The sequence below is a fragment of the Aythya ferina genome (assembly GCF_964211825.1).
Source record: "Aythya ferina genome assembly, chromosome: 1".
Lineage (NCBI taxonomy): Eukaryota > Metazoa > Chordata > Aves > Anseriformes > Anatidae > Aythya > Aythya ferina.
In genome coordinates this window covers 102,199,417-102,343,595 of record NC_140296.1, presented here as the reverse complement: position 1 = coordinate 102,343,595, position 144,179 = coordinate 102,199,417, and the positions used below count along the sequence as shown (strand labels likewise).

Here is a 144,179-nt window from a genome sequence, read left to right as displayed (position 1 = left end):
CACTAAGCATCTCTCTCACATCTGTGGTGTTTCTTAAACATAAAAGTTTAGGTTGTATATACTCTTACAAGTCTAACGTCTGGAAGTACAGATCTCCACTTGTACCTAATCTTGCTAATGAACTTTACATTTCCTTACAGATCAGAGAACTGTTAGCAGGAATGCAAACTTTTTGTTTATATACAGTAGTAGAACTGACATAGCTGACTTGTTAATGAAGATTTTTTTTTTCATAAAGTAAAACAAGAGCTCTTTCCTTTTTATATGCATTTATACTGAGCCAATATGAAATTCCCTGATCAAAATACATACAGAGCAACACTTCTTGTACTTTTTTTACTTAACCAACTTTCTCTTATTAGATATCTTTTCCACCACAGCTACAGGTTTCATTTTATTAAGAGAGTATGACCACTGGCTCCCCAGAAGGGAAAGACTTGTTTCCATATTGGATATTATTTCCATATCCAGATCACTCCCTTCACTGGAAATTAGGTTGCCTGCTTGCAACAGTAAAATAATTTTGAGCTCATGTGAAAAAGCCATTTGCATCTTGGATGAATTTCACAAAAAAACAGTTCATTGGGTAATAACCAGATTAAATAGGCCATTCTGCATCTCATAATGCATGAAATAATGGATTCCACATTTTTTAATCATCATTTTAATCTCTGATGATGAGACAAGATGCAGTAAGACCAAACTGTATGAATATGTTGATTTAATAAATACATGTGAGTAGCTGTCATTTTATTGACAAAGTCTTGTACTTTGGCTAGCTGTATTAACAATGCAGTTGTCTCTCTATATCAGTTACTTTATGCTCATTCAATGCTCATTTTGCCTGGCTCATTAGAGATGTATCTTTTGATACCGTCTAGATGTATGTTGGTTCTGACAACCATTGTATGTCCCTGAATCACAAAAACATCTTTATGTAGAGATAATTAAAACATTCACGTTTTGTTCAAAGATAAAAGTCATTCAGTACATTTTTAAACTGCTATTATTCATTTTGCTATTTCTACAACAAAATAATATGTACTCAGATTCAAACAAAATTCTTTGTTTCTTTTTTTAGAGGAGGGTGTGAAGGTAGAGGAGAGGGAAGGGTCATTTCACTGTTTCTACTAAAAAATAAAAAAATAAAAAAGTCAGGATAAAATTACATAGATTTCTAAGAAAATGAAAGCTTAAGATTTTCAATCAAACCTCTAATACTACTTTATGGAAAACTATTGTCTTTTTTTTTTTTTTTTTTTTTTTCTCCCCACCCACACGTTATATGCCCTATTTCATTAATTTAAGCAATTCAGCATGTATTCATGCTGTTCATTAGCAGGGACCAGAGTAAGCCATGGTTTCACTGAGGTAGTCTGATTTAAAACTACAAAGGCATTGAATACCCAAAGTTGTATGAGCTAATAATGCTGTATGAGCTAATGCTGTAGCGAGGTGGGGGTTGGCCTGTTCTCCCATGTGCCTGGTGACAGGACGAGGGGGAATGGGCTTAAGTTGAGCCAGGGGAGTTTTAGGTTAGATGTTAGGAAGAACTTCTTCACTGAAAGGGTTGTGAGGCACTGGAACAGGCTGCCCAGGGAAGTGGTGGAGTCACCATCCCTGGAAGTCTTCAAAAGACGCTTAGATGTAGAGCTTAGGGATATGGTTTAGTGGAGGGCTGTTAGCGTTAGGTTGGAGGTTGGACTCGATGACCTTGAGTTCTCTTCCAACCTAGAAATTCTGTGATTCTGTGATTCTGTGATTCTGTAATAATGTTACAAAGTCTATGTCAAATGGAAAAGAAAAAAAGTTTTTACTCAGTAATGTATATTAGATGTTATTTTGTTCCCGTTAAGTGAATGAGCTTAAGTTTCATTTCTGGACCAGATTTTCATTTCTAACCTAATTGATGAAAGCATCATCACTTTATTTTGCTGCTAGCTGAAGCAGCATCTTCTGTCTAATGGAAAAATACCAACCAAATAGGCATGTTAAAAGACTTCTTCCCACTAAAGAACATCAGTTTCATCTTATTTAAATTGGAAAAGAGTTTTTAGAGATCAAGCTAATTTTTACATCCATAATGTAAAATACAAAGACTGATACGCTGGGGTCCAATACGTCTGTATTGAACAAAAACAAGTCAATGAGAATGAACATCAGCAGCATATTGATAGATTGGGCATGGCATGTCCCCCAGGTATCTCCCCAAGGATGTGACACAGCTGGTACTGGAGGCAAGGAGAATTGGGGGCTGAAGTCAACTCAGCCATGGCAGCTGAGAGCCCCTGTGGAGTGTGTGCCCTCAGCTCCTCCTGAGAGTAACAAGGGGAGTTGCGGGCTGGTGGTTCTTGTTCAGGCATTGGAGAATCCACAGCTGATGCTGGGATGCTTCCAGCAATGGGCTGGAAGGAAAGGTCAATACATGGCCAAGTAGATGCACTTTGTTTTGTACATAAAAACAATTTGGTCTCTCTTTGCCCTGGGGAGCTCATAGACGAAGGATAACAATGCTGTTTTCATGCTCTGCCCTGGTCTGTGGTCTCACTGTTCAGGGTCCAAGGAATGTGAGGATATAAAAACTTGTTCCAAGAAGAGGTGGGTGAGATGCTGGGGGAGAATTGGCAAGGATGTAAATCTGTTAAGTTGTGTTCCTGGTTCGGGCAAGACCACATTGTGTTTTAAAGTTTCCACCTTCTTTACCTCCCTATGGGGGCACTGCTAGTGTATACCAGACACAAATATATATTTGAAGTCTATAAAACAAATAGGACTGCAAATCTTTAACCTGGGCAGTTATGAGGCTGTAGCTGATTCCTTCATAATGTTAGCCACTGAAGTCTGCCTGTCCCTTTGCTTTAATCCTAACTGAATACCGTATCTACCTGTGGCTTTTCCATTTTCCCATGTAAATTGAAAAAATTGTGCATTATCTTTGATTGTTCTTCTAGGAAAATAACAAAACCAACCAAACAAAAATGGTTGCTTGTTTTACACTTCTTCTTCTTTTACAATTATATCTGAACCTCTGGAGAACACAAGACATGCCTAAATATTTTCCTCAGAACCAATCTGAACAATTCCTTACACTAAGATACCAGTGGCTATCCATCATGATGCCTTTCCCTCCTTTTAGATCTCTGGCTCAAATATAACTCTTGAATCATGCATGTGATGTGTTACTATGTTGATAATTCTTCAGCTTTGAGAGGAAAAACTGGTACAGACCTATTACTATTGGGTGTTTACATCACAGAAAATGGCAGCATAACTTGTACTAGATATGACCACATAATTTTTATTCAGGTTTAATTAAAGAGGTCTGGAGATGGAATAGGAATAGCCACAGCCTTTGAGGAAGTCTTGTGAGTTGATGCTGAAAAACTTTTGCAGGGTAATGGAGAAAAAAAATCCCCTGCATTCCTCTGTCTTGTGGTGTATTTGATCTATGGGAAAAACAAGGATTCTAATTTAATTTTACAGTCTACAGTGATATTTTTATGAAGGGTGTGATGCATGCACTATTTGAGGTTTTTTCTCTGTTTCTTGGGTTGTCAGTCTAACACCTTTCACAGGAATTAAATCCTAATTTAAAACGTGGAAAGCCAAGATAATGCCCAAATATTAAGCACTGACAGACAAAAACTAAGAGAAGGCTGTACTCTTCAATTATTTTACCAATATCGCTACATATTGTCTCTCTCCTTAAATTATACAAAACTTTAAAGGTGATGAAGAGACAAACACACACACACACACACAAAAAAAAAAAAAAAAAAAAAAAAAAAAATTGACAGCAGCAAACAAAATCATTTTCTGTATGGACACTACCTGCAGTTGTGGTATCCCTTCCTCCTCTGTCTTCCTCCTCTGTCTGTCATAAGGTATTTGCTCTCCATGAATAGGTAACATAATTTCTTTGTAAAACCACCTTCTTTTTCACTCCTTGAAGAGGAAAAAGAAATGTCACTTGCTGCTTTCTGGACACTAGACAGTAGATTATTTCCCACTGCTCTGTTCTTTCTTTTTAAATAATTTCAGATGATAGGACTTATTGGGATAACAGACCAGTTCTTCAGACATTTATATTTCTTACAGGCTTGAAGAAATAGGCAGTATCCATCCTTGAATAAGATGTAAAAAGATAAAGCTTTTTATATATGACTGAATTTGAAAAGTGGATTTCAAGATCAGCATGCAAACTTAGTAAGAGATATTTATCTTTTAGACAAAAATAATAATAATAAAGCCAACTAACCAAGTGTAAGGAAAACATCCAAGCACAGACCATTTGTATCAGAGTGCTAGGGCCTTTATACTCACAGAATAAAAAGTTCTTCTGCAGGCTCAAAATATTTCCAGAAATAGTTCCACCCTTAAATTAGTGGGTTAGGAATTGAGTGTTCTCAATGCAAGAATATTTTACCAGTTCCACTTATGACATAATCTGCAGAGATTCTGCTTGATGAAAGGGAAAAAGCAAAGTGAAAAAGACAAAACCTATATGTACGAAACCAAAAAAGAAAATAAACGTGAAAGAATAAACAGATTTTCAGGAAATATTGGACATCTAATCAAAATGTTATGTGCTTTAGACAAAAAATGCTGAAAGATGTGATGATGGGCCAGAACTGTTAAATAACAGTGCCTCGTCCTTATTGCTGCATACCTTAGAATAAATGTGTTGTCAGAGAAAATTTATAACTGTTGAAATTGTTACTGCCTAGGAGATACAAACTGTAAGTTTCAGGTCTACTCAATATTAGAAAAAAATAGATTTACATTTGTAGTTTTTCTGTGTATTCTTTAAACATGTGGCATATATTGAGGACAAAGTGTTGAAATATGTAACATATGTGAAGTTGGAACAAAATACATAGTTCTTGCTTACATTGCCAAAGGTGTTTATTTCATTGTTTTCACACTCTGACAAATGAAAACATATTATTCTGAAAGTAAGCCCCATGCTCCTCTGAAGAACAGTCCTTTGCACCCATACATACACAAATAATCAGGAATGCTTGTAGACATATCTACTTTAAAAAAAATAATAATCATCATCATTCACAAGTTTATTGATATTTCTTCTTGAAATAACATTACTAAATGGGGTGAGGAGTGATTTCATAATTTTTTGACAAAATCAGTCGAAATTTTCCACAGTATTTATTGAAATGACATAGTCAGTGATTAAAGTTTCTATTCCAGTCCACTTCAAAATAAAGTATTGCTTGTGAGCTAAACATTTTGACCAGCATATTTGCATATGCTTTCTTAATTGTTAACTCAGTGACTATAGAAATAAAACTCATAAATATACATCATTGTGTGTGAGCTTTAAATCAGCATATCCAACATTTCCACAACAAGACTGAATTTGAATGACTCTTACCTTCCTAGTAATACTTTGATTCTGAGGCAGATCACTTTTCTATACAATGGCCTGTCAAGTCATATAAGCACATATATTTAGCTGGCTTCAAACTCTGGATTACTGGCTAATTAATGCCATGTATTAAGTCTTCTTTGTACGTGTAAGTTCTTTGCAGACCTTGGAGATAAAATTTTAAAACTCCTTTCCCAATCTCTAGTGTGGAGATGCTGAAAGGAGCAAGATAAAGATCTGATTTAATCTGTGTCAGCAAGATTGCAGCTATGGTTGTTTCATGTGATTATAAAGACAGATGAAACAAACAAACAACAAGAAAAATGACCCACCCACCTAGCAAATGTTCATACTGACTTTTTTCTTTTCCTTGGAATGATACTTCAGGATAGGCTTCCCCATTACATCTGAAAACATTTCAAAACACTTAAAATTTCCTAATCTTCTTTCTCAGGAATTTCATTTTAAGTGCTCCTTTCTACCAAGACATAGCCCTTGAGATAGCATTTCTTACAAAAGCAGTCAAGCTAGGGCATTTTTCACCTTTGTGTTTTGTCTTTAGTGACATTGCTGTCTGGCCTCAGCTGTAGCCAGCACATATGCTTTTGAGAATAAACTAATTGAGACTTGGGAGAAAAATCTGTCATAAGGCAAAAACAGATCTAGTGCTTGTTTCACTTAATCATTTCTAACATTGAAATATCTATGTTAAGCCTATGGGAATCATAGAATCATTTAGGTTGGGAAAGACCCTCTAAGATCAACATATCTAACCGTTAACCTAGCATTGCCAAGTCTACTGTTAAACCATGTCCCTGAACACCACATCTACAATTCTTTTGAATACCTCCAGAGATGGTGACTCCCTCCTGGGTACTTCTCTGGGCAGCCTGTTCCAAAGCTTCAAGACCTTTTCAGTGAAGTCACAACTTGTGCACTCCCAGCACAACTTGAGGCAATGCCCTTTAGGGCGCTGGTCTTGGGACCAGTGCTTTTCAATATTAATTGAATTAATTAATTGAATTAATGAATGACATATAAGATGGGATTGAGTGCACCCTCAGCAAGTTTGGAGATGAAAAAAAGCTGAGTGGTGCAGTTGATACCAAAGAAGGAAAAGATGCCATTTAAAGGGACCTGGATAGGCTGGAGAAGCGGGCCCATGTGAACCAATGAAGTTCAACAAGTCCAAGTGCAAGGTACTGCATCCAGGTTGGGGCAACCCCAGACAGGAATGCGGACTGGGAGAAGAACTAATTGAGAGAAGACCTACAGAGAAGGACTTGGGGGTTCTAGTAGATGAAAGGCTCGACATGAGCCAGCAGTGTGTACTTGAAGCCCAAAAGGCCAACCGCATCCTGGGATGCATCAACAGAGGCGTGGCCAGCAGGTCCAGGGAGATGATTGTCCCCCTCTACTCTGCCTTTGTGAGGCCCCACCTGGAGTACTGCATCCAGGTCTGGGACCCCCACACAAGAAAGACATGGACCTGTTAGAGTGAGTCCAGTGGAGAACTAAAAAGATGACCATAGGAGCACCTCTCCTATGAAGAAAGGCTGAGAGAGCTAGGGATGTTCAGCCTGGAGAAGAGAAGTCTCTGGGTGAGACCTCTCTTTGGTCTCCATTGAAAGGTGGACCATGAAAGGTGGACCATAAAAGGTCCATATTTTGACCTTTCCATACTTAAAGGGGTCTTACAAAAAAAAAGATGGAGGAGGACTTTTTATTTGGGTAGATAATGATAGGAGAAAGGGGAATGGTCTTAAACTAAAAACTTTTTTAGTTTAAGACCATAAAAGATTTAGACTAGTGTAGTGGGTTTACGTGGCAAGGTTTTGGTAGCAGGGAGCCATAGGGGTGGTTTCTGTGAGAAAGATCTAGAAGCTGCCCCATGTTTGGGAAGGGCCCCATTGTTTTCCAGATCTGAGCCAATAAGCGATGTTGTTTTGCGCCTCTGTGAGAGCATATTTAAGACAGGGAAAAAACGCTGCGCCAGACAGCAGCCGGGAGTGAGAAACAGCCTTGCAGGTGCCAAGGTCAGTGTAGAGGGAGGGGGAGAGGTGCTCCAGGCGCCGGAGCAGAAGTCCCTTGCGGCCTGTGGTGAGGACCATGGTGAAGCAGGATGTCCCCCTGCAGCCCATGGAGTACCACGGTGGAGCAGGGTTCCACGCTGCAGCCCATGGAGGAGACCACAGTGGAGCAGGTGGCCCTGCACTGACGGAGGCTGCCACCTGTGGAAGACCCCTGCCGGAGCAGATTCTGGGCCGGACCTGTAGCCCGTGGAGAGGAGACCATGCAGGAGCAGGTGATCTGGCAGGAGCTGCTGCCCGTAGGGGAGCCAGGTTGGAGCAGTTTTCTCCTGAGGGATGGACCCCGTGGTACGGACCCATATCTGGAGCAGTTCTGGAAGAGCTGCTGCCTGTGGGAAGCCCACGCCGGATCAGTTCATCAAGGACTGCATCCCGCGGGTGGGACCCCACAGCACAGGGGACAAGAGTGACCGAGAAGGCGCGGCAGAGAAGAAGTGCTGTAGACTGACCATAACCCCCATTCCCCCGTTCCCCTGCGCCGCTCGGGGGGAGGAGGTGGAAGAGGGTGGATGGGGGGAAGGTGCTTTTGGTTTGCTTTTTCCTTTGTTTTCTCACTTCTCTCGCTTGTTAGTAATAGGCAATAAATCTTACTATTTCCTTATGCCGAGTCTGTTTTGCCCGTTACAATAATTACTGCATGATTTTCTCGTCCTTCCCTCAACCTTTGAGCCCTTTTCACGTATTTTCTCCCCATTCCTCTTTGAGGAGGAGGAGTGAGAGAGCGGCTGTGGTGGAGCTCAGCTGCCCACTCGAGCGGAACCATGACAACTAGACATTAGGAGGAAATTCTTCACTGTGAGTGTGGTGAGGCATTGGAACAGGTTGCCCAGAGAAGTTGTGGATGCCCTTGGAGGTGTTCAAGGCCAGGCTGGATGGGGCCTTGGCTAACCTGATTTAGTAGGTGGCATCCCTGCCTGGGAACGGTGAGGGGGGGTGGAGTTAGATGACCTTTAAGGTTCTTTCCAGCCCAAGCCACTCTATGATTCTATATTTTTATGATTTCCTGTCTTACCCCTTGGTGTCTGGGAGAAGAAACCAACCCCCACCCTGCTACAACCTCCTTTGAAATAGTTAGTTAGACTGATAAGGTCTCCCATTAGCTTCTTTTTTTCTGAGTTAAATAACCACTGTTCCCTCAGACATGTCTCAAAGGATTTGAGACCCTTCACCAGTTTTGTTGTCCCTGAGACCCTGAAATGCACAACTGAATGCAAGCAGAGTTGGTTTGATTGTTTGTTTGCAAAATCTCTTTTTAATGTTGTCTTTCACACCAAATGCAAGCCAACTGTTTTTTTTCTTTATTCAGTAGAGCTAACTCCCTGTTCAGATTATGAGAATACTTCAGAAATACTTCCTTTCAGCTATACATTTACCAGGAAAACTGTGCAACTACCCACCCTTCATCACATCTGTGAGTAGTCTGACATGAAATTATGCCTTTTCTCATATTTCCACCAGGTATGCATTCTTCATCCTCTCTGAAAAATCCCTCCTGTAGTGTGTATGTAAACATTTTCCTTTCAATATTATTCCAAATACATCATTTGGATTCATAAATCTTTGTGTTTTTAAAGATTTCCCAAAATTGGTACATTTTTAAGGTTCTAAATCTCTTGCTGTTCAGTAAAAACAGTCCTTTTTAGGTTGGTGGTCTGAATTTCTTCTTCCTCAAATACAGTTTTTAACTGAATGTTTAGAACTAGCCAGAATCTTAAAACGGTCATGTTATTTGTTAAGAGGTCAACCAGCACCAGAGATTGACTCTCTGATAGTGTAGAGATTGACTTCAAGTCATGTTTATGTACCTATTCATTTCCCACTAATGATCTGGCAGCATTCTTCAGAGCAATCTCCCACAGAATTGTAATATTAAGAAGGTGTTTCTTGCACTTTTTAGACCCAGTGGTGTATTTTTTCATATAGGGACATATAGGCACCTAGTGGCCACAGTTCAGGAACAAATTTTTAAGTTTTATAATACTTTCAACCCATGTATTTTTGTTTTCAATATCTTTGTACCAAAAAAAAACAAAAACAAAAAAAAAAAAAAAAAAAAAAAAAAAAAACAAACAAACAAACAAAAAACACCTCTCCTCAGAATTTCAGAAAGTACATTAAAGCATTCCATGCCTGTTTGAATAACCTGGACATTGTGAGCTGCTGTTTTTAACTCATCTGCAAAGGCTCCAGTTTCTTTCTTCCTCTAACTAATGCTCAGTCAAACTGCTGGAATCTTTTGTTCTGCTTTTACTCCCCCCCCCCCTCCTCCCACAACTTCTGTTGTTTGAACAGTGCATACAAAGATATCTGTGTTACTCTTCCAGGAAAAGGAACAGATTCTTCAGTCTTGTAGTACTCTGAGAATTTATTCAGTCTGAGATTTTAGTTGTCCCTTGCAAAGATCACCACACTGGCAGCAGAACTGGAATACATTGACAAAACTTTCTCACTTAGGCTGGTGGGTCAGAGCTCACAGTTCTCTTTTTCTCAAAATAAATAAATACATAGACAAAATCCTGTTCCATACTTAAGAAAAGCATGAGAATGTCTCACCAGGATGAAATGTCCATTATAAAAGCTAGGTAAAAGTATCAAGATGTATAAAAAGTCTTATCCAATACAGAACCAAATGTAATACACGACAGCAACTGTTTTTTGTTTTTTTTTTTCTGAATCTGATAGAGCCTCATTTAACTCAGGTGTGATTTCTGATATAACCATAATTGTGAATCTGAAATTTTGGTTCCTTGTTAGAGTCTGAATGCCATCTCTCTGGATCCCACTGCTGAGCCACTTCAATGCTTAATTACATCTATCCAGCAACTCCTCTTATCTCTAAATCTTCGTAGCTAAAAGTAAAATTCAAGAGTTAATTTAATGAAACAGCTTCCTCACTTAAGAAAACATTCAAACTGATTTCTAAACACGGAGTTTCCAAATCAGTACCTAGGCCTGACCTTTGTAAGTTTCCTAGAAATGTATTATTATTATTATTGTGGACAGCTTTAATGTAAATAAAATGATCTTAAAGGGAGTCTTTTTAGAGGTCAAACATGGGTTATTTGAAAAGCTGGGACATCCGTTTGTTCTATCAGTTAGAAAGTAATCTGAGTAATTCCAGTGTTTCACTCATACAGCTCCTACCACCTCTGTTTTTCCATTCCACTGGCAGAACAATTTCATATTTCACATGTACCCCATATGCACAATTATAATTTGTATACCTTTCAGCTGACTTTATGGAGTGAACTGATTTAACTTTTCCTCAGGAAAAGGCATCATAAAAGTAGGTGTTGGTATGCTGAGTTCACGTGTTTTTCCTCAGAGTGAGCTATAGCAGTTCCTGCAGGCACTAGAATCTGATAAGAACAGAGTCAAGATTCATTTCAGATTTCACCTAGAGAGATTTGTTTCCTTGTACAGTTTTTTTTTGTTTTTTGTTTTTGTTTTTGTTTTTGTTTTTTTTGCTTGACATTGAGCACTGGTTAGCTATTTCAGGACTTTGTAGGCCTCAAATGGTCTAGTATGACTCTTGGGTTTAGGTTAACTTAATACACCACAAGTAATGTTTCAATCTTCTGTAACAGTGCCACATTATTTCTTTCTTTGTTTTTTGATATTAAATAATTAGGCTTTTAGAAACTTCTTAACTAGTTCCATAACAAATACTAAATGCAAAAAGCAGATACCGTTTCATGTTTCTGATAGCAGTGGAGCCTCTCCTGTGTTACGTTTCTTTACAATTAGGAGGAAATACATGCTAACAAAAGACTGGCCTTTCAAGCAAGAGCTGTTCACAGTATAAGACTTAGCTCTGTCTTGCCAAAATTCTGGATATGGTGGGTCCATTTTTGTTTCAATTTAGCATAGTTGAAAATGTATTGAAAGGAATTTGGAAAGATGTCGTTATTTTTTTAAGAGAAGCTGTCATTTACAAAGAAACTTCTTAATTTCTTCTGCCTTGAACATTGCTTTGGTGATTCAGATTCATGATGCAGTATAATGGTATAATTTTTTCTACCATCAGGGTGGTATTTTTGACTTCATTTTAGAAAACAGAGGAATCAAACATTCTTTCCCTTCCTTTATTCTTTTTTTTTTTTTTTTTTTTCCCTGTTCATATCAGGTATTCTTTCCAGCCCTAGGTCATAAACAGCTTGTAAAATACTCTGAGGTGATGCAGTTATGGGTTGCTGTAACCCTGATCATTTCATACCTCCAAGCATTTATGGTCTCTTCCTGTCCTGTATCCCCAGATTTGATAAAAAAAAAAAAAGGAAATACTTATGAGTCAAGTCATCAAGTCAGGTCTAAATCAAAAATCTATGAAATCTTGAAATCTTTACTGACATGTTAATGTTGTCCTTTCCATTTCTAAACATACTTGGAGCATTTCCTGTGATGTTAATTATACTTTTCTCATATTATTTCTGCCCATTAGCCTAGGTGACTGTTCAGTCAATCAAAATTTGAGGTTGTGAGGGGGAAGCTGCAGTGTTAGGACTTCCCCTCACTCCAGTTCACATGTTGAATCTCCTGAAAACAGACATTTATCCAGCCCTGGAATAAACAGTCAGGTCTTCATTAACTTCAGGGAGCTGTCTTACTTCATACCACTTGAGGCTCTTGCCCCATTGACCTTTAAGTAGTAACCTTTTTTCAGAAGCGTTTTATCATTCTGATCTAAATTTGAACTCATTTTAATTACCATTAACTAAAATCCTTCCTTTTTTTTTTTTTTTTTTTTTTTTTTTTTCTTTTCCAGCTGTAGTTAGTTTTGTTTAGTTGTTCTTAATAAGAAGTGTAGTTTTCTCCTCTATTGAATTTTATTTGAAACTGTGGTTTCCAGGGCCAGCAGCCAACTCAGCAATTGCCTCTTAGAATACAGATTTGACTGGGCTTTGTGGAAGAAATATAAGTATGAGGCCTGGAAGCAAGCTCTTAGTTAGGCCTGCTCTTACAACAGGATTTTTTGTCCTGCCTGTCATGGAAGTTAGGTATGTAAGCCCATGGATCATTGTGATGGTAGAGAAGCTGGAGGTATTTAAAAATGAAGAAAACCAGAAAAGTGACCCTTTGGATTCTAAATGTGGAGATGGAGTAGCTCTATTAGAGCCTCTGAATCTATTAATGCCTCTGTTTTGTAGCTGGCAGGTCAGCATTCCTTTCCCTGATCTTTGGACTAAGGCTAGTGGCAATCATTGCTTACTCTAGAGGAAAAATCCAGATACTATCTTTGTTTTAGAAAAGAAAATTCATCCCATACAGTGGAAGAAATGATATCATTATTAATTAATTAATTAATTATATTTAGAAATTTATTTTAAAAATGTATTATATTTATATTATTATTGTTATGTATTTTATTTTAATTTTATTTTAAATTATTTTTAAAATTTATTTTAAATTGTGATTTTTTTTTTTTCCCATGGATCTCAGTTCTTTGTCCTTGCACTGCAGAGAAATATAGGTTGTGCTAAACAAGTCCCCATAAAATTTCTTGCAATGCAGCTGCTCTTTACTTTGGCCATTTTACAAATGCACTGAAGATGTGCATAAGGAGAGGATCAAAATTCACCTTCTCTGTTTTGAAAGATAAAGCAGCTTGACAGCACTTTCTTGAACAATCTTGATGGATCTCTAAGACAGTTGTGGAATTTGACGCCTGTCTATCTCAGAGCCAAGTCCACAGCAGCTGCTGTAGGATCAGAGAGTTGTCACTTAGTCCTTTCTACCCACCTTTTTGTGCTGAATACTTTCCAAAACAGGAGAGAATTCAAACAAACCTGACAGTATTTCAGGTTAGTGACTGCTCCTCTGCAAGCAGTTACAAACTCTTCAAGGGAAGAGCAGCAGATTGCTGTTATATTGACAAGCTGGTGGAGTTACTCAGCACGATGAAGTCAGCCTCAGCAGCAGCTCAGTGGAAAACAAAAGATTTACAAGGGTAGAAAAATCAGTATCAAAAGACCTTTCCCTTGTCAGTTCATGGCTCAGTCTCAGGCTTGAGCCCAAACCATGATGTTTCGTGCTTCCCTTCATGCCGACTGTCAACTATTTCTAGCTTGGAGCAAACCAAGAAGCAGCCACAGTTTTAAGCAGTGTCTCCTTATGATGAGGACCATATGAGTCTCACATTCTCCTAAATAGGATGGATACAGCCATCTTAAAGCAAGTGGTAAACAGAGAACTGGAGCTCATGGCTCTATGCATGGTTGTAAATGACAGCATATGTATATGCAGGAGGTGCAAGACTGTATGACTAGAAGCTCAGAATTTAATGTGTGCTTTTCTCTACTTGGGGTTTAGCTTCTAGTTTTTTATTGATTTTTGTTGTAAGCTGCACTTTGAATTCATTATAGCTTTGGTTTACAGTTTATGGTCAACAATATTTTAAAATACAACATCTACATAGTCCTTCCATTCAAGCCTGTTTTCAGCTTGAATAATATAAACAGCTGTTTGCCCTCAGACTGCTCTGTCACTACAGTTAACCTGGGTCACACTAAGTGTTGTGACATGAACCTAAAGACAAATTTATGCAAACTCTTTTCATTATTGACAAGGAAGGTGTGGTTCCAGCCTTGGTAGGATCTTTATATAAAGAAGATGTTTGTATTGAGTCTTTCCAATCAAAACAAAATGACAAAGAACTTTCTGAATCTAGCTGAGGTTTGAAGTTTGCTTGTAATATGTATTTGCAGTAATTTTAATGATGGAAAAATTACAGGATATAATTCTGAAGCTAAGGAAGATGAGCAACAAGAGCAGAACAGTTGATAAGTCAACAGGTTTGACCACACATTCACATTCATAGAACCTTGCTATACACTCATGTATACTGGTACGTTTACACAGTCTTGCTCTTGCAATTTCCAATTAATGCTATTTACATTGATTTTTGGTTTTTGTTTTTGCTTACAATTTTAACTATTCTTATCAAAATCATCTTCCTTTTGTCTCTATTTCAGCCTTCTGTCTCTTCCAGAAGGTGCTTGTCATTTAATAAAAACTGTGCAACATATTTGTCGAGATACCTGTACCCCAGCTAGCAACAGTGGTTGACTGAAAGAGTATTCCCAAATGGGTCAAGAAAGCACAGCCAAATTTTGCATGTTGCCAATTCTCATCTGGCTATTCTCATCTGGAGATCCCTGTTGGGAGGGACTGAGAAGGGTTCTGCAGATGCACTGAAACTGTTTTTTTTTCCATGCCTGGGTATATAAGACATGTAATGGTTCTAAAGACAAAGTTATCTACAGCATAGTTTGAAAAGAAGGATCTAAACAGTATCCCCATCTAGAAAGATTTACAGGTCCAGCTTTTAAATGGGAGTGGCTTTAGATCACATTGGTGGGTTTGGAGGCTGGGTAGATAGAAAACTTCACTTCCCAAGAATTGGTTAATATCAGTCCAAGTTTCTGATACTAACTGGTATTATTATTTAATATCTGTCTTGGAGAGTAGGCATTAAAAAAAAAAAAAAAAAAAAAAAAAAAAAAAAGTGCTGTCCTTTTACAAAGTGAAGACAATACCATTCTACCATTCTTCATGTCTGAGATAGTCAAGATAGTCCCAGGAAGCATGAAGCACTGGGCAGTGGTTCATGCTGTCCCTAAAATCCACTGATACCAGAGCTGGGATCACAGACCATTTGTCTGATGACAAACTAAGCCCAGAGTGACCAAATCTGTACAGACCTATTACTGCTGGCTTCTTGATTATTAGGACCTCTTCCTGTGGATATTCATGTAACACTTGTCTACAAGATCTTTTTTGTCTTACAGGATTTTCTAAGCACTTTTTTCCCTTAAACTTAGTGCATGACTAATTCTGATATTGGTTTTTATATCTTTATATGTCTGAGTACTTTCAAAGAAAGGCGGACTCTGTCTCCAGCTGTGTATTAATTTATTTAAACTTCAAATTCTCATATTTATTCAATTTATATTCAGAAAATATAATGTTTATTTTGGAGAATGTATCCTATATTTTTATATGTTAAAGACAGCAAGGCTGCTTTAAAATTCAGCTCAAGCTAAACTACAACTGTTCATCTAGGGTTTCCTTCATATATTTGATATAGGTTAATTTGAATACTATTAAATTGGCCTGATGGATGTATCTGGTGCTCTCAAACCTTGTCAGAGTCTCTGCACTCAGTCACATTTACATCAGTACAAGCTGGGGCATGTTCTAACTTAAAAATTAGTCCAGTCAGAAACATAGTTCTTGACAAGATGTTTCTTGTCACAGTTCTTGACAAGATTTGTCAAATGATTTTTCTCATTAAGTTCAATTTGTGTCTTATACAAAGTTCCCTTGGAGATATCTGTTTTCATCTTTCTCCATTAGTAAAGAGTACATAAAGAGTATAAATAGTATTTTAATTTATCCCTGGGGAACTGCAAATCTGCAAAACTGCTAATTTCTCAACTAGGTTCTTCCAAGGACTTGAGCTCTTATTTAAATGTAAAGCGATAAGATGAACATCACATTTTAAACAGATTTTTTTGTTTCTGTGCTTCTGTTTTAATTGGACCAAAGTAAAGAAGAAAAATAATGAGCAGAGATTTTTGTTTTGCATTTGTATCAGGAAAAGAGCAAAAGACTGAACAACTCTAGGATATAGGAATACGTAGAAATCAATCAGGAATTGTAGACTGGGAGTGTTTTTCTTCCTTTGTTATAGCTACATGTAGCTCCTACTGTTACTCTCTTCACTCAGCTTTGACCATGCTGGTGCATGGCACACTGCATTGGGGCTGGGGGGCACTTTCATTCCCACTGTGTATTTTGGGTTGTCTCAAAAAAAGAGACAATACTCCTGACAACTCCAGATAGGCCTTCTGTGGGAATACATTCCATTTTGGCTATTTGCCACCTCTATTGCCACTTTCAGGGGCAGGGAAGGAGGTGGTGGGGAGCCAATCCAAACTCCTTAGCTGCCAACAAAATCCTATTTTCCTCCAAAGCATCCCTTGAGGGCCCTGAGGAATGAGGTAGAACAAGCAGGAAGAAGTAGAAAAAAAACAGCCTGGGGTGCAGGCCCTCTATTGTCATTTTTCCTCTTGTATGAATGAAAAAAGGTTTTCCTTTAGTCCTGTTTTCCCTTTGTGCTTCTCTCCTGCAGCAGTTATAGCAGGCATTGTTTGCTATCTTCCCTACTGCCCACAGTGGGTTCACTGTGATGCATGGTTTTTGTTTATTCAGAAATTGTTTCATAGTCCCTTTTCAAAAATTGATTAGGAACTATTCACAGCACATTAAAACTCTTGAGACATTAAGCTTCATGTAATACTTCCTGAAAAGTTCTGGCACCTAGCCTGTGTTTTAGGAAGGAGTTAACCAGGGATACACAAAGGGAAAGTGTATACATAAGGTCGTCTCCACCTTTCCCTTCGCAATAACAAAGCACAGACTTCTTCAAGTGGAAACTTGAGAAAGTCATTCATAAACAAGTCTTTCATAACTTATCACTACCTTACATATTATATTCTACAAGTCTGACAGTGCAATCCCACTCTCTTAACAATTTTTATACCAAATTGAGAATGTAAAAGGTCTGTCTAGATTTCCTCCAGCTTTTCCTCCTACTATTATTCAGTCTCTGTTTCTTCAGTTGTTGCTAAGCTGCTGGAACATGCCTAAAATGTCACCAATAGAACTTTCATATTATATAGTGATAACATTAATGAAATAGAATTTGCAATACAGATACTGCCACAGACATATGCTGAGGCAGAGTATTGAGGCTCATTTTAGAAGCTGTAAATTATTACGTAACTATAAATTCATTTCCATTAATGCATTAATGTTGTGCCACACATAAGTAGGAAAAAAAAAATAAAGACACCTCAGCTTTCTAGAGCAGTTATCTATATTGTCTTTGCTATAAACATGAACACACTAATGACCATGGTGTTTCTACAGCTATTGCTTCTATCTGTGACACATACAACTTAAAATGAAAATCCAGTTCCTCAGCCCTTTAGTTGAACTGTAGATTCCTGAGTGATGTTTAATATTTTCACTTTCATGTGTTAGTACCTCTTATAAAAACAGCCTGGCAAAATCACAGTCTGGTAGAGACTTAGCTAGTACTAATGACTAACAGATTGTTTTCCTTTACTTAATCATGTTCCTTCATTGAGACATCATAATCTGTCTTTCATAAGACATAGGAAAGCCAAGTTCTATCAGAGCACAAAAGGGAAGCAACATTAACTCCAAAGGAGAAGAAATCATTCTCTGTAGGTCCTCAGGCCAGTATATCAGACAGTTATGCCTAAAATACAGCTATTTTCTGCCAAAGTTAATGTTTCCACAGATACCTGTGAAGGTGTGTAGAAAATGCTTCCCTTTGCTGCAATTTGTAATATTAAGAATTACAATGGCAGCTGAGGAAGAGGCACTCTCTCACTTCCTTGCACAATTTATATGCCCATCTTCTTCCAGGTTTCATGGGTGAACTGCATAAATTATTATCTCCATCCATTTCCTCTTAGTATTTTCTGAGGCTGAAGACTAGAATGGAGCAACGATGTCTGTATATCTTCAAATAAGAATCTTTTACAAAATACTCTATTTCATCATAGAATCATTGAATCAGTAAGGCTGGAAGAGACCTTCAAGACCGTCTGGTCCAACCATCCCCCTACTACCAATGTCACCCACTAAATCATGTCCCTAAGCACTAGGTCCAAACTTTTCTTGAACACCCCCAAGGACGGTACTCCACCACTTCCCTCGGCAACCCATTCCAAAGCCTGACTACTCTTTTTGAGAAGAAATGTCTCCTAATTTCCAACCTAAACCTTCCCTGGCACAACTTGAGGCTATTCCCTCTAGTCCTAGCACTAGTTACCTGTGAGAAGAGGCCAACCTCCAACTCCCCACAACTCCCTTTCAGATAACTGTAGAGAGCAATAAGGTCTTCCCTGAGCCTGCTCTTCTCTAGGCTAAACAACCCCAGTTCCCTCAGTCACTCCTCATAGCACTTCTGTTGCAGGTCCTTCACCAGCTTCATATCATATTTCAATTTGTGCTCTTAAACTCTTCTATTCCCACTCTTTCCCACTCTGTATATGGTATTATTACATCTGTTTAGCACAAAGTCATGTTGCTCAGCAGTAAGAAATTAAATATTTGAAGGCTTTGGTTTTTTGGACAAGGTCCAAACCAGAATAAGAAAAGCTAGAAAAGAAAGCATATCTAAAATGCAGTATGTTCAAGCTACAACCTCTTTTGTAACCAAGGAACAAGTTGCTGAGGGTGATCTGAGGCCTCTGTGCAACTTGTGTATGATATATAATTTTAAGTGAGACAGAGAGCACATAGTTATGAGATGGGAAAACAATTCAAATCACTAGTCTGAGATAAACTTCAACAGTAAGCCAATAGGCACTGGATGCTGTAAGTTTTATATTAGCTGCAGTCTCCAAAAATTCTGCTCGTTATTTAACTCCCATCCCTTTATGATACAACACAGTTAATATTAACTTTGAAAGCAGGGTAAGATATCATGAAGTGTGCGTTATTGCTTGGAGAAACTGTTCTGTTTAAAATGATGAATAAAAAGTGTTTAGTTTGTTTATTTTTCAAAACATAGGTTTTACAGAAGAATTAGTTGGTTGTTCTTTTTTTTAAGAATCAGTCTATTGAAAAGTGTAATTATGTATAAATGAAATAACAATGTTCATACAATTTGAGTCCAACACTCACAAGGACCCTTCTGCAGGATGTCTTGTTCATTGATACAGCAATCCTTTCTATAGAACCATCTATGACACCTGAAATTCAGTTTGAAATTGAAGATTAGGTCTCCTTTTAAAACAAACACACAAAAAAACACCCAAGAGAGAATGAGTCAGTATGCCAACTCATAGCTGATGATTGATGTAAGGATGATGAACATTCATAAGTGCGCAGACAGTGATGTTTCTGAAAATCTTGGTCACTCATTGGGTATGATTTCTTTAGGTATCTCCATTTTTGGTTATACAATTTAAAAAGCTGTAGAGTAGCTTGAAATCCATTATAACTAAGGCCATGCCTACTTACACTGGAACAAGTAATCATGAGCACTGAACTAAGTGGCAGAAACTAACTGACATACAGAGGAGAGATATATTAACTTCCTAAAACTTGTCCTTAAGTTGAGATACCTGAAGACTGACAGCAAGAAGAATGTGGGCACTGTTAGGATTCATTCTTAAAAATACTTATGCATGTTGGGTGCCTTCAACACCTTTGGGCATCTACACACCTTCATTCATTAATCTGGAATACATCAGGAAGCTTTCTGAGTACAGGAAAACAGAAGTATGTATGCTAATACTAGGAGCTGTAAAAGGAAATGCTTTTCGTGCATTTTCTCAGGAAGCAACAGAAACTTTCTCAGAGATGCCTTGCAAGCCAAATACAAAAGAATGTAAGATGTTTTTATCCCTGTTTTTGGACAAAGAAAAAGATACAGTAATAGTATCTTTGAAAAAGATCTGAAAGGTCTATAGTCTAGCCCTTTACAGACAAGTATGAGGTTGTATAACATCAAGCAGGCAAGCAGTGATATGGAAATAGTACAGAGTATTATTTTTTTAAAGACAGTCATTACATTAATGAAAAACTAAAAAAATCAGGCACCTTAAGGGATTTTTTTTCTTTTTCTTTGCCTTCTTCTTTTTCCAGGATTTCCTTTAAAGGAAAAAAATAGGGGAAGAAGAAGAAGAACAACAACAACAACAACAACAGCAACAACAACAACAACAAAGAACAAGAAGAACAAGAAAAAGAATGCTGTCTCCATCCCATCTCACTAAAAGCCTTCTCACCCTCCCTCATGGCAACAAATGAAGTTTCTGGGATTATACAGCAAAGTAGCAGCTGTGCAGCCCCTCCTGTCATACCAAGCATTTCAACGTAATGTCCATCTGTGGCACTACTGTTTCTGACTGACAACAGATGCTGCCTACAGCTTGGAGAGGGTTTCTTCAAACCAAAAAACATAAATTTTGCAAGAAAAAGTTAAGACACTGACCACATTTGAATTTTCATTTTCATGAGCGATGAGCAAAAGAAAAAGACTTACAGTTTTCCTATACTGGATGTGTAATAAAACCACACAACAGGGAAAATATTTAAAACTTGGCTATGATGTCACCCAGTACTAATATTAATCACAACACAAGTGTCTCCCCAAGATTATTTTAGAGGTTCCATTTAAGCAACTGTACACCACAAGACATAAGAGGTGTGTTGTTAAAAGAAATTCATTTGAGCACTTTTGAGCTGTAAAAATCTGTTTTATCCCTTACCTGCTTGGCTTATGCCTAGAAAACTTTATATAACTGTACCAGAAAAGTCAGTGTGGCTTGGACAAAATCATCTTCAACAGTCAGAGACTGTCCTATATTACCAATCTTTGAAATTCTTTTCAAAATGTGTATTTCCTCTGTTTCAGCACCCCTTTACCCTCCAGTACAAGACCAAACAACAAAGTCAAATTGTGATTTTTATCCTGGATATTTAGTCAAAATGTCTTCATGTTTTCCTAGTATGTGTTTATATATGTATATATATTTATGATAAAAGACTGCTGGCAGGATAGTAGTTGTGAGAACAAATTAAGATATTGAATGGTACAAAAGCATTATAACAGCATTAAAGAATCACATCCAATAGAGTGTTTACAGATGGGCCAGGTTTGCTTGCGAGCTTTCCAAGTATTTGTCTTCGACTTCATTGCTGCAGCAATGAAATATTTAGTCCTTACTAAACTATTATCTCTGGCATAATATTCTTAAATATGGAATGACAAAATGAGAAGGATACCACTTAATATATAATCCCATACCATAATACTTAAAACTGACTAAGTAAGGGTATTTCAGTACAGCCATCAGGAGACGTACTCTCCTATGAAGACAGGCTGATCTCCTGTGAAGACCAGCTAAGGACGCTGGGGTTGTTCAGCCTGAAGAACTTAATACTTAAAGGAATCCTACAGGAAAACTGGGGAGGGACTCTTTGTCAGAGAGTGCAGTGAGAGGACAAGGCTTTAAATTAAAAGAAGGTAGGTTTTGATTGGATATAAGAAGGAAATTCTTCACTCAGGGTGGTGAGGCACTGGAACAGGTTGCTCAGAGAAGCTGTGGTTGCCCGTTCCTGGAGGTGTCCAAGGCCAGGCTGGATGGGGGTTTGAGCAACCTGGTCTAGTGGGAGGTGACCCTGCCCATGGCAGGGGGGTTGGAATTAGATGATCTCTAAGGTCCCTTCCAATCCAAACCATTCTATATGATTCTATACTGAAACTGTCAAAACTGAGCAAATATAACTTCCTGAAACTATGATATGTGAGCCATTGCCATTCTATTTACTGCAATGAAGATGGCAAAAACACTGAACCATAAAAAAGTCATGGACAGGGAAGGAATATTATGTGAATTTCGTTTTCAGACAGCCTGCATAGATTTTAGAAAACTGTAACCAGGAGTTAATGTGTGATAATCTTTTTCAATAATGGTTGGCTTTGTTGTTATCTGAGATTGTCCAGAGAGTTGAGAAGAGAGTAGTCCTTTCAGGAATGCCGCTACAGTAGAGCCACATGAGCAGACTCATTTGGTGATATTGTGTTGGTTAATGACACTTCCAGACACGATGGTGGAGAACAGTAGGGAGTGAACAACATGTCCAGAAATGATGGCACTTTGTTATGTGGTAATAGATAGTTAAGATCTGAGTAAACGGCCAGTGAACAATTTCCACTGGGATCACAATACTAGGAGGTACACTTACTCCTGTGACCATTTCATTAGATCTGAAATAGTATCAGAAGTGTAGATACTACTCTCAACAAGGGCTTCTGTAAATTCTCTTTTCTGACTTAAGCTTTTGAAAGGCAGGCAGCTAGGCAGCTAATCAAAGCCAGAGGGCAGTTCATCCCATCACAAAGGCACCATGGTTTTAGGTGTCATGAGTTGTAACTCTGTTGAATTATATTGCTGTAAAACCACCACCAGTGAGATGAGAATTTGTGTAAAAAATTCTGAGTGCAAGAAATGAGATTTAGATCACATCAGTTTCTAAGAAGCGCACAGCCTTGTCCAAAGGCAACAAAGCAATACACATCACAGAAAGGCTTTTTTTTTTTTTTTTTTTTGCTTGTGTCACTGTAGCAGGCAAGGACACTTTTTAGAGAAGCAAGATATCCTATTTTGTAGGCATGACAGTTAATAAGCCATTGCAGTGACCCTGTTCTCATTGCCAGACAAGCATTTGGAAAGCCATAAGATTATGCCTCCACATAGGGCTATAAGTACTGACATTTTTTTCATATAACTCTCTGTTCTAGTTCAAGATGTGAGAAACTTGGCATCTTATGGCACAGCCTAATCAAAGGAACATCTTTCTACAGAGCTGGTTCACCCAGTAAAGAGGGTCTTCCAGGCAGCACACTAAAGCCGAAATTCTTGCAGTAGAAATTACATTTTTTCTTACAACATGGGTTATATTTAATTTGTCACATAAAGAGTAAAATTATTTCTTATGAGTGTCCTTCTCGTATATTCCCTTACACACCGTACCTTGGTGCCGGGGGTGGTGGCATGACAAAGGAATTAACTGCAGGCCATGTGGAGCCCACTTAGTAAGAACAGCTGGGCTGACTTGCTTTAGAACTCATTTCATATCCTACGTGTGAGACAATCTGAAATGCTGATCCACATGCATAGTTTCAGCTTCCTTACTTTTATTTTTTGAATGACTTTGTTTTAAGTACACATTATAAAAAAGAAAAGGGGGGGGGGAAGCATCAGATTTAACTATAAATTGCTAGCAAATCAAGTGGTAAGGTTATTACCAAGTAGTTAACTGCTCATTATTTTGACAGGAATGGGCTAAATAGAAAATCTTGTAGTGTTACAAGATTCTTGAATGGAGGGGAAAGCATAAAGAAGAGCAATCTGGGAAAAGAAGAAAAGAAAGAAAGAAAAAAAAGGGAGGGAGTTAGCTACTGACATGTCCATAGAGGGCTATGCGGAAGAAAATTAGAAAGCAGGCTTTAAAAGTTGGGAACAAAATAAAGGTGCTCATCACACCTGCAGTGTATAACTCAATATCTTGGAGTTACACTTGAAATATTTCACTAAGTAATATATTTGAAGGAAAACATGTTTTAGATAAAAGTTGTAATTTTCACAAAACAATGCACGCTTCTTGTCAGTTTTGTTATCAAATACATGGATTTGCTATGAAGACCAACAGGAAAAATATCATAATTCAGACATAATTTACTATTAGTTTAAAAAGGTAAGCTAATATCTGAAGTCTTATTCTTGCACAGAAACTAGGTTTCTTACAATCTGTCTGCAAACTTTAATCCCTTGATAAAACTAAGGCTTTTTACAGAAGTCTTTTTTCAACCATTCATGGTTTGTTTTTTTGTGTGTGTGAGTTTTTGTTTTGGTTTGATTTGGTCTGGGTTTGTTGTTTGTTTTTTTTTTGTTGTTTTGTTTTGTTTTGTTTTGACCACAGCTTTTAGTAGGAAGAGAATAGATTTTTCTCAAAACTTTTCATACACAAATATATATAGAGAGAGATATGTTTTTTACAATCTTTGTCTAATATTTTGACTAAAATTAAATGTTACCTTGCAGAAACATCTGTGGTAATGGACTCAGTTCAAAACTAACAGAAAGGAAAGAGCCTTAACATATTTCGTAGCATCTCCACATTTGCACACTTTTCAGAAACTTGCATGGACTCTTATTAAAATCTGATATGTTATCTGAGCCTTAATAATACACGTGTTTCTTTTCCAAAGGGATTTCAAGTTGGTCTTATGTTTCAGGATTATTGATAAAAGAATAGTATTTATTTTGGGCAACAGTTGGGGCTGGACCATGTTGATAAGTGTTTGTATTAGATCAGTGTATTTTGGGGTTGGGTGATAGTTGCTGAGATTTTTTGTTTTTTGTTGTTGTTGTTTTTCTCTTTTCATTTTTAACTGTTTCTTATTCAGCTTTTTTAATGATAAGGCTTTTTCCATTATGTATTCCAGATTTTATTTTTTTTCCAGACAACTTCTTCGTTGAGTTGCATGGAACAGCTGCTAGGAAATTACAACCCAGAGTAAGTGACTTGCACTCCCTCCCTCTCCTGTTTTTCCTCCATAGAAGGATAACTTTACTTTGAAAGCACAATGATTATTCTGGAATAAAGTAATATTTACTCTATGATATAGTGCTCCTGTGGGTGCAAGGGTATTCTGAAGTTATTCCTAAAAAACACTACTACAAGACCACTATTCCTATACTACTCTAGTTAGTTTTCCCATTCACCAGTTTTCATGCTTTGGAAAAAAAAAAAGTCTTTTACCCTTTCCTTTTAAAGAAGAAAATACCTATGAGCAGGTGAAAAGGGGGAAAGTACAGCTCCTCCATTTAACAACAAGTCCAGCAGTTTCTTAAATTACATCTCATAAAAATTGGAGTTTTGAGTCTGTCTCACTCATCAACCTGTTGTGTTTTTTTTTTTTTCTTTTCTCAAGAAATATCAGATCCTTATGATAAAGTAAAGCAAGTGAAAGAGTGAGGAAATTAGTTGACCAGTTGAACTGTCAGTCCACAATGCAAGAGGAAAGGTTTTGCTTCTTTGAAAATGGCTGTAGGTGGGGAAATCCTCCATAAAATCTTGACCCTTTCTCAGTTTATCAGTTAGCTATAAGGAAAAATGCTAACTGCATTTTTTTTTAGTATAGCTGGACTTTTTTATGTTGAAATATATCTGATTTTTTGTGTAAAGAAATCATGGGATGTAGCATTAATAAGGCTGTAGATCAAAATCAGCTTCATATTCATGGTGATTTTTCAGGTGTTGTCTGTTTGATTTCTCCAGGACTTCCCCTCCAGATTTTGTGCCATGACAACTTTAAAGGTTTGGTGATGCCAGCACCACAAGATGGTGCTGATGGCTGTCTGTCTGGACATGTTATTTGGCTTTGAGGTAGATCAGTCATGAGAACTTCTTATGCAGTCAGGCATGCAAAGTATGCATGCTCAATAAGAGATCAGCCAGAGGCCTGTAATACCTACGAGACCTTGACTACATGAGCACTGAAAGAAATTGCCAAGCAGACTTTGGAAGCATCACTATAACCCATAATTTGATGAGGCTAGAGGATCCTGAACATTGGCTCAAACTCAGGTAAAAAGCAGTAAGATATTTAAAAAGTCCTTCAGTTACTGAAGTCAGAAGACTGTTTAATTTCTCCCATTTGGGGGTGGATTTTGATTCTGTCATGATTCTACTGATCTCTATTTTGTTTCTTTCTGTTCTCCCTTGCTTCTTGTAAACTGGATTAAAGGCTAGTATGATTGTTACATGCGAAAGACTGAATTCATCAAGCACCAGATTAGGGTCAGAAGGAATTTCCATTAAAAGTAAAATGAAAATAACCTGAGGAAGCCTGGAAAAGGAGCTGAGGGGGAAGGAAGGGACGGTTGAACAATGAGATATTTCTCCAGAGCATTTGGAATGGATCACTCTCATATTCAAACAATAAGCAAATCACTCTGATATTGCAGTTTGGAAGACTTTATTCCAATACAGTTTCTGAAATTCTTTAGTGTTCTTTCTTAAGGCATGTAATGCAGCATGGAGAGGCCATAATTTCAGGTCTTATTTTGCTGAGGGAAAAAAAAAAAAAAAAAATCCAGGACACAGAAATGTGAAAGGAAATTGAGACAAAAGGCACCTATGTTTTATCCATTTCCACAGGAATTAAAAAGATTCAACCTCTCCTTTTATTGTGGGGGCTGAAGGGAGGATGGATTTGTTTTTCTTTGCTTGTAAATAATTGCATTCATAGGTTCATTTTTAATGATTTTCTGTGATGTTTCACAGATGAGTAATTAACAAATACCCCTTTAGCCAAGTATGTTTTAAATAAAGATACAGCCTTTAATTGTAATATTATTATATGGAACATTCATTTGAAAGAGACATGTACAATCCCTTTAAAGCTCACTCATTGCTTTAATTTCCTTCAGAGAAGCTGTGGCTTAACCAGGAGACACATAGAGAGAGATACTGAACCATATGCCAAGCTGACCTAAACTAGCATAACTTCATTTATAAATGATGCTGTAGTAGTTTGCACTAGGTGAGAAACCAGCCATCAAGTGTGATCAAGCCATCATCAGCATACTTTTCAATTCTCCATACTCATCCTTACACCATTTCCACAGCAAACTCTAGAAAATAAGCCAAGGAACATATTTCCCAGTATCATGTTCTAATATGGTCATTGTGGTTCAGAACCTGGAAATGCAGGAAAGCATAATTGAGAATATGGTCTGCAGGAGAACAAAGAGTCTCTGTTACAGTTACTGAGTGAAGGAAAACTGTGAATTTCCTAATGTTCTTCACTTCAAATTATAACCACAAAATATTAATAATATACTTTTTCCATTGTTTTTTTCTATTCCCATTGAGGACTTTCAAACAGGGTTCTTCCTGGATATTTCAGGGACCAGATTTTGTTGGAGTATCTATTCTACACTGCACAATACATGGCACTTACATGAATGGTCTTTTGCATCTATAGCATGTGCAAGCAGGAGTAAGAGACAAGTTAATACTTGTTTTATATTATCATTTATGTTATCATAATCTGGTATACAGCTAAGAAAGTACCTACAATTTTTCTCTTAACACCTGGCATTTTCTGGCAGGGTAAAGTGTTGAATTTGGCCATTATAAGAACTGCACAAAGGAAGTTTACATGCATTTGTAGACTTTACTAATGCTGAATGATCTGAAATGTCTTTGGTTCTTGGTACTATATCTGTGGCTCAAGTGGAAAACCTGGAGAAAAAAAAAAAAAAAGAAAGAAAGAAATTTTGAAGAAATAGATTTGGAACTTACTGATCACTACTGGTTTCAATTTGTCTGAAGAAAGAATTCAAGTAAACAGAACTGTAGTAAAAGTAAGAACTGAAAAAAGATGTGGTACATTAAAACCAAGCATTATCGAACATTGGCTCTTATCTCTCAAAAATATAATAAATCAGTGACTGATGAAAACAGAAAGCTCATTTTACAGATCAGATTAAGCAGTCAGTAAAAATTTGTTGCTTTTGGATTTAAAAATAATCACGCAACATTTGTAATCAACAGAAGAAAAAGTAAATGTGATGCTTCTTACCAGGAAGGAGCTGAATTAATTGTTCTATTTATGTACTTTGAATCACACTAATAATTCCTAACAAAGAGGTATCAGGTCACAGATGTTATTTTTTTTTCCAATATTGCTACCCCATGCATATATTTTTGTTTTCAAAATGAAAAACTCCTTTCTGGCAAAGTTAGTATTGAAGAAAGAAAGCATAATGTTTCATTTTAAAGTCTGATAGGAAGCCAGTTTAGGGACATGACTGCAGCACATTATGCTGTGAACTCGGAGACCTCAGCTGTGGAATGAATCAATCTGGATTCCTCAGCCCCCTACTCAGCACAGGGGAAGGGTGGGACCCCATTGCTTCATTTTCAGCATCCCTGGCAAAGAGTGCCTGGAGCAGCCTTCCTCTTGGCTCCAGGGAAAAGGCACTAGCAATGTCAGCCTTTGGAGAAGAGGAGCAGAGCTCATCAGAACGCTTAAGTTAAATAATCAATTTCATGAGAAGCAGAGCTAATTCAGAATGAAGAGGTGCTTGCTGGCATGAGTTAGTGGCCATACAATGCATCTTACAAATAAAGTAACACTGTGTGCACCGTGTGTCTCTTGATGGAAAGGAGCTTTCAATAGAATCACAGAATCACAGAATTTTCTAGGTTGGAAGAGAACTCAAGGTCATCGAGTCCAACCTCTGACCTAACGCTAACAGTCCCCACTAAACCATTTCCCTAAGCTTTACATCTAAACGTCTTTTAAAGACCTCCAGGGATGGTGACTCCACCACTTCCCTGGGCAGCCTGTTCCAGTGCCTCACAACCCTTTCAGTGAAGAAGTTCTTCCTAACATCTAACCTAAAACTCCCCTGGCTCAACTTAAGCCCATTCCCCCTCGTCCTGTCACCAGGCACGTGGGAGAACAGGCCAACCCCCACCTCGCTACAGCCTCCCTTGAGGTACCTATAAAGAGCGATAAGGTCGCCCCTGAGCCTCCTCTTCTCCAGGCTGAACAAGCCCAGCTCCCTCAGCCGCTCCTCGTAGGACTTGTTCTCCAGGTCCCTCACCAGCTTCGTTGCCCTTCTCTGCTACTCTTTGCTTTTGTAAGTCAATAGGTGTGACATTTTTATGGTCCTTTCTTGACCTATATTGATAGGGAGATATGTTGTGTAGCAATTAAGAGAACAATGTTAAAAGGAGCCGGGGGGGTAGGAATTAGCATTTCAGTTTTTCAGCTGAAACCAAAGAAAAGTGAATGAGGGAATAAAAAATATTAGTATTAAGGTTAATTTTTCTTCACTGAGAGACTAGCAGATATAAATGAATGAGTTCTGCCTGAAAGTAAATTCAGCAGGTGACTATCAGTTCAAATTTTCCTATTGGATTACAACCTCTGTTATGGAAATTGAGGACATACACATAAATGAAATTACACTGGAATTCATGAATATGATGACTCCACATGATTTATTAAGAGGTGGAAAATGAAACATTTCTGCTGACTGGCTTATTTTGATTGTGGGTGCAAAGTTCCTTCTCTGTGTTTAAAAAGCATTTGAAAAATGTAAGATAGCGAAACATAAGCTTAGATGTTGTCTGGTGAGAAAAACGTTCAAATATGATTCCGTACCAATAAAATTAGGATATGCATCTGAAGCACCAAGTGAGTTACCTCTTTAAAACAATTTAACATGTGTTTAATCAGAATGGCGTTTCACTGTTAAGAGCTATGGGACCAGATCACTGGAGTCTTAACGAAAACCCTAGTTTGAAATGTTTTCACTGAGGTGAGTTACAGCTAGCTTGGGGAAAAATATCTGTTGTTAATGGGTGTTTCTTTGTTAGTGTTTTTGTTTGTTTGTTTGTTTGTTTGTTTAACTCTATTTCAGTTGAAATCTCTGTTTTCCCTTGCATGGTAAAAACTTCAGAAAACTTTCATATCAAATACAGGGCAATTTACTAGCTTGACTTGATTAATAAACTACATAAAAACAATGCTGCCATGAAGGACGTACGACCACTGCATGAAGGAGTACCTGAATTAAAAATGAATGCAAACACCTGAGTATGAACCAAATACTTTAACTGAGGTTACAGCATTTGCTTATGGACTAAAGCTTAGTATGATGATGCAGGTTCTTGGGAATCAGCTTCTAAGCAATCACAATGGTTTTCTCTGTATCCCAGGAGCTCAGTAGGTACTTGCAATAAATAAATAAATAAATAAATAAATACAGAAATTACACTGAAGTTGTGAAAGTACAAAAGCTATTAAAACAACTATGTTAAGTAAAGTGATGGACATATTTTCCGTTTCCTGTTATCAGAAAATATCACACATATGATTTTCAGATGATTCATGGGAATTCACTGATACGCGCCTGAACAGTTAAGATAAATATGATTTGAAGAATGTTATTACTCATTTGTTGCTGGCCTTAAGTATTCTGCCAGTTGGTGGATCCTTTGTATGGATGGACTGTCCTTAGACCTTGCAACTCTCAAACTGCAGAACTGTATTCTGCTACTGAAATAAAACTCTGAATAAGCAGAGACTGTAACATTTTTATATATACATATAATTACATAAAATATTTCAGATCAAAGCAGATGCAATAAAATCAGAACATGTATGTCAATTGTCAAGAGTAGTTTAGTTGGCTTAGATGTAAAATGGAATAACTGATCTTTTGCTTCCATGTTTACACAGTTATCAAGGTATTAATATCAGCAGATGTAAAACAAAAATAAACTCATTTTTATTAATGTACTGAGTAGAGAAAAAAAAATGATTAAAACATTTATTATGTTAGCATATACAGACTCCAGCTGACAGACAATGTTCTGAAGTGCTGGAAGCTGCAAAAATGCTCAGTAAAAGTCCCTGAAAGATCTATTTCAAAACATTTGATTACCATTATGTGGCTTTTTCGCTATAGTTTGTTTCAGAGAATGGAAAAAAAAGCTGGAACCCACTTCTTTCTTATGCACTGTAACAATCAAACCCAGTTTGGGAGAGATGGTGTTTCGAGTGCCTTGTTAAGGTTTAGACACCATAACTTCTTCATATAGAGGAGTCCAAGTCTATCATGGATCCACAGACTTATAAAGTCTGACGAGGTAAAATGGAAATGGTGGGACAAAGTGAAGAACTGATACCCGCAGTTAACAGAGGGGAACAGAAGGTTGGCCTCAGTAACATTTAAACAGGTTTCAGTCTGACATGTTGAAACCCCCAGACTACTCACAGCAGTGAAGTTAGGGATTTGAATAAGTATTTTCAGGAATGGAGCCTGAGCTATCTACCCAAGAAAAAGCCTTAGGAATTAAAAGAAAATAGCAATCTAGTTTGTTGTATCATAATTAAATTATTGTCTCAGAACAATCTATTTTCTTTCTGAGAATATTTTCAAGCAGTTGTTTTTTGAGCGATTTTGTTTGTATGAATAATCAGTCTTTTGAAGCATGGCTCCATTGTAAGGTCAGAGTTGTTTTTTATACTCTCCAAGCAGCTGAATTGCTCTCTGCTTATGTAATATAGATGTCAAGCTGCCTGAAATACTTATGCACTTTTGTGACTGTTAAGAAAAAGAAGCAAGTGCTCTCAAGTCCAATTGATTTAGTCAATTTGAAATTTTGTTTCTCCTTTAAAATGAATTTATAAGTCTCACCAAGCTTGTACTTGTGCAAAAACTACCTTCCTTACTAACAACACATAGTAATCACTAAGCTTTTAGTAATGGCTTTTTGTCAAAATTTAACCATGTTCACATTGGAATGACAAGCATTTCCTTATTTTTAGTGAGCAAATTTCAAGCAATTAGTAATCTTCTTTGAATTTCATTTTAATCTGACATGCAACCGAATGTTTTTCATCTTGTGAAAACTGTAAATGTAATTCCAGTCAGAGAGAATGACCTATTGGTCACACTGAAGTTGATAGGTTTTGTCCCATTGGGATTATGTACATTTTGTTGTACAAATAATAATAATGGTAAGGCTAGGCATAACAAAAATAGTGTACAGCATGTTTCAGTTGAGATGTTTAGTGGGTTCTTCTGTTGGTTTTTGGTTTTGTTTTTGTTTTGCGTTGTTTTGTTTTGTTATCCAGATATATAAGGCTACCTATATCCACTGACTTGTGCAAGCTTGGAGCTTGCCTGTTACAGAGCAAGACCAAATTTACAACACATCTTCAGAGGTAGGCTTGTACAGCCCATGTATCCTGGGTCAATTTGATGTCTACATAACCAAAAGGCTCGATCTAAACTAATCGTGTCTATTGTTAGGGGTGCAGACCCAGCCTCTGTCAAATTTCCATCTAACAGTGGTTAGACTGCTCCCAATCATACAAGGCTATTCAGTATATCACATGGAATTACTGGCTCAGATTTCCACTAGCTCAAGGATATTTGCACAATTGTCTGTTGTTCTATATAGATAACTCTTAGGTTTTGCAGTAAGACAGTAAATATTCCCCAACCCCCCATTCCCAAGTAATGGAACTGTAGATAAACAGAACTAAGAAGTTTTTTTAGAATCTCATAGGTATCTATCTCATAGATATCCCCACCAGTCAGAGTTGGGGGAAAAAAAAAAAAAAACAACTTTATATCCACATTCACTGTCACCTTCACAATCTGATCTACACAATGAAAGTGCAAATTACATTTCAAGAGAATTTAAGACTCACCTTTTACTAGAGATCTGAACTTTTAATCTCATCAATGATGACAAAAATTGGAAATGCTTCAGTAATCTGTTTTATTCATCTTTGTCTCATCTTCTTAGGATAGGTTTGACTCTCACAGGAAATTAAGGAATTTGAATTGGAAACTGCCACTGCCAAATTACTATGTTGTAATTTGGGTGGTTCCTGTTCTCTTCCTAGTTAATGTTCAGCTCAAAATTCATCTTCTTCATTGTTACACAAAATCTCCCTTTTGATTTGGGAAGTTATCTATCAAAGGAGTTTAATTTCATCACAAATTATCTTATTTGGCAAGGTTGGTATTCACAAAAAAAAAAAAAAAAAAAAAAAAAAAAAAGGATATATTTGGTAGCTGAATTGGAATTAAATCAGAATGTCTGAACCATATGCACCCATTTTAACAAACGATTATCTTTTTTTTCATTCTCTTTGAAGATCATTTCTTTAGAAAGCAGATTTCTTCACAAAGTGAGGCTTCCTATCAAAAGGCTGTAGATCTACTAAGAGGAATGTTGTATTTGTATATCAGCCTAAAATGTGGCTCATTTCTTGGCAGATGAAATACAGAAAGCCATATCTATCCAGTCTGAGAAGTCCAAATAAAGAGAATCTGCCATAGCTGAAAGTAGTTTTCAGGCTGTAGAAATAAATTAACTTCAGGAGTAGAAAACTGCTCAACAGCAGTGACAGGATTACAGAATAAGCAAACTCACAAACTGATAAAACAGCCTAGTTGCCAAAAATAAATTAGAAAAATCAATTAGAGATGGAAGAGACTGAGATATGTGTGGATATATTGAAGTAACAGCTACAGAGATAGGAGAGAATCAGAATGGAAAGTAACATTGGCTGGATTTATACCTTGAAATGAGGTGTGCCCACATTTAATTACCTAAATATATCCACTACAAGAAACATTTACATTGTTTGCCTTGGTAGTTGCCTAAAATACAGCTGAATATACCTTGAAGTGTCTCTGAAAAAAGGTGTTTGGGAAAGCCTGGCTGTAAGAAAGAAACATACTTATTCCATGAGCTGATGATGTAAACTGTTTATTGGTATTTAGTCACCGCAATCTTAAATCCAAAGAAGGAACTATCAAGGAGAATGAACCAAGACAAACTGGACAATCAGGAAAGAATTGAAGAGTAAGGTGACAAATTAAAAAAGAATATATGCTCAAGACATTTACAGGCAACAGAAATGATGGTTTGGGTGCTGATTTGAGAATTGTTGGGTTTAAGAAAGTTGTTTGGCTATATGAAGTAAGAAAGCAGCCTGGTGTTGCCAGAGAATAAAGCAGAAAGAGCAGAAAAAAAAGAGAAGAGTAAAATGAAGGATGATATTTTAGTCAAACATCTCATTCAAGGAAGAGAATTGGGAGGGGAATGGAAACATAGAGGAGTGTGTTTTTCTCTTCAAAGCAAACAAGAAGTTAATACAATATAAAAGACTTAAAAAAAAAAAAAAAAAAAAAAAAAAAAAAAAGAAAGGTCAACATTTTAAAGGGAACTTATGTTCCCATAGTTATGAGATTGTATCATGAATACAATTAGGGCAGGAATATTTCCCACTAAACCCAAAACTTTAAATGATAGTTCTTCAAATGTTTTCCAGTGTTTTATATTTCCTGTAATGGAAAATTTTATCCATCATTAAAGCCCAACTGTACTCTGTATTTTCCATCTCATTTTCTATTTTCTACTGAGTCTATATTATTATTTAACAGCATTCTTGATTTTCATCTTCCCATCAGTCCTGAAGAAATATACCAAGTTTCCTTTCTATATTTTCCTCAGAATTTTAAGACTTCTTTCCTCTGTGTAGAGTACAAACCCAGAATGCTTGCCAAGAACTACAAAAAGGAGAGGTAAGGAACAGACATGGCCCTTCTGTGCTCTTTCCCTTCTCTCTATCTCTCTCTCTCTGTGTCAAACCGACAATAGAAACATATGTCTTTCTGAAGTCTTTCCCTAATATCTCTAGCTGTGACTACTGTGTATTCTGTTACTGGTTATTAATCCTATTAAAGTATCATCTTATAAACCTTAGTTAATACAAATTCTCTGTTGAGTTGAATACAAAGAGGTGCTTGCTCTGAGAAAGTCCCTTCTCCAGACAGTTTTAAGTAAACTAAGGATGGAAAGGAAGATTAAATATAACAGTGACTTAGACTCTTAGGAATTACAATATGTGTGTTGTCTCACAAAACCAGTCCTGATGCTTCAACAATATTAATTCTGGCTTTCCTTGAGCACAACACATTGCATTCAACTCACACATTCTTCAGTAAACTGCCATTCTTTACGATACTTTGGCTGTTTAGCCACTGTAAATTGTCAGTACAGGCATTTCTTTTTCCTTTATTATATACAGAAAATATATAGCACACAGGAACCACTCTCTCAGCAGTAACAGGGTCCAGAATATTACACATAAAGGGTAAATTACTTAGGCTGCTATATTGGCTCATTGACACAAGCATCTAGCTTGTATCTCAGTTTTAGGCATGAAGAAAAACAGCTGTTCTGAAGTTCATTATACCATCAACAGATATGTTTTGAGGGCCTTTATGTGTTACTTAGCTGAGCTGTGGAATTTTTTGTGGATCCTAAGAGTTTATATGGGTTCAGAAAGAAACTGATTAAAATCCTAGAATAAAAAGCCCACTAAAGGTCATTAAGCACAAGAATATTAGTGTAGAGTTAGGGAATCTCTCAGCTACAAACTGCTGGAGGCTGCAAGAGCATCCTGGGGGGGGGAAGTATTCTTACACACCCATTTTTATGCTCTTTCCTACACAATGGGCAGAATAAAAGAATTTTGGACAAATCTTTGATGTCATCTAGGAAGGCTATTGTTATGTAAAGAACTTCTCCAAATGGTGAAAATTTGCATGAAGGGAAAATGTAAAAAATAAATAAATTGACTCTTTTCCCATCCTCTACTACATTTTATAATAGGCTAATTTGAGTTGAAAATATTCAGTTTTCAAATACAGTTCCTTTAAAGTAATGAACTAAATTTTCTAGTTAGTTTTAGAAAAAAAAAAAAAAAAAAAAAAAAAAAAACTAATTGAAAGTCATATGGGATTCTTTATTTCTAGGTTGTTATTTAAATAAGCCTTTTAGGAATAGCAGCACCAAGCAGAACTGTGCCATCTGCTACTCTCTGACCTGCTTTCCTTTTCACTATCTGGTCTGTTCACTTGCTGTTATTGCTGTCAAATGCCCCTACGCAAGCTGTTAAAGTGGGTGTTAGTGAGCACAATCGGGTATGAAACTGCAGTGACACAATCAGAGAAAATTGTAATATCAACTTAGAAATAGAAGGTAGTGGTAAAAAGAGTTACTCTGACTTACTTTTATCTCTTTCATTTATAGTATCCACATCCAAAGCTTGAAATGGAAATAGAATTAATTTCTGTTGGATCTCCCTTTCATTTCATTCCTCAATTAGCTCAAATGTTTTACTTTTTTTTTTTTCCACAGTTAACTGCAGCCATTTCCAAGACTTACTTTGATTAATTACCTGTGTTTGTGTGTTTGATTCATTGTATTTTTAAAAGGTTTTACTTAAGTTCTATGTAGCAAGATCTTCTATAGAAAAACAAAATGTAATGTTAGAAAGCTTATCCTGGGAGCATGCAGGCTACAGAATGTTTAAAGTTACAAGAACACTTATATGGACTTAAAGGATTTCTGTAAGTTGACATACACAAAGTGTGCTAGTCATTTTGTCTTCAAGAGTTAGCATGGTTAGGTAATCCATTTTATCTGGCACCTCTTTTCAATATTGAAAAATATTGCATGAAGTCTCCCTAAATTCTCTTTATGTTTTTCCAAAAAATAATGTGAGCTTATTTCGATGTGGTCCTTTTAATGTTTGGAATGTGTTTTCATTTTCTAAGTGCTTTACAAGGTTGCAATTCATTAACTAAGAAAACTCTGACTACAAATGCAAATCTCAAGAAAAGAATGAGTTGAGTGAAAGTCCACATGTGGCACGTGCTTTCGAAATTTGAGATCTTTCAAACCTGTTTCCTTCTAGATGCTGTTTTTGCATGCTGTAACATGAATTTCTTACCTTTGGCAAAGTCAGACAGATAAATAATGTCACTGAAATGAATCTCTAGCATGTGTAAGCATGAAATTTCTTACTATTCCCATTAACTCAAAGTGGTTTCTGTAGCAGAGCTAGGAATGAAGCCACACACAACACAGAGCAAAGTTAAAGGCATATGTTCTGCATTTTCTCCAATGAGTAGTTTTGTGCATGAAATTTTGTGATTAAAGACCAGATAGAGAATTTGGATAAAAACTGGATATGTTGGCCTCTAGCATGAACAATTCTCTCCATGCTTAAACTATTTACTGCCTGTGAGAGCTGGAACCAACTAGTTGGTTCCAACTAGTTGGTGCAGGAACCAACTAGTCAGAAACTGGGAATGCTCACTGCACAACCCAGGCAAACATTGCTGTCCTGCTGTTAGGCCCAGTACCTCTGAGCTCAGGTGTTCATGGACTCCTCACAGGGATACTTTACTGTTGTGAAATCAGAAGAGAAAAGATGACTGAACTCCTATCTGCATATACCTAAATGTGTGCAGCTCACAATCTAGGATATTAATTTTGGCAGTGGTAAAGATGGGTTTTCAGATAGAGGTGAGGAGCAGATATCTGGGAAAAAAAGAAGGCCTTAACATCCTACAGCTTTTTGCATTGCTGAATTTAGGTTGGGGTCTTGAGCTTTTTCATTAGTTCCCATCCCATTTACCAAGGCAGTAGCTGAAGCAACATTTTAGTTGAAGCATTCGGACAACAAATTTCCTCATGATATGCAAAAACATGGCTGAACACAAACTCAAAAATTTGTTACAGGAACAGGGAAATTAAATTTTCAGCTTGCCAGTGTGAATATATTCCCACTGAAGCAAAGTTGAGCTCCACAGTCACTGGGGGAAAAGGTAAGCTTAAACCAAGAACAGTGCCCTGGAGTCAAACTGAAGAGAATATTCAGCCGCCCTCTTAGTAGAGTGTTGTCTGAACATGTCCAGTACTCCATAATACTGAACACACCATATACTTTAAAAGAATAACCCAAAGCTCAAGTCTATGTATTCAAACACTAGCTGCACTTTTTATCTTTGCATAGTTTTGAAGAATAACAGAATTAACTATAATATTTTTCAGTAATGAATTCAAGTGTAGCTAATCAGTCCATTATGCAATAAGCTCAGTGTTTTAAATCCTTAAGCATGCCAGTCTAATTTTGACAGTTTTTTTTCTTCAATGCATTTTTCAATTTCTTTTCAAACCAGCTCTCCAGATACCCAAGTTTCCCAAATGCTGTTTCTAGTGTAAATTATCATCCTTTCCACATTTAGACACTGGAGATCAAGCTTTGAAAAACACTCATACATAAAGAAGGAGAAATCAAACTCTGGGAGCTGCAGAAAAGAAGTATTTAAACTTTATCTTAGCAATATATTGGGGTTAATTAAGAAAGCATTTATGGAAACTTTCTTTGCTTGGAAATAGAAAGAAATTGTCATTTCAGTAATATCTCAGGGAGGAAAGAGGAAAGTTTCTTTCAAATATTTCTTTGGAAATTACAAAATATTGTTTTTAACCTGTTCCTCACCATTTGCTAATGTCCAGAGGAGACAACTTTTATGATCTACTCTAAAACTGATCTCTCTCTCTCTCTGTCTCCTAGAACAGTTTCAGATAGACATAGGTGACAATGTCCATACAAAAGACAGATAAATTTAAAAAGGAAGTCAGACTGGCCATGGAAATCATTTGGACCCAAAATAATGTTTTCTCAGATATTTCTTTATTATTTTGAACAAGTAGAGAACATCTGTGTTTAGAGGAAAGTTTTTAAATATCACCCATAGTGAAATCAGTTCAAATACATTCATTTTTAACTATCTTCCACCCTTTCTAGTTGTCAAGAATAACATGCAGATGACACAGTGATATAATAATTCAGCTAAGGTGTAAACTCTCAGTAAAATGGTGTATGGGCTTAGGCACTATATATTTAACATTGCTTTGGAATTTATCATGCAATATGGCTTCCTTACTGGAAACTCGCAGGAGTAAAGTAAAATTAAAAATAAAAAAGCAGTAAGATGGAAACTGTTTGATTTTTTTCAAAAAAAAAAAAAAAAAAAAGCTTTCACATTTACATTTTACTTTTCCATATAATACAGCTCATCTAAAATTCAGACTGTGAGTGCACTGCTATTTGGAGAATTGATACAAGCATATATGCAATACCTGAACAATCCCAAACCAGTAGTTATTTCATAAAAACCTTACTCCTAGCTACCTAGTATATTTACTTCCAAGGCCTGATTCAGACACGTTTGAAATGCTTTACAGCACCCATTAGCAATGGGCAGGCAGATCTGGGTTTGCAGGGGACTTTTATTCTCAAGCACAACTGAATGCTGTGAAGGATGCCGTCAAGTACCAGGTACCCATGTGTAGGAAAGTGGATTAATTCAAGGGAATTCTTATCTATTCGTAACTCACAGATTTCTGAACAAATACAGTCAAACATGAGATTATTCTGGCCAAGCCAAACTGGCCAGACATAAACCAAAATGCAATAATCAGTTAAAAATATAAAATAAAAATGCAGGTCTCTGCAATACATTTCAGTGGCTCTTTGAATTTCTGTGATTCCTGAATCAGAGTGCTTTCTAAAATCAGCTACTTTTCCTTTGCTGTCTTCTAAGGTAATCAAAAATAAATCTCTTCCAATTACTTTAAAATACTTATTTATGCCTTATCTGAGCAGCACTAGGTGCATACAGGTTTCCATGGTAAAAACAACTATTCAGTTATCAGTATCTAAGTATCTCTGTATCCAAGAACAGTTATGGGAATATGATGCTCTATGGTTCAATAGCAAGTTTAGTGCTACATTAGTTTCTGTACTTCTTCTGTATTGGGTAGAGTTTGGATAGGAGTGTGAGTTCTCAAGGTTGAGTGATATTTCTTGTTGTTCTGAGGGTAAAGTACTTTTAAATTGGGCTAGGAAAGGAAGTAAGTTCTTTTTCCTATGTAATCACCAGAGATGATCATCAAAACTGATCACCCAAATTTTCAGTGCTTCTGTATCAGCTAGATGACATTTCTTCCATAAAGGTTTCCTGTGGTCTCTGAAAACTCATAATGACTCTGATTTTACCATGTTAATATCATGGCATTTCTCTTATTTATTCTGATAAGATTTTAATAGAAAGAAACAGTTTTGTATCTATATAATATCCTCATCTTAATCCAGACTCAGTATACCAAAATTTGTGTTATACATGCTGGAATGAAAAGACAATGTTTTATAATGGTGTTTCATCATGGTTTCATCATGGTAAAATAAGACATTACAAAGGAGTCATTGCCCTCACTCTCATGTGGTACTGGCAAATGTGAAAACAAAAGTCCAGCTGGAGCATTGGAGCAGTGCATGAGCCAGACAGAAGTTTAAACATGCCTTGTTGGAATCAGTAAGAGAAGAAAAGAAGCTGTATGATACACTGATCCAGTAATTTCCACGTTTGGTTTGGCCACAATTTCACTACGATAGGTTTTTTCTTTGCCTCCTGGCTGAGACGGTCTTCTATCATCTGTACAAGAATGGAGGCCACTCAAAACAGCAAATATAATTGGGTCAAGACATCTAAGCCCTGAGGCAGGATTCAGGCCCAAATCAAAAGCACGTTTGATTACACTCTGCCACCATGAGGCCACTGCATTCTCATAGTTGTATAATTTCTACTGATTTATCACTGTATTGGCTAGAATTTTAAGGCCTAGAAAAGGTTGTGGAAATACAGATATACCAGGTGAAACACCATATTCCAAAAGAGCCAGTATAACTGAACCTGACACTCTTCAAAGTCTTAGTATTGTATAAATAGATATATTTAATTAAGCCAGAGAAAGCTGAAGTAACCAAAGGAAAATCCATCCAATTCTATAGTCTACAGTGTAAGTGGGAGCAAGGTGGTGAAAGACTGAGAAAGAAGATGGGAACTAACTTGCTCAGTGACAGGACAGGCACACCTGTGGAAGCAGGTTTTGTATTCTGTAGGCGTTGAAGGCTGGCAGAGCCTTTCTGTCTGTGGAGTTTCTGTGGGGACAAACTTCTGTTCTTTCCATGCAAAGATTATTTTGTCAAGGGCATATCCCATGTTATCAGTCCCCTATGTATTTTATTCACATGAAAACAGTGTGGGTCATCTGTTATGTGATGCAGATCTCTTCTGTAAGGAAAGTGGGAACAGTATCTGATGTTTGCAAAACTCTGGGTGATCAACTGTTCCTAATTTCCCCAAATTGTTCCATTTTCTAGCCCCTTTTCCTTTGTTCTGTAATTAGGCCCACATGTTTCTATTTTTAACTCTTCTAGTCCTCAGGCCCAAAACATGTTTCTGATTGTAGATGCTGGCCTTCTTTGAACCTTTCCCTCCCTGATTCAGCTGCTGGGTGTCTGAGCACTGAACTACTCCAGTGGCATGTGTGGCTTTGCAGCACTCTCTCTGTGAGCCGAATTCATCATTTTTTGTGCTTCCACCACCTCAGTACCCCATCACAGCCTGCAAGAGAGGACAACTTGTCATAGAATCATAGAATCATAGAATAGTAGAATCGTAGAATTACAGAATCATAGAATGGCTTGAGTTGGAAGGGACATTATAGACCATATACTTCCAACCCCCCTGCAATAGGCAGGGATGCCACCCACTAGATCAGGTTGCCCAGGGCCTCATCTAACCTGGTCTTGAACACCTCCGGGGATAGGGCCTCCACAGCCTCTCTGGGAAACCTGTTCCAGTGCTTCACCAGCCTCTGAGTGAAGAATTTCCTCCTAACCTCTAATCTAAATCTCCCTTCTTTTAGTTTAAAACCATTCCCCCTCATACTGTCATCATCTAATTGAGCAAAGAGTTGCTCCCCATCTTTTTTATAAGTCCCCTTCAAGTACTGAAAGATTGCAATGAGGTCCCCCTAGAGCCTTCTCTTCTGCAGAATGGACATCCTCAACTCCCTCAGCCTTTCTTCGCAGGAGAGGTGCTCAAGTCCTCTGATCATCTTTGTGGTTCTCCTCTGGACCTGCTCTAACAGCTCCACATCCTTCTTGTGCTGGGGGCCCCAGACCTGAACACAGTACTGTCATGGTTCCGCTCGAGTGGGCAGCAGAGCTCCACCACAGCCGCTCTCTCACTCCCCCTCCTCAAAGAGGAATGGGGAGAAAATACGTGAAAAGGGCTCAAAGGTTGAGGGAAGGATGAGAAAATCATGCAGTAATTATTGTAATGGGCAAAACAGACTCGGCATAAGGAGATAGTAAGATTTATTGCTTATTACTAACAAGCTAGAGAAGTGAGAAACAAAGGAAAGAAACCAAAAGCACCTTCCACCCCATCCACCCTCTTCCACCTCCTCCCCCCAAGCCGTGCAGGGGAACGGGGGAATGGGGGTTATGGTCAGTCTACAGCACTTCTCTGCCGCTCCTTCTCGGTCACTCTCGTCCTCTGTGCTGTGGGGTCCCACCCGCGGGATGCAGTCCTTTATGAACTGATCCGGCATGGGCTTCCCACAGGCAGCAGCTCTGCCAGAGCTGCTCCAGATATGGGTCTGTACCACAGGGTCCATCCCTCAGGAGAAAACTGCTCTAACCTGGCTCCCCCATGGGCAGCAGCTCCTGCCAGATCACCTGCTCCTGCGTGGTCTCCTCTCCATGGGCTACAGGTCCGGCCCAGAATCTGCTCCGGCAGGGATCTTCCACAGGCGGCAGCCTCCGTCAGTGCAGGGCCACCTGTTCCACCATGGTCTCCTCCATGGGCTGCAGCGTGGAACCCTGCTCCACCGTGGTACTCCATGGGCTGCAAGGGGACATCCTGCTTCACCATGGTCCTCACCACAGGCCGCAGGGGACTTCTGCTCTGGTGCCTGGAGCACCTCTCCCCCTCCTTCTACACTTACCTTGGCACCTGCAAGGCTGTTCCTCACTCCTCTCACTCTCCCAGCTGCTGTGTGGTGCAGCGTTTTTTTCCCTGTCTTAAATATGCTCTCACAGAGGCGCAAAACAACATCACTTATTGGTTCAGCTCTGGAAAACAGAGGGGCCCTTACTAAACACGGGGCAGCTTCTAGATCCTTCTCACAGAAACCACCCCTATGGCCCCCTGCTACCAAAACCTTGCCACATAAACCCACTACAAGTACTCCAAGTGAGGCCTTACAAGGGCAGAGTAGAGGGGGACAATCACCTCCCTCAACCTACTGGCTACCCGTCTGTTGATGCAGCCCAGGATGTAGTTGGCCTTCTGGGCTGCAAGAGCACATTGCTTGCTCATGTCGAGCTTTTCATCCATCAGAACCCCTGAGTCCTTCTCTGCAGGACTTCTCTCAATGAGTTCTTTTCCCAGTCTGTACTCATGCCTGGGACTGCCCTGACCGAGGTGCAGCACCTTGCACTTGGACTTGTTGAACCTCATTCTGTCCACATGGGCCCACTTCTCAAGCTTGTCCAGGTCCCTTTGGATTTTATCCCTTCCTTCTTTGGTATCAACTGCACCACTCATCTTGGTCATTCTTGTCATCTTGTCATCTGAAAATTTTCTGAGGGTGCACTTGATCCAACTGTCTATGTCGTTAATAAAGATATCGAACAGTATGTTTGTATGGGGGCAGGTGGGACTGCAGTGATGGAGGCCACTGTGAAAAAGTTATCATGCTCATGTTATCAGTAGTTATCACAGAACTAACATGATCTGGGGCCTTCTCAGGAAGAACAGAGATTCAGCAGTTTGAGGTCCTCTGAGTCCATGTAGTATGTGAGTGTTTTCGCTAGCATTTTTCTATGTGTAGCAAAGAAAGGAGAATTTGAACGTAAATGGAGTATTACAGGGTAACTTTGCCAAAGAGAAGCATCTGACAGGAATAAGATGAAAATAACTAAAAAGGGAACAGCTGAAATCATAGCAGAGATGAATAAATAAAAGTAAAAGATAAGTTAAGAGAGAAATTGAGAAAGACTAAAATGAGGGGAGGAGAGGAAGTACCAAGTACAGAGGAATAGCAGCATTACAGTGAGCATGAAACAAAGAGATACTGGGAAGAGAAAGGGAAAAGAAAAAATGTAGGAAAAAGAGATGGAAAAATAGGGGGAGGAAATAGATACACAGCAAGTGAAGGAAATAACCCTGCATTTTTCTTTGGAGTAGACAAAACGCCTGGATAGTTTTCAGGATGCTCAAAGGACTGTTCCAACAGCACTGCCAGAAGTACCCCTGTGGGCTTGGGTATGTCTCCAGGAGTTGTAGTCCCAACCATTTTGACAGGTTAGATGTGCCTTTATGCTGGGACATCTGGCTCAATAGCAGCTGATTTAGAAATCAGCAAGTACAGGAGTGTCTGGGAAGGATCTAACCATATGTATCATCAGAAGTAGGAAAACTGGGAAAGCAGAAAAGGAAACCCACAGGACAGTTAATCCAGTCTCAGAAGCTGCATGGCCCCGTGCTTAGCATTACTCATCAGCCTGTGGGAGGAGTGCTGAAGTTATATTTTTGTCTAAGAGATTATTGGCTGAGGATATTGTCACTCCTGTGGGGAGTCTGTGTGTGTTTGGAGCACATGCTTGGGCCAGACTGTCCCATCCCATTCCATTCCTGCTGGTCATGCAGCTGTTATGATCTTCCTCGTAAACAAGTTATTTGTTTTGTTTTGTTTTGTTTTCCCTCTTGTTTGCTTCCAGATCCTCATTTCTTTTAACATAACAGGAAGGGTATCAGACACCTTTGAGATTTGCATTTTTTCCAGTTAGCATGTTTTTTTTCCTACTGATTTTTCATAGAAGGGAATTTTTCCAATTGCTTTTTCCTATTACTTTTCATTAGTCATTATGTCATTGCCTGTCTTTAGCTGCTCATTATAGCCTTTTTACTTGCCTCCAATAGAGTATGAATAGTCTCTGTTTACCTGATTCGTACTCTTGTTCCTACTTAAAACGTTTCCTCTAACCTGAGGGATGTCTGCATTTCATATTGTACCTCTGTTACAAAGATTACTAGTGAAGACCACAAAAAAATAGTCACTTTTGTCTCATCTTGTCATATGGTTGTTAGCAATCCCCTCCCTCATTGCTGCCATTCTAAGACAATATGTGTCATGAATATACAGAGACAAAAAGAACTCTGATACATTTTTCTTTGAGAAACTGTTAAAGATTGACTCAATCATGGATCTTTACATTTAGCAAGTTGGTCTTATGCTTGGACATATTTTTAGAAAAATATATATATATTAAATTAGAAAATAATTAAAAGTGTAGAAATTCTTGAAAAGACAATGTGAGTGGTAGGGGGGTACTTTGGACAGAGAGAAATCACAGAAATTTTGTGCCAGAACAACCATTAGGATCTCCATGGAATCTGCATTTTGTATATACATAGTATATGTATTTAGGTTATGTATATGAGATGAATACCAACTGTTTGCTTAAGACGAGCTTCAATGCATTTCTTCCAATTGTTTTATAGGATAAAATGGTGTTCAGTGTTGCATCATCTCCATCTCTGCATTTCTGATGTCCAGTTAAGATCATATTGCACTAACATAACAAACCAAGTAGAAAAGACAAAACCTTTGTATCGTGCATCTTTGCATTATGATGAACATTGTCATGTCATAAGACCTAAAACACATATGTATCACTATCTGAGGAGCCTAATTTGAATCAAAGATGTAGCAATTTTTTAATGAGAAATGTTTGTATTCCACTCTGCCAGTCATGGATTTAGACCGGTTCAAGGAGGATTATAGCTAGAGAAATTAGATTTTCAGAGCAACAAATGGCCAATTGTTGTATAATACCCAGTGCATTTCAGTAATAGTTTGATGTGTGTCTTTTGTCTCTTTGATTTTTTTTCTGATTGGATTTTGGAAAGACATGAAAAAAATTGTTTAATAAGGCACATTTTTCTCTGAGGTATGCATAGAGCAATTTTTGCATTTATGCTCATTATATTCCTGTGAGGTAGGAAAAATCTACCTAAAAAAATGTCCCATTTTCCAGTCTATAAATCCAAGGGGGGGGGAGGGGGAAATGGATAGCAGTAGTTTGCTTAGACTACACAAATATTCTCAGAAAGAAGACAATATTTAAAAATTTTAGAACTGTTTTTTCTTCTAATTCTTAGGCATGGTTCTCTATTCATGTTTTCTGGTAACAAGCTTACTACAGTGCAGTGAAGAAATGGGCCTGTATGTGAAATGCTAATTTCCAGTGTGTACCAACTCATTGGTAATTTTGAAATAATGATCAAAGAATAAAAGATTTTAAATAGAAGAAAAAATGAGCAGGATACAAATGTCATTGAAAATTCTCCCCTTCTTACTTAAAGGAGAGTTACAGAGAATACATTATAGAGAAGATCTTATCAGAGTTTACAGTGAAAGGCTAAAAGACAACAGTAATGACTAGCAATGAAAGAAGCCCTAGCCAGACAGAAGGAAAGACTGATTCACCATAACAGTGGCTGAGCACTAGCCCAGGGAGGCTGTGGCATCTCCATCGTCATAAGTTTTCAAAATTCATCTGGACATAGCCCTGTGTAAATGTGTAACTACCCTTCCTTTAATCTGGAGTTTGGACTACTTGTCCTTCAGAGGTCCCTTCCAACCTAATTTTTGCTATGGCTTTCTGATTCTGGAATATCTCATTAAAATCAGTTCCTGAAGAATTCAAAATAGCAGTAGTTACAGGTTAAATTACAAACAGACTGTTGGATATGTTTTCCTTACACTCTAACAGTGCCATGTAATGAAGGGAAGGGATGAAAGGTTAATGTTTCACTGGCAACAGTTGGCATTGTGTAGAAAATGGTGAAAGTGGCTATTTTAGTTTGACTAAATGAGCTATTGATGTACACAATTACCCACTCCTAAAAAGATGTGAATTTCATGGGCACAATTGGCACATCTTGCATCACAGCTTCATATAGTATTTTCATGGTCATGCTGTCACTGGAAGACCCTATATGCTGGCAGTCGGATGTTGATATACAGCATGGCTACCTCAGCCAGTTCAGGAAGGAGCTGCTTTACAGTGACAGTTGTGCTCTGCAGGGGCCCTCATGTTTCCATCTTAGCTCACCAGGCCTACCAAGCATTTGCTTCACAGATGGCTTGCACATGCATGACAAATCTAATGTATTCTGGGCATACTGTGTGCATGCAGCAGCCATTTGTCCTCGGCTTCTGGGTGTCAGGCAGCCTGGTTCAGCTCTTGCCCCAGCTGGCCTCCCTGCCATCTGGAAATCCCTGACACACAGGCAGGCGCTTTTCCCTCCATCACCTTTTTCCTACCCTTCTACTCCTTCCCTGTCCACCCGCTTTCAGTTAGCTATGCACTATGGAAGTTTTGGAGGGGTGAGTCCTTCAGTTACAGAGCATTAACAGCCCATGATCTTGGCACAGATGGAAGTTGGGAAAGGTGAAGGAAGCAGCTCCATGCACCATTTCCTGCAAGGCACAGCTGTATAAAGACTGGGTGAAACTTACTTCTGCACCACTGCTTACAATAAGAAATGAAATGCTACAACCGGTGTTTGCATTTTTTTTATTTAAGGTAAGCATGATATGGCTCAACTGCAAGTGAATGACTATTTACTGAAGAACAATTAATTATTTTTTTTTCCAAAAGAGGGAGCTCATCTTTAGTAAAGTCATATTAGTAAGCAGTCCATTTTAAATGAAATTTTTGTTACAGTAAAATATCCTGGTCCTGTAGTCCCATGAGCATTTTCTGGTCTTTTTGTGTTAAGCAAAGGCCAAGCTTGGATCTCTGCAATTCTTCACACTAAGATTAACATTGTTGCCCTACAATTAGACTATTTCATGTAAAATATTGATGACTGAAGAAAGGTTCATTATCAAACCAAGGTCTACGCTGTCTTCTGTCAGCATGTACCCTGGCAAAGATCCCAGAGGCAATGCGAATTTTGTGCAATTACATGCAAAAGCAGCTAAATCCAAACATGTGGTGCCTTCTCAGCTTTTCTGTTGAGACACAAGGACAAAGAGAAGGGTTAAATTTCAAGTCCTAGAATTGTAGGATAAACAAAGCAGGAATCATCTGATTGACTGTTCCATTTCTGGGGTCTTCCGGCAGCAGGCATAATTTACAGTGTCCTCTGAACTCATCAATGGAAAATTGGCTCTTCTGCCATTTACACTTGTGCATCTGTTATTCCATTTCTTTTGAGATCACTAACCACCATTAGAAATCTGGAATAAATGTGTACCTAGAAGAAGTAAGAAAAATGACTTACCAAGTCCTGACTGTTACTTGGAAACTTTTGCACATGTAACTAGAGAGAATATTGCAAAATGATCATGGTTTGCTTTACAGATTTCAAAAGTGAAGAAAGCACTTGAGTCACCACCAAGAAAAGAAAAAACAACTCAAAAGGAAAAGACCACCTACAACTGATGAGGGGCCAGACACCTGCCTTTAATTGAGTGCCTAAAGAAAACACTATATGGCCACCCTTTAATTTGTAATGAGTTCTGACTTGCTTTGACACAAGCTATGTGAACTGCCATGTGTGCTGTTAGCTGACAGCAAAAAGGAAATTCTTATGCTGGAGCATAATTATGTTATGTGTCTGTGCAGACCTGAAGGATGGTCCAAAATGTGAAAAACAGAATAAAACCCTGCTTGGCCAAACAGAAAGTGTAGAAAAAGTGTGGTACAGGATAAACTGAACAGGTAAAGTAACTCTGTTGATTGAAGGGTAATAATGTGAGCATCTTTGTTGCAAAAAAATAAAAAAAAAAAATCATTTTGCATCTTTCTCCTCCTTCCTGAAGCTAATGAGGGAGTATATAGTGATTTTATTATCTAATGTGGAAAACTACATTACTTGTTTACCTGCTTGGAAATTAAGGAAAAACAGATGCAAGAATACAAAAGGTCAGCCTTAGCCCTTTTGTTTTGTTTTATTTTGAACTCAGGCTGCCTCCCTTCATCTATTTCCTACAATATTGTCTTTCTGATACTTACTCCTGAAGAGTTTATCCTAAATACATCATGGCCAGGATCTTAACCCACTCTGCATTCCTATCTTTCTGTTACTGCTAGAAATATTGCTACCCTCCTGCCCTACTGAATTACAAAAACGCTGTCATCTGTCACTGCTTTCTTCATCACCCCACACATCTAGCTCTTCTTTGCTTTCCTCTCAAACTACTTACAAGACATTCTTCCACTACCTAAGCAGCTTTTCTGCCTTCCAACTTCTCTCCCTATCAAGGCCTTCTCTTTTCTTCTTGAATGCATGAGTGCATCTGTACTTCCTGCCAAAATTGTCTTCATAACTGCTAGTTCTGCCTGTCAAACCTGCCCCCTCCAGCCTTTCATTGCTTTCCCCTTCACTACTTAATCTGCTCAAGCTCTTACCAAAAGCCAGCAAGGCCTCTCACACCTCTGCTCTTCTCCTTGGCTCCTGTAACTGACTGCCCCTTCCCAGTCATTCAAACTACCCTTTTAGCTAGCTCCCACTGGCATGCCTGTAGCAAATAATGACATGCTCCTACAAATAAGATATTTTTAATACTACTGTGCAAAAAACATTATCTTCCTCTGAAGGTACTAAATAGTAGCTGGATAAATGCTGTCAGTGTCTCATCTATTAATTAAATAATTTGCTATAATTTGAAGATACACTACTTTTTAAGCCAGCTGCATCACATAATTCAGACAGTGAGACTACTAATTTGCATGCCATTATTACTTCAGTCAGAGGCCTGTTTCAGTCCTTCTTTTTGCTGTTGCTACATGTTTGGCATCATGATCTCAAATATCTTTTCCTGTTATTTTGTATTTATAGTTATTGTTGTGCAATATCTGCTACAGGTAGCACAAGATAAGGAAGGGAGAGGTAGTTCCTGAGATTGAAAACATGACCGTAGAGTAAACATAGCTGTGAGAGAAAACTTAACATTAGTTAATTGACTTTAGGTCAGATATGGATTTATTTGCTTTACAGTTTATTTTGTAAATTCAAAATCCCTGAAAGAGTGCAAGTTTTCATTTGATACAAGGATATTTGATCCTGGACAATAATGTTACTTTATCATAATTAGCACTTACAGACTTATGGTGAATTGCTTTGGACTTACTTCAGAGAATGAATAATGTCAGCTATTCATCGTATATTTTGCCTTACATAATAAGGGTTTTGGCTAAGTACCATCATGACATTTCTGGTCTGAAACTGCTCTTTCTTTAAACCAGAATCCATCAGACCATAGTAGTATGGAATCAGGTTGTAGAACAACAGTAGCCTTATTTTTGTGTAATTTTAGATATGTAACAGCTCCCAGATGACTCACTAGTATGTTGATGTTGTTGAATTAACAAATAAAGCCCTCAAACTTTTAATTTGATCTGTTTGGGAAGATCCCTAGGTTTTACAAAGTTGCACTGGAGCTGGAGAAGTTATTCTTGTTATATATTTAGGTGCAAATTAAAGCGTAGTTCATTTAAGGCTAAGCTTTGAGTATATTTCCATACAAAGCAAGAAATATGAGCTCAGGTTTTTAGAGTGCTTTGTATTTGCAAGTGCTCTCATATGGCTAATTAGTGTGCAAGAGATCTTCAGTGTGCTTGATATAAGAAACACAAACAGGTCTTTCATCGTGCTCATTATACAAGAGTAATCTTTATATCAAGTACCGACTGATAATGTTAATAGCCATGATAAAACACAGTATAATGAGTAGTGCCTTCCAACAAACTACAGTAAATCATGCAAAGCAACTGACTTAAAAGGGATGTTCCACATCCTTTCATTACACTTTCACAAAGCAAAGTTGAATTTTTAGTAAGCGTACAGTGCAGGAGGCCTTGAAAAGGAGGAAAATTGGGCTTTGCATTCTGCTAGATGAAGATTGCTTAATCTTTCAGAACTTCCCAGCCATGGGCAGAGATATCATTTTACAGTGACTATTGTATGAGAACAAATGCAAAGGCTTTTAGATAGACTTCTGTGTAGCAGTGATGCCAGACACTATTTTCTTCTCATCTTACGGCATTAAAAGATGGTGTAAAACAAGATGTAAATGATCTTGAATTTTCCAAAGCTACTATAGGGTCATTTTAATTAAACAGAAAGCATTATTTTAAAAATAAAGGATAGACTCTTGAGAATTACAAGATTGGTTTAATTGAAAGATATCAGGAAAAAGAATGTTATCTTTAGTTTGATTTTCTGTCTTTTTTTAATGTCAGTTTCTTCTGCTGCTGCTTTAGCATTTGGTTAGAGACAGCTCTCCATTTTGTTTTACTACCATTTCTTCCAAGAGTAAAATTGAATAAAAAAGAGCTTGTAGAACCTAGAGTAGGAGAAGCATTATAAAAAAAAGAGCTTTTAGGAAGGGTCTGCCATTATAGTTTTCCCATTTTTGTTTCTGTGAGATATGGAAAAGGAAAATACTTCAAAAATTCATTCCATACAATGAAAAAATAGCATGAGGGTTTCAGGTCAGATGGGCTTCAGTGACTGACAGTCCAGTGAACTCATCTGAAATTCTGCTGCTGAATCCAATAGAATTAATGTTGTGATTTGTTTTAGATTCATTCCACATTTCATTTTGAACTATTTTAAGTTTTTAACTATCGAATATATTTTAAATCAAAACAAACACACTAAATCCCATAAAATTTTTATGCTTTTTTTGTTTTTTAATTTCTGTGAGAGACTTTGGGTGTATCACAGTGTCATTGTTTACCCTGACTATTCTGAAAACAGAAACAATAGGTTAAAAAAATGTATTTTTCTCCAGTCCACGCTGACAAGTTTTGTTGTACCAGATTCTTCCATTAATGTTTTTCCTCTGTCTTCCTCTCTTCTCTGTGCTATTTTCCATTTCCTGTGGCACAAAAACTATACGGTCCAGATGTTCTCCCAAAGAGAACTCTTTCCCACCTTTCACCTATTGAGAAAGGGATAATTGATACACAGACAGAAGAATATACTGTAATGAAAGACCCTTAAATTCAGATTTCTCAGCAGAATAATCATAGAAATATCCGAGACAAGGAGCCTTGAGATGAGCTCTTCCCCCCTCTCGGGTTTCTACAGCACAATTTCAGCTCAATCAGCCTAGGAGACTTTAAATGTATATTTAAATGTCTGAGTTCCCCATCCTGCTCAGGGCCCAGAACCCCAGAACATCAGCCCCTGCCCCAGTAAGGCCACAGCAAGGCTGGTCTCACTGCCCTATCCTGCCCAGCCATGGCCCCTGCTCCACCAGACTGAGCCATGGGACCACATCCTGGTCCTGCCTTGGCCCAGCTCTGGTCCCACAGCCAGACACAACAATTATAGGACTTGATCCTGGCCCTGACCTATGTATTGACTTCCTGGTTTGACACAGATCTCTCTCATCACAACATTACCTTATGATGTGGACTCTTGGTTGGGCCTGGCCACCACCTCTGGGTCTGTCCAGTTCCCTGTCTCAAGTGCTGTGGGACAGACTGAGGAACAGGACTTGTTCTGAGAAGACATTCAAAATGTTTGGAATTTGTTCCCATTACTTGGAAGATCCTAATCAAGGAGAAATGTTTGTTAATTAAGAGTGCAGACTAACAACTTGGTATGTTTTATCATTTCTATTTTTACCTCTCCTTCTGCCACTGTCTTCATTCTTCCTTCACAAGGCACACCCTCTTCAAGCAGGTTTCCCTGGTCCTTTTCACTAAAAAAGGCTTACAGGGTTTTGAAGATACGTTCATCTGGCAAACTGTACACCACTGTCAGTACCAGTGAAAGACTTTTAATATCCATGCTTGATGGCATAGCTCTTAAGAGACCCACACAAATTAAATCACATAAACCTCAAGATATGGGAAGATAATGATTTTAGGCAGTCCTTCAAAGAGCATCCTAGGGGAACGTTTAAGGATGATATACATGTATGTGTTTCACGGAAGGTCCAGGGAGAAGAATATATGCCCTCAAAAGGCTTTTAACCCTTGTTAAGTACCTCACAGCTCATTGCTGTGTTTTCTTGGAATGCACTTGCAGAGTGACAGAAAATCACCAAATATCATAGAATCAGGGAATCACTAAATGGTTGGGGTTGGAAGGAACATGTGGAGGTCATCTGGTCCAACCCCCTTGTTCAAGCAGGGCCACCTAGAGCAGGTTACTCAGGATCATGTCCAGGTGGCTTTTGATTATCTCCAAGGAGGAAGACTCCACAACATCTCTGGGCAACTTGTGCAGCTCTCAGTCGTTGGCAGAATTAAGTGTTTTTCATGAAATATGGAACATATTCTTGCAAAGGATAGTAGTCATTTGCAATTGCTCAAGAATTAGTTACACCGTTCCATGGGACCTATTCTCAGAAGATGTCAGTGGTGTTGCTGACTGAAAAGTTGATTTTTTTTCTCAAAAAAAGCTAGGAATTAAATTGGACCTTCCTCAGGAAATTTTGATGGTGTTGCCTGTCAGCTGGGATTCAGAACATTCTGCTGCAGAGAAGGGAGCTGTGATGGTTGAATATTTGTTGTGGTTTTACTTGGGTGGGCAACCAAGCTCTGCTGCAACCTCTTTCTCTCTCTCCTCAAAGGAAAAGGGGAAAAAAAATACAATGCGAAAGGCTCAATGTTTGAGATAAAGATGGGCAGATCACTGTATAATTATCGTGATGAGCAAAGCAGACTCAGGGTAAGGAGATAGTAAGATTTATTACCTGTTACTAACAAGCTAGACAAGTAAGAAATAAAGGAAATAAAATAAAAAAACACCTTCCTCTCATCCACCCTCTTCCACCTCCTTCTCCCGAGAGGCACAGGGGAATGGAGAATGGGGGCTGCAGTCAGACCATAACACCTCATCTCTGCCACTCCTTTTCGGTCCCTCTCTGCCCGTGCTCCCGTGGGGTCCCTCCCACAGGATGCCGCCCTTCCCAAACTGAGCCTGTGGGGGCTGCCCACAGGCAGCAGCTCTTCAAGCACTGCTCCCACACGGCTCCGTACCACAGGATCCATCCCCCAGGAGCAAACTGCTCCAGCACAGGTCCCCCACTGGGCGGCAGCTCCCTCCAGACCCCATGCTCCTGCATGGGCTCCTCTCCATGGGCCGCAGCCTCCTCCAGGCCACATCCACCTGCTCCACTGGGGGCTCCTCCATGGGCTGCAGTGTGGAGATCTGCTCCATGTGAGACCCATGGGCTGCAGGGGGACAGCCTGCTCCACCAAGGGCCTCTCCACAGGTCGCAGGGGAACTTACACTCCTGTGCACTGACCCTGGTTTCTGCAAAGCTGTTTCTCACTCCTCTCTCTCCCAGCTACTGCTCCCCAGCAGGTTTTTTTGTTGCTGTTGTTGTTTTGTCAAATCCAGTTGGAGGCCAGTCACTAGTAGTGTTCCCCAAGTCTCCATACTGGGGCCGGTCCTCTTTAATATCTTTATTGATGATCTGGACGAGGGGATCGAGTGCACCCTCAGTAAGTTCGCAGATGACACCAAGTTAGGTGCGTGTGTCAATCTGCTCGAGGGTAGGAAGATTCTGCAGGAGGATCTGGATAGGCTGGACCGATGGGCTGAGGTCAACTGCATGAAGTTCAACAAGGCCAAGAGCCGGGTCCTGCACCTGGGGCGCAATAACCCCAAGCAGAGCTACAGGCTGGGAGATGAGTGGTTGGAAAGCTGCCAGGAAGAGAAGGACCTGGGAGTATTGGTGCATAGTTGGCTGAATATGAGCCAGCAGTGTGCTCAGGTGGCCAAGAAGGCCAACGGCATCCTGGCTTGCATAAGAAGCAGTGTGACCAGCAGGGCCAGAGAAGTGATTGTCCCCCTGTACTCGGCTCTGGTGAGGCCGCACCTTGAGTACTGTGTTCAGTTTTGGGCCCCTCGCTACAAGAAGGACATGGAGGTGCTCAAAAGAGTCCAGAGAAGGGCAACAAAGCTGGTGAGGGGTCTGGAGAACAAGTCTTATGAGGAGTGGCTGAGGGAGCTGGGTTTTTTCAGCCTGGAGAAGAGGAGGCGCAGGGGTGACCTCATTGCTCTCTACAGGTACCTTAAAGGAGGCTGTATCGAGGTGGGGGTTGGTCTATTCTCCCACGTGCCTGGTGACAGGACGAGGGGGAATGGGCTAAAGTTGCGCCACAGGTGTTTTAGGTTGGATATTAGGAAGAACTTCTTTACTGAGAGGGTTGTGAGGCATTGGAATGGGCTGCCCAGGGAAGTGGTGGAGTCACCATCCCTGGAGGTCTTTAAAAGACATTTAGATGTTGAACTCAGCGATATGGTTTAGTGGAGGACTTGTTAGTGTTAGGTCAGAGGTTGGACTCAATGATCTTTAGGTCTCTTCCAACCTAGAAAATTCTGTGATTCTGTTTTCCCCCTTTCTTAAATATGCTCTCACCGCCACAAACAACATTGTTTATTGGCTCAGCTCTGGCTAGCAGCAGGCCCCTTACCTAACATGGGGCAGCTTCTGGATTCTTCTCACTGAAGACAGCTCTATGGCCCCCTGCTACCAAAACTTTGCCACATAAACCCACTACAATATTGCTGCTGGTCTTGCCTGTCTCCGTACCTTGGAGTCTGGTGGATGATCTAATCTGAATTTTCAATGAAAGCAGCTGTAAAAAATGAAGGGAAAACAAGAAAATCATTATCACTAGAGCAGACATGTCCAGGATTCCCACTTTAATTGAGCTGAGTCCCTTATCATCTACCACTCTTCCAGATTACTGATTTGAATATGTGTCTTAGTCAGTATTACAGACTGATTGTTAATTAATTTTGTAAAGCCTAAAGCTTCCACATAGAGAAATAGATGAATTTTGTACCTGACTAAAACAAAACATCTGTTCTAAACAGAACTAAATGAAGATCAGGAAAAAAACATGTATCGGTGCTGAATGTACTCCTCTTCTAGCCAACAGAATATCAGTGTTTTCACAATTAATATGGGGCAGGAATTAGGCTTGTCTGCTATGGCCAATTTTTAGACAGTCATATTTTTCTTCACTTTTAACTGTGCTGCACTGACTTATACAAAGTATGTGTAAAATAACTCATAGATGTAAGAGCAGGGCCTACTGCCCAGTAAAAATGTGGGTAAAGGAGCTTTAAAATAGAATGCTAAGTACGGTCTCCACTACATTTAACAAACTCCGTATATATATTGTCTTTAGACCTGTACTGCCAAACCTATTTCTATTCTGAAGGTAAGTGAACCATGTGTGAAGAACATTTCAGTAACAGTATGCAGATAGGATGATTTAACTTTTCATTTGATTTATATGTTTTATCTTTTTATATGTGATTCAGTGGTGGCAATAATATGGTAATGCTACTAGGTTTCCTGGCCCACTGAGTCTGTGAAATCACACACCATACACCAGGCAGAATTTCTCTTCATCATGTTCCCAAGCCATCCAAGAAAAGCAGAACAATCAAAAGGGAGAGTATTTTCTGCAGCAGAAAATCTGACAACAGTTCACTCTCTCTTTATGGAGTTAGGCACTATCTAATAAGGCAGGTTGGCAACTTGAGAAATTATCTATAATCAAAGCTATTTTTTAACTATTATCACTGTTTCCAGTGCAGTTTCACATAGCATTTTAACAGAAGACAAATTCTGTCCATTATTTAGTTTGTTTCAAGATTATTTTTAATAGATTTTTGTCCCTACTTAATTTTCTCACTGAGAAGCTTTTTGAATCATTCTCATCCCTGCAACTGAAAACACTCTCTCTTTCAAAGATTAGATTACCACCAACTGACCCTTCTTTGTCAGGGCCACCTGCCTGATAAAATGGTTTCTTGCTGCAAGCACCAGCAGCAAGGCAGAAGTTATAAAACAAGAGAGTTACTGGCCCCACTGCCTAACCCCTCTGCAGTTTCCATAAAACCTGTAAATCATCCAGGTTTTCAGTGTTACTGATTGCTCTTTCTGTCCTCCAGAAGGCCTTAATCCAAGATTTAATCAAAAAGCAGGGGTTCTCAAGCTTAAAAAACAAAGCAACTCCTTTTTAGAGATAGATTAGTTGCAACTAGAAAATACCTTTTATTGCTATAAAGGTACACAAATTAATGCTTCCTCATTTACTCCACTTCTTTCAATGAATAGAAATCAGACAAGAAAAGGAAATGACCTTTAAAGGTCTTAGTAAGCAATGGTCAGTATTAACTTTTTTCTTTTTTAATTTTTCATTGTTGAAAAACAAATATTCTGTTTCAGGTTTTTATAATGAAAGTTTATGTTTTACTGCCTTACCAGCTTTGAAAATAACCTTTCTATGTTGTCACAGAGGTAGTAAGTTCAAAGCCAAAAGTGGATGCATACAATACAAGACTTCTGCAAATTAACTCTGCAGCTCTTCATAAAATCAAATCACAGTCGGAAGTGATGATCAATTATATTTACTTGGCTTAGTTATAGTTACTTATTTAAAATGTACTAGTAGGTAATGGAACCTGGGATATATATGGAGCATAAGGTATTTGCTAAACATTCCATAAAACATATAGGCTTTCCAGGAACCCATATTCTAATTCATATTCATATTCAGTTCTTCTACGTTCTAGCTTTGAAAAATTCTGTTTCTTCATTAGCTCCAGTATTGCAAAAACTTAGTTCTTTTAATGTTTTGTATTTTTATTTTTTCTCTTTTTTATACCTTTACCTCCTAAAACTATGTATGTCCTAGAATATAACTATGAAAAAAATAAAACCTTCCAAGCATTTATAATTATACACAGGAACTGATCAACATAGAAAGAGGGTGTCTTAATATATTAGAAACAAGAATGAAAAAACAGAGACAGTGAATTGTTTCTTGTTTTGTTTTGTTTTTATGAAGTATAATGGTTTTAAAGGAGAAATTGATTTATATGTTTAAAAATATAGTGAGACATCAATATGGTTTACCTATTCACTTTTCCAACTAGTTATTTTCAGCCTGTGAAGTCTAAAAACTGGTCCTTATCTCATTACCTTTATCAGGAGTGTCATCAGTGTAAGTTTAGTCATAGAATCATAGAATTATGAAATGAAGGAATTGTAGAATCACAGAATAGGTTGGATTGGAAGGGTCCTTAAAGATCATCTAATTCCAACTCCTCTGCCATGGGCAGGGACACCTCCCACTAGACCAGGTTGCTCAAAGCCCCATCCAGCCTGGCCTTGGACACCTCCAGGAATGGGACAACCACAGCTTCTCTGAGCAACCTGTTCCAGTGCCTCACCACCCTCTGAGTAAAGAATTTCTTCCAATGCCTAATCAAAATCTAACTTCTTAGTTTGAAGTCATTACACTTTGTCCTATCACTATACTCCCTGATAAAGAGTCCCTCTCCAGCTTGTAGGCCCCCTTTAGGTACTTGAAGGACACTATAAGGTCTCCCAAGAGCCTTCTCTTCTCTAGGATGAACAACTCCAACTCCCTGTCCTGGTTTCATCTGGGATAGAATTAATTTTCTTCCTATTAACTGGTATGGTGTTATGTTTTGGATTTAGGATGAGAAGAATAATGTCAATAACACACTGATATTTTATTTGTTGCTGAGCAGTGTTTAAACTATGCCAAGGCCTTTTCAGCTTCTCATGCTGCCCTGCCAGCAAGGACGCTGTGGGTTCACAAGGAGCTGAAAAGGGACACAACCAGTACAGCTGACTCAAACTGGGCAAGGGGATATTCCATACCATATGTAGTCATGTGGAACAACAAAACTGGGGAGCTGGACAGCAAGGCTGTCACTGACTGGGGACTGACTCAAATCAGTTGGCAAGTGGCACGTTGCACTGTGCATTACTTGTTTCTATTATTATTATTATCCTTCTTTTTCTGTCCTATTAAGCTTTCTTTATCTTAACCCATGAGTTTTACCTTCCCAGTGGGAGGGCAGGGGACAGGGAGTGAGCAAATATGTATGTAGTGCTTAGGTGCCTACTGCATTAAACACAACACTCTCTCGGCCTCTCTTCATAGGAGAGATGCTCTAGCCCACTAATCATCCTCATGGTCCTTCTCTGAAATTTGTCCAGCAGGTCCCTGTCCTTATGCTGGAGGACCCAGAGCTGAATGCAGCGTTTCAGGTGGGGTCTCATGAGAGCAGAGTAGAGGGGAAGAATCACCTGCCTCAGTCTGCTCACCACGCTTCTTCTGATGCAGCCCAGGATACAGTTAGCTTTCTGGTCTACAAGTGCACCTTGCAAGTTCATGTTGAGTTTTTCATTGACACACCCAAGTCCTTCTACCCAGAGCTGCTCTCAATCTCCACATCACCCAGCCTGTATTTGTGTTTGAGATTTCCCTGACCCACATGCACAACCTTATTGAACTTCAAGAGGTTCGCACAGGCCCACCTCTCAAGCCTGTCCAGGTTCCTCTAGATAGTATCCCTTCTCTCCATCAGTTCAACAGCACCACAGACTTTGGAATCAGAATCACACTTCCTTTAATGTGAGTGCTGCATTTCAGTACCGATTCAGTGGCCTGAACACAGATGTTTAGGGACATTCAAGATGCCCTAGGGATCCCACCTGGTCTGTAAGTGCTGATCCAGAAGGACACAAGATTCCCACAGGACATTTTCTAGTGCTGCCAGCCCTGCATGGATGTCACAGCTAGTTCAAGACATTTCCAATAGCACAGCTTTCTTACACTTAGGCAACTGAGTCCTACCATTTTGGACTGCCCCTGAAGAGTGCCACATTTTGTGAGTTTCTGTTGTAATCAGCAAATAAGAGCAGGGTTGCATTTGACTTTTCTACTTCTGGATCCTTGAGGTTTGCTTTATGCAAATCAACTTCCTCTTCAACTACAAGGGAAAGGGCCTCAGTGACCATGAGAGGTGAAAAGAGTTAATAGATCTTTAAAATGAAGAAACATGCAAGTCCACAAAAGATTTTTAAAATATTATATGTGCCATATACCTCATTATTTACAAAGGTCAGTCTGAGGAAGAAATATAAAAATGGTTTATCAGTGAGAAAGGAAGCTATTTAAAAGACTTGACAACTCACTCTTAAAGAAAAGTTAGAAAAATACAGCTGATGCACAATGACTGCATGTACTCAAGATCAGAAGCAGGCACTCCTAAAAGTTTTCTTAATTTTGTGTGTCATTAAGTGGTGTGTGAATTAAAACCACAATATAAGTATATCTTCCAGATGTTTTATTCTCCAGGTTTAAATGGTTCTTCTGGGGAGCAGCTTCTTGTATGGGAAAAGAAATACTGGAAGGAGTTCTGTATGACCTTGTTTCGCTGAGCCAGTAAAGCTCCTTGGGACAGTGTCTGATGTTGGCCACTCTCCATCGCAAGATCTGCAATGACATTATAGACTTTTTACCTCACCAGTGAAGGGTGTAACTGCATAGAAAGCCACATGAGAAAAAGAAGGAAAAAACGAAGAGTAACAACACAAGAACATTTAGAGCTGGAAGGGGTGGTGAGAGGAAAGGTTTCCAAATGATAGAGAGGTACAGCCAGAGAAATTACTCAATCCTTAGGCTGCTCTGGAATGCTTAAAGCAGAACAGAGCTTCATTCTCAGCTCATTGCCACACAATCGTGTCGAGAAAATGTGTTAATGAATTGAGTGCAGTGAAAGTAGGCAGAGTTAGTGCATAGTAAAAGGCACCTGTTGACAAGTACTATAGTTATGACTATGAAAGCACTTTATAGTAAGCAGTAGTAAGTAAGTGCTTGGAAGCAAAATTTAAAATAATGGAGGTTTAATAATAGCAATCATGTCATTGTTATTAAAGGGTTTAGCATGTTTAAAATTGAAAATTTAAACTCCCCGGCAGAGAAAAAATTATTTGTCCAATTATGCAAATATGTGTTTAACACTCTCTGTCTACTCCTAGATTAGCAAATAATTTGGCACTGTAGGGGCAAATGGTGCTCAGTCCCCTCCCTACCTGTTACATGTAACACGGGGATTTTACTTTAGACTAGATTTAGTCTGGGCTGCTGCACAGAACATCCCCATCACATCTGAATCTGCCAAAAGGTCACATTGTTGCTTTGGGCTGTGGTATTCATTAAGAACTGAAAGATAATTGGTGTCCAGTTGGAACAGAGCATCTGGTTTAGGTGCCTCTGAAATGAATCAGTTGCTGAACTCCCCTGAGAACTGAACCAAAGTGCAGTAAGCGAGGGCAAGCAGAGCACTTTGCTTCAAAGCCATTCTGAAGCTCCACACCAAAATACAATTGTAGAAAATGCTTTTCTCTCTTTCTTTGTTAAATATCTTAAACTGAGTGTGATCCAGTTTAGATTGCAGGTGATCTGGGGAAAGAGAAATGCAAAATGATGACGATTTGCAAGAGTTGATATCACAAGTACTCACAGTACAAATGCTTGTGTCTCATTGACTTGTGAGATGGGCAGGACCACATGGAGCTCTGGTCTTCCTCTGGTTACAGTCCAGTCTTGTTTGCTGTGGAAGTAAAGGTGTGACAGTAAACTGATAGATGGGGAAGCCATGAAGTGTCAGACGCTTTGGTAGAGGGGCTGGGAAAGAAGCTGGGATGTGGTAAAGCCATTCTTGCTGGACTGGTTCTGATTCTCATTTATTTATCCTTACTTTCCCCTTCCTCTTTCCTCTGTAAGAGAGATCTATAAATATGAAACAGATATGATCAGGGCAAGAGAGAATACTTTTGCTCTTCACTGAAAACGACTGATGTGTACAAGAAAATTTTCTCTGGAAAATTTAAACTTTTTATTGTAAGATCAACGTAAGTTTCTGAAAAATTAATAAAAACAAGATGCTGGCAGCCACAGAGAAAATATAAACAGTTGAAATCTGTTGATTTTTGAAATCTGTTGATGTTGAAAACCACGAAAAAAATAGTTTTCATGTGAAAGTCTATGTTTTTTCACAGAAATTTTTGTTACTGTTTTAAAAGGAAAACACATGTTTACAGGGTATAGTTTTGTTCTGTGAAAATACACAGCTTTCTGAAGGGATGGAGGTGTGGGAAACAAAAAAAAAAGAATGTGTTGGAAAATCTGGGGAAATTCCTCAGTGACCTATGTAAATGTTATCTTATACAATTTTGTGACATTACATGCTTTTTCTAGATTATTTTCCAGAACTTAAAGAAATAATTTCCAAGTCATGTAAAATACTAGACCTTATTCTCTGGTCTCGAACAACCTCTTTGCAAGGGCAATAGATTTGCTTGCAACCTATTGCACAGAGTGGAAATTTAGAGGGCACATTTGAGCAAGTTATGCGCTTATGTCTGTTTCCATTTAAATTTAAAGATATAGTTCTATGGTTGTTCTTACCCAGTACAGCAATGCTAAGCAGTTCTCTGGCCTACAGATGTCAGGAGTTATTTGATATATTGGGATATTTGTGATGTTCATCTTTAAATAGTCAGATTCCAGTGCTCCCCCAGTTCTTTGAGCAGAGTCACCACTTTGCAGGTATTGCTGCTTCAGCAGATGTCAGGAAGTTGTATGCTTTGTCAGGTACCATATGGAGACTCCCAGAAGAGGCTGAGCACTCTCAACTACTCAACTTTTATTGCCTTCCCAGAGTTTCAGGTCACTCAGCACCATGCAAAACTGAACCCTTTGGCTCATTTAATAATGACCTTAACTTTAAAAAAAAAAAAAAAAAAAAAAAAAAAAAAAAAAAAAAAAAAAGAGAGAGAGAGCCAAAAGAAGTAGCAACATATGTGCTGGCTCCAGTATTTCCATTCTAATCCAGCCCAGCTTCTGGGGATGTTAAGTACGTGGCCTCTTTTGGGCTTCAGAATTAAAAAGAGTATCTGAATAAAGCTTCATTTTATTTGAGAAGAGAAGCATTCTTTTGAAACTGTCTCAAATATCATACTTGGCTGCCAGCACATTTTGGGAAAGACAGGTGAGAAGTGAAGCACATTCCTTCCATTAAGCCTTTTGCCACAGTGTCCAGCTTTATCATTTCCTCTTATTGTTGGGTGTGTAAGACAGACACAGGAAAAACTTCTTGTATTGGAACATGCTTTGAAGCAACCTGGGCATAAAGGACCACGTCTTAATTGGCTGCATTAGTATCTTATATTAAGTGTTCCGATACTGCAGTTAACAGATGATTTCTGAAATAGGGAAAAAAACAAACAAACAAACAAACAAACAAAAAAAAAACTGTGGTCAAGAAATACTACCTACCATTTTAATGTTCATACTTTTATCTGATATTCTTTTCAACGGTTATACATAGTTTATAATAACTACCTAAGTGACCACAGTCACTATATGAAGGGTCTTGCGCAGTAAATGTATTAAATGTCAAGGTGGTGTACTGCCTCTTGAGGGGCCTTAGAGTCATACAATATTTCATGACCACACTGAAGTAAGAGAGAACCTTCAATAGTCATGGGATCATTCCTATTATTCTACTTCATGTTTGTCAAAATTGGTTTTGTGTGTGTTTTTTTGTTTTTGTTTTTGTTTTTGTTTTTTGTTTGTTTGTTTGTTTTGTTTTGTTTTAAGATTGCTAGGTATCACTACCATATGCAAGTATTTTCATAGTCTTGCACATGCTTCAGTTAGCCTGGGTCTCATACTTTTTATGGTGTTCAGTGTCATAGAGGGGATTAACAGGCTATTCAGGAAAATGTTCATATATGGGGAGCAGACATAGCATTGCTATATGCTGGTTGAAACACACTTATATTGCATGCCAGCTGTTCCATAGGCTTTGCAAATAGCTTATACCCATCTTAAACTCCACCTAAGCCCTCCTTTGATGTTTTTTGGCTAAATTCCCAACTGGTGAAAATTTACAGTAACATCCCTGTACAATAGCTGGGGAGCTGATCGCTTGCTTTAAGAAATGTTAATAATATGTATAAGGAACTCACATTTTAAGAGTTTGGGAATGAAATGTAATAACCTTCATGAGACTGAAGTTAAAAATGTTTTTCTTATTTTTTTTTCAAAGCAGTCTTCTTGAGCAAAATGCAGATAGTCTCCTGCCCTCTTACATTTGCTATTTACCTGCTTGTATTACAGACCCATTACAGAGGTAGTAAGTTCCTGACCAGATTCTCCTTCTACCACTTCATAGTACCAGAAGAATCAGTTATCTTTTCTGGGGAAAGCTTCTTCCTGAATAAAAAATGAGTCTGTGGTGTAGAGTGTCTGCTGTTTTTATAGAAATGCCATTGAGAGTTTTTACCACTTTGCTAGCAAAATCAAGACCTTGAACTGAAAGGTTCATGTGCTGAACTTCAGTGCTGAGAAGTCAACATGAAGCCAGCTGGACTGGTGATTATAGTTCTCATAGTACAATTCAGTTACTGAGTGGTAGTATCCTACATTTTTCATTTGGTTTTCAAGAGAAATACTAACACTTTAAGAAGTTGTAGCTGTGCTCAGCACATATTGTCTTCTTACAAGCTTCCCTCTCCCATACACACCAGAGAAACCTGCTGGGCATGAAACCAAGGAGAAAAGAGGCTTATGGGACGTTGGGGATATTTGGTTATTTTCATTTGGTTGGGGTTTTAATTTAATTGACACTTATTCAGCAAAGCAATAGGGCCTGCCTTTTCTTGATTTAGGGCTTTAAAAACAAATGTTCTTTTAGTCCATAATCAGCTGTCTTCTCTAACTAAACTTTACCAAAGTGTTTCGAGTCCTTCTAAAGGATCAGACACTCGTTCTGTATGATTCCTCCTGATTCCTGACAGATATTATTGGTATAGTGTAATAATATCTCCAGGAATTTTCAAACCTCTACCTCCTTATGTCTGTCAACAAGTACCCTGTGCACAAAAGCCCTTTGGCACATGCAAACTCATAACAAAATAGGGAGTTTGAATGCCTGGCTTTCAGTCATGCCGTGTATGCAGCTGCGTTCATTCTGTCCATAGACAATGTGGGGAAAACCTGAAAAAAATTGCTATACAAGGAAGAAAAATTTCCTAACAGATTGAATTGAAGGTGAGAATGAATTAAAACTAATGGCAGGTCTGCATTAGTTATGCCAAGGCGGATACAGAGAGAGTGTTTTTTCACCAAACTATAGTGCAGACATGTATCTGGTTAGTAGACAGATAACAGAGGAGCAGAGGAAGTTCAAGTTTTACTGAATTTTATCAGTACATATGAGAAGACTTTGTTTCTTGTGCAATTAGCTGAGAAGAATATTCTCGTGAGCATATCTAGAATCTCAGCTTCATACAGGCAGCCTTGAAAGAGAATCCTTTTAAAGAGAATTTGCTGAGAGGAGTTTATATTAGCTCCCTCTTGAATTGAAAGCTATTCCACCTGCTATCTGGCAGAACAGCAATGTGCATAATTAAAAGCAGACATTTCCAAGACTATGAGTACCCAGAAGGGTTTTGAATGCTGGGAGTAGTGAAGGGTTCTACCTCATCTACACAGTGTTTCCATGCTTTAAGGACTCTGGAGACATTAAATAGCAAATTTTGTTATTATTAATCCTTTTTACAATGGAAAGAGCATCTCAAATAATTTTTGATGCCAAGAGTCTGTTGTTTCAAGCAATTCACTAAGCAAGCTCAGACACCATGAGCCCTCCCTATTTAAAGCTTCTATGGCTTAATTTATTCCAGAAACTGGGCCAGAAGTAGCAGAAAGGTGAAAATTCAGTGTTTGGTGTCCAGTTTAGTGGGAATGAGAAGTTGTTTCTCTTTTAAGGCTCAGAAGATAATCTGATTGTCATAGAATAAATTATTTCTAGTGAAAAGGTTCTATTGGTATCACAGTCAAATTTGCATTTCAGGTAACTAATTCCAAAATACTTTTTCTTCAACAAAACCATGTCGTTAGAAACTACAGATTTGTAGTTATTTCACCTGAAATGTAACCTGTGCTTGTTCATAAATTATCTGTTCTGAATAACAGATAATGTTGCTGAGCTGGAGAGTCTAACATGTTCAAATAATATCTTTTTGAATAGAATAAGTACTAGCAATTAAAAACAAATAAAAATGTAATTGCCTGCTCACTATAAGTTTTCCATACTGGGATACCCATTCAACAATAATCTTTGGATTAGAAATGGAAAAGCATTGTATACATTAAGAAGACAAATATTTAAAGAAAGTACATGCTGATGGTATCCTTTATTGGCCATATAATAACAGACTCTTTTTCTTCTAAGAATGTAAGAACTAATCAACAACTAACAAAAGAGTTTTTATGTTAGTAAACTTAATTAACACCAGACAAAGTTTCCCTTTCGTTCTTTCTCATTACAATCTATAACCTCAACAGAAATGTGGAATGGATGACCACTTCATGATTCTCCAAGGCTAATTTTTATGGCTTTAAATTCAAGTGAATATTTTTTAAAGTATTTTCCTTTCACCCCAGAAATATTATATCTGCACTGTTTTCCTCATATGAAAGAAATGCATATATAGTCTCCCATTTGGTTATTTGTCTGTAAGTAATCCTTTTCTGTCTTGAATACTTTATCTGCAAACAATACAGATTTTTTCTCAGAAGGTCCGATTCTGAAATGCATAAACCATATAATAAAAACCAGCACTGATTTTAAACAGTTATTCGTATGAGCATACGTATTTCCATATGAAAAGGGTTGTAGAATCAGGCCAGAATCATGCAAGTCACCACCAAAGGATGGATTATAGGATTGGAGATGGATAAATGCATGAACCTGCAAATGTAAACCCTGCTGTTTTTTTTTTTACTTTATTTTGAATGTCCTTTTGTATTAGAAGTTTACAAGGTATAAAGACACCCTATGAGAATTGCCAGACAGTGCTTTAATAAACATAGATCCTGCCTGACCAACCCTTCTACACATGCATAAATCCAATTCATTTCCTCTAGTATCTGATTTCAGCTGAAGTTGAAACCTGTCAAGGAACTAGCTAGCCTTCTGCACAACCAGGCCAAGAGAAATGAAACAAAGTAACTGTAAATGAAACAGAGCAATTCTGTAAATGAGTAAGTATAATTAAACAGGTAATAATAATGCCTTAAATGGGTGATATATCAGAGTGGGGCTTCCCTATTTCATCCTCTTTCTCTCCACCATCCTCAGTCACTTTCTGCTACAGCCTTGTTTTTCTCCATACTGTCAACATGGAACTCTCACATCTCCTGAATATTGTCTTAAAAGCAGCACAACTTTAAAACCTGCAAAAGTTCATTCCCTGCTCAAATATTAGGGAGCTATGAAAGAGTGGCCAGTGATGATGGAGAGAAGAGAGTTTCTTCTGGCAATTTGGGATTGCACTGAGCACCATAACCACTCACAGAGGTCCTCTGACATCCCTGCCTCTGCTGCAATAGCACTGAGCAGACAGCAGCCAGAGCAACCCTTGGCAGCCTAAATGCCCTTAGATATATCCAACCGAGAGACAAGGTTTATGTAGCTGCACAAGTGGGAAGAGTGCTGATGTTTCTATTATGGCATACTTTAAATGTTGGGAGTTATTGCAAGCGCGATCTATTTCTCTATATATGTGAATAGTAAATTAGTTGTTTGTATATGGCAGTCAAAAATAGGTGGCTGGCTAACAGAAGAGTTCCTGAGTTTTATGAGATCAATAAAACTTGTTGTTGCACAGAGCACTTGGCTTTCACTGGTAGCCTCTTACATCATCTTTAATCAGGTTTCTCTCTGCATCATTGTGTGGGAGGCAGTACGATGAGTTTGTTCGACAGCTGTTACAGAAAGTCCAATGTGAGCCCAGGCTTAATGGCCCACTGGAGTGAACAGGGCTTATGGATGAGCTTGAGTGCTTTGCTGAACCAGGGCCAGCATGGGTGACATTACCTCATCAAGGAGCCAGGTGCCTGGTCTCACTTGCTTTGGAGATACTTCCATGGTATGAGGGTTTTTTTTTGAATGTGTTTTGTTTTGTTTGTTGTTTTCTTTTTTTTAATTTCCTTTTATGGGTTTTTGTTTTGTTTTGTTTTAATCAAGAATAAGCTCTCCAGAATGAAAATGTGTGATATCCCCTTGTATATGGAAAACTTCATAAATAAAAACAGATGCTTCTAATGCAGAGGCATTATAAAGGCATTTTTTTAGAAAACAACAGTTAGAGACTCTTCATAACTCTCCTCCTTTTCTCGGATGATGAAATCATTGAGCACCGAGACCTGAGGTGGGAAGGCCCACTAACCAGTTCCTTCCTCTATAAAACAGACACTAAAAGGGAATTTGATCCAGATCCTCTCTTTTGCACATACCACCACACACCTTGGGTCTGAGCTCAAAACCACTGAGGTCAACTGGATGACTCTTTTGGAGTTCAGGGAATATTGTAGCTGGTGCAGACTTGGAAAATATCAAGGAGGCATTCCTGGTTTTGCTAAGGATGTGGGTTGCTCTCATGAATCATGACCTCAGAAACAGACAATTGGTGCTACATTTAAAGTAATAAAATTAGAGAAAACTAGAAAAGAAGCAATGGGCCCATTTATATTCACATTCTGTTTTTCACATCACCAAAATATAAAGCAGGGCCTAAGATGAAGAAAGATTTAGTACTTGCTTACTTCTAACACTGCTGTGACAACTGGTATTATAACTGGTATTATACCTTTTATTATTATTGGTTTTGTTTTTTTGGTTTTGTTTTGCTTTGGTTTGGTTTGTTTGTTTGTTTGTTTGTTTAAAAAAAAAAAAAAAAAAAAAAGCTAAAATAAGACAACAGGGAAAAAAAGATCTTTACAAATAGAGCTCATGATCTCTCAGACAGCCTGCACAATGGGTTTGCCCCTTGCTCCTGTAGGATGGATCCCCTCCAATTTCCCAGGTTGTTTGTTTTAAGAAAAAAAAAAAAAAAAAAAAAAGGAAAGGAGGAAGGGAGGAAGGGAGGAACGGAGGGAGGGAGGAAGGAAGGAAGGGAGGAAGGAAGGAAGGAAGGAAGGAAGGAAGGAAGGAAGGAAGGAAGGAAGGAAGGAAGGAAGGAAGGAAGGAAGGAAGGAAGGAAGGAAGGAAGGAAGGAAAGAAGGAAGGAAGGAAGGGAGGCCGGCCTGATTTTTGCAGCAGAATAAGGTTCTGAACAGGCTGATATATGACAATGCCATTATAACTGGGTTTGAGTTGATAGGTAGCAAGATGAATTCATTTACTGCATTATAATATAAAGCATAGTTCAAGCTGCCTTCCCTTTTACCAAGGGAAAAACTTACATTTTGAGGTATATGAAAATTCTTCTTTTTAATGTTATATTACCATTAAAATTACCCTATTTACCTGGATAAACACTGTTTTAGTTGAAACCCTGGCTTAGGTGAGTCAGTAAATATTTGTATGACTAACATCAGTAAAGGAAAAATTATGCAGGGCAAGTTTGCTTTTGTTTAGGCAAACAGAATTATAAAAATAAAATTGTGTCGTGTAAAATTAATGCTTTGTAAAATCTTACTTTTTCAATTGCTGTTATTAGGCAAAGCTGTAGATTTGCCTGCATAGTCCTAACGTCAAATGCATGAAATAGCAGGAGTCTTTTCAATATTATAGTGATAATATTAATAGGTTTTAGAAGCTTTTAGACATAAGTAAGAAAACTGTGCTTGAAAATGGTTGGGTATTAAAGAGCTCATCTGTTCCAAGATTCGAGAACAAAGTGAATTAGAGGTGCAGGAGAAGATAAAATATGCTAGCTGAGGTCTTCTAGAACTAAAAAGACTAGCCTTTTCACAGGTTTTTCAAAATCTTCTGTGATTTGGAACAATAAATCCACATTAATGTTTTTTTCCAAAGTATGCCATTTCAATGGATTGCTGAATGTATTACTAAATTATGTGGTGTTTTCTAAAACCCCATAGCCATTTCTCAGTGACTTTTAATGGCACGTAGGACTTCCAGAAAGGCCTCAGGCCTGGAATCTGGAATGTGAGTTTGGAAGCCTGTGGAAAAGGTTTTGTTCAAACTTCCCAAAAGCTGTCATATACAATATTTGCACACACTCCAGCTTATTGCAAATTTGAATGGTTTTGGTGTTTGGATGAGGTTCTGCCACATTCAACATATCCTGAAAAAGTCCAAGAACAAGGAAAAAAAAAAAATATATATATATTTATATATATATATATATATAAATATATATATACATATGTTATAAATTCTGAAAGATTCCTCATTTCTCACAGCTTCGAGGCCCATCAGCATGTCATGGTTCAGCCAGGATGTCCAGCTGACACTACACTGACCAGTCTTTCTTTTCTTTGTGCTTTGATCATCCATGAATCTGCAAGCCAGAAGGCCAAAGACCTGATCCCTTACGTAATGAAACAACAAAAGGCAACACACAGAGCAGTGTGAAGTACTTGAAGGATTCAATCAGTGGTGAATGAGGAGACCAGAAGATCCTTAGAGGCGTCAGCATTGCCCCTTCACTGCTAGCAGGCAGCTGCCCTGTATCTGCTCGGGTGCTGCGGCAGGGGCTGTGCTGGGGAGCAGCATAGCACTTCCAGCTCCAGTACCTGCCATGCCCGGGACTGCAGCCCAGCCTGCTCTCATTTCACAGCCAGTCAGCAGGTCTCAGAGGAAACAATTTATGGTAATGGGGGTCACTGTGTTCCCAGGTCAGGTTGATGTATTGGTCCTTGGCTACTTGCTGGGCTGACTTTTTGTTCCTGTTTAAATGAAATCACCTTTGCTGTTGGGCTTGCCTTGGCTCTAGTAGTTTGTTTCTTCAGGCCAGACTTTCTGTGTGACTCTGGCCACAATACCTGATGTTAAAATACCAACTTTTCTAATCTGCTTTGCTTGAAAAGGAGAGTAATGTGAACATCCCTGTGGTGCAATGCCACACTGCAAGTGACTGCAAGAGTCTCAGATGCTGTGATAAAGGGGACCTTGGAGAAATAGATGCTGTTCAGGCTCCTTGCCTGGTGTCAGTCCCTTTATGGATAATTTCACCTGTTATTAGCCTGATTACATGTTTATCAACTGAATCCGTGTAGCTTCCTGCTGTGACTATTTGGTGACCAGAGGAGTGGAGAAATTGGCAATAAAAGAGCATAGCTGTGATGGGGTATAAAAAGCTAGCTTTTGAATATGCTTGTTTACCAAGCATAGCACTAAAACCATTATGTCTACAGATTTTTATGTATATTCAAGAGGCAGTGGATATTTCAATACCACTGAGCTGTGGGCTTAGAGAGTTCTCCAGTTTCCAGACTAAAAGCTGCAGTCTCCGAAATCTATAGAAGCAGACATTAGCCTTGCCAGGTACCAAATCTGTACTGATTTTTAATCAAAGAACTTCTGTTGGTGTCATGTTAAACAAAAACAAAACAAACAAAAAATAGCAACAACAACAGCAACAACTGTGGCCATTAAGCTAAGGACAACTTTGTTATTTTGTGAAGGCTTTTTTTTTTTTTTTTTTTAATTTGTTTTTATAATTGCAATTGGTCTCATTTAATTTTAGCCCCTGTTTCTCAACAAGAAGTCGCTCCTGCCTCATCCCTGTTCCCTCCCCAGCTCCGTGACAGGGAAGGGCTTCCAGGCAAGCAAGAAATCAACCTGGAGTCAGCCACCAGCCCTTCCTAACAGGACACAGCTGGAAGCAAACAGCCTCGTGGGCATGGGGAAAGGTGGAAAGAAGCCACCAACCCACACAGCCATGGCAGCTGGAGGCCATGCTACCAATGCTGCCCAAGCAGAGGACACTGTGTCTGTGACTGAGACCAACAGGAATACTGAGACAGTACCTGTTAGTGACATTTATCGAAAGTGCTGCTGGCTGGAGGTAAGGGAACTGGAAAACACAAAGTGTAGCAAATGCACTGAAAGGTCACAAAAATCTCCCTGGCTTTTGGTGGGTTTTCATCACTTGTTTATGGAGGCAGACAGAGGCAAAAGAGGAGGGAAAGCAAATACAGGTTGAACATTCACAGTCACTAGATACTGCTAACAATCATTAAGCACAGTCACCTGAGTCAGTAAAATACCAGTTGTCTCAGGCTCTGATTAAAATGCTACCTAACAGCCTTTTGGAGTACACCCTTTTTACAGATGAGAGGTTTCATGAATTTTGGTTTTGGGTGAGTTTTTCCAAAGCTGTAGGCAGCATCAACATAATGTAAAAGACAGACATCCACAAGTTTGACTTTTCGGGGAGGAAAAACAAAAAAAAAAAAAAAAACAAAGGAGTTATTCTGTACAATTTTTAAGTGTAACAAAACTTTCATAATTGTTCAGCAAACCTCATGTAGAAAGACTTCCCACTACCACTTTCCTCCTGCTCCTGTAAAGATGTTGTGGAAAAAAAAAAAAAAAAAAAAAAAATCTTGGAAATGATAGCTTTAAATTCCATTTTGGTAAAGTAAGTAGGCTGCCAATGACAAGGAACTTTACCTAAAGTATCTTTCTGAGCCTCAAACAAAACAAAGACTATCTTATCTCCACATCAGTTTACATGCTGTAATCCAGAACGCTTCCATGTTTCATTTTGTTTGAAGTAAAAAAGGTTTTACAGGAATTTCCCTTATTATAAAATGACCTAATTAGTCCCAAAGTTTGTGTAAAAAAAAAAAAAAAAAAAAAAAAAAAAAGTACAGTGAGACATGGTCATTCTTTGCTTTGTTTACCCATCTGTTTCTCTGCATTGGGAGTAAAGGGGGAATGTGGCAGAACTACTTAATGCAAATGGTACTGAGAATATGGAACAAGTTACCAATGCTGGGAGTTCATGAAGACCATACATGTGTTCAAATTACCGGAGATTTGTTTCTCTGGTAGGGAGGATTGAGGGATGAAAACACAAAACCATGGGATTCAGCTAAACTAAACAAAGGAATTGATACTGTATTTTGGAATGAATGCCTTTTTCCTGAAAAGATTTTGCCTTCCAAATGATTCAGGTGCAAACTTGTTGTCTGCAGAGACCAAGAGCCTTTGATATTGTTTCTGGGTGTGACATGTGACTTCAGGCTAGGGTTTTTTTGTTTTGTTTTGTTGTTGTTTTCCCTAAAGCAAAGCTTAACTTTCTTATCTGTAAAGTATGTGTACTAGGAAAGGAGTTCTACAAGCTTCAGTTGAGGACTGGATTTTGGCCAGGCATGAGTGGGTACAAAGGAAGGGAAAGATGGTTTGGGGGTGGGGTTTGGTAGAGAGCTGCTTGATCTTCCCAGGAGAGGCTGCTGGTTGCAAGCAGGTATTCTCTGAAGCTGGGTGTAGGCTGAGCACTGGGCAAGAGGAAGGGTTATGTCATATGCATAACAGAAAGTAAAGAAACACGTACTCCCTTACATGTTTTTCTTCTGAGGCAAAATTCTTCTGACATCCATGGAGGCAACATGCTCTATATCACCTGAGGACTGAGGCTTACCTACAAGGCATCATCTCAACCCAGATGATTGCAAGGACTTTGATATCTGCTCAAACACAGAACTGAGCTAACATGTCTACAGGACTTCTAAATTAGAGCTGGCTCCTCTCCAGGCAGCTCGGAGCGTAAGCAAAGGAGCCTCAGGTCTGTCTGCAATGTCCGTACAGATGGATTCTCAGATAGGATGCTCTGAAGTGTTGCCTGTTGTGGTTACAGCTAGCATGTGGGTGGCTGAGCTCTCTGAATCACACATTGTAAAAACAGCAGTTTGACAGTCCCATTAACAATATAGATGTCTTTGGTTTCAGTACGAAAACCCTTCTTTTTGGAATTCCCCAGATCTGAGGAAAGGACTGAAGGAAAAAAAAAAAAAATCTGATGCAGAACTTGAAAGGAATTCATGTCTTTCCCACAACATTTACTATTGGGAAACATTACTAACTTTTACTATAAGAGCTATTGACCAATAACTCTTCTAGCATTTCCCTGCTATCCCAGCAAAGTGTAAGTACAGAAGCTTAAGAGTGAGAGATTTGCTTTCCAACACTGAAAAATAAAATCTCCACCATGTGCAGCCAAATATATACGCCTACCTACTGCCTTCAAATCTGCAGAAACTCTGAAACTCAAAATAGTGGTTGAGCTTACTAAAATTCACCAGGCCATGTGAACATAGGGTGCTTACACCACAACATAATGAAAGCCATCAGAGCTCCAACTTCATGTGGCTTTCATGGACCAACAGTGTCTGCTTACTTTGTTTTGGAATTTTGCCTCTGCCCCATGCATGTCACTGCTTCAAGAGAAATATGTGAAGGAGTCACTTTGGGTTTGCAGAGCAGGAGCAGCAGGAACAATTGAGCTGAGTTGTTCTGGGTGCTTGTAAAAACAGGTTTAACCAAATGAGAGAGGAGAAAGGTCTACAGGGGCTATACAGCAGAGAACAGACAGTCTGATACACCACTGCCTTGTGTTTTTGTGCAGTCATTAATTTCCTCATGTGCAAAGTGGGAGCAAGACTCTGCTGCATCATAATTCCCTTGTCAGCTATAATGAGGACTACTCTGTATCACAGTTAATGAACATGCAGATTCAAAATAAATAAATAAATAAATAAAATTGAATTCAGGGCCTCAGCTTTGACTCCCTAAGGGGAAATGGAAATGGATAATACACTATATGCACAGTGATATGTGTTAAGTCTTTTTTATTGAGAATATGCAGATTTTCCTTCCCTCACCAAATGTCTTTCACCATAATTCTTAAAATATAACAGGAAGTGAGACAGCTATGTTGCCCTTCACTAGAAACAGGTCTGAGTTCAACTTATGAGTAGAGTTATGAGGTGAAGGTCACACGAAAGTGTAGGCAGACCTTCTGAGTAAGAGGAAAACATCTGCAATGAGAAGTTACCAGGAGGAGTTCTTCAGAAGATGCAGACAGGAAAAGATGGGTTTTTGTGTGTCTCTGAGATATACAGGAGGGAGGTGCTACTTGAGCTCTATAAGTAGAAGCATGTAAGTATGAGCAGACAAAACAGAGCTGGAGTGAGGTCACGTCTGTCATTGCCACCCAGGAAGCATCACATTGCTCAGTGAGACCCCAGCAGCAATGTTCTAGACAGCAACCATGGGGCCTGAATCACAAACGCTCCAGCAGACAGAGGAAAAGAAAGTCACTGTAAGACAGACGGCTATTATTCAGCCTTATTACAGTGTAGTTGCTCAGTGTGGTTCATGTGGATTTGCCTACGCATAGAAAATATGCAGCAAATGTTGACTGTCGAAAACTGATAGACCTCAACATGTGATTGTAAAGAAGAGCTCATTATCAAGCCAGACTTTTCTGCTGCATACCAAAGACCATTATTCTTGGCACAACGCAATTTTGTATTTTTATCAGTGACCTAGAAATAGGCGTATAATCATAAAATAATTTCAGGAGGCAGTCTAAGCTTTAAATCAGGCTGGTCACTGACATGAATTTAGGATCCTGAAGAATAGCTACTTGGCAAAGCAACACATCTGGAAACAAAGAATGCAAGCCCTGGCCTTAGAAGAGGAACATGCTCTCCAGAGAAGCGGGGACTCTGAAGAAGCCCCACGAGGAAGAGGCTGTGGCAGCTAATAGCTAATGTGAGCTCCCAGTGTGATTCACTGCCCAATGGGGTTACAGCAAGTCAAGCTGTATGTGTATTCTACACTGGCGTGAGCAGTGTCACTTTATCCAGATGCAGTAGCTGCAGCTTAGAGAGGATTTGCTAAATTGAAGGAGGCTAAGAGAAGGAACCTGAGAATGACTGAAGTATTGAAAAATATGTTTGCATAGGCACAAGTTACTTATTGCATTATAGCCTCTCAAAGAAAAGGTTAGAGCAACATGGCCATTATTTGTGATTTTACAAACTAGGGAAAAAGTAGCAGATTCTTCAGACTGGCAGGCAAAAGTTTAATAAAGTGTAATGGCTGAGCACTGAAGCTAAATGAATTCTGACTAAAAGTCAGCCGCAACTTTTAAATGGTGTAGGTTAATAAGTGTGGGAACCCCAATGGCTGTCATCTCCTCCCTGGAAATATTAAAATCATGTTTAGAAACTTTTTTTAGAAATAATCTGTTCCAGCTAGGGAGAAAATCAGAGAAGTCCAGTGGCGTCATTAGGCAGTGGGTCAAGTTGTATATTTTGGGTGTAAGCATGTGACCCCTCTCAAACCCAACCATGTACACACACCCCTGCACATAGCCTGGAGGCTCAGCTTTAAGACCTTCCCAGCCACAGCAGAGGAAGAGGCTCAAACACAACTACCCCTTAACACCCTCTTAACACCCTTCTGCCCTCTCACTGCTTAGGGCATAAGGCACTGACCACATTAGAAGGTGGAAAGGCTGACAACAGGAAAACTTAAAGTTGCCAAACACAAATACAGTGCTAACTTTCATTCTTTCTTATGCAACAGCAGAGAGAACCTTGTGGTAGACCAGGTGATCACATTGGTCTAGTTTCCTGTGTGAAAAAGTTGGGTTCTGGTTGGGAAGGATGGGAGAAGAAGGTTTGTTTTGTTTCTTACTGTGTTTTTTTTATGTTTTCTTTTAAAACATGTCACCATATGGTTTCTGTGTTTTGAAGTAGCAAACTTCTGCTCTGTGCAAAGGAGAATGGCTTTGCTACACAGGGGATGGGTGAGTTTTTATGAAGCATGGAAAGTCATGCTGTTCATTGGCAAGGGCTTGAGTATACACATTTTTCAGTTCATACTGGAGAATATAAAACCCCGTAAACCTCAGGGAGGAAAGGAGGCTGCGTGGTGTGGTTATGATCTGGACCGTGACATGTGCATTTCAAAATGCCCTCGTGGGAGAAAAAATATCTGAAAATATTACAGGCAGAGGAGCAGAGAAACAGAAGGGTTCAGAGAGATGGTAGGTAATTTAGGAACAAGCTTTGAAGCTATGATGAAATTTCTGTAACTCAGATTAAATAGGAGAACAGAAATTTTGGTTGATACAGAGGTTTTTTGCCCTTGTCCTAATACCCATATTTTTATACTGTGTTGAGAGGTAAGCTGCCTCCATGGGTGCCTGTCTTTTGCACACTGCTTTGTAGATCTATTCCACGTCAGATGAGGTAGGAATGGCATTTTTTAGAATGATGCATACTGAAGGTATGGTTGCTGTCTAGTGGACCTGCTCTGATTTTTCTTTCACTGAACTTCATGGTACATGGATTTTGCTAGACTGGTTGCTCAGATCAACATAAGATCAAGCTATTCTTTGCTCTGCCCATAGGATATATCTGCTGGTAACTCCATTTGTTTATTTATCTGCAAATTTCTTTGCAACATAGTAGCTGAAGTTTGTCAAGACTTATATTTGATGACATTCTGAGTTTCCAGCAGAGTGGGGAATAATTTCCTGTGGTACGTTACAGTATCATGTAATACAGCTCCAGCGAGATTTGCCCACTCCTTTAACACCCCACCCCCCACTCCCCCTGGAGCAATGGTGAAAATGGAGTCATGATACTTAGGGATTTCCACCATTTCACTTCCTGAAATGGAAACCATAATGAAATACTATGCATGCTATAATACCATATGATCAGGAAAACTAGACAAAGTCTTCCATTGTACCAGTCTGGTTGTTACTAGAGAGGATCTGCCCACTTCAGTGTAACAGGATGTGCTGCATATTTTGTAGTTTTGCCCAGTGCTCCAACCCCTGTGGGCTAAACCTTTTCAACACAAGCAATAAAAGAAGAAAAAGATTGAGGCCCTTTTCTTCTACCACTTTTATTTTAGGGGGATATTAAATACAAAGAGTTTCACTCTCAGTGGAAATTGTCCAAGTGACTCCAGGATACTGTGTAATCATTAGGAACTGGAAAAACTCAAACTGCCTGTCTGTAGTGGCTTGGATAAGACCTGCTGGGTGCATTCCAGAAATGAATATTGCAGCTGTGATGAGACTTATGCTAGGTCTCTTCTTTTAGGGTGAATTGTACCCTTATGCCCAAGGCAGCATGAGTCTTATGCACCTCTTGAGAACCATTTAAGCCCTCAGAATAAGACTAACAAAGCATTTCCATGTTACATGGACCTCCTGGCCCTTTTGATGGGGGTGCATGCCTTACAGGATAAGTGTTAATCATTATAATGTATGCTTTCCAGCATTAAAGATGGTAAAATATTTTCAAAAGACTACCTCCCTGTCTTACGTATGTCTTCTCTTATCATTGTTTTGTTCAACGTCCTAGCCTGCAGAAGTGTCTAAAACATTTGCAATTGGGAAGGAATATTGTGCATCATTTGGCTGATACTGCAGCCTGTTTTCATCCCTCTGATGCTCCTCAACAGTAGTAACAATGACTGTCTGCTTTAACGAGTATTGCAGGTGGAGGAGGGGGAATACAGAATAGGAGGAGAATAAGTGGATTTATTTGAGTTATCTCTAATGCAGTTACGTGCCTTGTATGCCCATTGAAGCATACCTTCTGGTTTTGTTTCATCCCAAATGGATCCCATTTGTGTGCTCGATGACCTCTACCTAAGGCACACCAGAGCAGAGGAAGCAGAAATGACTGGGAGAGTCACTCCAGAAGCACATTCATGACCATCCCACAGATGTGCCCTGTGCACACCCATGAGCCTTCTGAGACAAAGGACAAGACAAAGAAGTGTTCACAAAAAGTTTCCAACCATAGGTTGCTGTTACAGACATTTCCGTAGGAAAGGAAGTAAGCTCTCAAACTCTCCCTTTCATGGAAGAGGTTGTATTTTGAGTGAGGGCAAGTAACAGGGAGATCTGTGCCAGGCAGTGGTGCCACCTGACAGTGCTCCCCCCCGCCTCCTGCTTCAGAGGACCTGCAAAATTCTCTCTCCTCGAGTTCCAGTGCAACTGGGATTCAGATGGAAAAATCTGTGTGCACGGCAACCAGAACTTGATATCTTAAGTGGTGCCGTGTGTGTATTAATGCCAGGTGAGATCTGGCAATTGAATGTTTGTTTTAAATGTCTCTTTAATCACTCTTTCAGTTTTAACTTTGAAGTCTAGGGAAGTACATTTTCTGGTTTATGCCTCCAATGACATGGAAAAAGATATTCCACCTACAGTACTGGAATATCATTTATGGATGTGTAAATTCATAAAGCTATGCCTCTAACAGTTTGCCCACATGGAACTATCCCAATTTGTATTACTTGAGAACTACTTATGTGTTTTTTTTTTTTATTATTATATTTAATTAATAATAAAAAAAAAAAAAGCACTTATTTTATTGTAATTGCCCCAGTATTTCAGATCCAGCTATTTATTTCAGGATATATGCAAGAACATATACCTGGCCTATGTGCAAAAAAAAAAAGAATGAAGATTTGGGTAGAGGGGAGGAGAACAGGTTATTTGCCTGCTAAATCTGTACTGAATTGTTTTTTGTTTAGACATGGCTCATTACAGCAGGGAGGACAGAGAGAAGCTGAATATACAAATCTTTGGAAAAATGTTTAAAGAAATAACCATAAAAAGGGGTGAGGTTTGGAGGGGTACATGTATACTTGGATTTATTTAAGTTCTGTTTTTCTACTACAGATGTTCCGCTAACTAGAGCAGAGATGTTCAGAGGCCACATATTGGCTATAAAATTCTAGGACTGAGATTAATTAAATGTCTGCTGCTCTTCATACAAACTAGACTCCAGAGTTTTTCAGGCCTTCTAGTCTTCTGAAAGAACAGCTGTAGAATACATCATGTGCATATCTTGCACTCCTAAAAGGTATTTTTATAACAAGTGTCATTTTTTATAGGTTTAACATCTTACCCTTCCTCTGATTATGTTGCTGCTGTTCAGAAAAAAAAAATAATAATAATAATAAGGATAAGTGTCTTATACTTACTACACTAACATCTGATACTTCCTGCAGAACACTACCTCCACCCAACATGTGTTTTTAAACAAAATTTGTAGTAGGTTCAATGGTCACAATTATTCATTTTTGTTATGGTTTATGTGAGTTCATTTCTTGCATCAGTTGTGGAAAGGTGAGGGACTGAATTCCAGTCTTTTCTCTAGGTCAATACCTAGGAAATATGATTTGTCATTTGCACCTTCTTTTCCTCCTGACTGGACAATGTCATACATGTACCTTCTTTCAATCAGTAAACACACCCCTCCTCCAGATACTGCTATGCAGGCAAGAGATATATTTTTATTATGTGATACATTTTTATATATGATTAATCTTACAAAAATCTCACTAGCTTTTTCTTTTCCTCCCTATAAGTGGATACCTTAATAATTTGACTTCTGGCCAGGCCTCAAACAATTTCCTTTTTTAATTTGATACGGTACCCACAAATTCACAATATTCTTGTGTTGTTACACTAAAACAATACAGCTATTTAAGCTGTGCCCAACCCAGCTTTAACACTGCACCCCTTAAGGCTGCCTCCTTAGCCCTTATAGAAAAATGGAGCTGATGTCAAATGTAAAATTTTCAGCCTGCTGGAACTGTTATATACTTGATACATTACTTACACATGCCACTTATAAAAACATAAACCCCAAGCCAAAGGCGTCTCCTTTGCTCCCACATGGCTCTAGTTGAAGAAGATGTCATTGACCATAAAGAAGCAAGTAAAACATTTTGCCTTAAAGCTACAGTGCTTCACACCCAAAACACTTACATTTTTTACCAAATACAACTACTTTAAGCTCATAGTTTTCTTGTAACTGAAGACATTTTTATTGTAAAGGTGGCCAGTTACATCAGCCACAGCTGCTGGTCATGTGCAGTGGTGGCTTGTCAGAGGTACGAATGCCATTCAGGAGTTCACACACCTAGGAACACCAGTCGGTGTGTTTTCATAATGAAAATATTTTCTAATTGTTTGAGTTTTCTGAAGTTAGTCTGAATTTTCATTACTAGACCTTTAAATAAATAATTTAGGGTCTACAAAAACTTCAGCCTGGTCTCCATAGAAATGACAACCACATACAGAGGAAATGCCAGCCCTGAAATGAGACAATGTGCAGCCAAGAGCAAACTTCTCACTACTGTCTTTGCCACGTGCAATATGAGAAAGAGGAAGAAGTTTGCTCGGTCTCCAGAAGCACTCAGTTTCCGACTCATCTGGTAAGACTGGTGGGAAGGTACACCAGTAATGGTGATGTTGGCTTATTTATCAACCACAATCCTACTTCAATATCAAAAAGCATGAGTTAGACTCAGTCAAAACAACTACCAGGAGGTCTCCATCCTGAATGGGTTTCCAAAAACATTTAAGCCACTTAAAGACACATAGTCCAAATAAGGGACAACTTAGACTATGTCGTTTTCCTAGGATAAGAGTCAAAAGCTGTATAGCTTATTCCAAATACCAATATATCTAGACATTTCCAGAACATTAACCAAAAATATACATTTTTGAAACTTCTTTGCAAAATGACTTATAATGAGTATTTTATTTAATAATGAGCAGTTTAGAAATAAATGCCTTCAGTGGTTTTAATGCATCACCATAGGAAATCTTTAAAATGAATAAACTTGACCATTATAATCATGTTTGGATTGCTAAAACTGCTGACAAGACCAATAAACCATGGTGAATTTGAAAGGTGGTTAAGTATCACTGATAGATAAAGACTTGTGGGAGATAAAGACTGGAACAGCTTCCTGTCACGTGAGCTTGATCCTGATGACATCCATATTTAAAATGTCCCGTAAAGTAAACAGAGGCTTTCTATTTTCAGGAGAGACAAAGCTGCCCCATGTTAGGAAGCATGTTGCTGCAGGTAGATGCTTGGATTGGAACTTGCCAAAACCTGGTCCAGTTCCCACCATCAGGTTTGTGTAGATCAAAGTTTATCAAATGATGCATGCTTTATATTACTTTAGAACATATTGAGCGGGGGATTTTCTTGTGTTTGATTCAGTCTTCATATAGTTTTATAGAAAACAACAATAAAAAGCTATTATCTCCCATATCGATTCATCTGTGCAATTACAGGCATTCTTAACACCTAAACAACAAAACCTGAAGAAAAGTTAATTCCCTAGAAGAAAGAGTTAAGCATAATTAAGAATTAAATTTCATGGACAAATCCAAAGGCTGAAATGCAGCCTTAATGAAAGCAGTTTGCAGACTCAAGAGGACTGCATGTTTTTACATCAGGATGGAATTTGGTCCAAAGTGCACAAAACTTAAGTTGTGCCTTAAAGCTAATTGAGGATTTGTGGCTCTCTATCTCTCAGTTAGAAAAGGTCAGTTTTGTGATTTCCAGGTCAGAACTTTTTGAGAAGGATTTAGTGCCATCTACAACTTGGAACATGCTAACAGGCTTTCTTGTTTAAAGGGTATGCTGTAACTGTAAAAAGGGTCTAAGAGGGCAAAACTGGGAGGAAAAAGAAGACAACTCGTTTAAGTGATTTATCCTTCAACTTCAAGAGTCTCAGACTAGAAGAGGCTTCCTCTTGTTATATGAGGCATGATTGACCTATCTTTCCACTGTTGCACTGATGAGTTATTACAGTTTCGAAATGTAAATAGGAAATACTTCATAATCTATGGAGTAATCTGCATGGGTTAATTTGTATCTTCCTGGAAAACCTAGATCCTTGCCTGGTGAAATAGGACGTTGTGGAAAGTTATCCAGCTTTTCATCTCAGTTGGGAAATCAACACAGCAGACAAGCAATGAGACGCACCATTTAATTACCATTAACTCATCTAAGCATTTCTCTTTTTCCTAGGCTAACTACAACTGTCCAACTAGCTGGACAGCTGGAATTATGCTGTAGCATGGGAGAATGTTACAGTGGCCTCTTGTGTGCTATATGCCTATTCATGAACAAACTAACATTTTTTTAATGAGAGTTTCTGAGGTTGTTATCCAAACTACATTCCGTATTACAGATCTCATCTTTAGCACCTCTCCCAGAGGTATTGGGGAGTTTGGACCTAAACATATATGTGAATCCAGGACTTGATCAGGTCCCACTGAAGTCAATAAAAATTTTGGTGTTGCTGAACACTAGGCTTAAATGAAAACTAAAAGTCATCCAAGAAAAAGTGGAAGACAAATTACAGGTTCTTCTTTTAATCAAAACATGTCTTATTCTTCTCTGTCTTTGCCTCCCTTTAGAGCAAGAGAGACAGAGAGAATAAAAAGAAAAAAGAGAGAGAAGAGAAGAGAAGAGAAGAGAAGAGAAGAGAAGAGAAGAGAAGAGAAGAGAAGAGAAGAGAAGAGAAGAGAAGAGAAGAGAAGAGAAGAGAAGAAAAAGAAAAAATAACTTTATAACTTTTTAAAAATAACTGAGAAAATGTTTAAATTTGAAAAAATGTTGAGTAGCCTTGGATAAATGCCCAAAAAATGTCATGTGACCTTCCTGATATATAACTCAGTTTTGGAATTTACTGACTCCAGTCAAGAACTTTGGTGATGGCAAAATGCTGAAATGTAGAAAAAGAAGTACCAGGAGTCTGAGAAATGAACTTTTGTTTGCAGGTATCACTGTTTCCAGAAGGAAAAAAAAAAATGGGAAAAGAAAAGAAGAACACCTGCAAAACTCTGGTGCGTTAAATATTTCATAAGCATAACCCCAGGGTGATCTAATTAAAGATTTGGTGTATGTTAATGTAATCTTTTAGCCGGGAATATTATTATTTGAATCGTTCGTGGCACCAGTTAACCTGTTCTTTGCAGGCTCTGGAGGTAGAGCACCGGTGTGCCACCTCGAGCATCCCACCGCCACGGGCCTAGCCCCGCACACATCAACCCCTTGCAGCCGGAGCTGTCGGGGCGGGGGGCTGATTGCAGGCTCGGGCGGGGCTGGGAAGCTGCCTCCCTCTTGGAGTCCCGCAGCTACGGAGCACCTGCTCCCGGCACCCGGCTCGAGGCACAGCGGGAGCCGAGAGCATCCTTGTGCCTGCCGGGAGACGGAGGCACGAAGGGGCACCGGCTGCTGGAGGGGGCACCTCGGCGGGGGTCGTGCGCTCAGGTCGCTGTCCTGAGCGAGCCGCTGCCCGTCTGTTCTGCCTAGAGGCAGCGCCAGCGTGGGCAGGACAGATGAAAAAGTCAGCCCTGACATCTGCCCTTTGTGCTGTCCTGTCGGAGCGCGGAGGTGGGGGAAAGGGGGCAGGGGGGCACGGCGCGAGTGGACGCGTGTGTCAGCCCGCGGGGGATGATCTAAGCATCTGAAGTCATCCGTAAGGTCAAAGCGAGCGCTAACTCTTCCCCGCCCTCTCTCCTCCTCGGGGGCTCGGGGGAAATCACGGTCTGCCCAAACTAGATGACAGCTTGCCGGGACTTAATGACAGCCTGGGCGCAGGGCGAGCCGCGGCCGCGGAGACAAAGGAAGGGGAGGACGACGCTCGGCGCTGCCGCTGGCCCCGGCAAGGTGCGGGGGCAGGGGACGAGCCCGGGGGGGCAGCCCAGAGACGGTGGGAGCCCGCGGGACCCCCGGACGGCTCCGGCCGCTTCCCGGCCCCCCCGGCAGCCGGGGGCGAGGCTGCCTCAGCCCTCCCCCCCGAGGCTCCGGATGAGCGGCAGCGCCGGGAGGTAAGCACGGCCCGAGCGCCCCCGGCCAGTTGTGAAATATCAAACCGGCGGGCTCCGTTGCGGCTTTAAAGCGATTCAAAGGAAATCTGGTGTTTTCCGTGCACAAACATTTTCGGCCGCTCACTCCTGCCCTCCCCGGCTTCCTCCCTCTCGCTCGTTCCCCTGCCGCCCTCTCCCTCGCTCCTTCTCCCTCCTCTTCTCCTCCCCCCGCGCCCCCCCCCCCCCCCCCCCCGCCTTTCCCCCTCCCCTCAAGTTTCTCTCCCTCTGTCTGATTAAATGAGAAGGAAGTGTGGGAGTGGTGGTTTTGAAGCTCTCCCTTTAAGAGGCAGCCTGCAGTGACGAATTGTTGAAATTGCCATTGCAGGATGGCATTCCGCTATAAATTCATTGTTCCACCTCCTCTCATCTTCACATTTCTCTCCCTTCTCCTCTTGTTCACATCGGCAGACTGGGGATAACAACAACAACAGAAAAAGATAAAGGGAGGGGGCTCGCACAAAAATCCGGGACGTTTTCTGCTTCTTCGTCTTTTTTTTTTTTTTTCCTCCTTTTTAACCATCATCTCACCGGAGACGATCGAGACGGCTTTTGGTGCCTGATTTTCTTCTCTCCCCTTCTCCTTCTTCTCTTCAAAACAAAAGGGGGCAAAGGAAAGAAAGGGAGCCACCGGAGCCCGAGAAAGTGCCGAGTCGCGGCAGACCTGCCCCCTGCCCCTGCCGCTGCTGCTGCTGCTGCTGATGGTGATGATCCAGTGACTACAGCGGAGAAGTGCAAGAGGAGTGGGAAGTGCTCAAACTTCTCCGCTTGCCGGCTCCGAGCCTCCTCTCCTCCTTTTCCTCTCCCCCACAACCCCCCCTCTGCCTGCCCAGCAGCAGCGATTTGGGATTTTCGCCTCTCTCTCTCCTTCCATGTGCTCCCGGCTCTTCCCTGCAGAGAAACACAAAGTTCACACGCGAGCGGCTTTTGTTGACATCCTTACCTCTCCCACCCACACTTGACTCGCGCTCGGGAGGGACAACTCGCCTCTTCTCTCTCTCTCCTCTCCCTCTCCCCCTCTCCCTCCTTCTCCCCCCGTTCCTGTTATCGCCACCGCTGCTCGCTCCGCCGCCGCCGAGCCAGGCATGCTGCGGGGGCTGCTCTCCCTGCTGCTGGCCGCCCAGCTGCACCTCGCCGCGACCCAGCCGCCGGCACCTGCCGCCGGAGCCCGGCCGCCGCCGCCGCCTCCCCCGTCCCGTCGCGGCCCTCCCCCGGGGCCGCCCCGCGGGGCCAACGGCGTCGTGCAGCGCCTCGACCCGACCTACGCGGGGGGCGGCAGGGCGGGCTACGTCCTCTACGCCGGCGGCCGCCGCTTCCTCCTCGACCTGGAGCGCGACGAGGCGCTGGGGGCTCGGGACGGGACCCCGGCTCGCTGCTCCTACCGCGGCACGGTGGACGGCAGCCCCCGCTCCCTCGCCGTCTTCAACCTCTGCGGCGGCCTCGACGGCTACTTCGCCGTGGGGCGCGCCCGCTACACCGTGAAGCCGGCGCGGCGCGGCGGGGAGGCGGCCGGCATCTACGGGGAGAGCCCGGCCCGCGTCCCCCACCTCTTCCGCAGGGACCGCTTCAGCTTCCAGGCGCTGCCCGCCCGCCACAGCTGCGGGACCCGCGACGCGGTGGCGGTCGAGGGGGCGGCGGGGGGCGGCCGGAGGCGGCGGCGGCGCCGCTCCGTCTCCCGGGCCCGGCAGGTGGAGCTGCTGCTGGTGGCCGACGCCTCGATGGCGCGCAAGTACGGCAAGGGGCTGCAGCACTACCTGCTCACCTTGGCCTCCATCGCCTCCCGGCTGTACGCGCACGCCAGCCTGGAGAACCACGTGCGGCTGGCCGTGGTGAAGGTGGTGGTCTTGGGCGAGAAGGAGAAGGGGCTGGAGGTCAACCGTAATGCCGCCACCACCCTCAAGAACTTCTGCAAGTGGCAGCACCAGCACAACCGCCTCGACGACGACCACGACGAGCACTACGACGCCGCCATCCTCTTCACACGCGAGGTAGGTGAACCTCAACAGCACGACGTCTCCAACAGGGCACCCGACGGCCGCTCACCATCCCGCAGGCATCCTGGGATGCGCACAACAGGGACACCCTGGCAGTCCTTGGGCTCTCCCATGTTTGAGGGCTGCCTTGGAGCTGCAACGCTGTGCCACACCTGGTGATTGCCCTCTCACTCATGACCTTGGCTTTTGGTTGGGTTGTGCTGCATCTCTTGCAGAGACCAGCACACAAGTGCACTGCCACCAGGGATGGATGAAGTGGGGCCGGAAACCTGGCACGTTGAGGCTGTGCCTGTGCGTGTGCCCTCCCCTGCAAGGTTGTCCCACCACGGGTCAGTGGTTGTCCACATCGGTGTGGTGCTGGGACTTCTGCCAGGCTGGGGAGGTGGCAACTTGTCTGATCAGGGGGCTCAGCTGGCGCCGTCCAACATATCCCCTCTTGAGAGATGACGCTGTGTCCTTCCCTAGCAGGCTTTTCACACCCTCTCTCTGGGGGATGGTCTGTTCAAGGGGCTGGTGGCACTCCCTACCCTGTGTCAGTCCCCACATGAACCCCTTCTGCTGTTAACAAAACTGGTGCAGAACACCTTAAAAGTACATGTGACTTCCTCGCTGAGTGGGTCGACATGCTATTTCCAGCATGAAAGGGTAGCTCCGCTGCAGTGGAAGCCAGCAGCGCTTGTGGTTCGAGGCTGGGACGTAAATGCAAACCGCAGGTAAACAGAGCTGGAGAAGTCAAGTGAGTTGGGCTGCTGGTGAGGGGATGCAGCCTCTTTCCTGTTCCTCAAGTGAGAAGTGGCTGTCCTGAGCAGCTGAGGGTCACATCCTACCAGTCACCCACGCGGAGCTGTGCCTCACTCCCTGTCCAGTTGCTAATTAGTTGCATTGCCAGAGGTCGTTAAGGGACATTGCTGTAGTAGACATGTGGTAGAGTTTATGCAATGAAGTTCTTCTGTAAGAATATTCCCTCAGCGGTCTGGGTTTGGTGTTTTCTTTTTTTATTTTTTTCTTCCCCAAGTACGAAAAAAATAACTGCATGACTTTCCGTTAGTTCGAGCTCTCCTGCTTTTCTACATCACAGGAGCCTGCCAAAAAGGATGCCTTGGATGGTTTGTGGAAGGAGTTGCTCCAGAAGTGGGGGAAAAAAAAGTGCCTGGCTTGCTTTTATAGCTGTAAATAGTTGAAACATTAGGTTCTGTGTCAGTCAGGCATCACTTGTGCAACAGGAGCCTTTTTTTGGCAGTTTAAAATCCATCAGTCCAATTTGCAAGCTTTCTTTTTTTTTCTTTTTTTTTTTTATCATTACAATCTGAATGAAAGCAGGCTACCTAGGATGGGTCAGACCATTCTTATTTTTTGCTATAAACATCCTTTCTAATGGGTTATTAATTAACCTTGGGCCAGAATCCATCACTCTTTCACTAAGGGGTGTGTTTCCCTGCCAGTATTCCCATTTATTTCCCTGGGTTTTCTTGTGATTTAGAAACTCTCAAGGTGGCAGACTGTCAATCCTAACATTAATTATTTAACTTAGTTGGATTAACCTAGGATGTGGCTTTAAAGTGCACTTGCTTTTATCTGTAATTCTTTAGATGGATGTGTTCGCGCCAGAGTACGAGTGTGCTGATCAGTAATCCACTTTCGAAGACTCCAGAATAATGCATCTTTCATGCATAGAGTTACTTCTTTTCGATGCATGTAGTACATAAAATAAATGTTGCAGCTCCTGTGATCACCTTCTCCTCTTAAGATGCAAATACCGTTTGTGCTGTTGCTTAGGGACATAAGTACATTGCAAGAGAAAAGCACAGGCCTCAGTTTGCCTGGCTTACATTTTAATGCATCTAACAGTGCCATTCACACTAACTTAATCTGTTTTAATGATTAGTTGCATGCACAGGGACACTGTTCGGCATTGTATTTCAGTATTTGGCTCAATGAAAATACAGGACTGTAGTTTCTCTCTACATGTTTTCATGGTGTTCTATGTAGGGAGTCCACGTGATTGTTATATGCTTACAGTCAAAGTGTCAACATGAAGCTATCTGCTCTTCCTGGAATGTAAACATGAAAAGGGTTAAAGAATGAGAAAGGAACAGAGATGTTTCCTGTAGAAAACAGCTACACTTTGAGCTAAAGCAAGATTTTTTCCAGTTTAGCTTTTCAATGAGAGTGGCAGCAATTGGCAGGAGGATCCAACTTTTACAACTATGTTTTGAATGTATGAAGTACGTTGCTTAGCTACGAGACGCCAAGCCATGGCTGAGTGTTTTGATGGGCTCTGAATACCATCGTGCTAATTTTTGAACATCCAGATGTCTTCCTCTAAATGGCTTGTTTTTGAGGCACAGAGTAAATCTGTGAGGTACATTTTCCATCTTTGTTTACTAACCGAGGCCACCTCGAACTTTGTGTCTCTGCGTCAACAGAATAATATTTGCAAATCGTTTGTCAGTCGAACATGTGTCTTCAGCTGTATGCAACTGTTTATGTGGAACTAGAACCTGAGTTATGCGTGCCTATTGCTGTACAAGTCTCTAATATAATAATTATCTTTATCCTGTATTCACATTGACTCGGGTGTTATTCTGACACCAAAAGAGTCTTGCTCACAATTCAGCACCATCACTTCCTCCTCCTCTTCTGTTGTCATTACTTGTTTAAAGATAAATGAATAACCACTGATAGACTAAGAATGCTGGCAGCTCTCCTTTATTATAAAATTAGTACTAGTGGTTCAAATCATTATCATCATCATTCATACTAGACGTATTTCCCATGGAAAAAGATTTTTAGAGGGAGATTTATTCATTCTGGAATAAAACGCCTACTAATTCTGTGATTCTGTGATTCTGTGATAATTTAATCTGAAAAGTGTTTTAAAGCACTCATGCTGCAGAGCATAATAAATAGTAAATAAACATGAGTGTGAGTTCAGCTTTGGGTGATACAGGTGACTTGTGTTAAAACTACCACAATGCTCTATATTGCTATCAGAGGGGGCACAGACCGTGTATCTGTATCCATTAGATGCAGTGAATCCCACATTTACTCTGTAACGACCAGAAAACTACAGTAACATCTGGTCATTATTATCACCTGTATAGGAGACTGCAAAACTTCAGTGGATGCAGAAATTATCTATTACTCAGTATTGCAGAAACTCAGTTGGGTTCCACAGTGATTATTTTAAATTCCCCATATCTAATTTTCCCAATCTGTTATTTTGACCCAGTATGGCCTGTATCAAGCACAACGGGGGTCTGACTTCTCAGTACTGAAATGTAACAGAAAGGTAGTAATTTTCTGATAAATCCTGTGAGACCTCTCATTAGGGCCATATGGCCTTAGCAACCTTAGAGAATACATGGATCCCCTGCTGTTCAACTACCTCGTGGTTGAGTCCTTGGCAGAAGCTGTAAATCCATAGTGCACATGGATCCTCAGAGCATCCTCCACAGAATACAGAGATGCAAGGGTTCAATCATCTGGTGGCCAGGTGAGTCCTCCACTCTGTGTGACAGTAGAGAAGTGGCTGTGTGGTGGGAAGGAAGAAGAGCTTGTAAACCCCTGTTCCCCTAGAGATTAGCTCACTTTGTTCTCCATGTCAGTGAAGTCAACAGCAAATTTTGTCTGCTTTGGACTCCTTTATTGTCAATGGTTCTCTGAAGCTGGAAACAGGTTATCTTCAGTCTTCAGGTTCTTATCAATGCAGAAAATACATGCCAGATTATTTATCACAGTACAAAAACATATTAGTTGTGACTTGCAAACTGCACTCGAACTCCAACTGTTCTTTTCTGAGTTCCAGCCTGCTCTGTAATTATCCTCTAGAATTCTTCCAATCTATTTCATTAGTGACTCTTAGTTAAATTTCAAGTGAACTATTGAGTGCACTTGGACAAAATCCAGTTCTCTTCCTTTCCTTTTCCCCCCAACTCTGAATCATGTGAAAATTTAAACACATATTTCTCACAGTAGATACAGGCAACAAGAAAGAATACTTTCCTAAGTGCTTGCTAGTATCATCTGTGACAGTGCCATCAAGCCTGGCTCTAACATAAAGTTCATACTAGAGCCAAAGGCCACTGTCCTGCCTTTTTCCACACAGTAATTACATGGGTAACTGTGTATGTGATTTAGTTTAACTGTCAATCTGACAGTGCTGTTGAAGTTTAACAGCAAGCTTTGGATTATTTCAACTCCATAGATAATAATTTCATTGAGTGGAGCACATGCTTTTTTTGGCTCTGGGTCTTTTTTCTTTTTTTTTTTTTTTTTTTTTTTTTTCTGTATTATCATCCCCTCACAATTATTATCCTGTAAACAGGTCACTGTACCAATTGTCAATAGAACATATTTCACTAATTATTATTTTCATTACTTTGAGGAAATTATAATGTGATATCAATCAGTTTTGTAGGTTTTTCACCAGTTTTGTTGCAAATCTAAAACATTTGGATACTGTCCCAGGGAAAAATAAGATGGGCCATTTTATTTGTGTGGGAGAAGCAGTATGATTTGCACTAATCGCAGAAATTGTGTAGAGTTTCTGCGCAAAAGACTTATGGGATAGGAAAGCTAAATCAAATACCGGTCACCTGTTTTGCAACTGAAATTGTGTTTGCCTTTTCCCTTCCCGTGCAAAGTGCAAAAGCTTTCTGTGCATTTTGTCAATATTTTAAAATAATCTGTGCTTTACATAATCCCACTGCATTTTCCTTAAATGCTGTAGGAATAAAAGTAGTTTTGTTACTTTGTCCATTCAGAGCACAAAGGCTTAGTCCAGTTTAGACCCTTTCTAATACTTCATTGCGGGGTGTCCTGGGATGGCAAGGAAAGAGTAAGAACACGTCTAAATTACCAGTCTGATCAGGAGGTCCCAACAGGACATCACAAATACCTTGGATTTTTTTGAATTTCTCCTCACTTAGAATTCAGAAAGACTACTCAGTATTCAAATACCCCAAACTTATTCCTGACTTTAACGTAATAACCTGAAAGGAAGATGACTTCAGTTTTTAAGTTTCCCTACTGAAGGGAAATATATGATTTTCAGTTTGTAAGTATGGCGGGTATAGCCACTCCTGTTTTCCCCAAAAGTTAACCAGGCTTCATTCTTTCCACTCAAAATATAGCAGGTGAGGACAAAGCAGTGTCTCAGTGGGTCTGTCTGGAGCAGGTCTGACTGTTTCATAGCGATTGCCAGGCCTGCTCCCTTGTGCCCCTACCTGGACATCCCCATCAGCCAGACCCACCAGTTTCTTAGGAGGACTTCTCACAGCAGGCTTTCTCCAGAACAGCGTTGAACCATTTGGGCTTGTAAAGTCTCTCTTTCTAAGTGTCATAGTATCAGTTGAAGGGTAAAATAGACCATTCCCTAATTACTTTGTTTACCAGTTAGCCCTTGTTTCCAGTGTACCATTAGTGGTCTGTCAATTTCAGTCTTGCACTCCTTTTGCCTTCCAGACATCATGCTCTCCTGGGGTGATACTGGTAATCCTTTCTGTTTGGATAAGCCTTAGTCTTTCTATCTTCTTTTTATTCACACTTGTCTCCAAAGGTGCTGTTCCCGGTCACTGCAAGGTTAATAAACTTTCACCTACTTTCCAGGGTTGAGCGCAGGAGGACGGATCTGTGGATCCCGAGTATGGAGCGACCCCACCCTCCTTTTATAGGCCTGCGGTGAGAACACTTGTGCAGGAAGTTGGAAAGTCGTGTTTAATTCCTTCCTCTGCCTGAGGGATTTTAGGTCTGTATCGCCCACCTCCCAGGAGAGGTCCTTAACCAGTAGGTTGTAAGCTGTTCCAGGTGTTAAGGAAACTTTCCACCCCTCTGACCAAAGCTATGTCACCGTTTAGTAAGTAATTCAAGATACATGTGGTGGGAAGGAGAGAAATCATGACCTGAAGCTGCCGATTGGAGTGAACTGCTTTGAGCAAGAAGGCCTGTGTTCCCAAAGCATAGGGAAGACTGTTTCTGCAATTTACCGAAGGGCTATTGAATGTAAATTACAGAAGTAGTCTGAGGAACAGGGACCAAAAATGAGGTCCCTCAATCAAGTGCTGGAAGCACTAACTGCAGTCTGGGCTATGGAAACCTTTGGCACGTGGGCTGCAACAGGAGGATCCCCGACTCCCCACACGTACAGACGCATGCATGACTTCATTGCAGACCATAGTCTGGTGGTTAGGGCATTTTTCTAAGAAACATGCTTCTAAGTGTCCTCATCCCTCAGAGGAATTTGAAGCTGAGTCTTTTGGGGCAAAGTCTTTAATTGCTGGGCCATCATAATGAAAGCAGAAAAACAAGCAAGCAAACACAGAGATATAAAAGCTTTTAGCTGTGATTTAAAAGAAGGTGATGTGGAACTGTGTTTGATAATCCCATCTCATAGATACAGTCTGAGAGCATCTGTAGGCTGGGGTTCCCATAAAGGACAAAAGTATAAGATAAGTGCTAAGCTGCTCAGGACTGTAAAACTGTGGTACTTTGGGGCCCATAAGGTCACAAGCTACAAGCCCCGTGAAGGATAGGGAACTCAAATACCAGGAGACACATGAGCTAGTTTTGTTCTTCTGCACTTACATTCCACCAAACTGTTTGTGTTGGTGCTTAAATACTGTTTTGGATCCAGTCCACAGGCTCTGGTCTAATATCAGGTTCCACTAAACAGTTTATTCTCATTTTTAAGGCTACTGCACAAATGAAAGAATTTCAGGTGTAATAAATCAGCTGTTTCAGCAGGGAGCCACGACAGTTATCTTCATTCACAACAATGCCACGTATACTTGGCTAACAGCCAGCTGTTCTTGATGTACTTACAAATGCCAAGAAAACCTGGCCTCTAATAGGCTGTCTAATTAACTGCTAGTCTTATGATGTACGGCTCATTTTTTCTAAGTCATTTGTTTGCCAAAGCTTAAGGCTTAACATCTATTGTCTCTCATGTAGCAAATGCATTTCCTATTCACTCCTCTATTTTGAAACTACTATAATCTAGATCAAAAGCCAGACTGCATTCCTTCTTTAGAAATATCAACACTTATTCTTAGAAGTTTCTGCTGCTGTTTGGAGGCAATTAAATGAGTATTCAAATCTTAATAAGCAACCAACTCTTTAAATGGAAGCTACACACCATGGTGAAATAATTGTTCAAAACTGATTTTAAGCATCATGTGACTCCCTGCTGTCCTAGTGCTTTAGGTGGAGTTCGAAAAATTAAAGAGATGCACATGGATTTTCTTAGATTACATCATTATATCAGGGCCTGTTTTTGAGAAACTCTTTTAAAGGGAAATGAGAACTTTTAATCTCCCAGAAACTACTTTAGAAGAGTCTGAGACTGCTTTCCAAAACTGTCCAGGAAAACTAAAAATGCAGATATTGATTAACAGATGATTAACAGATCATCTGTGGTGTCAAGGAGGTGTAAGTCAAAAGAAAGTTTGCTATAAAGATCTAAATGAGTGAAAGTGTAAACAGGTGTGATTTTCCATAAGAAAAAGTCATGCTCTTGGGAAAGAGTATGTAACTGGGGAATGAGGAGTTAAGAAAGAAAAGACCCAATAGTCAAATTTTCACAATATTTGTCTCAGAAGTGCCACTTGATAGCCTTTAATTGTCTGTGTAGTATGTACCATGGGATGTTACGAGAAGAAATGTAAAGTTCAAATCATACAGAGGCAAGAGAAATAAAGAGTAAATGAGACTGTGAGTTGATACCAGAGTGGAGCCAAGTCCTGGATAGTCTGCCTAATTATTGACAATGTCAGCATTAGTTTAAAAAATTCATCTCATGCAATCACTAAGGACTGACATCTGCAATGAAAACCAGAAGGCTCTGTGCATGTTCTCTGTTCAGAGTTTAGTCACACACTGCTCTGCTAGCAGATGGGTAACCTGTAGACATCCCTCCAATAACAACTTCATGCAAAGAAGCTAACACCAGAAAATATTTCCTGTCCTTGTTTCCAAGACTCTTTATGACGTTGCTTCACCACTGCCCAGCTGGAATTCAGTAGCTGGCTGTAGGACTACCCACACCGTCTTGCCCAGTATGCTGGGGGAGCAGTCCAGATGTGGTCACTTAGCTGCCTGAAGGACATGCAATTTTATTCAATCAGCCCACCGCTTTCTGTGCACAGTGAAGTTGTTCTCCTCTCTTCTTCCTTATGGGATCTCTGGTCCCACACCACCACCTTCCTGCTATCTGAGGACAACCGTTTTTCAGCTGCCCGTGGGATGTTGCAGGAGCTAGGTAGTAGGTGGGATATTCTGGGAGTGACCAATAACTGATAAAGTCCATCAAGAAATTCACTTTATCTGGCCTGAAGTTCAATTATATCTAAAGAAAGCGTAAAGCCTGCTTTGTTATGTCTAGACGACTATTACACAAATGAGCTTGAAAGTTACGAGTAAGATGTTGAGATGCTTGAATATGTTTCATACTCTGGGAAGTTATGGAAAAACAACACTTTGATGAAGTGACTGGACATGCAATATAGTGTAATGTCAGTAACACATAACATATGAAAAGTAACTGAACATTGTTATTTCCTTCTGTGGTTGCATATGTGCAAAGCTATTTTTTTTGATGTCTAAAGAAGGTGGCACAATACAAACCCATGCATAGTGTTGGAAATTTTTAGAGTAGTGTTACTAACCAGCCAAAAGTCAGAATATATGCTTATGATTAACAGCCCTGTCATAACTTTCCAAAATCCACAGATCCCATCAGAAGTAACTCTAAGAAAGTTTCTGAGATTGCCTATTTGGAAAGACTGTATAATTTTAATTATACTCGTGTTGTCTAATCCAGATAATCACTGTGAGGTCTGGTTGTGTCTGCTAGTATAGCTCCATAGCCATATCACTGGCTTAGTTTCTTCTTGTATACAGATGGAAATAAATCATGCACTGGCACGAGCCATATGTGTGCTGATATGGTTGTACCATACTGGGAGTAGTCCTAATGTAAGCAATAAAGAGTAATAAAGACACCCTAGGTACAACAGAAGAGCAAATGACAGAATCTGCATGTAGAAACAAGGCCCGAATTAATGTATTTTATACCATTCTTGGCACACTCGACATGAGAGTAGTTCAGACCTCCTCTAGTAAGCTGCTTTCTATCTGATTTATGTGCTTTTTTGGTGTTTGCGTAAAAATTTCAGTTCAACTACTTGTGTGGATTCAGTTAAAATTGAACTACTATAAAGGTATCCTACTTCCTATACAGCTTATACTCATTCATTTAGACCAATTATATCACCATGAAAAGGTATTTATACTGGTACGATGCCCGTGTGTTTTTCTGAGTTTTGTTACCTGAACTATGCTGCTGTAGGTAAACCACTTAAAATCGCCTTACATAAAATGTACCCTTAGGTTGACAGGGCCAGGTTCAGCATGATACATAGAGGGCTAAATTGATACGAACCTAAGCAAAACTAACATGAATTTAAGTATTGCATCTTCCTTGTTGAATATGCCCCAGATTATAGACAGTATACTTACATGACCTCAATCAGGGCCTCTCCAACCTTGGTCCAGAAATGCTGTAAAGGATAATATTTGCCCAAATAAAACTTGAAAAACTGTATTTCTTTTAGAGTCCTTGAAAACATGCATCCTTATTCTGTATCTTCCCATAACTGGTGCAGATCCAGAAGCAAAATCTGAGGATCTAATTGAATGTCCAAGTTAGAGAGGACTCAGACATAAATAAAATTCCCTGCATTGCTGCAGAGAGGCAGTTTTACTTAAGCCATGGGTTATACCTGTGAAAATTTGGGAATTGAAATGTTTTTGAACTTTATTCCTTCTCTTCTGGTAAGACTGTTTTGGTAATTGGTATGTTGGCATTTAAATCTTGACATTAAGTAGCACCTAGAGTGCACTTACAAAAAAGAGTTCCCAGATACCCAGACACTTGGAAGCTGGAAAAACTGATCAGAAATTCTTGTTCCTTATATCTAATATTTCATCTAACTTGAGCATGACTTTTTTTTTTTTTTGTAAAGATATATTGCCTCAAATTATCTGTTAACTCAGTGTTTTCTTTGATTTCAGTGGGACTTGAATGTGTTTTCAAACTCGCATACATTTGGAACTGCTATAATCAGTGAATATTGTTGACCTGGAGCCTCATACAGGATATCTGTAGATGGATTAATTGTGAAAGGTTTCATTAAAGAAATTCTTTAGAAAAGGAGATCTGAAGGGAAGAAGAGAGTCTTAAAAATGAAGGGGAAAAAAGTACTCTTTGATCATTTTGATAATAACATTTGATAATACTATAATGCCTTGAAAATGACATTTTCATTCAACCACAATGAAAAATCTGGGAGCGCTCCAAATGCCATGGTACCTACTTTTCCTTCTCAATCAAAAAACCCTATGTACATGTGTCCATTAAAACTGATATTCTTTCCTCTGCTTCAGCAGCAGTACTGAAAAGTTATTACTGACAATTAAAACACTGTATGTCTGACCAAAGCTGCCTCTTTCAGTAGTAGTGCTATCCTGGAATGGAAAGAAAAAAACTAGTGCTACCTGCATGGTTTCTGGAGACACCCCATATCTGCAAGTAGAAAGTATGTGACTTAGCCATTGAGCTAGTAGGACTAGGAATCAAGGAATAGACTCTGTCCTGTCGCTGACTTTTTAAGCAACCCTTGAGAATTGCTTAAATACTTGGTATATTGGGTAATACATTATTAATCATTGTACTACTTGACAGATGTGACATGAGGTTTAATATATAACAATCTCATTTCTTTAGGTACAAGTATAAGACTTGCCTTTTGAAAAGGAGGGCAAACTGTAGTTGAAGAACTGATTAGGAATATGAAACTTGCTCTCAGGGTTTGGGTTCACCTTCTGTAAATAAAGACGATATTTCTTCTATTTTTATTGTCAGTGGAGAAATGTTGCTGTGGCATGTGTTTTGTATATCTAGCTCAATGGAAGTTTGAGCATCTGTATGCACTGCAGAAATGCAAATGTAAATAAAAATAATTAATTATAGATCATATCCAAAGCCCATTAAAGGCAATGAAAATTCTCCCATTGACTTTAGCAGGGATTGGATTGGATCATCATGCTTTTAAACTGCATTGAGATCTATAGGTGAAAACTTCTTTTGCTGGTTCTGCTGTTTGCAAAAGACTGGTGACTTTAGCCTGTTCTTACCTATGGGTGTAAAAATTTATTTTAATGACTCTTTTTTTTCCTTCCTGGGCAGGATTTATGTGGGCATCATTCATGTGATACTCTGGGAATGGCAGACGTTGGGACCATATGCTCTCCTGAGCGCAGCTGTGCAGTGATTGAAGATGACGGCCTCCATGCAGCTTTTACAGTGGCTCACGAAATTGGTATGTAGTGCCTTTTCTGTTCACTTGCCAAATCAAACACTTGTAACAGCTGCATTAGTAACCAAAATACTTTGCAATTAATTCCAGATTTCCCCTGGTCCAGATACTCGCTTGGGGATTAAGGCTGTATACATATGCACTTCAGGGTTAACTAATAAGGGATCAGAAGGCAAGTGAAGGCGCACAGTAGGTGTTTCCTTTCTGACAGTGTCGTTTTTAAGCAGTAGTCAGAGTGAAAATTCAAAGGCTGCTGCTACTGTCCAAAAATGTCAATACATATCCCTCCTGAGAAGGTGTTTGGCTTATTGGCTTATATGGTATAATTCATATTCATTTAGTGTATACACAGTGGAAAGTAACACACCTTTTTGAACTACTTGCATGCTCTGTTGTTATGAAACTTTTTCTTGGGAAGGTGTACTGCCTGCAGACAAGGCTTTAGTGGAAAACAGCAAAATGCTAATATTTTTCTAATGGTATTGAAATTCCACCTTTATGGTAAAATGTGGTACTAATCTAAATCCTGAAATAAGTGAAATAGTATTTAGGTGCTAAAGATTTGTTTAAAAAACTGCTTAACTTCATTTCAGTCTCCGCTTCAGTGCACAGCAATTTAATGTAGCAACCTTACTTGTATCCTTCAAAAGATCTAAGATAGAATTAGTGACAGAAGAAATTTTGTATTCTGGCATGATACATTCCTTGAGGGAGACTGCTGCCATCTTGCTTATTTTTAATTTACTAATGTTTCGTGACCTGTGTTCACTAGAAATACATTTGGTATGTGGGCTATTCATTTTGATGAGTGAACAGCAATTTAAAAGTGGAGAACTTTTTTTTTTTTTTTTAACATTCTTGGAAGGAAATAACAAGGAAAGGAGAACTTTGAGAGAGCCAAATTCTGAATTGCCTTGTAGCTCTTGCCAAACCAAAGTAAAGTTTGCTTTGGGAGTATCATTGCAATAGTTCAATTTTCAAGTAGCTAGCAGGTAGAGCCTAAGAGTTATGTGTTTGCTATATACCTGGCTCAGCAAACAGAGGTCACCAAGTATGAAAAATCAGCTTGCATGGTAGTATCCAGGCCCTTCAATGATTAGTGATACTAACACTACAGCATACAGTGCCTCAAAGAATTGAGGTCAGAAGCTGGAGAGGGATCATGTGTTGCATGAAAGCATAAAATCTTACAGCACAATGAGTCCCCAGAATAGATACTTTATTTCAATAAACAAGATGGTTTGGTAATAAAAGAAAAGCTGTCTGAAATTGCTAGTTTAGAGCATTTCGAGATAAGTACGGCAATACATCAAAGACAGCTGAACAACAGGTGAGTTTAGTGGCATCAAACCTGGATGCCATAAAGCTGACAACTCATCATGAATCTGATCTAGAACTGGGACAAAAAGATAGATTGTCTCACTTAGGCTATCATGCAGAGTCCAGTCTGATAGAGGGACGGCTTGTATCTTTTGACATCCAAAAGTGATAATTACTGATGACAGTTTGTAGGCATTGTCATGGTTGTATGAAGGACCCTTTGGGGATGCTGGTGTTGGTATATACCTGTTGTGTGAAGTCATGGGCGATGTGTCTGAACTGTCATTTTATCAATAGATATATGTGCAAATAGATTAGAAATGAAAAGCATAGATCAGTCAAGATAGGGATGAACAGAAGATATGCATATTATTACTTTGAATTCCACTCAAAGAAAATGTAAACAATAGTGAATTATTTTTAGTAATCTAGAGGCACATTTTTGAAAAAGAGCCATTTTCATACCTTGGAAGTTTATAGGAATCCATAAAAAGCTATAATTTTCAATGTAAAAAAGGCATGAATTGAAACAGTTGGATAAATAAGTACCCTAATGGATAAAAAAACTCTAGTTTGAGGTTGTTTAAAATAACATCCTTTTTTTTTTCTCCTTACCATAAGATTTGAAGAAAGGAGGGGTGTCAAATCACAGAATGACCTTTGTGTGTGTGGCCTCAAGTGGGAGATGTTCAGAAGAAAACACAGCTAAAATTGCTTGAGTACTTATGTTAAATTAAAGGTCAAAATAGGATGAAAAATTGAAGCATGGCAAGGATACTCTTTAGTTAAGCACTTTGAGGAAAACCTTACTTTATTTTATTTGGAGACCAGATTTCTTCCTTCAATCCAGAAGTCTTAAAGTTCCCCCTTGTCCTGTGGGTAGAGTGTAGTTTTAATTTTACAGCAGCTTAGTTATTTGGTGTAGTTCACTTTGCAGGGTAGGAGATGCCCTGCAAGACAGAGGGGATTCTCAGGGCTTGAAGCATAAGCTGCTCCTTTTTGTCAATATGAAGAGTGAGGTGAGCTGCTAGGCATACTGGAGTCACTGTCTGCAGTTTTTTAAATAACCCTGCCAAGTGTGCATCTGTAGTAGATACAGCATCATTAGTATGGACTTGTTCCGAAGAAAGGCTGGGTGTCCTTACTTTGACTTCAAGGTGACCTGAGTGCTCCTGTTTCCGCTCTGAAGGATCCAAGAGCATTTTTGAGGATTGTGTTCCTTCCCTGGAAGGCAACCAAAGTAAATGGAACTGCAGCTCAACCAAACAGGACAATGCACAGCCCAAGGACTCGGGTTGGATACATGTACAGGAAGCCAAAAAGCAGCCTGCTGTGGAATAAAGCATGCTGCTTGAGTTGCCAGAGTTTCTACCACATTATGCATTAAATGTTTATTTTATTCCTTTTAGAAAAAAATAGTTGGATTTTGACTGGTAGTTTTTGAGGGGGAGAATATGAATGAGCAGAATCAACAGGCAAGATCTGTAAAGAGCTGTAAACAAAAGCACAGAAAGAAATAGATACAACCAAATTCTTAGTATGCTGGTTAGATGACAAGATGTGAAGACCTGTCTATAAAGATTGACAAAGCATCTAGGACCCAAATCTTGTCCTAGTTGCGTGTAGCAAAATCAGGAATAATTTCTGTACAGTGTCAAGTGCATAAAATGAGGAAAATACAACAACAACAACAAAAACAGTACTAACAAGGATATCTTGTAGCTTTTAAAGTGATAATATAGTCTCTCCTCAGAATGAAGAGTATAAATGCTTACATCATAAATGTTATTTTAAAATCATAGCCTGTCAAGACATTCAGCCACTAGTGGTAAATCCGTATGCAGTTATTCTCTCACAGCAGACTCATTGTTATCAGTGTAGACAGTAGTAGCTTTGCTGCCACAAAAACAGTCTTTTGGATTCTTTCTTGAAGTCATGAGTTCAACTCCATGTTGTGGCACAGAGATGTCTTATGGGACTTTAAGCAACTTCTTCATGGTATTCCTCCATAGCCCTGCACTCCATAGCTTCTTCTCAGAACTGTCTTAGGCACAGCATATAGATATTCTCCAAGTCTTTGTTGTCATCAGACTATGGACTATAAAAAGAAAAAAAAAAATGATGCTTTGTTATTTCATGTACTTCCCTGCATCACAGAAACATCTGGAGGAAAGTGTTAAAGAACCCATGATTATCCATGATCTCAACATTTATTTAACATATTTTCATAGGTCAGTGCTGGCATATTGCTAATTCATATATCCCTTATTAAAATAACTGTCAGGAAACAAAAATAACTGATTTTAATTTTTACTCTAATACTCTAGCCTTTTGATAGGAGATTTTGTTGTTTTTATGATGATGAATTATAAACCAGCCTATGCATCCCCTAAAGGTCTGTAATATAACATCTTCTAAAGATACAATCAACACATTTCAAGTTACGTTTAACGTCTCTCTTGCATAATGACAATTCTCTGTTTAGTAGCCTGGTGTTGTGTTTCGTCATGCAGTAGCTTTCAGAAGGCTTTGATGACTTCAGCCCTTCCTATGCTGGAGTCCTGCATGCTTCAGTGCAAACAATCCACCAGCCTGAAGGGTGTATCATCTGCAAAAACAAAATAAGAAGAGTTCAGGAGAAAAGAACTGGAGCTACTGCCAATTTTATCAATTGGTAATTGAGATACCGAAATTTGGTGACTGCCAAAATCACAAACTAAGTCTTAAGGAAAGCCAAGGATTAAATTTGCCTCTTGGGTTTCAATCTACTCCTTAAACACAAAAGCATCCTTTCTGCAGTCTTTAAGCAGGCAAGGCTCCAGTTTAGCTCAGTGAAAATTACATGAGTTTAATAACTTAAATTACATGCATCTTTATTCTTTCCATTAATCTTCAATTTTTTTTTTTAAGAGGGGATACAGAGAAAGCTCTGCCTTCTTGTCCATTTGACCTTTTGCAAAGTTCCTATTTCTCTATTATATAATTGTGCTGGCATGCTATTACTCCTTGTATCCTCCTGAGTAATATGGTTTACTGATCTTCTTTCCAAGTATTTTATTTTTAGATTATAGCTTAAAAAATTCTACATGGAACTAATTAAACCTCTGTTCATTAATTTTCTTTATCTCTAACATGTGACTTTTGAGATAGAAAGACTAAAGGGGAGGCATAAAAGCAGTCTTCAAATATATCTAATAATAGTTGCAAAAATTTGCATAATAAATCATTCTCCATGTCCACCTGGGACAGCACAAGGGGTAACGGCCTTTGCATTGCAGCAGGGGAGCTTTTCTTTAAGCGTTAGCCAAAGTCATCTAACCATACAGACAGTTCAGCACAGGAATGAATTGCCTTGGGAGGTTGTGAAATCTCCATCAGTGGAGGCTTACAGGAGTCAGCTGGCCAAACAGCCGTGGCTTAGGGGATGCTGATCCTACCTCATGGCAGAGGGATGGACAAGACGACTTTTCAAGGTCTCCTCTCAGCCTCATTTTTTTTGTGGATGTTATTCCAGCCTCCTCTCCAGCTGTGTTACATAGTTGAACACCTAAAATCAAGGACCTGTACAGAAACTAAAACTAGAGAACAACATTTTTAATGGCAAATCTTTTTCCGTATGCCACCATTCTGTGGCACATACCATCACTGAAGACAACAATGACATGAATGCAGTCAACAAAGTGTAGTGATTTTATTAAAGAGCACAATTTTATGTAAGGAAACCATTTCAGAAGTGAGGTATCACTCCTGGAGTGAACTGAGGCAGTTCACTGAAATACATCAAAAATACCATTATACAGAGTTCTGAGTGGGGTTGAAAGTATTTCTTCAGGGCCCGAGCCTGAAGTAGAGTTGTAGAAAGAGGGCCATGTATACCACATCTAACCTGTGTAAACTTTAGAAAAAAACTATATGACTCTGACCCTTCTGCAGGAGAAACTGAAACCAAGAACAATATGTATGATGTTTAAGTAGTAGTCTTGCTTTTGATGTACATAGGAGAACCAAAAATACTCTAATTCCATGTTTTACCACGTGTGGTCATTTTATATGCACTCAACATAATTAAGTACAGAGTCATCTTTTCTTTGCCACTACTGAACATTTAGCCCTTTGATTTCAAGGCTGTCAAGATAAAGCAGATAACAGAAAGCTTCAGACTTGACAGGTACAAATCTTTTGTAGCCTTTCATTTCAAGGGGGATACATTGCCAAGGGCACAGAATCTTAGAGGAACATGAAAAGATGATGAAGGATATTTGACTTTCGTATTATATTTCTTTCATGACAGACAAAGTTTAGGCAAATATCCAGGTAATGATAATTAGACAGAGTTGCTTTCTTAAAACAACAAAAAAGGGAGTGTGAGAGAGAGAGTGTAGAGTCATCCAAATCTACTCTGATGACGTACATCAGGAGTATTATTTGATTCCTTCTCTTTGAACCTTTTTTCAAGGTTCTATTTTAAATTCCATTAGCAGAAGCACTTGATTTAGGCCCTCATCAACATATCCCCTTTGCTTACAAGAGAAGATGGACAGTCAAAACTTCATGAGAGGTGAAAAGTAGGGCAGAAACTTTAAACGATGTTTCAAAACACAAGCATCTGATGTACAAAAGGGTGCTGGTTAAAATTTTTGACTAAAAGTTCCTCATTTGTCTTATAACAGTGTGATTAACTTCAGTTAAATGCAATACATAATTGTTCCACCTGCAGCACACATGGCGATTAAATCTAGCATTTTTAGTGAAACTGAGCCAGTTTGTAATGGCCTTTGTGTGGATAATTGGAGATAGGGAAGGAGGAAATTGGTATGATATGGAAAAAATGAGTCCTCAGGTCCTGAATATGCTTGAGCCTTTCTTTATCTACCATGTACTGCTGAGTCTGACTAGATTAGGGATCTTTGCCTTCCCACCAACTGTGAAGCAATCCTGAAGAGAAGCGAGGGGGTTGAGGGCAAAATTCTCTACCAGAGACTTCAGGAAGCGACTCAGACACAGCAGCAGCATTGCCTGAGTTTTCAGAGGTTTTCTGGTGTTATGTTGATCTTTGTATATGTGTAACCTCATGAAGAATTGGATTAAGCAGTGCCATGCTTTGAGAAGCTGCTGTGGATTCTGAAACATCATAACATGAAGCAAAATAGATAGAGTGAAGTATCAGTATCTGTGCAACCATAAGGGAATTGAGAATGAAGCAGGGTTTTGCCTAATGTTTCAGAACAGTCATTATCAATACAAGTTCGCTTTGTCTGTGTATGCCTGAACCCACAGTCTTCCATATTGCAGAATAAAGTAGGAATTGATTTCCTCTTTGGCAGATAAACACTATCAAGTAGTTTTTTTCAAGTTAGTACTCCAACCGTATAGAATCACAGAATTTCTAGGTTGGAAGAGACCTCATGGTCATCAAGTCCAACCTCTGACCTAACGCTAACAGTCCCCACTAAACCATTTCCCTAAGCTCTACATCTAAACGTCTTTTAAAGACCTCCAGGGATGGTGACTCCACCGCTTCCCTGGGCAGCCTGTTCCAGTGCCTCACAACCCTTTCAGTGAAGAAGTTCTTCCTAACATCTAACCTAAAACTCCCCTGGCTCAACTTAAGCCCATTCCCCCTCGTCCTGTCACCAGGCACGTGGGAGAACAGGCCAACCCCCACCTCGCTACAGCCTCCCTTGAGGTACCTATAAAGAGCGATAAGGTCGCCCCTGAGCCTCCTCTTCTCCAGGCTGAACAAGCCCAGCTCCCTCAGCCGCTCCTCGTAGGACTTGTTCTCCAGGCCCCTCACCAGCTTTGTCGCCCTTCTCTGCACCCGCTCAAGCACCTCCATGTCCTTCTTGTAGCGAGGGGCCCAAAACTGAACACAGTACTCGAGGTGCGGCCTCACCAGAGCTGAGTACAGGGGGACGATCACCTCCCTAGCCCTGCTGGTCACACCGTTCCTGATACAAGCCAGGATGCCGTTGGCCTTCTTGGCCACCTGAGCACACTGCTGGCTCATATTCAGCCGACTATCCACCATCACTCCCAGGTCCTTCTCTGCCTGGCAGCTCTCCAACCATTCCTCTCCCAGCCTGTAGCTCTGCTTGGGGTTATTGCGCCCCAGGTGCAGGACCCGGCACTTGGCCTTGTTGAACTTCATGCAGTTGACCTCAGCCCATCGGTGCAGCCTATCCAGATCCTCCTGCAGAGCTTTCCTACCCTCAAGCAGATCGACACACGCACCTAACTTGGTGTCATCTGCGAACTTACTGAGGGTGCACTCGATGCCCTCGTCCAGATCATCGATGAAGATATTAAAGTATAGAAGAAGGCAGAATTACCAAAAAAAAATACAGGCAGCAGGCAATGTAATGTATTCGTTCTTCCACTATCTACTCTCCTGGAGTTCATTCATTTACAATAAGCTACAGCAAATTATATTCCTTGTGAGTTACTCTGAATTGGGAGACATGAAATGGGAATTGCCACATCCCACTTCATTAAAATCTTGACTTCACTTGTACACGTCCCATAGCATAGCAGATGTAGCATGGACAACATATTTTAATGATAATTTGAGTCTTTGTGGTCACAGTGGTTTCTATTGCCTAGTCTGCATTGCCTGGACAGAATCTTGCCTGCAAATTGTCTGTCTGACTGGGGTTATGTATCTGTGATCTCCCACAGAAGTCTGTTATAACAAGACGTTTCAGTAGAAGTTTGTTTTGTGTAAAGTCTGCAGGACTGGTGTATGAATGTCTGATTGTGGCTTTTTTTATGTCTGCTCCTGAAAAGAAACTGCACTTCAGACTATTGTTTCTTTCAGTCCAAAGAATTCTTTTAAGCCAGAAATATTAAAAACTGCCTCTGGGCTGGGGATTTAAAAGAGAGAGTGATTTTTTTTTTCCTTTCATAAGTGATGGACAGCAGTCAAAGAAAAAGAATATTGGAAGGAAAGTTCAAGTATGAAGAAAGGGGAATAGCCAGTTTTACATTCTGTGAATGTTTTTTGTAAGCTTGTGTAATTCAAAACACTGCTGTTTTGTAAAAAAAAAAATAAAAAAAAAAAAATTATTAATTGTTATTGCTTAGGTTCATCATTTGTTACTCAAAATTCCCATGACTACTTCAAAAGGATTTCCATCTATGAGTGATACCACTGTGCAGTTCTTAACGAGGAACCAAGTACTTGTACAAATTGGAAAAACAATGCATGCAGAAAGAAATGGCTTTATTTTAAAAGAGTTACTGCATGCAATCTGCTATTAGAAAAGGAGGGAGCAAAAGGATTGCGCAGAATGCATGGGGTGGTGATTAGACCAAGGAATGTTGAGCCAGAAGGTTCCTGAATCCTGATCCCAGGAGATACGGTGACTCACTGGGTAACCTTGGGCAAGTCACTTGACCTTCTGTTGTACCTCAGCTGTCCCCACTGAAAATTAGGTGAAAGGCATGAGCTCACTAAAAAACACGTGCTTAATCTGCACTGAGCTTTTCTAAGAAAACAAATTACAATGCCTGTAGCATTTTTTAATGTGCTGTGTCACTTCGCATGTGTGCTGTGGTCAAATTCAGTGCAAGAGCAATACTTTGGTATGCTTTTCAGATCAAGTGCTAGAGATCTTGGTACGTCCATAAACAAGGGTGTTTCCTCCAAAAGAATGAACCATCATGGTTTACATTTTAGCAAAAGCTGTCCTTTACTTGCCATACATTGGTGCTGCTTTTTGCTGTCTTTATTACTATGCTTGAGATATCAATGGAAAATAAATGTGATTATTGTAATTTTTGCACCCTATAGACTCAGAGAACCTCTACAGATAGTCTGACAACATACTTAAAAAAAAAAATTTGGAAATATCCAAACTTCTCTTTTGCTTCCCAGTGTTCCTGGGAAGAAAATAGCTGCTGTATAATGTGCTTTACCACATATCCAGCATAGTTCTGATGTGCTCCTGATTTACCTGCAGAGCTCTTTGCATCCTGATATTTAGCGAGGACAGAAATTTTATCTGACTTTCCATAAATGCTTTGGCGTATTCCCACCTTATTTCAGGAATATATGGCCCATTCCTACCAGATGCAGGAATTCATTTTTGATCCCATTGGGGTTGTTCCCTGTTGGGCTGTAGTAGGTGTTGGCCTTCAATAGTTGTTTGGGTAAGGAAGCCTGTGTAGTGCAAGGTTCACTATCAGGAATGCAGAAAGTGAACTAGGGTCTGGGGGCTGATGGCTGCTGCTGACTCTTTCATTTCTTGTCTGAGGATCTAAACAGACTGAGCTGTGCCAAGAGTCCCTTGCAGATTACATTCCAAAATATATTAGGGTCCAAAGTCTGCAGGTTGCTTTCATACTGTTCTGACAGTTTACTGATGTAGTCACACCTGCTCTTACCTCAGGGGGAGATGAAAGACTGTTAGGAAAGGCTGTCAGTCCTTCTAGCTGGTTGGTCTTTTGGCCATTTGGGAAGGGAACAGTTTACAAGAAGACTAGCTCCTCTTCATTTGCATGTAGGGTAAACCCCGGCCTCCTCTCCATCTGTTTCTTTTACCGTTTTGTGCATTCCTACAGCATAACTTAACTAAACACCATCCTGCTGGTAAAATTATATTATGTCATTTTCACTCAGTGGGAATTGTCAACACCAGTAAGATGCTTCATTAAGTAGAAAACATGAGATGATCTACTAACCCGTTCTCAATCAGTCATCATTTTACACAGCTGCTGGGAGCCCTTTTTCTTTTTTGAATAGCCTGGTTTGAAGTTCTCTAAATTTGGCATACTTTTTAAAAGCTTTCATTGTAAAATTTGTGTTCTTTACATCTCTTAGCTTTTGCCCAAAGCTTTCACTGGAATTAATTCATGCTTACATAGAGGATCTCCTGAAGAATCACCTATAACCTTTTCACTTTGGTTCTTATGACAAGAAGCACCCTTACCAGTCAATGCCAGTAACTACCCTAATATCCTGAGCAATATGTGATAATACCAGCATGCTCATGCATGTGAGTGGGAAAGGGACAGACTTTTCAAGTAGAAAGGGAAGTGTCCCTACCTTAGTTCTTAGATCCAAAAGGATGAAGGGCACTGGTGTAGAAGTACTCTGTTGCTGTTACATCTGTACTAAAAATAGAATACCTTGGAGGTCACAGATTGCTGTGATATTTTGATTTTTGATTGTTTCTAATGAGAAGCCAAAACAGTTTTAAGAGTCATTGGAAGTTTGTCATATATTTTAAACTGTTTTGAGTCTGGCTATAATGCTTTAAAAGTAGAAGTTAGGATGGAGAAAGATTTAGGTTGTGATAAGAATTGGGAATTTTAGTTTCATAAAATTCTTTCAAAGTTGCATTCTCAGTGTTTGTAAACATATATACGAAGCTAACAGGCAAATCAATATGGACAGATAGAATTCATATATTTAATGCCATGAACAGATATTACCTTCACTCATGTCATTGATGGCTTATTTAGAAGCTCAAATGCTGACAATCAGAGTTCAATATTTTGGAAATTATTCACTGTTTCTTTTCTTATGCTTGTTCAAAGATTTTTTTTTTTAATTTTAAAAGTAGTCAGAGACATTTACAAATACTTTGAGAAGCTTCACAAAAAGCTTAGGTATGCTAAGTCTAGTGTCTAGTTCTTATCATGCATTAGAACAATGGCCTAATTTAATATGACAAAATAGACACTTTTAATGAGGTATGTCCTCAGTTCACCTCATTTATCACCATGAAGTTTAGAAGTTACAGTGCACTCTAATTAAAGGTGAAGCCAGTAGCTTGACACTTTCCAGAAGATGACCCTTTTTCAGTTTCCTGTACTCTTGCCAAAGTATTTAGGCTGAAATGTTCTGTGTTGAATAGTTGCCTGAGAAGCATTTCATCTTATTTATTCTGAACTACAGAGACTGTCCAGCCATTTCCAAGAGGGAGATTAATTTGCAACCATTTTATGGGGAAACTTGAAGCCTCTCTGCTCAAAGTGAAGAGCTTGAAATTTGACTATAATGTTGCTCCTTGTTTATGAAGGATATTCTTTTTTGTCCTATACAGAGGAGGAAAAAGGAAAGGAAGGAAACTAATTTCAGGATGCAGTTCAGGAGTTATATTCTTTGTAGAGACAGTGCATCTTGGAGGTGTTGTAGCTCAGGGCTGTTGAGTCTGGTCAGGGCTTTCCCTCATCCTCAGCAGGCTGCTCCACTGCTAGGTCCCCAGCACTCCAACATCAGCTGTGCCGATTCCTGCCCAGGGAGAGGTCCATCCTCATTGTGTTCAACTCACAGAACACAAGAGAGGATGGTTGGGCTGGAGAGAAGAGTAAAGAAGCACAAAAACTACACCATCTTTAGGCCTGGAAGCCAAGAGCAAGCTCAAGCACAACATACTCAGGTGAGGGGCGTTCACATTGCCCAGCTATAGGATTTCATGGTTTAATGTGCTGTGACCAGATTGCTCTGACAGCTAGGTAGTCTAAGCTAAGTTGTTTTGTTTTTTTTTTTACAAATCTCATTGCAAATGGAGCAGGGGCTAAAAACTGTGGGGGGAAAAAAAAAAAAAAAAAAAAAAAAAAAAAGTTTTCATGTAGGATTTCTGTCAGTTAGGAATAGAGAAGAATGATTAGGCAAGAAAGGGATTCTTATAGAAGTGAAGTTGTATCTTAAGTAAGAGCATTGCAGTGGTACAAGAGAGTGTTAAGGTTAAGAAACTTGAATTCAGCCCTACAAGACTCAATACTTCATATCACCAAGTTTGGAGTAGTTCTCAGTGATGGTACAAAATGTTGAGCACTCTGAAGAATTAGGCTCTCTAATTGCTGTTTCAGATCCAACTATTATTCATATCCTACACCAAACATGCACTCTGTGACATATAGCATTACTCAGATGTACCTTTTAGAACTGTCCTCCAGCTTTTGTTATTCACACAGAGCTGTTCAGTACCAAGTACAGTGGCTTAAAATGAAACTTCTTTTTCACTAACAGAACCTCATTACTTTGTTTCACAAACATGCTGCAGTGAAGTAATTTCTTGCAGTGTTAAAATTAAAACTATGAGCCATCTTGGGACAATAAATACAAAAGCATTCTTCCTGTGACCTTTAAGCATACAAGTTGCCTCAGAGAAGGTTGCTATAGTGAGACTTAGGTCTAATCAACATGGTATTTTCATTTTTGTTGGGCTTATTTTGTGCAAATATTTCTGTTTAATTGGTTGGAAATATATGCATATTCAACTGGACAGATTCAAGTAAATCACAAGAAACTGGCTGAAACTCCTGAACAACTCAGCAAAACAGTGTATATGCAGACCTGATTGAAGTGTGGAACCACGCTGTATATACAGGAGTACCTCAACAAAAGTTAGTGGATGGGTCTAAAGCCCACTCTAGTAAATGTTTGCTTATGTTTGCAGAATACTGGTGTAACTTGCTACAAAACGTTACATAATGTCAGCAGAAAATTGTTCTAGTAATATTACTACTAGATATTTGTTGAGATTCATTAACATGTCAGCTGTGCTTGTTGTTCTTCTCAGACATGCAGTGTGACCTGGTGCCATTCACTGCATTAGCATGAATACGAGCATAGTGATAACATCTTATATAAAGGCAGCCAAAACCAACACCATCTTCATATTTCCTGAAGATATTCATTGTCAGCATATTAAGACTTTGGCAAAGTTGGAGGTAGCCCTCATTGGCACAGTAACTGCTGATTCATTAAATGCTTAGCCTGTGACACCCAGAGAATTTGTTTAAAGTTAGAAGTGATGCACTGATTATTTGGTTATTTGTCAGAGAAATGTGTCTGTTTGAAATAATAGTCCTACTAGTGAATTATTTTGCTCAACGCCAGCTTTTGGCTTAAATAAAACAAAGATGTCATATCTTCAGAGCAAGTATTTTGGTAATGCTATATCAGATTGAAATTTGGCATGTACCTTCTGACATTCAGCCTGTTTGACAGTGCAAAATAAAAGTAGCATTATCTGGCCCGTATATAATAAGCATCACCAGAGGAAAGTGTTTTTACCTATAAGAAAATAATAGTCCTGAATCTAGCATATGAAACACAGGAGTAATTAGATGTGCCTTTGGTATAAAAGTTTGAATCACTTTGTTCCTGTGGGAATGTATTTGTGAACGCAACAGTGCAGCATGGCAATAGCAAATAACAGCAAGGAAAGGGGTATTAATTATTTGACTCTTATCACCATTAACCCAGGTAGCTTGAATAAATTCTTGATAGCTTGTATAATATTATAGGGCCTTTTCTTCAAATAGTAGCTATAGCTGAATGATATTGGTTAATTGATGGTTGGACCAGATGATCTTGAAGGTCTATTCCAACCCTAATGATTCTGTGTTTCTATGATAATGTGTGCACATCAGGAGAAGAGAGGAATAAAAGAAATGCTCTCTTCATTCTCCTTCTCCCCTCCAGTGCAGATTTAGTAGCTGTGGATGTAAGACTGTCTGTTCTTTGTCATCACTGGTTCAACTGAAATGACAGATCAAGGGCCTCTTGTCACATCTGCTGTAGCTACATCCTTAGGTCAGGAACCCAGCATCACTGGGAGTAAGGCTGCCAGAAACCATGATTTCTGGTCTTCTGCAGCCTTATCATATATTTCTGATTGGATAGCTATTTTCCTAATCTCAAGTATGGCTAGACAGTGAGTTTTGCCTCCATCTCTTTCCTCTTGGCTTCTCCCCAAAAGCAGATGATAACAATATAGCAGAAAATAGATATTTGCTGATACTCTGCTTTTTCCAGACTGTATTGTACGCATTGTAATTGTTATTACTGTTGTCATGGCTATCAGAGTATGATATTCTGCCGTTCTACTTTTGCCACTTTTAAGCTAGGGTACAGCAGTTATACCAAAACATAAAACTATGTCACATTTATTCCTCTGCAGTGGCTGTGATGGGCTGGTGGTCTTTGCCTTTATCATTAAAGCCCTCTTGGTCAAACCCTGGATGTCCAACAAACCATCTCCTGGGCTGTGAATGTTAAGTTCAGGCCTGAGCTCCCTACAGCTTTGGTACCCATTCAGTCTTCTACCTCTTGGATAGTAAATTGGCAATGAGATAATCCATTGTGGGCATGGAAATGTTAAACAGGATATTTACAGAGGGAACAAAGTGGGTTGCCTGCAATCTGTTATTGTTGCCCAAAGGCTAGAGAGGGTAGGGATCTTTGAACTACAGTGAAAGTTGCTGCAACGTTTATAGGAAATAATCTATCACTGGAATGAACTCTACCTATCATATTCAAAAATCCTGAACTCTACCTATCATATTCAAAAATCTTATTCAGGATTTTTGCAAGTTACATCATGTGCTGCTCTGTGTTCACATTGTTTTGTGTTCTGTGATATAAATACCCAATACCATATAGTTTTAAAAATAAAGCTAAAACCCTAACCAAAACAATACTAAAAAGCACCCTCCCACAAAATAAGGCACAATACATGGAAGAGGCTATTGGAAAACATTATTCCAGTTGTTTGATATATTGTAGAGGGTAGAAACATAGAATCATTTAGTTTGGAAAAGATCTCTAAAGGAGGCTGACTCAACTTTTTCCCTCGGCAACCCCTTCCAATGCCTTACAACCCTTACAGTGAACATTTTTTTCATAATATCCAACCTAAACCTCCCCTGGTGCAACTTGAGGCCATTTCCTCTAGTTCTATCATTTGTTGCTTGGGAGAAGAGTCTGCTTCCACCCTGCTACAACATCCTTTGAGGTAGTTGGAGAGAGAGAAGGTCTCCCCTAAGCCTCCTTTTCTGTAGGCTAAATAGTCCCATTTCCATCAACTGTTCCTCATAAGACTTGTTCTCCAGGCTCTTCACCAGCTTTGCTGCCCTTTTCAGGACATGTTCCAGCACATTGATGCTGAGTACAGAGGGACAATCACTTTTTTAGTCCTGCAGGCCATGTTATACAATGCAGGATGCTGTTAGCCTTCTGGCCACCTGAGCACACATCTGGCTCTCATTTGTCCAGGTGCCACTCTTCAATGAGGAGCGCAGTGTAAGAATTCACATACAGTTTGCTTAGTTACTCCATAAATAAAAATCATTGTGTTCATTTCGAAAAATCATGTAACACCTTTCTAAGAAGTCACAGAAGTTCTTTGTAGAGTGAAGTATCAGTCTTTCTTGCAGCAGATGATTTGGTAAACATTGAAAACTAAATTCATGGCTAATATAAAAAAGTACAGTTCACCGTAGTCTTCATCAGATCTAAATCAACACAATTTCATGGCATGTAAGCTGCGGACATTTCTATATGTAATGGTATGAACTGTTACACCTTTTTTGGTTTTGAGCAGATACCAGATTTCAAGCTTTTGGCTGCTGTTGGAAATTTGAGAAAAAAATAATGCATTTCATTTTACTTTGACTGTGAGCTCCAGCTGGTAAACTCTGCTATGGATAATTGTTTCATTTTATATATTTGTTTCATTTCTACAGGCCACTTGCTTGGTCTCTCCCACGATGACTCCAAATTTTGTGAGGAAAACTTTGGCTCCATGGAAGATAAGCGCCTAATGTCCTCCATTCTGACTAGCATTGATGCTTCCAAACCCTGGTCCAAATGCACTTCAGCAACTATAACAGAGTTTTTTGATGATGGTCATGGTATGTATCTTTTGCTTCACACACTTTGCATCAGTTACATGTCAGTTTTTGCTGCAATCCATTTTTGCAATAAGAACACTTTATGCCAGATTTTTCTTTCCTTGCTCATCTTTAGAACTATCTTGGAAGTGCTTGCAAAACAAGGCGAAAGTCTAAAAGACTGTCAGGGTCTCACCCCGACTTTGCATGGTTCAAATGCACAAGAAAAGAACAGAGTTGATGGAGCATGTGCTGGCAGTAACTTGTTTTGAAACAGAGTGTGTTTTTTTTCTTTTTTAAACATGAAATTAGACTTTTCTTCCCTAAAATATCTAAAATATATTTTTTTCTAAAAATTTAAAATATAATCTAAAATATAATATAGTCTAAAAATATAATTTTGCCACATATAGGAGTTCAGAGAGTATTTTAAACAGAGGACACAAGCAAATTCCTCTTCCTCACAGCAATTGAGGTTACTATGATCTACATAGCATTGGACTATATGAGCAATGATAGATATGAGCAAAGGGTATATGTTCTTCTTACCATTTACAGCATTTATTATTACAATATTTATTATGTTTATGTAAAGGAGCCATAAGCAAGTATTAAGACTCTTCTATTCTGTACATGAGAAAAGTTTGCTTCTGCCCCAGCAGCTTACCCTCCAAGTCTTAGAAGTAATATTCGTTAAACATGTCATTTACCCTTTGGAGAATAAGTACAAAACTTTCATTTTTTCCACCAAGTAGTAATAATAGTCTGCACTCTTAAATGAATTTTAAAGTCTGCATTGTGCTTCCAAAGCAACTGCAGTTCTTAAACCGTTCAAATTCCAAAAAGCTGAGATAAAAATGACATAACTGAATGAATGGATCAAGTTGTTATAGTAACTGAAATACTTATGGATGAAAAGTATGGTAAGTCTGCTGAATGTAAAGTTTTTGCTTTTAAATATTGTGTTGGCTAATTTTAGTGCTCTCTGAAATATTTTCTCCTTTTTTCTCCTATCTGGAGAATGACTTCATTTTTTCTCTCCAGTTTTATTAGATCCATTAATCTGTGCTGTCCTATTTTATGGTCCATATTACTCTGGCATTGACTTAATATTACCAAGTTAGTTTCCACATGTGAAGAGATCTTTCCTTTTTGAGTTTAGGTACATTCATTGCCTTTCTTCTCACCTGGGAATTTTACAGTATGTGTTCACTGGGGTAAAAAAGGGACCTTCCTCACCACCCATGTATGACCATGTACAGAGTATAAAGATCTATGAATATATCTGTCTGTATGTATCTATATCTATCCTCTTCTGTTAATCTCCAATCCAAACTGAAATGTTGTATTCATTTTCTCCCTTTTTTTGTGATCTGGATTTTTCACCTTCCTATGCATCCAGCCAGCTACTTCCTCCAATAATAACAAAAAGAAAGAGCATTTCTACCATACATCTTACCTTTGGCTTGTTTGCACTGCAGAATGCTCAAAATTTGGACTTTTATCCATGGTCTGATCCTAGTCTGAACATGGAAATTAAGCAGGGCTGTAACAATTTGTCCTACAGGTCTAAAAATATGATTTTGCCATTTTTTTCAGCACAAGTCGGTAGGCGCTTTAAATCGTTAAGGGCTGCATTATGGTTTCCATGTTCAGCATGAGTGTTGCCTTCCTGCACAAGAAGTTTAGTAGTCCTCCATTGCTGACACTTTTCACAAAGTCATGTATTCTTCGCTGCACACAAAATGCTTAGGATCTGTCAGTTTGTTAACGGATGGGTTAGGGTATATTGCCCTTTCTGATACTCATGAGTAGTTACCACTCAGGCGTGTAGTCTCGAAGAGTTATCAATAGGACAAAATAACTCACAGAAAATGTGAACCTCCAGTCAGATCTATGAACTAATTTTGTTACTGATACTATTGCTACAATTTCAAAACTACAATTTTTAGGAAATCTGTTTTCTTGATAGATTAAGCCTTCAGAGACATTGTCTACATAACAGCTTTCCTTTTCTGTTGAAGTTTAACATTTTTAGCTATTTATTTTAAATCAAAGATTTGTCTTGGCAAAACACAAATACAATCTATGAAATAATGATGAAGGTCAATGATTTAAAGTGCAGTTTCTTCAAATTATTGTGCTGAGAGGACATGTATTGTTATAGGAATGGAACTGCTTCTGGTTTTATTTTCTTCCAGCCAGTGAATAAATCCATAGCTCTGTAATTCTCATTTGTAACACATACTGAGTATACCAAAAGCCACAGAACCCTAGTAGAGCATGACGCCACCTTTCAGACTGCTTTGGGCTGATAATAAAACAGAGCAAATGTGCCATATTTCCATGTTTGCTTCAGAATGAGCATACTTCTGCTTTTGGGGTTCTTAGTTTTTTTTTCCTTAGCTGTGGCAGATGTACTTACTTATTACTTGTGTAGCTACTATGCTTTCTCTCCCTTTTTGTTTTAGATAAGGTGCTCTTTTGTAGTCTTCCCATTGAAAGGAGAAAATCCTATATCTCTCGAGTACTGCTAGCAGAGAACAAAAAAAATACCCATTCAGATGTACTTTTGAGGAGTGCTGCAGGCATAATGTTGTCAAAGAAGGCACAAAATATCAGTTACAACAGAATGATGAGAAAATGCAGATCTTCATATACCAGGCTTTCTTTTAAGATGCTTGTGAGTGGTTTTTGTATAGTCACAGGAAGTTTATGTGGAAAACACTGAGCAAGAAGAGACTCTTCCGTTCTTTAATGTGCAACATAAGCATTCTGCACAGTGCTTTTGATTTGAATGGGCATGAGCTTATGAAGTGTGCTTTGTGATAAACCAGGCATAGCAGTATTGGTGTGAGGAAATAAATATATGAAGTACTTCATCCACTGCTCCTTATGACTAAACAAAATGAAATGTGAATAAAGTCCAGAAACCTGGATCTTTGAGTGGTATTTTATTATAAACAAGTAGTCAATATTGTGTCAAAGCTTTAAGTTATCTATATAGATTTAAATACTTGCTCCATACCACTCTAACAGCAAACATCGTCATAACTGTTGAATTTTGTGACATCCATTTGTCAAGAACTGAGATTCGTATTTTATATATTTGGAAAGTTGTATTGATAAGTAGATTCATCTTATAAAAAGTGTATATTTGCTATGTAGGTAGCTCCACCTAAAGCAGATTTTTAAGTTCCCATTGCATCATGAAGGGGAGTAATCAATAGCATAAGTGGTTTGATGTCATCAGTTGCATTAGTGGCCCTGAATTACACCACAGACTCGTTTGCCTGTACTAACTAGTAAAGCATATGACAGCTGACTGAATTGCAGACACCAGCATTACATACAGTTATGGTCAGCTAAGTAAATTTCAGTATAAATGTCTCACCCAAGGTCAACCAGGAGGGCTGGGGATGATCAATATGCTGATTCTCTGTCTCCCGAGGCCCACTCTGAGAACTTTAATCATCGTTGTCATCATATCACCATTTGTTTTACACTCATAAGATGACCCCAGACAGCAGTTTGACATTTAGAAAGAAAATGTTCAATTAGTGTCCAGAATACAGTGACATTTATTTCCATCTGCTTTTAGCCAACTCTTTCCTAAGATAATAATTGCGTTTATTGTCATGCCAGCCACTAGACTGTAGTATTATTGCTTGCAATTTATTGTGTTTTGTCAGAGTGCTTGGTGTTCTTTGTAACCTGAAAAAAAAAAAAATAAAAAAAAATGAAAGGACTATTTCTAATTTAATTAATTTATATCCTGGTTATCTGCTTCCTGCACAAATTTTATTCTGCCTTCCAGGCTATATTGCACATAACACTGAGGAAAGAGAATGAGGTGTCTTGATTAATACTGTCATCAGTCAAGTATGTTGCTCTAGACCAAGGCACCCTAATGTTCTTTGATACTCAGGACAAAAAATGAGAGTAGTAGTACATACATGTTCTGTACATTATAATGTAGTGAATTGCTGTTCTTGCTTTTAAAAAATAGCACAACCGCAGGAATAAAAAAATCTGTGCTTCTTCACTTTTTACCATATCTTTAATATTTTATACTATAAAAGACTTTGAATGCTAGGATACTTTCAAATGCCTTTATCTCATGATGCTCAGTTCATCGGTTAGCATTGGCACACCTTGTCTCTATTTAAGAAGCTAGCATAATCCAGATGAAAGATAAGGCTAGAGTAAATCTGGGTCAGCAAAGGATAAATACAAAAAGTTTAACAAGATAGCTTTTTGGTAGTAAGCGATGATGTAGAAAGACTTTTTGGCTCATTTGGCTAATTGTCCTTAGCCTTAAGAGGGGAAAAAAAAAAAAAAAGCTACAGTGTATGTTCTAGAGGGAAAACAAAAGCCATTGAGTGATGGGGTATTTGATTTACTTAAATTCACTGCTGTAGCTTGAAATTCAGTTCCAGTTAGTTTAAACAGTGAAGTTTTTCTAGATAGCCTTTTTTCATTCATGATCCAACCAAAGAATACTGGTGTATGTTGCAAAGTGATGTAAATTGTGTTAAGTTATTTTGGCCAAAGATAAGTGAAGCTTGCCCAGACCACATACCCCTTTCATGGGGTGTAAAAGAGATTATGCTGAATAAATAGTTCTGCATGTCAATAACTGAGTTTTTTCAATAGTAAAAAAAAAAAAATAATAATAAAAAAAAAATCTATTAGTAGCTTGTCTAGAACCTAAATGCAAATTCTCATTTTCAGTGTGCCAGACAAATTTTTACTTCTGCAGTATATTTCAACACACATATTCAATTCTGTATTTTATATTTATGCTATTTTTTCCTTGTCTGTTTTTTTTGTTTGTGTTTATTTGTTTTGTGCATGTTTGTATAAAATTGATAGCCCTCTTCAAACTAATTCCAGAAGCCACCAACTATCATTCTTTACAAGGGAAGCCCAGTCCAGATTTACCACCAACATTAGTTTCAATATGCAACTTCTGTTTTTCCTTTGATCTTTTTGTGGTTTTTTTTGTTTGTTTGTTTGTTTTTGTTGGTGGTGGTGGTTGTATTTAAGTGCCTCATGAGCTAGATGTCTGTTCTTTGTGATTTTTCTGGCTTCTCTTTCTCAGTAGTACTGATGTTTTGGCTCAAAATTCAAATGGGAATTTTGTTTACTTTTCCATGAGTCTTGATCATTCCTTAAATCACATATTGATAGAGTGGAATGTATTCGGAGTCAATTCAAATAAAGGAAAACAGAATGAAGGAGCAAAGGACCTGAATAAAACCAATTTACACTCCTGGACTGGAAATAGCTTGACACCTGGTATACTCCTGGGAGACACAACAGTTGCAATATGACCTTGTACAAAACCTCAGAGACCTGTACAAAACCTCAGACACCTCAGAGAGTCTTTCCACTGACATCAGTGTCCTTTGACACTGTCATTCTCACTGTCATTATCAGTTCTCGTAATATGAATGACAGACTAGTAGCACTGCAGAGAAAACAAGGTAATGAGTAATAATAGATTGGATTGCTCTTTTAGGTAACTGTTTGCTGGACCAACCAAGAAAGCAGATCCTGGGCCCCGAGGAGCTTCCAGGGCAAACCTATGATGCCATTCGTCAGTGCAAATTGGCATTTGGATCCGAATACACGGTGTGTCCTGGTATGGATGTGTGCTCTCGCCTGTGGTGTGCAGTTGTTCGTCAAGGTCAGATGGTATGTCTGACTAAGAAGCTGCCTGCTGTGGAAGGGACACCATGTGGAAAAGGAAGGATATGCCTCCAGGGAAAATGTGTTGACAAAACGAAGAAAAAATACTACTCAGTAAGTTACCTGCTATGACCCTAGGGAATTTTAGGAGTAACCCTCAAAGGCACTGATTTTTGTGGGAGGGAAAGGGACTTGACAAAAGTCAGATTGAAAGTTACTGTATATTTTAGCATGTAATTGGAGTGTTACTGGTAAGGGATGCAGGAAAAATGCTACTAAGTTTCAGGAAGTTTCATTCAGGAAGTTTTCTTCTTGAAGTACGGAAGCCTTCGATCATGGAAAACTGAGAACATCCTTTCAGACTAGAGGACTCACCCATTCAATAAGTCAGGTCTCAGGATGTGTGGAAAGATTCTCAAGGAACTATTCATAGCTTCCTGACTTCTTGGCAGTGGACTCTGAGGTAAATTAAATCTGTAAATCTAGTTCACAGCCCTCATCCAGAAGTGTCCAGGGACCTAACTGTAGTGAAGAGAAAGATTGATGACATTCATACAGGATACAATTTCTGGATCAGATAGTTTGTACTTATAGTGACAGAATCCCCTCTGTCAACTTAATAGCTCTTAAGAGTCCCCAGGTTCATGAGAGTGGCCAGGTTCATGAGATTGCCAACTGCACAGTTCAAATGCTTTGAAATTAACTTGGAAGACAGTAAGTAGCACTGCCCTTTCTGTTACACCTACAGGAGAGAGACAGCCTTGCAGAGCTTTGCGAAGACACAAAATATGAGAGTCATTCAAATCAAGCTACAGCCTTTGTAACACTCTTTTTTGTAGAATGGTATATTTCTTCATGTAATGTCTGTTAATTGTTGCAATATTGTATTTAGGGAGCCAAAATAGCAGAGTTGCAAACTGTATCTGACGGCTCCACCTCTTGCCAGTATTCTTGAAATGTTAACTAGTTGGTTCTGAAGGAACTTTTACTCCACTTTCCCTGCCAACATTTTTGTTTTATGCCTTTATTTACTGCCTTTAAAACACTCTGAAATTCAATATGATTTATTTACAAAGGAAAAAACAGCAGCGATCACCTGAACTTAGACTTAGTAGACTACTACCACAATTTGGACAGATAATCCATTTGGCAAAACTGTGGGTGGTTTGTTGTATTGGTAGCATGTGTTGTATTTGTAGCATCCCTCATCAACATAAGGGATTTTGCCTCTTGTCCTTTAGAATTCAGCATTCAGGTATGCTTAAGAACGCTTGCATATGTTGTTTAGAGCAATACCTATTCATCATAATAATTGCATTTATTATTCATAGGTAGCCTTATGAACATGTTCTGGGAGCTGAATCCCCTGGAGCTAGTTTATGGGGGCCTGTTGGTGGGAATAGCAAAAAATAAGAGAGCAGCACATGAAAATATAGTCCATATTTCTGATGCATGTATTTCTACAATGAGCGGGCTGAAGCTGGCTTTAAGAGTAAGGCCTATATTGTGCTTGCATGCACAGTTACAAATCAGGTGCCATCAATCTGCAGATAAAAGACAGAAATAAATTTTACTGGGAAAAAAGAAGGCTTGAAAGCCTTTTATCCCCAGTTAAAATGACCAACAAAATGCCTTTTCAATTGTGGAAAACATCAGCAGTGTCTCTGAGATTTAGCACCTTTATTCACACCCTTACCTCCCACTGTTCTATATGTTTCAGGCATCAAGCCATGGTAACTGGGGGTCCTGGGGACCTTGGGGACAGTGCTCCCGTACCTGTGGTGGAGGCGTTCAGTTTGCGTATCGTCACTGCAACAATCCAGCTCCTAGAAACAACGGCCGGTACTGCACTGGCAAGAGGGCCATCTATCGCTCCTGCAATGTCACACCCTGCCCAGTAAATGGTATGTTATGTACTTGCTCCAGCCTCTGTTTTCATAGATAGTAAATATTGAACATCTACTGAGAAAAGAAACAACAAAGATCTATTGTACTTCCTTTAAAATGTGCTTACCAAGGCAAGACATTCATCATTCATACAATATGTTAATTCTTCCCCCAACCCCACACTGACTGCAGACAGAAAGGACGTTGAAATGAAAAGAAATTTGTCCTGGAAAATGAACCATCATGCTAGCTCTAGTCCTTCATAGCATGGGAAGATTGCTAAAAAAGTTAAAAAGAGGTGAAGTGTTGTAACTTCAAAAATCAAGTTAAAAAGAAATTGGAATAATAGGTGTGAGTGCGTGATGATTTTTATAGCACAGTCTGCAATAGTCGCTAATGATTTGAATAATTCTACAGCTAAATCTTTTCGACAAGAGCAGTGTGAAGCAAGGAATGGCTATCAGTCTGATGCAAAGGGTGTCAAAACATTTGTTGAATGGGTCCCCAAGTATGCTGGAGTGCTTCCTGGAGATGTTTGCAAGCTCACCTGCCGAGCCAAAGGAACTGGCTATTATGTGGTATTTTCTCAAAAGGTAATGGCATCTCCAATCATGACTTCATGTTCAAGCTGCGAAGTATTCTGTATCTTAGAAATCTTTCCGTACAGCAAGGGAAAATAAGTTAGTCATATGATTCAAAGTTTTAACTGTGTCATTAAATATAATGGTTTGATCCAGTGGTTATACAGTAGGACCAGAACTGACCTCTGAAATTAGTCAAGTATTTTCACATTTCAATATGTGGGTTCATAAAAATCTGGGTCTGTTAGTGGATTCTGCACAGGTTTCTTTTCAGTAGTGGATAAATGTTTTTTTGCCTGCAGACTCATTTGTGAGTCTGGTGGCCTTTGGAGGAGAAAGAGTGCCATGAGTAAAAGAACAAATTTTACCCTGAATTTAAGGGAGTCTTAATATATTAAGGGAGTCTAGAGTAACTCATACAAAGCCAATTAATATAAAATAATTAGCCAATTATTGTAGATTTGACTTGCAGTGATGCAATTTGAACTAAAATGTCTCCTACACTTATATCTGCAGTTTTCTGCCTCTAAATGTTATGAGGATATATGCATTAATAAGGTGAACTGATATGCTCAAGTGAGAGGCTATATACAAGTACTGATATCATTATTATTAATAAACTGTAAGCTCATCATTAAAGTCAGGGTCATTTTAGTGTTTTATGCTAGAGTTATCTGTCACTGCTTTCAGCCCCTGCCTAAACCTCATCTGCTTTAGTGCTGTGAATGTTAGAGAAACTCAGTCTGGGCTGCCGGGATAGGAACTCTGTTCTGTATGGGTCACGTAAATAAGTAACTTTTTTTACCAGTTAGATTCACAAACCAATTTATTTTTATTTTATCTGTGGTAATTTTAACTAACAGGCATTTGATTACCTAGGTAACTGATGGTACTGAATGTCGACCATACAGTAATTCGGTCTGCGTCCGGGGAAAATGCATCCGAACTGGTTGTGATGGCATCATCGGTTCAAAGCTCCAGTATGATAAGTGCGGGGTATGTGGAGGAGACAATTCCAGCTGCACAAAGGTCATGGGAACCTTTACCAAAAAGAGGTATTGATCTAGAGTATTAGCAAATATTTAAAAAATACTTGCTGTGCAAATAGTACCTCTACTTGTCTGTGCCTGCCTGCCTTCCTTCCTTCCTTCCTTCCTTCCTTCCTTCCTTCCTTCCTTCCTTCCTTCCTTCCTTCCTTCCTTCTTTCTCTGAATTCAATTTACTTGATGTTTACAGATATTTACAGCTGGCCTCTTAATAATACCCTGAAACTTGCAAATAATCACCTGTCAAAACACTGTACCTAGTTCATTTCTGACATAAAGTACAAGTGATACAGGTGAGCAGACTAAGGCATAGAATCTTATGTTATTTGCCAGTCTTGCTGTGGCAGATGACTTGTGGTTTGTAGAGGAGAGAGGGAAGGGAAGAGAGGGATGCATCAGACAGTTGTTGAGGTCAGAATACTCCGTGTGTATCTGAAACTGCATTTCCCAGGTGATGCTGCGTTAGGAAGTTATGCTCTGGGAATCTGTTTGATCTCATCTAACTTTGAACACTAAGTATATCCCACCTGATTAAGTGACAGAATCCTTGTGTAAGTTAGTGGAGAGAAGCAGCAGACAACATTAGAGTACAGCTGTAAAAGTCGTCCTTGGCAGCTGAGAGGGATTATACCCTAAAAATACCTTTTCACACCACTCAGTATACAGGGAGCTTAAATGACTAGATGAAATGTCAGAAGTGGCATTTTCTACATCCCTTAGTGTTCACTAGGATCATATTGATCTCCAGATGTACTTCTTTTAAGTTAAAATATTTATAGCAGTTATCTGTAGGACGTTTTTCTGTCAGAATATTCAGCTTTTAACTACAATACTTCTTAATATGAACAAAAGAAAAGCAACATCCCCATGTTTTTTCCTAACCATATTGAGAGCAGCAGCAAGCTTTTTACAGATTACCAATGTCAAATAAGTCTGCCTTCTGTCTGAATTCTTGTTTCCCTCCCCCTTCCATTCTTAAGGTTCATAAAAGAATGAGATTTTTTTTACTATCATTTGTATAGATTCCAAGGTTTTAGAGGACCACTGTAGTGACCTACTCTTAGGAACTTTTAGCTGAACATTTATACTCAGCATCTTGCAACTGAATTAGTGTACCATCTTTTAAAATTTACAGAAACTTTATTTTGCTTAGTATCTTCCAAATTAGCATATGGAATGCTACTACAAGTTGAAATCTGAGTCCTGAAATGACTTTTTATTTCTATACATTTCAACGTACTAATTAATAGCAGTCAAAAATATCTCTGAGTGTTTTTTTTTTCCAAAAATAAATATAACCAATATTCTTCTCAGTAAACCAATGATTACTCACCTAGGGATGCCAAAACACCTCTTCCAAAAAGAATGGAATTTCCATCCAATTTAGTACTTATATAAACCAGATCTATTCTAATCTGTAAATATTGAAATGTCTGAGCTGTCTAAATGAAGAAGGCAGTGCAAGATATTCATGTGCTTTAGCAATGATCCTTGTGGTGCAGACCGGGCTCCAGCAAAGATGCTAAAGGGACTCCATGAATTTTAGTGAAGCCAGATTTGTAGTGTAGATATACTTGGAATCAGTGAGATTCTACTGTAATTATACCTATGAAGGTACCATCTTATTCTAAAAATCATGACTTTAACTGAAATGAGACCAGTCAGAGAATAAAATATTAATTCAACCTCAGTGCATTTGAAGAGCTGTCCCATATAGAAAGTAATAAATAATCAAGCAGTTCTAACTTGATTTTGATTGAATTTGCATTGTCAAGAATTTATTTTTTACTGGGAATATTGTTTGAGATGATTCCTTTATGCAAGTGACTGACTTCAAAAAAAGAAAAAAAAAAACTTCATTAAAATAGTGAAATCTCAATTGTCTGTAAACTATTTTTGTATATAAAAGGGCAGTGGCTCTAGTAAAATTATCTTTCTCCACTGAAAAATAGCAGCTCCCTCTTTGCTATCCACTATAAACCAACCTGTATTTTAAATGTACAGGGAAATTATTAAATGTGTAAGAGAAAACTAATATTTTCCATTGTAGACAATTGCCATAACAACATTTGTTTGTACTTTTTTCCCTTAGAGCAATCAAAACACAATCTTCTGGAGAACTCTTTCGTAATAACTTTTTTTTTAAAAGGCTGTAAAGTTAAATAGTCAGAAGTTGGGAAATAGGAGAATGAAAGATGCACATGCTTCTTTTTGCACATGAAATATTGAAGAAAATGTTGCGTTCTCTAGCATTTCTTTTAATTTTTGAAGAAATGATTTTGTAACTTTAATAATATGTTTTAACAGAGCTCTTTTGGCAACTGTTAAGTAAAAATATTTGTGCAGTGCTGTGGAGCAGAGTCACCCATCCTGTTTTTTGCACCATATTCCTTCACGTTTATAGAGCTGCTAAATCAAGGGACTTTTAGTAGTTGTCCTATAACTGCTTGAAATAGCATGGGAATAGCACTAGTGTTTAATCTGCAGTCTCTGCAGTCTTTACTTTTGCAACCAAAAATTTGCAAAGGTAGTAGTCTATTCTTTAAACAATTCCAAGGGACCCCATTCACTATTATACATTTTAAGTATATTTTCTCATTCCCTTTCCTCTAGATGTTTCAGCACTAACCTTTTCAGATTTGAGGTACTTGCAGAATGGTTTTATCACAAAATTAGAAATGAAAATAAATGTTTCCAAAGTCCAGCTGGTAGCTTACAGCTTTGTACAGCATTCAGACTTTTCTGTTTATCCATACAGTTAAAACAAATAATATACTTGAGATAGTAAAAAATTTTAGCACACTTGCAGGTTTTGAATGCTTGTCACTTTTGGTAGAAAAGTTAAATATCTTCTTTTAAGTCTGCATTAAAACATTTCAAAGTAGAAACTAAGAGAACTTTGTGGTACAAATTAAACATTTGAGTGTACCTTGTGTTAGACACTTAACAATTAATCTTCGGCTTTATGAATTTCAAAGTAAACAAATTTTTTCTCAGTGATCAAGATTATTTTAAAATGTTCCCAAGGTACCTCTATCCAGCTGTTACTCTGCTCATGCTTCCCTTAATCATCATTATAGCAAAGACAGCAAGAAACAGCTGTAACCAATGCATATCTCATTATCTTTCCTTGGCAGGCAGAACGTGCATCGTATTTCATATCTCCCACCCTTTGCTGAAATATATAAGCTATCTGTTATTCTTCATTCCTTTTGTATCTGACTCATGTAAAATCATTACTAATGCTAAAGATTAAGCAATTTGAAGTAAGTGCAGTAGAAATTTCTTCAAGAACATAAAGAACAGTACACAAGACAAATAACGAAACCCAATTAAACTAATCTTAGATGTGCCGCTAGCCAGATGGATTCAAGTAAAGATGCATCGTACCAGTAACTTCATTAGACTTAAGGTTTATTTCACACCAGCTACTGAGTACTTTCTTTTTCTCTTTTTTCTTTCTCCCCCCTCATTCAGTAAGGGCTACACAGATATAGTGAAAATCCCAGAAGGGGCAACTCACATCAAAGTTCGGCAATTCAAGACTAAGGACCAGAGCAGGTTTACTGCCTACCTGGCCCTGAAAAAGAAAAATGGTGAGTACCTTGTCAATGGAAAATATATGATCTCCACTTCAGAAACAATCATTGACATCAATGGGACTGTCATGAACTATAGTGGCTGGAGTCACAAAGATGATTTCTTGCATGCGATGGGACACTCTGCGACAAAAGAGGTTCTTATTGTGCAGATACTTGCAACTGACCCAACTCAACCCGTGGATGTCCGTTACAGTTTCTTCGTGCCAAAGAAGCAAGGGCAAATGACTAACTCTGTCACCGGCAGTGGCAGCAATAGCAAAGTAACTCCACAGCTCATGCAGCCCCGGTGGGTTACGGGGCCGTGGCTTTCTTGTTCTCGAACATGTGACACAGGATGGCACACCAGGACTGTCCAGTGCAAAGATGGGCATGGAAAACTAGCTAAAGGATGTCTTCTCTCTCAGAGACCGTCAGCATTTAAACAGTGCTTGTTGAAAAAGTGTTAACCTGTGGTTGTGATCTTCTTTAAAAGAGGTTTGATGAAGCCATTTTTGACATACCGGTATTAGGTCTGCCCAGACAGAGAGAAGCAAAGGCTTCGATGTACTTACATATAGTCTCAAATTATGGGCAGAATCTGCCTATTTGGACCAAATGAAGATGTGCACTGCTTTAAAAAATAGTAGGGTGATCTTAATATGTCAAAAACCTAAGCATTAAAGTTGTTATAAGCCCTCTGCGTCTGCAAAAATATAAAATAAAATAATAAAAAAGAAGAAAAACTAGTGAATGGAGGATCCTGGGATATTTGAAGGTTACAGAATCATCTCCCCGTTTTTCACCTACCTCTAATACAGTATGTCCTTAGAAAATGTCACTTGTACCCATGATACCACAGTAGCTTATTTTATACTGTTTTGTAAATATATTTGATTTGGTATGTCACTTTATATCACTTGGTTCTATTAAAAAAAAAAAAAAAAGACAAACTATATAAGCAAAGTGATTGACCAAAGTATATCTACAGCCCTGTGGACTTGGTCCAGTCTTCAGAAATGGCTGCAGATGTTTTACTGGAAAATGAAGAGCTTGCTACTGGTTTTAAAAAGTAATACTTTTTGGTTTTGACAAAAGGAAATGCATTTTTGTTCCAGGAATTTCCTGACAGCAGATCATAATTCTGACAAATACTGTGTTTCCACCAAGAAATTCTCAAAAGGAGCATTGCAGCAGTTCACAGACCAGGGATCCCCACAAGTACATTGCTCAAATACCAGCACCATCAGCAGCTCCTTACTATGTGTATGTCACACACACATAGCAGGAGGATTTGGCTGCTAGAAAGAATGTGTATACCTTCGACTTAGTAAACTTTCCATTAGCTCCAGCTGTGTCACAGCACGGGGCCTTTCTTGTCGATGAACAATAGCTGCTAGTTCCTTTTATCCATAAAACAAAGGCATACTGTATTTTGTAGAAACTAGTTAGAGAACCAAAAATTACAGGTAAGATAAACAAGTGTCTTCTAACTCAGATATTCTGAGGCTGTATACAACTGCTTTCTCTGTTATTTTCTCTATGGCTTCCACCTTGAATCTAACAATGTGTGATGCACCTACATCTTTTGAAGAGGCTATAAAGGTCGGAAAACACAGCAAGCAGTTAATATTTTATCACTGTTTTGTCCATCATGTCTAACTCTGGTATTCATCTTACCAGCAAAAGTTTGTAACTATTTGTCTTTTTGTTTGTCGATTTTTTTGTTTGTTTTTATTTTTTTTTAAGCTGTAGAACTTATTCATATTTTGTATATCTACCACATTTGGGAGGCAGAGGGGTCATTAGAAAGTCAAACCACATCAGGATGTGGAAGACTTACCCAATATCAATAAGGCTGTTTCCACAGTACAGGCAGTAGCTAGTAATAATTTTCTTTGGCAGCAGCTTCTGAATCCCATTATTGTCTGGTTGAAGTTGTGTGACCGAGGAAGGGTATTTCAACATATACAGATAACAGGTGGAGGCTTGACACCAACCCTGTTAGAATTGCTTCCTTTTTATCATCAGGGTTTGAATAAAGCCCTAGAATAACAGGTACCAAAAGAAATGGTCATGATCTGCTAATGAAAATAGAAGCCCATCTGTCTTTTATTTTTCAGTTCATCCACCCAGGAGAATGTAAAACTGTAGGAGCATTTTCAGACACAACTGTGAGTCAGTGGTATTTGAGCACTGAACTTCCCTAGACTCTTCTAGGAAAAATCCCAGTCATGAAATCAGTAAAGAAAACATGTTGGCTTGTGTAGTGAGAAGGTCAGGTCTCACTCCAGGCTGACATAAACATGTTTTTGCAACTGAGGCGTGTTTGTGTGAATTCTAGAAAGCATGTGATGATTTTAAAACAGCATAGAGTTGCTACATCTACCAGTATGAAACTGGAGAAATATCTGTTTTTGTACTCTATTATAAGTAAACAGGAATAGGGTTAGGGCCTCATCCTCCCTAAAACTGAATTACAAAGGAATGTTACTAGTCATCTTCGGTTTTCAAGAATAGTATGACCTAATAGAAGTAGTCCTATAAAAAACATGGGTCTTGAGGAAAATTCTCTTGTTAATAACTGACATCACCCTATTAACTTAGATCAAGGCTCTGAATATTTGCAAACTTCTGGAAAGTTAAGATTTTTGCTTCATCTAAACAAATGTTTCAGAACTTCTCACGAAAGTTCATAGTAAGTATAAACCATCAGGAAAGGAAAAGTAAGGAGATTTAATGTGCATAGACTTAATATTTGTCTTGGCATACAGATGCTTTATTAAGTGGCATTTCTTTTTCCTATGTTTTATCAGAATAGAGAACGTACAAGTATTTGTGTTTGCATCATAGTAGTAATTTATTACGAACAAAATGAGTAAAGCTTTTGGATGCTACTCAGATTCCAGAAGAATACCATAAGCTGGTATAAATTTAAAGCTTTCTTAGATCAAGACTATCTTTTTTGTAGAAAGATTATTTATAAAAATTAAATAAATATGGGAACTAAACAAAGCAAATATATGTGCAAAAGAAGTTTCCTTTATATGGTGAGAGGGCAAAGGGGACAGACAAAGGAAGCAATCCTAAAAATGCAAGATGAACTAGACCAGCCTGCTCTGTTTAACACTTGCTTTTTAGCAGATCTTTGTAATCAGACTCTAATTGCCAACCTTGCTTTTTTCAGTCATAGCTATTTCATGTAACTGATGAATGAAAAATCGATGCAAGGTATGTGACTTTGTCGTTTCAACTTGTGTTTCAAACTAAATTCTTTGTTGGTCACACATTGCTTATATTACTACCAAGTCATGCCAAACAAGATTCATAAAATGCTTCCTCTGGATAGAGACACAGTCTAAGAAGCCCAGAGTATTACTCTGTGCATGGAAGTAAACAATAGTCAGTGTTAAACTCACTGCAGGTTTTTTGGGACACATCTCCAATGCTTTCAGTGGAGTTCAGCCCCTTAAAATCTGTGTTCTTCCGAGCATCTGCTTTTCAAATATGACAGCCTCATTATGAAAAAGTCTATCATCTTTGTTTTGCCTGTATACCTGAAATTCAATTTAGCTGCCCTCCTGTGGAAACAGTTTTATCACAAGGGAGAGAGGAAATAATCTTGTGGATTAATCACAATTGTTAAAAAAAAAAAAAAAGAAAAAAAAAAGCAACACAGCACTGAAAAAAATAAAATAATTTATTGTTTTTACAACTGGTATGTGAACGGATGTAATGAATTTATTTATTCTTATTTAACAAAAATACCAATTGTGCAAATTCTATATTTAAAATGTTTGCTATCATCTCTGTCTCTCTCTTTCTTGCTCTCTCTCTAATTTATGCTTCAAATTTGTGTTGAAAGTACACCTTGTGAGTTTACATAATGTATGGCACTGGTTATTTTTTTGTTTGTTTTTATTTAGAAATCTTTCTGTATGAAACAGGAGTATATGTGTATACGTGTGTGCACACTGTATAGATGTATATTCTTTTTTCTGCTACCACCTTAGACAAGTTGTAGATTTCTAAGTTTGTGACACCTCATGCTCAAAGGAGCTTTGTTACACTTCAGCTCTAGAATCTCTCAGCTAGCAAGTCTTAGAGGTCTGTGGATCACCAAAAAAAAAAAACACATCCATGCTCCTAAAGCGATCAGACAACAGACTCCATAAAGGTGCGAAAGGTGCATGCAATTCTTATGACGCACCTTGGTAATTTAGCACTGAAGGTGGTAAGAGTTCTACCATTTGCACCAGATTTGGTTTATGTAGACTGAACCATTAAAAAAGCTGCCTTTTCAGTCTTTTCACCATTTATATACTTACATACATTTGCTTCATTATATTCCAGCTCATCACACCACGTCAGGCAAAGTTAGACACTAAAATCCAGCCAAGCATGCATTCCAAGTATTTCCTTGAAAATAATGGTATCTGCTTACTTCCACTGTTCGTCCAGTCCAAATTCTGCTGAACTCAAGGGAACTTGCACTGGACTCATTATGAGGTGAAAAATGCAATATAAATAAACTCATAAAATCAATTTATTTAACGATACAAATTATTTCTGTAACCACTTCACTGTCAGGACAGTACTACAGACAGCAAATAATCTATTTCAAATGACCAAAAAGTACCTTTCTCATTAGTGTCTAGATTCACACAAGTTAAACTCCAGCTCAGCCTCTGTGTGCGCTGTTTGCTGCCGTCAAGGCACTACCCAAGACCCTGAGCCAGCCACAAGGCTTTAGATAAAATTACAACAACCAATGGGTAATGGTCTCCTTTAAGACCCACTCCAAAATGCCAGGAAATGACAGTAAGCCTTGACTTTGATAATCTTTAGGGCAGGCTTTAAATAGGATTCATAAGGATGAAACATTAATAATGGTAGGTTTTCAGCAAAACATTTAGGTGACTGTTTTTTCTCATGTTCATGAATGCTGTGCTGTTTTTTGTCACTGAGGAAGATGGAGCCTATGGCAAGAGCCAAAATTAGATTTTCTGAGCATGGGCTGAAATTTTCAGGGGAAAAAAAAAAAAAAAAAAAAAAAAAGTTGCTGATTTTGAGGTCTTTGTTCCTTTTTTAATTAACTGATTAGTTTTTATAGAGTTATTGAGAGTACATCACTGCATTCATACTTGCCATTGGTAACATTTTCAAGAAGGTTTTTTTGTTGTTTTGTTTTTGTTTGGGTACACTGAATGCCAGCTTGTATAGTAAAGGTAGTTCAGCATTCTTGTTTCAAAAAACATTGCTAATGCAAACATTTCTGGTTTATCATGTGTAGTGGTAATGACTCTTAACCTGAGACAACTTGTCAGATAGTCAGCTGGCATCACAATATATAGCTCTGCCAGTTTTCAGTGGCAGCACACAAACACTGAAAAGCCCCAAACACCTTGTTAATCTTCTAGGTAAATGGCTGCAGAGCTTCTCTCCAGATACCCTGTAACAAACATCTTGATAGTGTCCAGCCACTCTGCGCAGTACAGAGTTACAGATTGAACCCAAAACTCACAATGCTGTTTGCCCTGAAACCTGTCTGCAGAGGCTCACAGTAGCTGTAAGGACACTAAAAGCATTTCCACATGTCAGATAGAATCTCATATAGTCCGTGTTGAAATGCATAGGTGGACACACAGAACTTAGCTATAGCTAAATGGAAATGTATATTTTTGTATGTGCGCTTGCATATACATGTGTATGTATAAACATGTTCACATACGCATACACACGAACAAGTATTCGAGTCTCCATTAGTCCCATTCACAGGGCAAAATACGTAGGTATATCTAACACCAGTGCAACTAAATTCAGAGTATTTTTTTTTACATCATTTGGCTTTGCAGGAGCTGCTTCAGACATATACCACTCTAGGTGACAACATAATTTCTCTTGTAATTTATAGGAACTGGTTTACACAATTTATCATATGAACTGTGAAGTTTTCTAATAGTTTTATCATATGAAACATACTCCTTGACAGTCAAGCTTATATGCATTGCTAAAATCTCATCAGATATAGGAAATAATACACTGTATTCAAGTAAATTGGAGACAGTGTGTATCCCTGTATAGCAATAAAAATACTTAATTTCTATTGTCAGGTCATTGCCTAACATCAGATAAAATTAGAGAGGTATTCTAGGGAAGACTAACAGGAAAGCACAACCTTTATTTTTTCTTATTTTTTTTCATGTGCCTCTTTGTACACTCTATTGGTGTCAACATATTCCGGAAAGTGTCACTTTGTGCATTATAGATAACTTGACTGAAATACTGGTACCCTTTGAAAACTAAGATGTGTCACAAAACTTTTTTTCATTCTAATTTGTGTCTAATATAAGAGAATTAACATTTTTAGAGCACTACTATGTCAGCCAGTTTACACCATAATTAATATGTTATGCAAAATATAAATTCATTTGAACTGAATTGTACAAGGTCTACACTGTACTATGACACATTGAAGGCCAATATTTTGTTTTGTTAACTATTACATATGTATAATTTACCAGTTGTAATCTTAAAACACTTGATTCTGTGATTTCAGTAAAAGTAATAAATATAAACTGTATCATAGGTCCAGGTACTTGTTCTATATGGTATATTTGTGGGCTACTGTTTGCCATTTGTGACCCACTAATGACAGGTAAGCTAAAAGAGACTGAGCTGATCACTAAATTAAGTGATTTATGTGAAAGTGTTCTTTTGAGTCATGAAATATAACAGAGGAGTGCAGAAAACAGTGTGTACAGTCCCTTTCTAGAGCCTTAGACAAAGTCCAGTAGATATAGTATACACTGGTGATCACCTGAGCCCCTGCAAAGCCCCCATGAAATCCGTGAGACCTATACAAAAGCATCATCCAACAGAATTAGACAGTGGATTAAGATAGAGTGAGATTCATAATTATCAATGTAAACCTAACTAGAGTAGTAAAAAGCAGCCAGAACAAGTAATGAAAACATACAGTTTGTGCAAAAACGGTAGTAAAGCATGTATCAAAGGAAAGAGAAAAGCAGCAACTAAGGCGATTGGGCTGTTAAGAAAGAATGACTTACACACTCCAGTTGAAGCATGGCTCTTAAAACACTTTAGTACTAAGACTTATTTTTCCAATAGAACTGCACTATTATATTATGCATTATAATTCAATTTCCATGCTGATTTCTTGCTTATCCTTTCTAATTCCGTAACACTAAGTTGGAGTTTTTCATGTTCCCTAAAATGATGTGCTCTTTCCAAAAGTGAGAGCAAACCCAACTCAAAAACTGTCTCACCCCATCCATGTGCATGTCTAATCTATTGTTTGCTGACATTTTTTTGAATTTTGGACTTTGCTTATTTGTTATTGTTGTTGTTTGTTTGATTTATATTGTTTTACAGATTCTAAATTATGTTGATTCTTATTTACAGAAACCATGTACTCATGCCTAAGAATAGCTTTTCTTCCTAGGTTGTTCATACAATGGCAGTGAAGCTTTACAGAGCAGCCAGTACTTATAAAGACAGGCCCAAAATGTATAATAATCTGTTACACTACATACAAGTGTGCTTGAACCACATTACATAAGAACGATCAGGCTAGTGCTTGTTACAGTACATGTCTAGATCTACATATATATACACACACAATATAATATATCTGTATATACTCTGTATGTATATAAACGTTTCAGAAAACCTTGTTTACACACTTACACTAGATGTTTTTAAGACTGGTCACTGCACATCAGAAAGAATACTATGTTCAACATCAGTGAAGAATGCAGTGAAAATCCTGTGCAAGAGTGCATTTTTACCATTTATCCTGCCTAAAGGGCTGAGGGAGGTTATTCACCTGTTCCACAGTCTCTTCAATAATAAGTGACTTAACAGGTTTTCTGCCTTCCCTTCATCTTTTTAGGTCCCGGGTCAGGTCAAAGCCTCCACTCATTCCTCATCTCCCCCTGCCCACCTGCAAGTAGAAACAGCAGTTGTACAACCTATTCCATAATTTTGTCCTCTACTTTTAAGTATTTTTTGTCTGTTACAGGACTCCACAAGTATTAACACCTCAGTGATACTTCAGTACTTCCTTCATATTTTTGTCTGCAAAACAAGCTGCAGTGTCACCAAATGATTATGGCAGGTGCTATCTTCACAAAATTATGTTTTTATTTCCTATTTTAGAGTATGCAGTAGCTCAGAAAAAGCCATTACTGAGAATGGAAATCCATTCATATACAAATCAAATACAGCAGAGACAGCAGTATAGACTTTCTCAAATGTCCAAGGCTGTCATAATTCCATTACTGTGCAGGGACTGTTCTGTATCAGGAAGATGAACTCATTCTCTCTTAATGTATTTTCCATCTCTTCATAATGTGACATTTCACCTCTTCAGAAACCACACATAATTACATACGATGGGGGAGACTTACTCCCAAGACTCAGAACTTATAGACCCAAGTCTCATTATTAGTTTGGGATGCAAGATGCATTTGATTCAATTTTAGTTTCCAGCCAAACTGATCCTTTAAAAAATATCTTGGAAACCAAAATATATTAAATAACCAAACAAGAAAATGCCCAAGTCTTTCCACATTGCCTACACTGTTGCCTCACTCTTCTTACGCTACGCAAAGACCCAAGTAATGAATTCATCATGCTTACACCACTCAGCATTCTACACTGACCCAGCAATAGGGTTGAAGTGAAAATGTAGGGGAAAAAATATTATAATAAAAATCCATGGAAAGAAATTATTATTTTCCATGGTTTCCCTTGATTATTCTGGGAAAAGTATGCTTAAGGAAAAATGCACACATTTAAAAATCTTAAGATTTTAAGAAAATCTTAAGCAACTGCTTGATAAAGCTTTGTTGTAGCAATCATGCAACCTAAGGATTTAGTTATTAAAATGGCCATGGCAGCCATCACCACCACAGTCTCACTACTCCAGGTGTTGCAGTTTGGTTCAATGATGTCACTTTACTGCTTCCATTCTTCCCATTCCTCTGTCCCAGTAAGCCTTTACCTAAAGAACCCATGTCTTCAGAACTAAAAGCAAACCCTCTGCAGCGGACCAAGTTCTGCTGCCCAGACTTACATTAGTAATGATGCTTCCAAACAGCCCTCAAATGGAGCCAGGTGGGTGCATAAAAAAAAAAAAAAACCGGGCTCCCTGCCCTTGCAGCTTCCAGAAGCACAGCAGTGGGGAGCTAATGCTAGTGGGCGAAGCCAGCTGAACCTGCAGATCCTGCATGTGTGCAAGATGTGCAAGAACATGCCTATCTCCAGCACAGCTGAGTGCTTCACACAGGTGTGCATCATAAATATGTTCTTTTTATAGCTGCAGCTCTGCTAATTGCTGTTTCTCTCCTATTTACCCATTTGTGGTGTGGGCTTTCTTTTTGTTGTTTTGTGTGTCTGTGTGTGTGTCTGTCTCTGTCTGTCTGTCTGTGTGTGTGTGTGTGTGTGTGTGTGTGTGTGTATGTGTGTAGAGCTGCTCGCTTGCAGAACTGTTGTTGAAATAAGTCAGGCACCGGTGTGTGCTTATTAAACGCTCAGAATTGAAACTTCCCTGTTTTCCACAGAAATTTAGTACAGCATGAAGTGAGTGCCCTGGCAGCAGGTGTTCTGCCTGGACCCTCTGTTGATGGAAGCTGGATCTTCTCACGGTGACTGATAATTTTGCTTATTTAATAATAGAGGGCCATTATGCCCTGATGAGGTTTGCAGATATAAATCCTGCTCTAGCTGTGTGGATAACTACTGAGGGGCACATGCCTGGGTCAGACACACAGAGATTTGCAAAGAATGTGCAAATTACCCTCAGCAAGCAATCCCTCAGAGGCCCACTGGAAACCTGCTGCACGCAGCCACAAAGCAGTGAAAGTACCACAGAGAAACATCTGCTGGTAGACCAGAAATGCATCTGAGAAGGGAACATCACCCCAGTACCGTCCCCAGCAGCCTCAGGTAACTAACATCTTGAAATAGTTGAAGCCTGGCGGCTGGCCACCTCAGCAATTGCTGACATGGCAGCGACCCAAGGGGTTGGCAAACAGGCTGCTGTGCTACCTAGTAAAGGTGGTCTGTAACTAAAGGGTAACGAAAATTATACTGGAAACTTTCTGAGCACTTTAAAGTGGTCTGTTTAAGACAGAACCCTGCCCACTGGAAGTGGTCCTTTCTGAAGGCCTTGCTGTACTTACCAATGTTTTTGTCCAGAAAAAACAGCGTTACAGGCATTCTGTGTGGGCTGGGAGGAATATTTTCACGCTAATATTTATGTGGCATGCTGAGATCTAACAGCTATCCAGAGGGTTTTTGGCTAATATTTCATTTAACTACACGCTGCAGAGAACTCCCAAACAAAAGCACGTGAAATGGCAGGCTCCTCAGGGGCAAACCAGGTGGCAGAGGGGCCACCAACGATAGCGGTGACAGTCTCTGCATGATGACCCAGTGGCTGTAGAGAGATGGGCTCTTTTGATAGGAATTTGAGTTATGAAAGGATTTAAGGGGAAATTACCAACCAGTCTGGCATTCAAATGCCAAAATACACAATCAGACTCTTGGCCATACAGGCAAGCTGTAATGTTCTTCAAAGGGAGAAAGGAAATGGCAGGACTTCTCTGTGCAAAGCTTAGCCTCTTAATGTATACAGGAAATCATCATCAAGATGCTAGCCCTTAATCAGGTTAAAAGGAGGCAACGAAGTGAATTATTATTTATGAAGAACTTCTCCTCTGGAGGAGAGGAGAAGGAACCAAAGGATGTTTTATTTCACTCTCCATCAAAACAATTATTATTTTGGAATGAGTTTGTTATGTATTTCTGGCTATTATTTTTCCCAAAATAGTTTCTGAACGCAAGGCAGAGTCAGAGCCAGAACCCAAGGCAACCTGTGAGGTTGCTGCAGAACAACTTTGCCTCCAAAAGGTTTCTGCCTGCCTCAGCCTGCAGAAGGCCTTTCCAGTGAGACTCCAGTCTGAGGCTTGTGCTCCCCAGAGCCTGCATGTTCTACCCCAAGAGCCTTTTTCTTTGGCTGCATTCATAATGTTTATTTAAATCATCACCTGGTTTGTCTTCAGACCTAGCCAGATTTCTAGAAGTATGTAAGAGAACAATAAAGTCCTAGAAGATTAGAAAAGAGGGATATTGGCAAAAGAGGGGGGGGGGGGGGGAATTTCATTTCCAACTACAAAGGAAAAAAAAGGGGGGAAAGGTCCAAGGAGCAAGAGTATCTATGAACAGTATCTCCTCTGTCTTGAATCTGGATGTAAGCCATAGCCAAGCAGTGTCCAAAAACTCTGAAAAATTTAGGGGGTTGAATTTGATATTGTAGAAATCAATTTATTAGGGGGAAAATGTAAAATACAAAGTAAAACGGCTAAAATAAGAGAGTATATAGAGGGGGAAAAAAAGATTTTACTTTCAGTTTGATACATTGAAGGACAAGAAACAACTAATAAGAGAGTTCAGTTTAGGATTATTTCATATGAGATTAAATTTACCAGAAAAAGGTAAGCAACAGCAACAACAAAGATTCTAAAATATCTACAGATTTCAAGATTTCAATTAGAAATTAGATCTTCAATTAGATGAAGATTGCAGAGCTCAGAATGTGGATATTGTTACTTTAAAAAAAAAAAAAAAAAAAAAAAAAAAAAAAAATTACAGCCCAGATGGATTTAGGGGCTTAAGTCTTTTTAACAAGTTAAATAAAGTCATAGTTGATTTATTGAATTAGATATGCCAGGAGGCTCCTACTCTTGGACTGAAGCAATTGTAACTGCAATATACATTACAATTCACAAAGGGGTGGGAGTGAATAACTCATTCCTGATGCACTTCCTAATATAACACTTTCTTTTAAAGCAAACTGTTAGTAGACAGAATAGAAAGTTTCTTTGATACATGTATTTGTGTCAGCAGGATATACTATAGGAAACACCTCGTAGACAAGGGATTTAGATGTGATCTTGACTAACTACTGCCCCAGGGCTCTTCATGTCTCCAAACAGAGACGCTGGCTGAATGGAAAAGGAGAGTGGGCACACTCCTCCTCTCTGCTGGACCTGAGTAGGGGTCCTGGCTGAAGGAGCATCATTACAATGAGTAGCAAAGGCTCATTGAAGAACAGTCTCATAGGTGCTGACCCCAGACAACTGTGAGAATTAAAGGATAAAGTTTGCCTGGGAATCAGTGTTCAAGCAGGACTATGAGTCCAATTCACCTGACTGGTTCAGTAAAGGTGCCATGAGTAAATGAGCCTGGTCATTTGGGACACATGTCAAAGCACTGCAGGAAAGTAGCTAGTGGACCGCAAAAACTAAATTGGTATTCATATGGCAGTAGGCAGAGGTTATTTCAGTGGTGTGAAATATTTTCTGATTCCAACTGAAAAAAAAAAAAAAAAAAAGTGCCAAAGCAATTTGCCAGTGACAATAATGTGTGGTGTAATTTTGAGGATGAAAAACTTTTTGCTGGGCTTGACCCGGTATAAACCACCCCTGTAGAAAATCCCTGGGCCTACTACAGTAATACTTAGTGTTAACCAAATGTATCTGTGCTTTTTATCTAAGTAGTATCTGCCACTTGAATATTGATACATTATGTCTACACTTAAGGCAGAGCCCTTAGTCTTGATTTAAGACTAACTCATGCCTTTAAATCATTTCAGTGAATTTGTAAGTCCCATCCTTAAAAACATATATATATATATATATATATATATATACACACACACACATATATATATTTCAGTCTGCTATTTAACACCACAGTGTGATTCTAGCCAAGCCCTGAAATCCCACGCAAGGCAGATTATATTCAGTGCTCTGGCTGTCTACATATTTTCCTCCCCTATGTACCTTACAAGCCAATGCCTGAATACAGTCCTCGAAGCATATCCTTAGCATACAACCAGGAGACCACATTTAGCATTCTGTCACCCATCGTATTGAACTGATTGATTCTACCAGGATTGTTAATAAAAGCATACTTTCAAAAAAGTATCTTTACTTAAAGGCTTTTTTTTTTTTTATGGCATAGTAGTTATGGCAACTGCTTCCTGCCACCTCCGCTGCCAAAAGCCACAATCCATCCATGAAAAAGCGTTCCACCATCCAAACACATTTTTCAGTGGACAGCAGCATTCCCTGGCTGGAGCTCACTCTTCCCTTCCCTTCTAGCAAACTGGAAGCCAAACAAAATTTGTAACAAATGTGAGCTGAAAGTAAGGAATTAAGTGAACTTCTTACGAATGATTTTGTGCTTTTACACGTACATACAAGGGGAAAAAAAAATAAAAAAAATAAAAAAAAAGGAAAAAAAATCTCAGGGAGGGATAAGATGGGGCAGAAAAAGCCATCCACCTCATAAGGTCTGTTCAATGAAAGAAAATGTTTTTCTTTCCTAGAATACATGTTTGGGATTCAAACTCTCTAAAAGTCTTGGCATAATAGCAATTAAGAAGTTGGTGAGCTAGTTTCCCGTCTCTTTCTGTTTTATTCTACCTTAGAGGTAAGTGACTTGACTTTTTTTTTTAAGTCTGGTGTATTTCCTGCATAATGATCAACATTTCCTTTATGATTTTGAAAATAAAGTGTTATTGTTCTTTACTGCTACTGAATCTCTGCTTCCATGAGCTGAATAATTCTTGAATTTAGCACTTGACAGCAAAGGCGAAGCCTTAAAAAAAAGCTTTAAAATTATCTTTATGGACTTATTTCTAATATTACTTTCCCTCCTTCAGCTTAATTCCAATGCACAGTTGTATGTAGCTTCCTTGTCTTTCCATTGTCCCATTGCCTGTGACCTTTTACCCACTCAGAAAATAATTAACACATTTTCCAGCAGATAGTTGGATGATTTCATGCTTTCCTATTATGAGAAAACATTATAACAGACCTCTTCAGCAAACACTCTAACATACTGTTCTTCAAGCCACTGTACAGGGAATGAATGTGAATGGACAAGAATGTCAGAATGCAATGAATCTGGAACCACAATGTTGAGATAAATAGCCACTTACAAGGAGTTCTCTTATAGGCTGAATTAGGATTTGTTTGTTTTTTATTTTTTAACTACAACACAACCAACATAGGTCACCTCGATTTTTAGCTGGGGGTAAGAAGAAGACTTGAATTCCAGTAATAATTTGGCACTATACTCATCGTTGTCATTAATAATTTCCACCACAGTAGCTTCAGTCTACAAGGCATTTTGCAGACAAATTGCAGAAGCACAGTGTAAGCAGCATAAAAACCCAAAAGCACATACACATATACAAGCTTAAAATTTACAGAAAATAGAGTGGAAGCAACTTCAGAGAGAGAGAGAGAGGTCCAATCCAAAACTGTGAGGTCAACACTGCTACAGTTTTTCTTCCAAGCCCAGCAATAGGACTGTGGCACCTAGTGTTCTGTGTCACGATGGTTTTCACCAGTTAGGACCCTTTTTCTCCCCATGAGTTACTTATCTTACTGACACTTTTGCCTTTAGATGGATTTTCACTGCCTCCATGAAAGTGATGTATTAAATAGCTATGTCAGGAATTTTGGCTTCTTTTATACAATAACCATACAAAGCTGTTGCAACAACAATTCAGGGTATTTAGAAATCCCTTCCCACTGGTTAGCTTCATAGCAGCAGTCATCAAGTGCCCCCCTTACACGTTCTTAGCATGCACGTGAGTTATGATTTCCAGGAAGGCAAATGGCTAATGGTGGAGTTACGTGAGTTCACTCTGCAATTCCAAAACAGAAGAATGCTTATACCAACAGTGGTCTGCTCCTCGCTTTTGTCTACAGTTCCCAAACTTGAGACAGAATGCATTGCAATGGTATACAACAGTAGAATGAAAAGAAATTAGAAGAAGGGGAAAACACATATGTACAACCCTGCAGCTTACCTTCTGATATATGTTGTTCATACTGCAAAACAAAATAAAATTCATATTTCCAAGGATTCACTGATAAATTCATTGTTTGGATTTTCTCCCAAACAAGTTATGTTGGGTTGATCCAGGACCAAGCTAGCTTAAAGAAAGGGCTGCCATTCAAAATGTAATCCCCAAGTTTCTGATAACTGTGAAATTGAACTGTAAGATTTCAGAATTCACCTATGTTTACCTAGGTCAAATGAAGTGGTGACAAATAGAGAGGCACCAGAAGATACCATTATGCCTGTTTCCCAGAGGAAGCAACTGGAAGACATAAAATCCATAGTTATCCTGTTTTAAGTCACACAGTGAGCAGAAGCACAGCCAGTAAAGTACCATGGGCTGCTAGGTTCCCAAACAGCAATCTAAAATAACTGTTCCTCTCCTACCAGTGTTTTTAACAGCTGCTTTCAGCATCAGGTTGGCTCTCTTGGTTATTTTTCTCATTCAGGCTTCCTCTTGCAACTGCATCCACAGAAGCAGTTCCCCACTGCTGATGGAAGTACTATTTCTGCCTAAAGCAACTCTTGAAGTGTCTTTAAAGAGCCAACCTGGGCGCCTTACCTAGTCAATGGAGAAAAGCAGATACATGGAAGGTGGAACACTTGGGGCTTTTGCCACTGATCTTTGATAAGACCAACTGTGTTCATGTTTCTCTCAATTGACTGCAAAGAGGGTGGGGAGTGTCCAAGTTAATAGATGCGGAGGAGGCTGTCACTGTTGATCAGATGAATCCATCCCTGGCCTCACACTGCTCTACAGACTACTTTATGGTACAATGGTTGATATTTATGCAAGTTGTTTGATAAAGACAAACACTGCTGTCATAAATTATTTCCAGTGGCATGTTGTCTGCCAAGAGTATAAACTATAACACTATTCCACTTATCCGTTTTTGCATGTAAATACATGAAACTGTAGCAACTGTTTCAGTCTTTCAAAAAATAAAAATATAAAAAATGACACTGTGGAGGGGATTCCTTAGACTTGGAATCTGCATATGAAATAGTCTTTATAGGTACCTTTTAGATTCTACAGAGGAAAATGGGCACTTCACACATGCTATTAATTTCACCCTACAGTAGATGTCCATAATAGGCTAGATGAATTGCACATTACAAATGCGTATTTCTTTCCAGTGACAAAGGGACATAGGGTTCAGATGCAGACAGCTACAATGCAGATGTCTAAAGCTGAGTGAGATGAATCTCATTCCAGGTCTCAAAAGGGCTGAAAGAGCTTGCAAGAGATATCCTGTTTCCAAGGAGTTTTCAAGTAAAATCTCAGTTCCAAATGGTACTATAATTCTTTCCAAAAATTGACTGGATGGAGGAAGGTTTGTTCTGCAGCATTTTTTTTCACTGAGCTACCATTGTGAGAATTAGTAATGTTCCAGTTCAGACTCTTAGTCTCTATCATCCCTCCCCCTTACCTCCTCCAACTCTTACTTCATTGCAAAATTATCTTTAAGCTTGTGTAAGAAACTATACATCCTCTTCAGTACAGAAAATATCTACAGTGAGTTCAAAACTCTTCGCAATGTAAATGCTGTGTATATGCATATTGTGATGATTTTAAGAAAAATGCTTCTCTTCCCCCCCTTCTTTAAAATATATTTCTGTAGAGCGTAAGTGGATCTCATTTGTTTTCTAGGACTGTTACTTGCAGAATTTTTAACCAATATGATGTTGTTTAAAATCAAATTATGAAAGTCTTGGAGAGACACCAAGTTATTTGCATCATTTAGCCTTAATATACTATATTTAAATACTATGTTACTCCAGACCTTTTTAAGTTAATTACTTAAGTATATTTTAGTACTAACTATTGCAGCTGAGTATCCCTATTGCACAACTAATATTGGTAAAACTTTAGCTTCAACAAGCTGTGACAATAAGGTTGAAAATGTCACCATGCACAACCTGAAAAGGCCATGGTGGCTTTGTACGCTCCATGCTGTGCAGAATCTCTCACTTTCAGTGAGCAGATCTTTTTCCTGTGCTAAAAAAATAATAATAATAATAATAATTTTTTTAAAAAAGGAAAAAAAAAATAAGAAAACCCACCTCCTCACCCATTCATTCTGTGCGCTTCTGCTGTCTCTTCTTTTTTGGCTTTTTTACCCATAGTGAATAAAGGCAACCAAGCCAGCTGGTGCTTCCATGCCTGTGCACAGCTTTTCCACAGGTGGCACTCAGTTCTCTTGAATACACTCCAATTTATTCTCTTAAGAAAATCCCAACATCCATGTTTCTGTTTTATTACAACAAAATAGCAGTTGCAATCATATTGTAACCAAATGATTATATGAGTCAAATGCCTTTCCTGAGCTGTCAAAAAAGAATAAAAGAAGAAAAAACTCCACAAACATAAAATTTTGACTTCCTTTTCTGAGCCAATACAATCAATTTAAATGCCTTTAAATTCATGAGTGCATAGAGCTATGGAGAACTCAGTGCTTCTTAGGAGTCCATTCTGGCTGTGTCAGTAAGAAATGCAGAACTGAGCAAAATACTAAAGACTCACTGAGGGAACAAGCTTTGGAAAATGTGGTGAAAGAAGTTTTTGTATCCAAGCAGACTTTACACTGTTTGATCCCCGCATCTCTCACAGTTCCTGGGATGTTTTTTTGTTTGTTTGTTTGTTTGTTTTTATCCTTCTACTTTATCTCTGGGTTAACAGGCAACCACATTCAAAAGAGAAAATACATGGGAATCAAACATTTGTGGAAGGCAATGGGTCTCTCAAATCTTTTTGGTACCAAGTGACTTCTGCTCTAAGCAAAGGCGGTGTTCTTTCATTTGTGTTGTTTACTTTTACATGTGAGATTTGATTAAAGTCATGAAACTGAAATTGTAGAAAGAAAAAAAAAAATGACTCTAGGATGTAAAGTTTCTTCCTCTAGTGCTTTTTCTGAACACTCTCATCTTTAAGTTGTTTGTTGTGTTTGTTTGTTTTTTTCCACCTTCAGCTATTTCATCATAAACTGGGAGGTGACTAGTAGAAATATGTCTTGTTCTTCCCAGCACAGACCAACTAAGCTAATTTAAAAATGAAAATAATCAGCCCTACATGTTTAAGAAGGTAGTGACAATAGGCCAGAGTCTGTCCTTGCTAACACTTGCTAGTGCATGCAGCTCTGTTTGGATTGTTGGAATTACTCCACATTGCACTCACATAAATAAAAGCACTTCTGGCCCAACAACCACATATTTACAGAGGTCAATATATAGTGGTGGCATCGGTAGCTCTGAAAGAATCAAATATTTTAACTGCAGTGCCTAACTCCTGAGTAATTTTAACACAATTATGCTACTCACCAAATGTCGCATTGTC

General features: G+C 39.0%; 1 protein-coding gene and 1 long non-coding RNA gene across 2 annotated transcripts; both read left to right on the top strand.

Annotated features, from left to right (window-relative positions):
* The first annotated feature begins 70,932 nt into the window (after nt 1-70,932).
* On the top strand, nt 70,933-82,395 carry LOC311430352. Its single transcript, XR_014688722.1, has 3 exons — nt 70,933-71,133; nt 80,957-81,050; nt 82,348-82,395. It is a non-coding gene; the product is annotated as an uncharacterized lncRNA (long non-coding RNA).
* Nucleotides 82,396-84,750: 2,355 nt separating this feature from the next.
* Nucleotides 84,751-132,487, top strand: ADAMTS5 (ADAM metallopeptidase with thrombospondin type 1 motif 5). Its single transcript, XM_084492744.1, has 8 exons — nt 84,751-85,787; nt 97,039-97,171; nt 112,967-113,134; nt 118,638-118,921; nt 120,528-120,711; nt 121,112-121,287; nt 122,155-122,330; nt 125,799-132,487. The coding sequence occupies exons 1-8, from the start codon at nt 84,885-84,887 to the stop codon at nt 126,367-126,369; spliced, it is 2,595 nt and encodes an 864-aa protein (XP_084348870.1). The 5' UTR covers nt 84,751-84,884; the 3' UTR covers nt 126,370-132,487.
* Nucleotides 132,488-144,179: the final 11,692 nt, after the last annotated feature.

Coding starts and splice junctions, on each gene's coding strand:
- ADAMTS5 (XM_084492744.1), top strand. CDS start 84,885: ATGCTGCGGGGGCTGCTCTCCCTGCTGCTGGCCGCCCAGCTGCACCTC. Junction 121,288..122,154: donor ATGTGGTATTTTCTCAAAAG/GTAATGGCATCT, acceptor TTGATTACCTAG/GTAACTGATGGTACTGAATG. Junction 122,331..125,798: donor GGAACCTTTACCAAAAAGAG/GTATTGATCTAG, acceptor CCCCTCATTCAG/TAAGGGCTACACAGATATAG.